This window comes from Pimephales promelas, chromosome 13 (assembly GCF_988280905.1).
Source record: "Pimephales promelas chromosome 13, fPimPro1.hap1.1, whole genome shotgun sequence".
Lineage (NCBI taxonomy): Eukaryota > Metazoa > Chordata > Actinopteri > Cypriniformes > Leuciscidae > Pimephales > Pimephales promelas.
In genome coordinates this window covers 29,628,565-29,772,743 of record NC_142781.1, presented here as the reverse complement: position 1 = coordinate 29,772,743, position 144,179 = coordinate 29,628,565, and the positions used below count along the sequence as shown (strand labels likewise).

Sequence of the window (144,179 nt, the reverse complement as noted above, 5' to 3'; positions counted from 1 at the left end):
CCCGAAAAAAAAACGACAGTGTTACCCCTTTCGTTTTTTTTTCATTTTTGGGCAAAAAATTAAGTTTCTCCAATCTTCTCAAAACTCTGGATTATGATAGAGGGCTGTGAGACTTTGACCTGAGTGCAAAAATGGAGGCTCTAGACCCTTCCAGAGCTGAGATATTGAAATTCAAAATTTTGACAGGAAAAAAAACCGACAGTGTTACCCCTTTCGTTTTTTTCCGTTTTTGGGCGAAAAATTAAGTTTCTCCAATCTTCTCAAAACTCTGGATTATGATAGAGGGCTGTGAGACTTTGACCTGAGTGCAAAAATGGAGGCTCTAGACCCTTCCAGAGCTGAGATATCAAAATTCAAAATTTTGACTCGAAAAAAAAACGACAGTGTTACCCCTTTCGTTTTTTTTAGTTTTTGGGCAAAAAATAAAGTTTCTCCAATCTTCTCAAAACTCTGGATTATGAAAGATGGCCACGAAACTTTGACCTGAGTGCAAAAATGGAGGCTCTAGACCCTTCCAGAGCTGAGATATCGAAATTCAAAATTTCGACCTGAAAAAAAACCCGACAGTGTTACCCCTTTCGTTTTTTTCCGTTTTTGGGCAAAAAATTTAAGTTTCTCCAATCTTCTCAAAACTCTGGATTCTGATAGAGGGCCACGAAACTTTGTCCTGAGTGCAAAAATGGAGGCTCTAGACCCTTCCAGAGCTGAGATATCGAAATTCAAAATTTCGACCTGAAAAAAAAAACGACAGTGTTACCCCTTTCGTTTTTTTCCGTTTTTGGGCGAAAAATTAAGTTTCTCCAATCTTCTCAAAACTCTGGATTCTGATAGAGGGCCACGAAACTTTGACCTGAGTGCAAAAATGGAGGCTCTAGACCCTTCCAGAGCTGAGATATCGAAATTCAAAATTTCGACCCGAAAAAAAAACGACAGTGTTACCCCTTTCGTTTTTTTCCGTTTTTGGGCAAAAAATTAAGTTTCTCCAATCTTCTCAAAACTCTGGATTCTGATAGAGGGCCACGAAACTTTGACCTGAGTGCAAAAATGGAGGCTCTAGACCATTCCAGAGCTAAGATATCGAAATTCAAAATTTCGACCCGAAAAAAAAACGACAGTGTTACCCCTTTCGTTTTTTTTCATTTTTGGGCAAAAAATAAAGTTTCTCCAATCTTCTCAAAACTCTGGATTATGATAGAGGGCTGTGAGACTTTGACCTGAGTGCAAAAATGGAGGCTCTAGACCCTTCCAGAGCTGAGATATCAAAATTCAAAATTTTGACCCGAAAAAAAAAACGACAGTGTTACCCCTTTCGTTTTTTTCCGTTTTTGGGCGAAAAATTAAGTTTCTCCAATCTTCTCAAAACTCTGGATTCTGATAGAGGGCCACGAAACTTTGACCTGAGTGCAAAAATGGAGGCTCTAGACCCTTCCAGAGCTGAGATATCGAAATTCAAAATTTCGACCCGAAAAAAAAACGACAGTGTTACCCCTTTCGTTTTTTTTCATTTTTGGGCAAAAAATAAAGTTTTTCCAATCCTCTCAAAACTCTGGATTATGATAGAGGGCTGTGAGACTTTGACCTGAGTGCAAAAATGGAGGCTCTAGACCCTTCCAGAGCTGAGATATCAAAATTCAAAATTTTGACTCGAAAAAAAAAACGACAGTGTTACCCCTTTCGTTTTTTTTAGTTTTTGGGCAAAAAATTAAGTTTCTCCAATCTTCTCAAAACTCTGGATTCTGATAGAGGGCCACGAAACTTTGACCTGAGTGCAAAAATGGAGGCTCTAGACCCTTCCAGAGCTGAGATATCGAAATTCAAAATTTCGACCCGAAAAAAAAACGACAGTGTTACCCCTTTCGTTTTTTTTCATTTTTGGGCAAAAAATAAAGTTTCTCCAATCTTCTCAAAACTCTGGATTATGATAGAGGGCCACGAGACTTTGACCTGAGTGCAAAAATGGAGGCTCTAGACCCTTCCAGAGCTGAGATATCAAAATTCAAAATTTTGACCCGAAAAAAAAACGACAGTGTTACCCCTTTCGTTTTTTTCCGTTTTTGGGCGAAAAATTAAGTTTCTCCAATCTTCTCAAAACTCTGGATTATGATAGAGGGCTGTGAGACTTTGACCTGAGTGCAAAAATGGAGACTCTAGACCCTTCCAGAGCTGAGATATCAAAATTCAAAATTTTGACTCGAAAAAAAAAAAATGACAGTGTTACCCCTTTCGTTTTTTTTAGTTTTTGGGCAAAAAATAAAGTTTCTCCAATCTTCTCAAAACTCTGGATTATGATAGATGGCCACGAAACTTTGACCTGAGTGCAAAAATGGAGGCTCTAGACCCTTCCAGAGCTGAGATATCGAAATTCAAAATTTCGACCTGAAAAAAAACGACAGTGTTACCCCTTTCGTTTTTTTCAGTTTTTTGGCGAAAAATTAAGTTTCTCCAATCTTCTCAAAACTCTGGATTCTGATAGAGGGCCACGAAACTTTGACCTGAGTGCAAAAATGGAGGCTCTAGACCCTTCCAGAGCTGAGATATTGAAATTCAAAATTTCGACCCGAAAAAAAAACGACAGTGTTACCCCTTTCGTTTTTTTTTTTTCATTTTTGGGCAAAAAATAAAGTTTCTCCAATCTTCTCAAAACTCTGGATTATGATAGAGGGCTGTGAGACTTTGACCTGAGTGCAAAAATGGAGGCTCTAGACCCTTCCAGAGCTGAGATATCGAAATTCAAAATTTCGACCTGAAAAAAAAAAACGACAGTGTTACCCCTTTCGTTTTTTTCCGTTTTTGGGCAAAAAATTTAAGTTTCTCCAATCTTCTCAAAACTCTGGATTCTGATAGAGGGCCACGAAACTTTGTCCTGAGTGCAAAAATGGAGGCTCTAAACCCTTCCAGAGCTGAGATATCGGAAATCAAAATTTCGACCTGAAAAAAAAAACGACAGTGTTACCCCTTTCGTTTTTTTCCGTTTTTGGGCGAAAAATTAAGTTTCTCCAATCTTCTCAAAACTCTGGATTCTGATAGAGGGCCACGAAACTTTGACCTGAGTGCAAAAATGGAGGCTCTAGACCCTTCCAGAGCTGAGATATCGAAATTCAAAATTTCGACCCGAAAAAAAAACGACAGTGTTACCCCTTTCGTTTTTTTTCATTTTTGGGCAAAAAATAAAGTTTCTCCAATCTTCTCAAAACTCTGGATTATGATAGAGGGCCACGAGACTTTGACCTGAGTGCAAAAATGGAGGCTCTAGACCCTTCCAGAGCTGAGATATCAAAATTCAAAATTTTGACCCGAAAAAAAAACGACAGTGTTACCCCTTTCGTTTTTTTCCGTTTTTGGGCGAAAAATTAAGTTTCTCCAATCTTCTCAAAACTCTGGATTATGATAGAGGGCTGTGAGACTTTGACCTGAGTGCAAAAATGGAGACTCTAGACCCTTCCAGAGCTGAGATATCAAAATTCAAAATTTTGACTCGAAAAAAAAAAAATGACAGTGTTACCCCTTTCGTTTTTTTTAGTTTTTGGGCAAAAAATAAAGTTTCTCCAATCTTCTCAAAACTCTGGATTATGATAGATGGCCACGAAACTTTGACCTGAGTGCAAAAATGGAGGCTCTAGACCCTTCCAGAGCTGAGATATCGAAATTCAAAATTTCGACCTGAAAAAAAAACGACAGTGTTACCCCTTTCGTTTTTTTCAGTTTTTTGGCGAAAAATTAAGTTTCTCCAATCTTCTCAAAACTCTGGATTCTGATAGAGGGCCACGAAACTTTGACCTGAGTGCAAAAATGGAGGCTCTAGACCCTTCCAGAGCTGAGATATTGAAATTCAAAATTTCGACCCGAAAAAAAAACGACAGTGTTACCCCTTTCGTTTTTTTTTTTTCATTTTTGGGCAAAAAATAAAGTTTCTCCAATCTTCTCAAAACTCTGGATTATGATAGAGGGCTGTGAGACTTTGACCTGAGTGCAAAAATGGAGGCTCTAGACCCTTCCAGAGCTGAGATATCGAAATTCAAAATTTCGACCTGAAAAAAAAAACGACAGTGTTACCCCTTTCGTTTTTTTCCGTTTTTGGGCAAAAAATTTAAGTTTCTCCAATCTTCTCAAAACTCTGGATTCTGATAGAGGGCCACGAAACTTTGTCCTGAGTGCAAAAATGGAGGCTCTAAACCCTTCCAGAGCTGAGATATCGAAAATCAAAATTTCGACCTGAAAAAAAAAACGACAGTGTTACCCCTTTCGTTTTTTTCCGTTTTTGGGCGAAAAATTAAGTTTCTCCAATCTTCTCAAAACTCTGGATTCTGATAGAGGGCCACGAAACTTTGACCTGAGTGCAAAAATGGAGGCTCTAGACCCTTCCAGAGCTGAGATATCGAAATTCAAAATTTCGACCCGAAAAAAAAACGACAGTGTTACCCCTTTCGTTTTTTTCCGTTTTTGGGCGAAAAATTAAGTTTCTCCAATCTTCTCAAAACTCTGGATTCTGATAGAGGGCCACGAAACTTTGACCTGAGTGCAAAAATGGAGGCTCTAGACCCTTCCAGAGCTGAGATATCGAAATTCAAAATTTCGACCCGAAAAAAAAACGACAGTGTTACCCCTTTCGTTTTTTTTCATTTTTGGGCAAAAAATAAAGTTTCTCCAATCTTCTCAAAACTCTGGATTATGATAGAGGGCTGTGAGACTTTGACCTGAGTGCAAAAATGGAGGCTCTAGACCCTTCCAGAGCTGAGATATCAAAATTCAAAATTTTGACCCGAAAAAAAAAACGACAGTGTTACCCCTTTCGTTTTTTTCCGTTTTTGGGCGAAAAATTAAGTTTCTCCAATCTTCTCAAAACTCTGGATTCTGATAGAGGGCCACGAAACTTTGACCTGAGTGCAAAAATGGAGGCTCTAGACCCTTCCAGAGCTGAGATATCGAAATTCAAAATTTCGACCCGAAAAAAAAACGACAGTGTTACCCCTTTCGTTTTTTTTCTTTTTTGGGCAAAAAATAAAGTTTTTCCAATCCTCTCAAAACTCTGGATTATGATAGAGGGCTGTGAGACTTTGACCTGAGTGCAAAAATGGAGGCTCTAGACCCTTCCAGAGCTGAGATATCGAAATTCAAAATTTTGACAGGAAAAAAAAACGACAGTGTTACCCCTTTCGTTTTTTTCCGTTTTTGGGCGAAAAATTAAGTTTCTCCAATCTTCTCAAAACTCTGGATTATGATAGAGGGCTGTGAGACTTTGACCTGAGTGCAAAAATGGAGACTCTAGACCCTTCCAGAGCTGAGATATCAAAATTCAAAATTTTGACTCGAAAAAAAAAAAACGACAGTGTTACCCCTTTCGTTTTCTTTAGTTTTTGGGCAAAAAATAAAGTTTCTCCAATCTTCTCAAAACTCTGGATTATGATAGATGGCCACGAAACTTTGACCTGAGTGCAAAAATGGAGGCTCTAGACCCTTCCAGAGCTGAGATATCGAAATTCAAAATTTTGACCTGAAAAAAAAACGACAGTGTTACCCCTTTCGTTTTTTTCCGTTTTTGGGCAAAAAATTAAGTTTCTCCAATCTTCTCAAAACTCTGGATTCTGATAGAGGGCCACGAAACTTTGTCCTGAGTGCAAAAATGGAGGCTCTAGACCCTTCCAGAGCTGAGATATCGAAATTCAAAATTTCGACCTGAAAAAAAAAACGACAGTGTTACCCCTTTCGTTTTTTTCAGTTTTTTGGCGAAAAATTAAGTTTCTCCAATCTTCTCAAAACTCTGGATTCTGATAGAGGGCCACGAAACTTTGACCTGAGTGCAAAAATGGAGGCTCTAGACCCTTCCAGAGCTGAGATATTGAAATTCAAAATTTCGACCCGAAAAAAAAACGACAGTGTTACCCCTTTCGTTTTTTGTTTTTCATTTTTGGGCAAAAAATAAAGTTTCTCCAATCTTCTCAAAACTCTGGATTATGATAGAGGGCTGTGAGACTTTGACCTGAGTGCAAAAATGGAGGCTCTAGACCCTTCCAGAGCTGAGATATCGAAATTCAAAATTTCGACCTGAAAAAAACGACAGTGTTACCCCTTTCGTTTTTTTCCGTTTTTGGGCGAAAAATTAAGTTTCTCCAATCTTCTCAAAACTCTGGATTATGATAGAGGGCTGTGAGACTTTGACCTGAGTGCAAAAATGGAGGCTCTAGACCCTTCCAGAGCTGAGATGTCAAAATTCAAAATTTTGACCCGAAAAAAAAAACGACAGTGTTACCCCTTTCGTTTTTTTCCGTTTTTGGGCGAAAAATTAAGTTTCTCCAATCTTCTCAAAACTCTGGATTCTGATAGAGGGCCACGAAACTTTGACCTGAGTGCAAAAATGGAGGCTCTAGACCCTTCCAGAGCTGAGATATCAAAATTCAAAATTTCGACCCGAAAAAAAAAACGACAGTGTTACCCCTTTCGTTTTTTTTTTTTTCATTTTTGGGCAAAAAATAAAGTTTCTCCAATCTTCTCAAAACTCTGGATTATGATAGAGGGCTGTGAGACTTTGACCTGAGTGCAAAAATGGAGGCTCTAGACCCTTCCAGAGCTGAGATATCGAAATTCAAAATTTCGACCCGAAAAAAAAACGACAGTGTTACCCCTTTCGTTTTTTTCCGTTTTTGGGCAAAAAATTAAGTTTCTCCAATCTTCTCAAAACTCTGGATTCTGATAGAGGGCCACGAAACTTTGACCTGAGTGCAAAAATGGAGGCTCTAGACCATTCCAGAGCTAAGATATCGAAATTCAAAATTTCGACCCGAAAAAAAAACGACAGTGTTACCCCTTTCGTTTTTTTTCATTTTTGGGCAAAAAATAAAGTTTCTCCAATCTTCTCAAAACTCTGGATTATGATAGAGGGCTGTGAGACTTTGACCTGAGTGCAAAAATGGAGGCTCTAGACCCTTCCAGAGCTGAGATATCAAAATTCAAAATTTTGACCCGAAAAAAAAAACGACAGTGTTACCCCTTTCGTTTTTTTCCGTTTTTGGGCGAAAAATTAAGTTTCTCCAATCTTCTCAAAACTCTGGATTCTGATAGAGGGCCACGAAACTTTGACCTGAGTGCAAAAATGGAGGCTCTAGACCCTTCCAGAGCTGAGATATCGAAATTCAAAATTTCGACCCGAAAAAAAAACGACAGTGTTACCCCTTTCGTTTTTTTTCATTTTTGGGCAAAAAATAAAGTTTCTCCAATCTTCTCAAAACTCTGGATTATGATAGAGGGCTGTGAGACTTTGACCTGAGTGCAAAAATGGAGGCTCTAGACCCTTCCAGAGCTGAGATATCAAAATTCAAAATTTTGACTCGAAAAAAAAAACGACAGTGTTACCCCTTTCGTTTTTTTTAGTTTTTGGGCAAAAAATTAAGTTTCTCCAATCTTCTCAAAACTCTGGATTCTGATAGAGGGCCACGAAACTTTGACCTGAGTGCAAAAATGGAGGCTCTAGACCCTTCCAGAGCTGAGATATCGAAATATCAAAATTTCGACCCGAAAAAAAAACGACAGTGTTACCCCTTTCGTTTTTTTTCATTTTTGGGCAAAAAATAAAGTTTCTCCAATCTTCTCAAAACTCTGGATTATGATAGAGGGCCACGAGACTTTGACCTGAGTGCAAAAATGGAGGCTCTAGACCCTTCCAGAGCTGAGATATCAAAATTCAAAATTTTGACCCGAAAAAAAAACGACAGTGTTACCCCTTTCGTTTTTTTCCGTTTTTGGGCGAAAAATTAAGTTTCTCCAATCTTCTCAAAACTCTGGATTCTGATAGAGGGCCACGAAACTTTGACCTGAGTGCAAAAATGGAGGCTCTAGACCCTTCGAGAGCTGAGATATCGAAATTCAAAATTTCGACCCGAAAAAAAAACGACAGTGTTACCCCTTTCGTTTTTTTTCATTTTTGGGCAAAAAATTAAGTTTCTCCAATCTTCTCAAAACTCTGGATTATGATAGAGGGCTGTGAGACTTTGACCTGAGTGCAAAAATGGAGGCTCTAGACCCTTCCAGAGCTGAGATATCGAAATTCAAAATTTTGACAGGAAAAAAAAACGACAGTGTTACCCCTTTCGTTTTTTTCCGTTTTTGGGCAAAAAATTAAGTTTCTCCAATCTTCTCAAAACTCTGGATTATGATAGAGGGCTGTGAGACTTTGACCTGAGTGCAAAAATGGAGGCTCTAGACCCTTCCAGAGCTGAGATATCAAAATTCAAAATTTTGACTCGAAAAAAAAAACGACAGTGTTACCCCTTTCGTTTTTTTTAGTTTTTGGGCAAAAAATAAAGTTTCTCCAATCTTCTCAAAACTCTGGATTATGATAGATGGCCACGAAACTTTGACCTGAGTGCAAAAATGGAGGCTCTAGACCCTTCCAGAGCTGAGATATCGAAATTCAAAATTTCGACCCGAAAAAAAAACGACAGTGTTACCCCTTTCGTTTTTTTTCATTTTTGGGCAAAAAATAAAGTTTCTCCAATCTTCTCAAAACTCTGGATTATGATAGAGGGCCACGAGACTTTGACCTGAGTGCAAAAATGGAGGCTCTAGACCCTTCCAGAGCTGAGATATCAAAATTCAAAATTTTGACCCGAAAAAAAAACGACAGTGTTACCCCTTTCGTTTTTTTCCGTTTTTGGGCGAAAAATTAAGTTTCTCCAATCTTCTCAAAACTCTGGATTCTGATAGAGGGCCACAAAACTTTGACCTGAGTGCAAAAATGGAGGCTCTAGACCCTTCGAGAGCTGAGATATCGAAATTCAAAATTTCGACCCGAAAAAAAAACGACAGTGTTACCCCTTTCGTTTTTTTTCATTTTTGGGCAAAAAATTAAGTTTCTCCAATCTTCTCAAAACTCTGGATTATGATAGAGGGCTGTGAGACTTTGACCTGAGTGCAAAAATGGAGGCTCTAGACCCTTCCAGAGCTGAGATATCGAAATTCAAAATTTTGACAGGAAAAAAAAACGACAGTGTTACCCCTTTCGTTTTTTTCCGTTTTTGGGCGAAAAATTAAGTTTCTCCAATCTTCTCAAAACTCTGGATTATGATAGAGGGCTGTGAGACTTTGACCTGAGTGCAAAAATGGAGGCTCTAGACCCTTCCAGAGCTGAGATATCAAAATTCAAAATTTTGACTCGAAAAAAAAACGACAGTGTTACCAATTTCGTTTTTTTTAGTTTTTGGGCAAAAAATAAAGTTTCTCCAATCTTCTCAAAACTCTGGATTATGATAGATGGCCACGAAACTTTGACCTGAGTGCAAAAATGGAGGCTCTAGACCCTTCCAGAGCTGAGATATCGAAATTCAAAATTTCGACCTGAAAAAAAACGACAGTGTTACCCCTTTCGTTTTTTTCCGTTTTTGGGCAAAAAATTAAGTTTCTCCAATCTTCTCAAAACTCTGGATTCTGATAGAGGGCCACGAAACTTTGTCCTGAGTGCAAAAATGGAGGCTCTAGACCCTTCCAGAGCTGAGATATCGAAATTCAAAATTTCGACCTGAAAAAAAAAAACGACAGTGTTACCCCTTTCGTTTTTTTCCGTTTTTGGGCGAAAAATTAAGTTTCTCCAATCTTCTCAAAACTCTGGATTCTGATAGAGGGCCACGAAACTTTGACCTGAGTGCAAAAATGGAGGCTCTAGACCCTTCCAGAGCTGAGATATCGAAATTCAAAATTTCGACCCGAAAAAAAAACGACAGTGTTACCCCTTTCGTTTTTTTCCGTTTTTGGGCGAAAAATTAAGTTTCTCCAATCTTCTCAAAACTCTGGATTATGATAGAGGGCTGTGAGACTTTGACCTGAGTGCAAAAATGGAGGCTCTAGACCCTTCCAGAGCTGAGATATCAAAATTCAAAATTTTGACTCGAAAAAAAAACGACAGTGTTACCCCTTTCGTTTTTTTTAGTTTTTGGGCAAAAAATAAAGTTTCTCCAATCTTCTCAAAACTCTGGATTATGATAGATGGCCACGAAACTTTGACCTGAGTGCAAAAATGGAGGCTCTAGACCCTTCCAGAGCTGAGATATCGAAATTCAAAATTTTGACAGGAAAAAAAAACGACAGTGTTACCCCTTTCGTTTTTTTCCGTTTTTGGGCGAAAAATTAAGTTTCTCCAATCTTCTCAAAACTCTGGATTATGATAGAGGGCTGTGAGACTTTGACCTGAGTGCAAAAATGGAGGCTCTAGACCCTTCCAGAGCTGAGATATCAAAATTCAAAATTTTGACTCGAAAAAAAAACGACAGTGTTACCCCTTTCGTTTTTTTTAGTTTCTGGGCAAAAAATAAAGTTTCTCCAATCTTCTCAAAACTCTGGATTATGATAGATGGCCACGAAACTTTGACCTGAGTGCAAAAATGGAGGCTCTAGACCCTTCCAGAGCTGAGATATCGAAATTCAAAATTTCGACCTGAAAAAAAAAAACGACAGTGTTACCCCTTTCGTTTTTTTCCGTTTTTGGGCAAAAAATTAAGTTTCTCCAATCTTCTCAAAACTCTGGATTCTGATAGAGGGCCACGAAACTTTGTCCTGAGTGCAAAAATGGAGGCTCTAGACCCTTCCAGAGCTGAGATATCGAAATTCAAAATTTCGACCTGAAAAAAAAAACGACAGTGTTACCCCTTTCGTTTTTTTCCGTTTTTAGGCGAAAAATTAAGTTTCTCCAATCTTCTCAAAACTCTGGATTCTGATAGAGGGCCACGAAACTTTGACCTGAGTGCAAAAATGGAGGCTCTAGACCCTTCCAGAGCTGAGATATCGAAATTCAAAATTTCGACCCGAAAAAAAAACGACAGTGTTACCCCTTTCGTTTTTTTTAGTTTTTGGGCAAAAAATAAAGTTTCTCCAATCTTCTCAAAACTCTGGATTATGATAGAGGGTTGTGAGACTTTGACCTGAGTGCAAAAATGGAGGCTCTAGACCCTTCCAGAGCTGAGATATCGAAATTCAACATTTCGACCCGAAAAAAAAAACGACAGTGTTACCCCTTTCGTTTTTTTCAGTTTTCGGGCAAAAAATAAAGTTTCTCCAATCTTCTCAAAACTCTGGATTCTGATAGAGGGCCACGAAACTTTGACCTGAGTGCAAAAATGGAGGCTCTAGACCCTTCCAGAGCTGAGATATCGAAATTCAAAATTTCGACCCGAAAAAAAACGACAGTGTTACCCCTTTCGTTTTTTTTAGTTTTTGGGCAAAAAATAAAGTTTCTCCAATCTTCTCAAAACTCTGGATTATGATAGAGGGTTGTGAGACTTTGACCTGAGTGCAAAAATGGAGGCTCTAGACCCTTCCAGAGCTGAGATATCGAAATTCAACATTTCGACCCGAAAAAAAAAACGACAGTGTTACCCCTTTCGTTTTTTTCAGTTTTCGGGCAAAAAATAAAGTTTCTCCAATCTTCTCAAAACTCTGGATTATGATAGAGGGCTGTGAGACTTTGACCTGAGTGCAAAAATGGAGGCTCTAGACCCTTCCAGAGCTGAGATATCAAAATTCAAAATTTTGACTCGAAAAAAAAACGACAGTGTTACCCCTTTCGTTTTTTTTAGTTTCTGGGCAAAAAATAAAGTTTCTCCAATCTTCTCAAAACTCTGGATTATGATAGATGGCCACGAAACTTTGACCTGAGTGCAAAAATGGAGGCTCTAGACCCTTCCAGAGCTGAGATATCGAAATTCAAAATTTCGACCTGAAAAAAAAAAACGACAGTGTTACCCCTTTCGTTTTTTTCCGTTTTTGGGCAAAAAATTAAGTTTCTCCAATCTTCTCAAAACTCTGGATTCTGATAGAGGGCCACGAAACTTTGTCCTGAGTGCAAAAATGGAGGCTCTAGACCCTTCCAGAGCTGAGATATCGAAATTCAAAATTTCGACCTGAAAAAAAAAACGACAGTGTTACCCCTTTCGTTTTTTTCCGTTTTTAGGCGAAAAATTAAGTTTCTCCAATCTTCTCAAAACTCTGGATTCTGATAGAGGGCCACGAAACTTTGACCTGAGTGCAAAAATGGAGGCTCTAGACCCTTCCAGAGCTGAGATATCGAAATTCAAAATTTCGACCCGAAAAAAAAACGACAGTGTTACCCCTTTCGTTTTTTTTAGTTTTTGGGCAAAAAATAAAGTTTCTCCAATCTTCTCAAAACTCTGGATTATGATAGAGGGTTGTGAGACTTTGACCTGAGTGCAAAAATGGAGGCTCTAGACCCTTCCAGAGCTGAGATATCAAAATTCAAAATTTTGACTCGAAAAAAAAAAAACGACAGTGTTACCCCTTTCGTTTTTTTTAGTTTTTGGGCAAAAAATTAAGTTTCTCCAATCTTCTCAAAACTCTGGATTCTGATAGAGGGCCACGAAACTTTGACCTGAGTGCAAAAATGGAGGCTCTAGACCCTTCCAGAGCTGAGATATCGAAATTCAAAATTTCGACCCGAAAAAAAAACGACAGTGTTACCCCTTTCGTTTTTTTTCATTTTTGGGCAAAAAATAAAGTTTCTCCAATCTTCTCAAAACTCTGGATTATGATAGAGGGCCACGAGACTTTGACCTGAGTGCAAAAATGGAGGCTCTAGACCCTTCCAGAGCTGAGATATCGAAATTCAAAATTTTGACCCGAAAAAAAAACGACAGTGTTACCCCTTTCGTTTTTTTCCGTTTTTGGGCGAAAAATTAAGTTTCTCCAATCTTCTCAAAACTCTGGATTCTGATAGAGGGCCACGAAACTTTGACCTGAGTGCAAAAATGGAGGCTCTAGACCCTTCGAGAGCTGAGATATCGAAATTCAAAATTTCGACCCGAAAAAAAAACGACAGTGTTACCCCTTTCGTTTTTTTTCATTTTTGGGCAAAAAATTAAGTTTCTCCAATCTTCTCAAAACTCTGGATTATGATAGAGGGCTGTGAGACTTTGACCTGAGTGCAAAAATGGAGGCTCTAGACCCTTCCAGAGCTGAGATATCGAAATTCAAAATTTTGACAGGAAAAAAAAACGACAGTGTTACCCCTTTCGTTTTTTTCCGTTTTTGGGCAAAAAATTAAGTTTCTCCAATCTTCTCAAAACTCTGGATTATGATAGAGGGCTGTGAGACTTTGACCTGAGTGCAAAAATGGAGGCTCTAGACCCTTCCAGAGCTGAGATATCAAAATTCAAAATTTTGACTCGAAAAAAAAACGACAGTGTTACCCCTTTCGTTTTTTTTAGTTTTTGGGCAAAAAATAAAGTTTCTCCAATCTTCTCAAAACTCTGGATTATGATAGATGGCCACGAAACTTTGACCTGAGTGCAAAAATGGAGGCTCTAGACCCTTCCAGAGCTGAGATATCGAAATTCAAAATTTCGACCCGAAAAAAAAACGACAGTGTTACCCCTTTCGTTTTTTTTCATTTTTGGGCAAAAAATAAAGTTTCTCCAATCTTCTCAAAACTCTGGATTATGATAGAGGGCCACAAGACTTTGACCTGAGTGCAAAAATGGAGGCTCTAGACCCTTCCAGAGCTGAGATATCAAAATTCAAAATTTTGACCCGAAAAAAAAACGACAGTGTTACCCCTTTCGTTTTTTTCCGTTTTTGGGCGAAAAATTAAGTTTCTCCAATCTTCCCAAAACTCTGGATTCTGATAGAGGGCCACAAAACTTTGACCTGAGTGCAAAAATGGAGGCTCTAGACCCTTCGAGAGCTGAGATATCGAAATTCAAAATTTCGACCCGAAAAAAAAACGACAGTGTTACCCCTTTCGTTTTTTTTTCATTTTTGGGCAAAAAATTAAGTTTCTCCAATCTTCTCAAAACTCTGGATTATGATAGAGGGCTGTGAGACTTTGACCTGAGTGCAAAAATGGAGGCTCTAGACCCTTCCAGAGCTGAGATATTGAAATTCAAAATTTTGACAGGAAAAAAAACCGACAGTGTTACCCCTTTCGTTTTTTTCCGTTTTTGGGCGAAAAATTAAGTTTCTCCAATCTTCTCAAAACTCTGGATTATGATAGAGGGCTGTGAGACTTTGACCTGAGTGCAAAAATGGAGGCTCTAGACCCTTCCAGAGCTGAGATATCAAAATTCAAAATTTTGACTCGAAAAAAAAACGACAGTGTTACCCCTTTCGTTTTTTTTAGTTTTTGGGCAAAAAATAAAGTTTCTCCAATCTTCTCAAAACTCTGGATTATGAAAGATGGCCACGAAACTTTGACCTGAGTGCAAAAATGGAGGCTCTAGACCCTTCCAGAGCTGAGATATCGAAATTCAAAATTTCGACCTGAAAAAAAACCCGACAGTGTTACCCCTTTCGTTTTTTTCCGTTTTTGGGCAAAAAATTTAAGTTTCTCCAATCTTCTCAAAACTCTGGATTCTGATAGAGGGCCACGAAACTTTGTCCTGAGTGCAAAAATGGAGGCTCTAGACCCTTCCAGAGCTGAGATATCGAAATTCAAAATTTCGACCTGAAAAAAAAAACGACAGTGTTACCCCTTTCGTTTTTTTCCGTTTTTGGGCGAAAAATTAAGTTTCTCCAATCTTCTCAAAACTCTGGATTCTGATAGAGGGCCACGAAACTTTGACCTGAGTGCAAAAATGGAGGCTCTAGACCCTTCCAGAGCTGAGATATCGAAATTCAAAATTTCGACCCGAAAAAAAAACGACAGTGTTACCCCTTTCGTTTTTTTCCGTTTTTGGGCAAAAAATTAAGTTTCTCCAATCTTCTCAAAACTCTGGATTCTGATAGAGGGCCACGAAACTTTGACCTGAGTGCAAAAATGGAGGCTCTAGACCATTCCAGAGCTAAGATATCGAAATTCAAAATTTCGACCCGAAAAAAAAACGACAGTGTTACCCCTTTCGTTTTTTTTCATTTTTGGGCAAAAAATAAAGTTTCTCCAATCTTCTCAAAACTCTGGATTATGATAGAGGGCTGTGAGACTTTGACCTGAGTGCAAAAATGGAGGCTCTAGACCCTTCCAGAGCTGAGATATCAAAATTCAAAATTTTGACCCGAAAAAAAAAACGACAGTGTTACCCCTTTCGTTTTTTTCCGTTTTTGGGCGAAAAATTAAGTTTCTCCAATCTTCTCAAAACTCTGGATTCTGATAGAGGGCCACGAAACTTTGACCTGAGTGCAAAAATGGAGGCTCTAGACCCTTCCAGAGCTGAGATATCGAAATTCAAAATTTCGACCCGAAAAAAAAACGACAGTGTTACCCCTTTCGTTTTTTTTCATTTTTGGGCAAAAAATAAAGTTTTTCCAATCCTCTCAAAACTCTGGATTATGATAGAGGGCTGTGAGACTTTGACCTGAGTGCAAAAATGGAGGCTCTAGACCCTTCCAGAGCTGAGATATCAAAATTCAAAATTTTGACTCGAAAAAAAAAACGACAGTGTTACCCCTTTCGTTTTTTTTAGTTTTTGGGCAAAAAATTAAGTTTCTCCAATCTTCTCAAAACTCTGGATTCTGATAGAGGGCCACGAAACTTTGACCTGAGTGCAAAAATGGAGGCTCTAGACCCTTCCAGAGCTGAGATATCGAAATTCAAAATTTCGACCCGAAAAAAAAACGACAGTGTTACCCCTTTCGTTTTTTTTCATTTTTGGGCAAAAAATAAAGTTTCTCCAATCTTCTCAAAACTCTGGATTATGATAGAGGGCCACGAGACTTTGACCTGAGTGCAAAAATGGAGGCTCTAGACCCTTCCAGAGCTGAGATATCAAAATTCAAAATTTTGACCCGAAAAAAAAACGACAGTGTTACCCCTTTCGTTTTTTTCCGTTTTTGGGCGAAAAATTAAGTTTCTCCAATCTTCTCAAAACTCTGGATTATGATAGAGGGCTGTGAGACTTTGACCTGAGTGCAAAAATGGAGACTCTAGACCCTTCCAGAGCTGAGATATCAAAATTCAAAATTTTGACTCGAAAAAAAAAAAATGACAGTGTTACCCCTTTCGTTTTTTTTAGTTTTTGGGCAAAAAATAAAGTTTCTCCAATCTTCTCAAAACTCTGGATTATGATAGATGGCCACGAAACTTTGACCTGAGTGCAAAAATGGAGGCTCTAGACCCTTCCAGAGCTGAGATATCGAAATTCAAAATTTCGACCTGAAAAAAAACGACAGTGTTACCCCTTTCGTTTTTTTCAGTTTTTTGGCGAAAAATTAAGTTTCTCCAATCTTCTCAAAACTCTGGATTCTGATAGAGGGCCACGAAACTTTGACCTGAGTGCAAAAATGGAGGCTCTAGACCCTTCCAGAGCTGAGATATTGAAATTCAAAATTTCGACCCGAAAAAAAAACGACAGTGTTACCCCTTTCGTTTTTTTTTTTTTCATTTTTGGGCAAAAAATAAAGTTTCTCCAATCTTCTCAAAACTCTGGATTATGATAGAGGGCTGTGAGACTTTGACCTGAGTGCAAAAATGGAGGCTCTAGACCCTTCCAGAGCTGAGATATCGAAATTCAAAATTTCGACCTGAAAAAAAAAAACGACAGTGTTACCCCTTTCGTTTTTTTCCGTTTTTGGGCAAAAAATTTAAGTTTCTCCAATCTTCTCAAAACTCTGGATTCTGATAGAGGGCCACGAAACTTTGTCCTGAGTGCAAAAATGGAGGCTCTAAACCCTTCCAGAGCTGAGATATCGAAAATCAAAATTTCGACCTGAAAAAAAAAACGACAGTGTTACCCCTTTCGTTTTTTTCCGTTTTTGGGCGAAAAATTAAGTTTCTCCAATCTTCTCAAAACTCTGGATTCTGATAGAGGGCCACGAAACTTTGACCTGAGTGCAAAAATGGAGGCTCTAGACCCTTCCAGAGCTGAGATATCGAAATTCAAAATTTCGACCCGAAAAAAAAACGACAGTGTTACCCCTTTCGTTTTTTTTCATTTTTGGGCAAAAAATAAAGTTTCTCCAATCTTCTCAAAACTCTGGATTATGATAGAGGGCCACGAGACTTTGACCTGAGTGCAAAAATGGAGGCTCTAGACCCTTCCAGAGCTGAGATATCAAAATTCAAAATTTTGACCCGAAAAAAAAACGACAGTGTTACCCCTTTCGTTTTTTTCCGTTTTTGGGCGAAAAATTAAGTTTCTCCAATCTTCTCAAAACTCTGGATTATGATAGAGGGCTGTGAGACTTTGACCTGAGTGCAAAAAAGGAGACTCTAGACCCTTCCAGAGCTGAGATATCAAAATTCAAAATTTTGACTCGAAAAAAAAAAAATGACAGTGTTACCCCTTTCGTTTTTTTTAGTTTTTGGGCAAAAAATAAAGTTTCTCCAATCTTCTCAAAACTCTGGATTATGATAGATGGCCACGAAACTTTGACCTGAGTGCAAAAATGGAGGCTCTAGACCCTTCCAGAGCTGAGATATCGAAATTCAAAATTTCGACCTGAAAAAAAAACGACAGTGTTACCCCTTTCGTTTTTTTCAGTTTTTTGGCGAAAAATTAAGTTTCTCCAATCTTCTCAAAACTCTGGATTCTGATAGAGGGCCACGAAACTTTGACCTGAGTGCAAAAATGGAGGCTCTAGACCCTTCCAGAGCTGAGATATTGAAATTCAAAATTTCGACCCGAAAAAAAAACGACAGTGTTACCCCTTTCGTTTTTTTTTTTTCATTTTTGGGCAAAAAATAAAGTTTCTCCAATCTTCTCAAAACTCTGGATTATGATAGAGGGCTGTGAGACTTTGACCTGAGTGCAAAAATGGAGGCTCTAGACCCTTCCAGAGCTGAGATATCGAAATTCAAAATTTCGACCTGAAAAAAAAAACGACAGTGTTACCCCTTTCGTTTTTTTCCGTTTTTGGGCAAAAAATTTAAGTTTCTCCAATCTTCTCAAAACTCTGGATTCTGATAGAGGGCCACGAAACTTTGTCCTGAGTGCAAAAATGGAGGCTCTAAACCCTTCCAGAGCTGAGATATCGAAAATCAAAATTTCGACCTGAAAAAAAAAACGACAGTGTTACCCCTTTCGTTTTTTTCCGTTTTTGGGCGAAAAATTAAGTTTCTCCAATCTTCTCAAAACTCTGGATTCTGATAGAGGGCCACGAAACTTTGACCTGAGTGCAAAAATGGAGGCTCTAGACCCTTCCAGAGCTGAGATATCGAAATTCAAAATTTCGACCCGAAAAAAAAACGACAGTGTTACCCCTTTCGTTTTTTTCCGTTTTTGGGCGAAAAATTAAGTTTCTCCAATCTTCTCAAAACTCTGGATTCTGATAGAGGGCCACGAAACTTTGACCTGAGTGCAAAAATGGAGGCTCTAGACCCTTCCAGAGCTGAGATATCGAAATTCAAAATTTCGACCCGAAAAAAAAACGACAGTGTTACCCCTTTCGTTTTTTTCCGTTTTTGGGCGAAAAATTAAGTTTCTCCAATCTTCTCAAAACTCTGGATTATGATAGAGGGCTGTGAGACTTTGACCTGAGTGCAAAAATGGAGGCTCTAGACCCTTCCAGAGCTGAGATATCAAAATTCAAAATTTTGACTCGAAAAAAAAACGACAGTGTTACCCCTTTCGTTTTTTTTAGTTTTTGGGCAAAAAATAAAGTTTCTCCAATCTTCTCAAAACTCTGGATTATGATAGATGGCCACGAAACTTTGACCTGAGTGCAAAAATGGAGGCTCTAGACCCTTCCAGAGCTGAGATATCGAAATTCAAAATTTTGACAGGAAAAAAAAACGACAGTGTTACCCCTTTCGTTTTTTTCCGTTTTTGGGCGAAAAATTAAGTTTCTCCAATCTTCTCAAAACTCTGGATTATGATAGAGGGCTGTGAGACTTTGACCTGAGTGCAAAAATGGAGGCTCTAGACCCTTCCAGAGCTGAGATATCAAAATTCAAAATTTTGACTCGAAAAAAAAACGACAGTGTTACCCCTTTCGTTTTTTTTAGTTTCTGGGCAAAAAATAAAGTTTCTCCAATCTTCTCAAAACTCTGGATTATGATAGATGGCCACGAAACTTTGACCTGAGTGCAAAAATGGAGGCTCTAGACCCTTCCAGAGCTGAGATATCGAAATTCAAAATTTCGACCTGAAAAAAAAAAACGACAGTGTTACCCCTTTCGTTTTTTTCCGTTTTTGGGCAAAAAATTAAGTTTCTCCAATCTTCTCAAAACTCTGGATTCTGATAGAGGGCCACGAAACTTTGTCCTGAGTGCAAAAATGGAGGCTCTAGACCCTTCCAGAGCTGAGATATCGAAATTCAAAATTTCGACCTGAAAAAAAAAACGACAGTGTTACCCCTTTCGTTTTTTTCCGTTTTTAGGCGAAAAATTAAGTTTCTCCAATCTTCTCAAAACTCTGGATTCTGATAGAGGGCCACGAAACTTTGACCTGAGTGCAAAAATGGAGGCTCTAGACCCTTCCAGAGCTGAGATATCGAAATTCAAAATTTCGACCCGAAAAAAAAACGACAGTGTTACCCCTTTCGTTTTTTTTAGTTTTTGGGCAAAAAATAAAGTTTCTCCAATCTTCTCAAAACTCTGGATTATGATAGAGGGTTGTGAGACTTTGACCTGAGTGCAAAAATGGAGGCTCTAGACCCTTCCAGAGCTGAGATATCGAAATTCAAAATTTCGACCCGAAAAAAAAAACGACAGTGTTACCCCTTTCGTTTTTTTCAGTTTTCGGGCAAAAAATAAAGTTTCTCCAATCTTCTCAAAACTCTGGATTATGATAGAGGGCTGTGAGACTTTGACCTGAGTGCAAAAATGGAGGCTCTAGACCCTTCCAGAGCTGAGATATCAAAATTCAAAATTTTGACTCGAAAAAAAAACGACAGTGTTACCCCTTTCGTTTTTTTTAGTTTCTGGGCAAAAAATAAAGTTTCTCCAATCTTCTCAAAACTCTGGATTATGATAGATGGCCACGAAACTTTGACCTGAGTGCAAAAATGGAGGCTCTAGACCCTTCCAGAGCTGAGATATCGAAATTCAAAATTTCGACCTGAAAAAAAAAAACGACAGTGTTACCCCTTTCGTTTTTTTCCGTTTTTGGGCAAAAAATTAAGTTTCTCCAATCTTCTCAAAACTCTGGATTCTGATAGAGGGCCACGAAACTTTGTCCTGAGTGCAAAAATGGAGGCTCTAGACCCTTCCAGAGCTGAGATATCGAAATTCAAAATTTCGACCTGAAAAAAAAAACGACAGTGTTACCCCTTTCGTTTTTTTCCGTTTTTAGGCGAAAAATTAAGTTTCTCCAATCTTCTCAAAACTCTGGATTCTGATAGAGGGCCACGAAACTTTGACCTGAGTGCAAAAATGGAGGCTCTAGACCCTTCCAGAGCTGAGATATCGAAATTCAAAATTTCGACCCGAAAAAAAAACGACAGTGTTACCCCTTTCGTTTTTTTTAGTTTTTGGGCAAAAAATAAAGTTTCTCCAATCTTCTCAAAACTCTGGATTATGATAGAGGGTTGTGAGACTTTGACCTGAGTGCAAAAATGGAGGCTCTAGACCCTTCCAGAGCTGAGATATCGAAATTCAAAATTTCGACCCGAAAAAAAAAACGACAGTGTTACCCCTTTCGTTTTTTTCAGTTTTCGGGCAAAAAATAAAGTTTCTCCAATCTTCTCAAAACTCTGGATTATGATAGAGGGCTGTGAGACTTTGACCTGAGTGCAAAAATGGAGGCTCTAGACCCTTCCAGAGCTGAGATATCAAAATTCAAAATTTTGACTCGAAAAAAAAAAAACGACAGTGTTACCCCTTTCGTTTTTTTTAGTTTTTGGGCAAAAAATTAAGTTTCTCCAATCTTCTCAAAACTCTGGATTCTGATAGAGGGCCACGAAACTTTGACCTGAGTGCAAAAATGGAGGCTCTAGACCCTTCCAGAGCTGAGATATCGAAATTCAAAATTTCGACCCGAAAAAAAAACGACAGTGTTACCCCTTTCGTTTTTTTTCATTTTTGGGCAAAAAATAAAGTTTCTCCAATCTTCTCAAAACTCTGGATTATGATAGAGGGCCACGAGACTTTGACCTGAGTGCAAAAATGGAGGCTCTAGACCCTTCCAGAGCTGAGATATCGAAATTCAAAATTTTGACCCGAAAAAAAAACGACAGTGTTACCCCTTTCGTTTTTTTCCGTTTTTGGGCGAAAAATTAAGTTTCTCCAATCTTCTCAAAACTCTGGATTCTGATAGAGGGCCACGAAACTTTGACCTGAGTGCAAAAATGGAGGCTCTAGACCCTTCGAGAGCTGAGATATCGAAATTCAAAATTTCGACCCGAAAAAAAAACGACAGTGTTACCCCTTTCGTTTTTTTTCATTTTTGGGCAAAAAATTAAGTTTCTCCAATCTTCTCAAAACTCTGGATTATGATAGAGGGCTGTGAGACTTTGACCTGAGTGCAAAAATGGAGGCTCTAGACCCTTCCAGAGCTGAGATATCGAAATTCAAAATTTTGACAGGAAAAAAAAACGACAGTGTTACCCCTTTCGTTTTTTTCCGTTTTTGGGCAAAAAATTAAGTTTCTCCAATCTTCTCAAAACTCTGGATTATGATAGAGGGCTGTGAGACTTTGACCTGAGTGCAAAAATGGAGGCTCTAGACCCTTCCAGAGCTGAGATATCAAAATTCAAAATTTTGACTCGAAAAAAAAACGACAGTGTTACCCCTTTCGTTTTTTTTAGTTTTTGGGCAAAAAATAAAGTTTCTCCAATCTTCTCAAAACTCTGGATTATGATAGATGGCCACGAAACTTTGACCTGAGTGCAAAAATGGAGGCTCTAGACCCTTCCAGAGCTGAGATATCGAAATTCAAAATTTCGACCCGAAAAAAAAACGACAGTGTTACCCCTTTCGTTTTTTTTCATTTTTGGGCAAAAAATAAAGTTTCTCCAATCTTCTCAAAACTCTGGATTATGATAGAGGGCCACAAGACTTTGACCTGAGTGCAAAAATGGAGGCTCTAGACCCTTCCAGAGCTGAGATATCAAAATTCAAAATTTTGACCCGAAAAAAAAACGACAGTGTTACCCCTTTCGTTTTTTTCCGTTTTTGGGCGAAAAATTAAGTTTCTCCAATCTTCCCAAAACTCTGGATTCTGATAGAGGGCCACAAAACTTTGACCTGAGTGCAAAAATGGAGGCTCTAGACCCTTCGAGAGCTGAGATATCGAAATTCAAAATTTCGACCCGAAAAAAAAACGACAGTGTTACCCCTTTCGTTTTTTTTTCATTTTTGGGCAAAAAATTAAGTTTCTCCAATCTTCTCAAAACTCTGGATTATGATAGAGGGCTGTGAGACTTTGACCTGAGTGCAAAAATGGAGGCTCTAGACCCTTCCAGAGCTGAGATATTGAAATTCAAAATTTTGACAGGAAAAAAAACCGACAGTGTTACCCCTTTCGTTTTTTTCCGTTTTTGGGCGAAAAATTAAGTTTCTCCAATCTTCTCAAAACTCTGGATTATGATAGAGGGCTGTGAGACTTTGACCTGAGTGCAAAAATGGAGGCTCTAGACCCTTCCAGAGCTGAGATATCAAAATTCAAAATTTTGACTCGAAAAAAAAACGACAGTGTTACCCCTTTCGTTTTTTTTAGTTTTTGGGCAAAAAATAAAGTTTCTCCAATCTTCTCAAAACTCTGGATTATGAAAGATGGCCACGAAACTTTGACCTGAGTGCAAAAATGGAGGCTCTAGACCCTTCCAGAGCTGAGATATCGAAATTCAAAATTTCGACCTGAAAAAAAACCCGACAGTGTTACCCCTTTCGTTTTTTTCCGTTTTTGGGCAAAAAATTTAAGTTTCTCCAATCTTCTCAAAACTCTGGATTCTGATAGAGGGCCACGAAACTTTGTCCTGAGTGCAAAAATGGAGGCTCTAGACCCTTCCAGAGCTGAGATATCGAAATTCAAAATTTCGACCTGAAAAAAAAAACGACAGTGTTACCCCTTTCGTTTTTTTCCGTTTTTGGGCGAAAAATTAAGTTTCTCCAATCTTCTCAAAACTCTGGATTCTGATAGAGGGCCACGAAACTTTGACCTGAGTGCAAAAATGGAGGCTCTAGACCCTTCCAGAGCTGAGATATCGAAATTCAAAATTTCGACCCGAAAAAAAAACGACAGTGTTACCCCTTTCGTTTTTTTCCGTTTTTGGGCAAAAAATTAAGTTTCTCCAATCTTCTCAAAACTCTGGATTCTGATAGAGGGCCACGAAACTTTGACCTGAGTGCAAAAATGGAGGCTCTAGACCATTCCAGAGCTAAGATATCGAAATTCAAAATTTCGACCCGAAAAAAAAACGACAGTGTTACCCCTTTCGTTTTTTTTCATTTTTGGGCAAAAAATAAAGTTTCTCCAATCTTCTCAAAACTCTGGATTATGATAGAGGGCTGTGAGACTTTGACCTGAGTGCAAAAATGGAGGCTCTAGACCCTTCCAGAGCTGAGATATCAAAATTCAAAATTTTGACCCGAAAAAAAAAACGACAGTGTTACCCCTTTCGTTTTTTTCCGTTTTTGGGCGAAAAATTAAGTTTCTCCAATCTTCTCAAAACTCTGGATTCTGATAGAGGGCCACGAAACTTTGACCTGAGTGCAAAAATGGAGGCTCTAGACCCTTCCAGAGCTGAGATATCGAAATTCAAAATTTCGACCCGAAAAAAAAACGACAGTGTTACCCCTTTCGTTTTTTTTCATTTTTGGGCAAAAAATAAAGTTTTTCCAATCCTCTCAAAACTCTGGATTATGATAGAGGGCTGTGAGACTTTGACCTGAGTGCAAAAATGGAGGCTCTAGACCCTTCCAGAGCTGAGATATCAAAATTCAAAATTTTGACTCGAAAAAAAAAACGACAGTGTTACCCCTTTCGTTTTTTTTAGTTTTTGGGCAAAAAATTAAGTTTCTCCAATCTTCTCAAAACTCTGGATTCTGATAGAGGGCCACGAAACTTTGACCTGAGTGCAAAAATGGAGGCTCTAGACCCTTCCAGAGCTGAGATATCGAAATTCAAAATTTCGACCCGAAAAAAAAACGACAGTGTTACCCCTTTCGTTTTTTTTCATTTTTGGGCAAAAAATAAAGTTTCTCCAATCTTCTCAAAACTCTGGATTATGATAGAGGGCCACGAGACTTTGACCTGAGTGCAAAAATGGAGGCTCTAGACCCTTCCAGAGCTGAGATATCAAAATTCAAAATTTTGACCCGAAAAAAAAACGACAGTGTTACCCCTTTCGTTTTTTTCCGTTTTTGGGCGAAAAATTAAGTTTCTCCAATCTTCTCAAAACTCTGGATTATGATAGAGGGCTGTGAGACTTTGACCTGAGTGCAAAAATGGAGACTCTAGACCCTTCCAGAGCTGAGATATCAAAATTCAAAATTTTGACTCGAAAAAAAAAAAATGACAGTGTTACCCCTTTCGTTTTTTTTAGTTTTTGGGCAAAAAATAAAGTTTCTCCAATCTTCTCAAAACTCTGGATTATGATAGATGGCCACGAAACTTTGACCTGAGTGCAAAAATGGAGGCTCTAGACCCTTCCAGAGCTGAGATATCGAAATTCAAAATTTCGACCTGAAAAAAAACGACAGTGTTACCCCTTTCGTTTTTTTCAGTTTTTTGGCGAAAAATTAAGTTTCTCCAATCTTCTCAAAACTCTGGATTCTGATAGAGGGCCACGAAACTTTGACCTGAGTGCAAAAATGGAGGCTCTAGACCCTTCCAGAGCTGAGATATTGAAATTCAAAATTTCGACCCGAAAAAAAAACGACAGTGTTACCCCTTTCGTTTTTTTTTTTTTCATTTTTGGGCAAAAAATAAAGTTTCTCCAATCTTCTCAAAACTCTGGATTATGATAGAGGGCTGTGAGACTTTGACCTGAGTGCAAAAATGGAGGCTCTAGACCCTTCCAGAGCTGAGATATCGAAATTCAAAATTTCGACCTGAAAAAAAAAAACGACAGTGTTACCCCTTTCGTTTTTTTCCGTTTTTGGGCAAAAAATTTAAGTTTCTCCAATCTTCTCAAAACTCTGGATTCTGATAGAGGGCCACGAAACTTTGTCCTGAGTGCAAAAATGGAGGCTCTAAACCCTTCCAGAGCTGAGATATCGAAAATCAAAATTTCGACCTGAAAAAAAAAACGACAGTGTTACCCCTTTCGTTTTTTTCCGTTTTTGGGCGAAAAATTAAGTTTCTCCAATCTTCTCAAAACTCTGGATTCTGATAGAGGGCCACGAAACTTTGACCTGAGTGCAAAAATGGAGGCTCTAGACCCTTCCAGAGCTGAGATATCGAAATTCAAAATTTCGACCCGAAAAAAAAACGACAGTGTTACCCCTTTCGTTTTTTTTCATTTTTGGGCAAAAAATAAAGTTTCTCCAATCTTCTCAAAACTCTGGATTATGATAGAGGGCCACGAGACTTTGACCTGAGTGCAAAAATGGAGGCTCTAGACCCTTCCAGAGCTGAGATATCAAAATTCAAAATTTTGACCCGAAAAAAAAACGACAGTGTTACCCCTTTCGTTTTTTTCCGTTTTTGGGCGAAAAATTAAGTTTCTCCAATCTTCTCAAAACTCTGGATTATGATAGAGGGCTGTGAGACTTTGACCTGAGTGCAAAAAAGGAGACTCTAGACCCTTCCAGAGCTGAGATATCAAAATTCAAAATTTTGACTCGAAAAAAAAAAAATGACAGTGTTACCCCTTTCGTTTTTTTTAGTTTTTGGGCAAAAAATAAAGTTTCTCCAATCTTCTCAAAACTCTGGATTATGATAGATGGCCACGAAACTTTGACCTGAGTGCAAAAATGGAGGCTCTAGACCCTTCCAGAGCTGAGATATCGAAATTCAAAATTTCGACCTGAAAAAAAAACGACAGTGTTACCCCTTTCGTTTTTTTCAGTTTTTTGGCGAAAAATTAAGTTTCTCCAATCTTCTCAAAACTCTGGATTCTGATAGAGGGCCACGAAACTTTGACCTGAGTGCAAAAATGGAGGCTCTAGACCCTTCCAGAGCTGAGATATTGAAATTCAAAATTTCGACCCGAAAAAAAAACGACAGTGTTACCCCTTTCGTTTTTTTTTTTTCATTTTTGGGCAAAAAATAAAGTTTCTCCAATCTTCTCAAAACTCTGGATTATGATAGAGGGCTGTGAGACTTTGACCTGAGTGCAAAAATGGAGGCTCTAGACCCTTCCAGAGCTGAGATATCGAAATTCAAAATTTCGACCTGAAAAAAAAAACGACAGTGTTACCCCTTTCGTTTTTTTCCGTTTTTGGGCAAAAAATTTAAGTTTCTCCAATCTTCTCAAAACTCTGGATTCTGATAGAGGGCCACGAAACTTTGTCCTGAGTGCAAAAATGGAGGCTCTAAACCCTTCCAGAGCTGAGATATCGAAAATCAAAATTTCGACCTGAAAAAAAAAACGACAGTGTTACCCCTTTCGTTTTTTTCCGTTTTTGGGCGAAAAATTAAGTTTCTCCAATCTTCTCAAAACTCTGGATTCTGATAGAGGGCCACGAAACTTTGACCTGAGTGCAAAAATGGAGGCTCTAGACCCTTCCAGAGCTGAGATATCGAAATTCAAAATTTCGACCCGAAAAAAAAACGACAGTGTTACCCCTTTCGTTTTTTTCCGTTTTTGGGCGAAAAATTAAGTTTCTCCAATCTTCTCAAAACTCTGGATTCTGATAGAGGGCCACGAAACTTTGACCTGAGTGCAAAAATGGAGGCTCTAGACCCTTCCAGAGCTGAGATATCGAAATTCAAAATTTCGACCCGAAAAAAAAACGACAGTGTTACCCCTTTCGTTTTTTTTCATTTTTGGGCAAAAAATAAAGTTTCTCCAATCTTCTCAAAACTCTGGATTATGATAGAGGGCTGTGAGACTTTGACCTGAGTGCAAAAATGGAGGCTCTAGACCCTTCCAGAGCTGAGATATCAAAATTCAAAATTTTGACCCGAAAAAAAAAACGACAGTGTTACCCCTTTCGTTTTTTTCCGTTTTTGGGCGAAAAATTAAGTTTCTCCAATCTTCTCAAAACTCTGGATTCTGATAGAGGGCCACGAAACTTTGACCTGAGTGCAAAAATGGAGGCTCTAGACCCTTCCAGAGCTGAGATATCGAAATTCAAAATTTCGACCCGAAAAAAAAACGACAGTGTTACCCCTTTCGTTTTTTTTCTTTTTTGGGCAAAAAATAAAGTTTTTCCAATCCTCTCAAAACTCTGGATTATGATAGAGGGCTGTGAGACTTTGACCTGAGTGCAAAAATGGAGGCTCTAGACCCTTCCAGAGCTGAGATATCGAAATTCAAAATTTTGACAGGAAAAAAAAACGACAGTGTTACCCCTTTCGTTTTTTTCCGTTTTTGGGCGAAAAATTAAGTTTCTCCAATCTTCTCAAAACTCTGGATTATGATAGAGGGCTGTGAGACTTTGACCTGAGTGCAAAAATGGAGACTCTAGACCCTTCCAGAGCTGAGATATCAAAATTCAAAATTTTGACTCGAAAAAAAAAAAACGACAGTGTTACCCCTTTCGTTTTCTTTAGTTTTTGGGCAAAAAATAAAGTTTCTCCAATCTTCTCAAAACTCTGGATTATGATAGATGGCCACGAAACTTTGACCTGAGTGCAAAAATGGAGGCTCTAGACCCTTCCAGAGCTGAGATATCGAAATTCAAAATTTTGACCTGAAAAAAAAACGACAGTGTTACCCCTTTCGTTTTTTTCCGTTTTTGGGCAAAAAATTAAGTTTCTCCAATCTTCTCAAAACTCTGGATTCTGATAGAGGGCCACGAAACTTTGTCCTGAGTGCAAAAATGGAGGCTCTAGACCCTTCCAGAGCTGAGATATCGAAATTCAAAATTTCGACCTGAAAAAAAAAACGACAGTGTTACCCCTTTCGTTTTTTTCAGTTTTTTGGCGAAAAATTAAGTTTCTCCAATCTTCTCAAAACTCTGGATTCTGATAGAGGGCCACGAAACTTTGACCTGAGTGCAAAAATGGAGGCTCTAGACCCTTCCAGAGCTGAGATATTGAAATTCAAAATTTCGACCCGAAAAAAAAACGACAGTGTTACCCCTTTCGTTTTTTGTTTTTCATTTTTGGGCAAAAAATAAAGTTTCTCCAATCTTCTCAAAACTCTGGATTATGATAGAGGGCTGTGAGACTTTGACCTGAGTGCAAAAATGGAGGCTCTAGACCCTTCCAGAGCTGAGATATCGAAATTCAAAATTTCGACCCGAAAAAAACGACAGTGTTACCCCTTTCGTTTTTTTCCGTTTTTGGGCGAAAAATTAAGTTTCTCCAATCTTCTCAAAACTCTGGATTATGATAGAGGGCTGTGAGACTTTGACCTGAGTGCAAAAATGGAGGCTCTAGACCCTTCCAGAGCTGAGATATCAAAATTCAAAATTTTGACCCGAAAAAAAAAACGACAGTGTTACCCCTTTCGTTTTTTTCCGTTTTTGGGCGAAAAATTAAGTTTCTCCAATCTTCTCAAAACTCTGGATTCTGATAGAGGGCCACGAAACTTTGACCTGAGTGCAAAAATGGAGGCTCTAGACCCTTCCAGAGCTGAGATATCAAAATTCAAAATTTCGACCCGAAAAAAAAAACGACAGTGTTACCCCTTTCGTTTTTTTTTTTTTCATTTTTGGGCAAAAAATAAAGTTTCTCCAATCTTCTCAAAACTCTGGATTATGATAGAGGGCTGTGAGACTTTGACCTGAGTGCAAAAATGGAGGCTCTAGACCCTTCCAGAGCTGAGATATCGAAATTAAAAATTTTGACAGGAAAAAAAAAACGACAGTGTTACCCCTTTCGTTTTTTTCCGTTTTTGGGCGAAAAATTAAGTTTCTCCAATCTTCTCAAAACTCTGGATTCTGATAGAGGGCCACGAAACTTTGTCCTGAGTGCAAAAATGGAGGCTCTAGACCCTTCCAGAGCTGATATATCGAAATTCAAAATTTCGACCCGAAAAAAAAACGACAGTGTTACCCCTTTCGTTTTTTTCCGTTTTTGGGCGAAAAATTAAGTTTCTCCAATCTTCTCAAAACTCTGGATTCTGATAGAGGGCTGTGAGACTTTGACCTGAGTGCAAAAATGGAGGCTCTAGACCCTTCCAGAGCTGAGATATCGAAATTCAAAATTTCGACCCGAAAAAAAACGACAGTGTTACCCCTTTCGTTTTTTTTTCATTTTTGGGCAAAAAATAAAGTTTCTCCAATCTTCTCAAAGCTCTGGATTATGATAGAGGGCTGTGAGACTTTGACCTGAGTGCAAAAATGGAGGCTCTAGACCCTCCCAGAGCTGAGATATCGAAATTCAAAATTTTGACAGGAAAAAAACCCCACAGTGTTACCCCTTTCGTTTTTTTCCGTTTTTGGGCGAAAAATTAAGTTTCTCCAATCTTCTCAAAACTCTGGATTATGATAGAGGGCTGTGAGACTTTGACCTGAGTGCAAAAATGGAGGCTCTAGACCCTTCCAGAGCTGAGATATCAAAATTCAAAATTTTGACTCGAAAAAAAAAAACGACAGTGTTACCCCTTTCGTTTTTTTTAGTTTTTGGGCAAAAAATAAAGTTTCTCCAATCTTCTCAAAACTCTGGATTATGATAGAGGGTTGTGAGACTTTGACCTGAGTGCAAAAATGGAGGCTCTAGACCCTTCCAGAGCTGAGATATCGAAATTCAAAATTTCGACCCGAAAAAAAAACGACAGTGTTACCCCTTTCGTTTTCTTCAGTTTTCGGGCAAAAAATAAAGTTTCTCCAATCTTCTCAAAACTCTGGATTATGATAGAGGGCTGTGAGACTTTGACCTGAGTGCAAAAATGGAGGCTCTAGACCCTTCCAGAGCTGAGATATCAAAATTCAAAATTTTGACTCGAAAAAAAAAACGACAGTGTTACCCCTTTCGTTTTTTTTAGTTTTTGGGCAAAAAATTAAGTTTCTCCAATCTTCTCAAAACTCTGGATTCTGATAGAGGGCCACGAAACTTTGACCTGAGTGCAAAAATGGAGGCTCTAGACCCTTCCAGAGCTGAGATATCGAAATTCAAAATTTCGACCCGAAAAAAAAACGACAGTGTTACCCCTTTCGTTTTTTTTCATTTTTGGGCAAAAAATAAAGTTTCTCCAATCTTCTCAAAACTCTGGATTATGATAGAGGGCCACGAGACTTTGACCTGAGTGCAAAAATGGAGGCTCTAGACCCTTCCAGAGCTGAGATATCAAAATTCAAAATTTTGACCCGAAAAAAAAACGACAGTGTTACCCCTTTCGTTTTTTTCCGTTTTTGGGCGAAAAATTAAGTTTCTCCAATCTTCTCAAAACTCTGGATTCTGATAGAGGGCCACGAAACTTTGACCTGAGTGCAAAAATGGAGGCTCTAGACCCTTCCAGAGCTGAGATATCGAAATTCAAAATTTCGACCCGAAAAAAAAACGACAGTGTTACCCCTTTCGTTTTTTTTTTTTCATTTTTGGGCAAAAAATAAAGTTTCTCCAATCTTCTCAAAACTCTGGATTATGATAGAGGGCTGTGAGACTTTGACCTGAGTGCAAAAATGGAGGCTCTAGACCCTTCCAGAGCTGAGATATCAAAATTCAAAATTTTGACTCGAAAAAAAAAACGACAGTGTTACCCCTTTCGTTTTTTTTAGTTTTTGGGCAAAAAATAAAGTTTCTCCAATCTTCTCAAAACTCTGGATTATGATAGATGGCCACGAAACTTTGACCTGAGTGCAAAAATGGAGGCTCTAGACCCTTCCAGAGCTGAGATATCGAAATTCAAAATTTCGACCTGAAAAAAAAAACGACAGTGTTACCCCTTTCGTTTTTTTCCGTTTTTGGGCAAAAAATTAAGTTTCTCCAATCTTCTCAAAACTCTGGATTCTGATAGAGGGCCACGAAACTTTGTCCTGAGTGCAAAAATGGAGGCTCTAGACCCTTCCAGAGCTGAGATATCGAAATTCAAAATTTCGACCTGAAAAAAAAACGACAGTGTTACCCCTTTCGTTTTTTTCCATTTTTGGCGAAAAATTAAGTTTCTCCAATCTTCTCAAAACTCTGGATTCTGATAGAGGGCCACGAAACTTTGACCTGAGTGCAAAAATGGAGGCTCTAGACCCTTCCAGAGCTGAGATATCAAAATTCAAAATTTCGACCCGAAAAAAAAAACGACAGTGTTACCCCTTTCGTTTTTTTTTTTTCATTTTTGGGCAAAAAATAAAGTTTCTCCAATCTTCTCAAAACTCTGGATTATGATAGAGGGCTGTGAGACTTTGACCTGAGTGCAAAAATGGAGGCTCTAGACCCTTCCAGAGCTGAGATATCGAAATTAAAAATTTTGACAGGAAAAAAAAACGACAGTGTTACCCCTTTCGTTTTTTTCCGTTTTTGGGCGAAAAATTAAGTTTCTCCAATCTTCTCAAAACTCTGGATTCTGATAGAGGGCCACGAAACTTTGTCCTGAGTGCAAAAATGGAGGCTCTAGACCCTTCCAGAGCTGAGATATCGAAATTCAAAATTTTGACAGGAAAAAAAACCCACAGTGTTACCCCTTTCGTTTTTTTTCCGTTTTTGGGCGAAAAATTAAGTTTCTCCAATCTTCTCAAAACTCTGGATTATGATAGAGGGCTGTGAGACTTTGACCTGAGTGCAAAAATGGAGGCTCTAGACCCTTCCAGAGCTGAGATATCGAAATTCAAAATTTCGACCCGAAAAAAAACGACAGTGTTACCCCTTTCGTTTTTTTTCATTTTTGGGCAAAAAATAAAGTTTCTCCAATCTTCTCAAAACTCTGGATTATGATAGAGGGCTGTGAGACTTTGACCTGAGTGCAAAAATGGAGGCTCTAGACCCTTCCAGAGCTGAGATATCGAAATTCAAAATTTCGACCCGAAAAAAAACGACAGTGTTACCCCTTTCGTTTTCTTCAGTTTTCGGGCAAAAAATAAAGTTTCTCCAATCTTCTCAAAACTCTGGATTATGATAGAGGGCTGTGAGACTTTGACCTGAATGCAAAAATGGAGGCTCTAGACCCTTCCAGAGCTGAGATATCGAAATTCAAAATTTCGACCCGAAAAAAAAAAACGACAGTGTTACCCCTTTCGTTTTTTTTCCGTTTTCGGGCGAAAAATTAAGTTTCTCCAATCTTCTCAAAACTCTGGATTATGATAGAGGGCTGTGAGACTTTGACCTGAGTGCAAAAATGGAGGCTCTAGACCCTTCCAGGGCTGAGATATCAAAATTCAAAATTTTGACCCGAAAAAAAAACGACAGTGTTACCCCTTTCGTTTTTTTTTTTTTTTTTGGGCGAAAAATTAAGTTTCTCCAATCTTCTCAAAACTCTGGATTATGATAGAGGGCTGTGAGACTTTGACCTGAGTGCAAAAATGGAGGCTATAGACCCTTCCAGAGCTGAGATATCGAAATTCAAAATTTCGACCCGAAAAAAAAAACGACAGTGTTACCCCTTTCTTTTGTTTCGTTTTCGGGCGAAAAATTAAGTTTCTCCAATCTTCTCAAAACTCTGGATTCTGATAGAGGGCCACGAAACTTTGACCTGAGTGCAAAAATTGAGGCTCTAGACCCTTCCAGAGCTGAGATATCGAAATTCAAAATTTCGACCCGAAAAAAAAACGACAGTGTTACCCCTTTCGTTTTTTTTCATTTTCGGGCGAAAAATTAAGTTTCTCCAATCTTCTCAAAACTCTGGATTATGATAGAGGGCTGTGAGACTTTGACCTGAGTGCAAAAATGGAGGCTCTAGACCCTTCCAGAGCTGAGATATCAAAATTCAAAATTTCGACCCGAAAAAAAAAACGACAGTGTTACCCCTTTCGTTTTTTTTCCGTTTTCGGGCGAAAAAGTAAGTTTCTCCAATCTTCTCAAAACTCTGGATTATGATAGATGGCCACGAAACTTTGACCTGAGTGCAAAAATGGAGGCTCTAGACCCTTCCAGAGCTGAGATATCGAAATTCAAAATTTTGACAGGAAAAAAAAACGACAGTGTTACCCCTTTCGTTTTTTTTCCGTTTTTGGGCGAAAAATTAAGTTTCTCCAATCTTCTCAAAACTCTGGATTATGATAGAGGGCTGTGAGACTTTGACCTGAGTGCAAAAATGGAGGCTCTAGACCCTTCCAGAGCTGAGATATCAAAATTCAAAATTTCGACCCGAAAAAAAAAACGACAGTGTTACCCCTTTCGTTTTTTTTCCGTTTTCGGGCGAAAAAGTAAGTTTCTTCAATCTTCTCAAAACTCTGGATTATGATAGATGGCCACGAAACTTTGACCTGAGTGCAAAAATGGAGGCTCTAGACCCTTCCAGAGCTGAGATATCGAAATTCAAAATTTTGACAGGAAAAAAAAACGACAGTGTTACCCCTTTCGTTTTTTTTCCGTTTTTGGGCGAAAAATTAAGTTTCTCCAATCTTCTCAAAACTCTGGATTATGATAGAGGGCTGTGAGACTTTGACCTGAGTGCAAAAATGGAGGCTCTAGACCCTTCCAGAGCTGAGATATCAAAATTCAAAATTTTGACTCGAAAAAAAAACGACAGTGTTACCCCTTTCGTTTTTTTTAGTTTTTGGGCAAAAAATAAAGTTTCTCCAATCTTCTCAAAACTCTGGATTATGATAGATGGCCACGAAACTTTGACCTGAGTGCAAAAATGGAGGCTCTAGACCCTTCCAGAGCTGAGATATCGAAATTCAAAATTTCGACCTGAAAAAAAAACGACAGTGTTACCCCTTTCGTTTTTTTCCGTTTTTGGGCAAAAAATTAAGTTTCTCCAATCTTCTCAAAACTCTGGATTCTGATAGAGGGCCACGAAACTTTGTCCTGAGTGCAAAAATGGAGGCTCTAGACCCTTCCAGAGCTGAGATATCGAAATTCAAAATTTCGACCTGAAAAAAAAAACGACAGTGTTACCCCTTTCGTTTTTTTCCGTTTTTAGGCGAAAAATTAAGTTTCTCCAATCTTCTCAAAACTCTGGATTCTGATAGAGGGCCACGAAACTTTGACCTGAGTGCAAAAATGGAGGCTCTAGACCCTTCCAGAGCTGAGATATCGAAATTCAAAATTTCGACCCGAAAAAAAAACGACAGTGTTACCCCTTTCGTTTTTTTCCGTTTTTGGGCGAAAAATTAAGTTTCTCCAATCTTCTCAAAACTCTGGATTATGATAGAGGGCTGTGAGACTTTGACCTGAGTGCAAAAATGGAGGCTCTAGACCCTTCCAGAGCTGAGATATCAAAATTCAAAATTTTGACTCGAAAAAAAAACGACAGTGTTACCCCTTTCGTTTTTTTTAGTTTTTGGGCAAAAAATAAAGTTTCTCCAATCTTCTCAAAACTCTGGATTATGATAGAGGGTTGTGAGACTTTGACCTGAGTGCAAAAATGGAGGCTCTAGACCCTTCCAGAGCTGAGATATCGAAATTCAAAATTTCGACCCGAAAAAAAAAACGACAGTGTTACCCCTTTCGTTTTTTTCAGTTTTCGGGCAAAAAATAAAGTTTCTCCAATCTTCTCAAAACTCTGGATTATGATAGAGGGCTGTGAGACTTTGACCTGAGTGCAAAAATGGAGGCTCTAGACCCTTCCAGAGCTGAGATATCAAAATTCTAAATTTTGACTCGAAAAAAAAAACGACAGTGTTACCCCTTTCGTTTTTTTTAGTTTTTGGGCAAAAAATTAAGTTTCTCCAATCTTCTCAAAACTCTGGATTCTGATAGAGGGCCACGAAACTTTGACCTGAGTGCAAAAATGGAGGCTCTAGACCCTTCCAGAGCTGAGATATCGAAATTCAAAATTTCGACCCGAAAAAAAAACGACAGTGTTACCCCTTTCGTTTTTTTTCATTTTTGGGCAAAAAATAAAGTTTCTCCAATCTTCTCAAAACTCTGGATTATGATAGAGGGCCACGAGACTTTGACCTGAGTGCAAAAATGGAGGCTCTAGACCCTTCCAGAGCTGAGATATCAAAATTCAAAATTTTGACCCGTTAAAAAAACGACAGTGTTACCCCTTTCGTTTTTTTCCGTTTTTGGGCGAAAAATTAAGTTTCTCCAATCTTCTCAAAACTCTGGATTCTGATAGAGGGCCACGAAACTTTGACCTGAGTGCAAAAATGGAGGCTCTAGACCCTTCGAGAGCTGAGATATCGAAATTCAAAATTTCGACCCGAAAAAAAAACGACAGTGTTACCCCTTTCGTTTTTTTTCATTTTTGGGCAAAAAATTAAGTTTCTCCAATCTTCTCAAAACTCTGGATTATGATAGAGGGCTGTGAGACTTTGACCTGAGTGCAAAAATGGAGGCTCTAGACCCTTCCAGAGCTGAGATATCGAAATTCAAAATTTTGACAGGAAAAAAAAACGACAGTGTTACCCCTTTCGTTTTTTTCCGTTTTTGGGCAAAAAATTAAGTTTCTCCAATCTTCTCAAAACTCTGGATTATGATAGAGGGCTGTGAGACTTTGACCTGAGTGCAAAAATGGAGGCTCTAGACCCTTCCAGAGCTGAGATATCAAAATTCAAAATTTTGACTCGAAAAAAAAACGACAGTGTTACCCCTTTCGTTTTTTTTAGTTTTTGGGCAAAAAATAAAGTTTCTCCAATCTTCTCAAAACTCTGGATTATGATAGATGGCCACGAAACTTTGACCTGAGTGCAAAAATGGAGGCTCTAGACCCTTCCAGAGCTGAGATATCGAAATTCAAAATTTCGACCCGAAAAAAAAACGACAGTGTTACCCCTTTCGTTTTTTTTCATTTTTGGGCAAAAAATAAAGTTTCTCCAATCTTCTCAAAACTCTGGATTATGATAGAGGGCCACGAGACTTTGACCTGAGTGCAAAAATGGAGGCTCTAGACCCTTCCAGAGCTGAGATATCAAAATTCAAAATTTCGACCCGAAAAAAAACCGACAGTGTTACCCCTTTCGTTTTTTTCCGTTTTTGGGCGAAAAATTAAGTTTCTCCAATCTTCTCAAAACTCTGGATTCTGATAGAGGGCCACAAAACTTTGACCTGAGTGCAAAAATGGAGGCTCTAGACCCTTCGAGAGCTGAGATATCGAAATTCAAAATTTCGACCCGAAAAAAAAACGACAGTGTTACCCCTTTCGTTTTTTTTTCATTTTTGGGCAAAAAATTAAGTTTCTCCAATCTTCTCAAAACTCTGGATTATGATAGAGGGCTGTGAGACTTTGACCTGAGTGCAAAAATGGAGGCTCTAGACCCTTCCAGAGCTGAGATATCAAAATTCAAAATTTTGACTCGAAAAAAAACCGACAGTGTTACCCCTTTCGTTTTTTTTAGTTTTTGGGCAAAAAATAAAGTTTCTCCAATCTTCTCAAAACTCTGGATTATGATAGATGGCCACGAAACTTTGACCTGAGTGCAAAAATGGAGGCTCTAGACCCTTCGAGAGCTGAGATATCAAAATTCAAAATTTCGACCTGAAAAAAAAACGACAGTGTTACCCCTTTCGTTTTTTTCCATTTTTGGGCGAAAAATTAAGTTTCTCCAATCTTCTCAAAACTCTGGATTCTGATAGAGGGCCACGAAACTTTGACCTGAGTGCAAAAATGGAGGCTCTAGACCCTTCCAGAGCTGAGATATCAAAATTCAAAATTTCGACCCGAAAAAAAAAACGACAGTGTTACCCCTTTCGTTTTTTTTTTTCATTTTTGGGCAAAAAATAAAGTTTCTCCAATCTTCTCAAAACTCTGGATTATGATAGAGGGCTGTGAGACTTTGACCTGAGTGCAAAAATGGAGGCTCTAGACCCTTCCAGAGCTGAGATATCGAAATTAAAAATTTTGACAGGAAAAAAAAACGACAGTGTTACCCCTTTCGTTTTTTTCCGTTTTTGGGCGAAAAATTAAGTTTCTCCAATCTTCTCAAAACTCTGGATTCTGATAGAGGGCCACGAAACTTTGTCCTGAGTGCAAAAATGGAGGCTCTAGACCCTTCCAGAGCTGAGATATCGAAATTCAAAATTTTGACAGGAAAAAAAAACCCACAGTGTTACCCCTTTCGTTTTTTTTCCGTTTTTGGGCGAAAAATTAAGTTTCTCCAATTTTCTCAAAACTCTGGATTATGATAGAGGGCTGTGAGACTTTGACCTGAGTGCAAAAATGGAGGCTCTAGACCCTTCCAGAGCTGAGATATCGAAATTCAAAATTTCGACCCGAAAAAAAACGACAGTGTTACCCCTTTCGTTTTTTTTCATTTTTGGGCAAAAAATAAAGTTTCTCCAATCTTCTCAAAACTCTGGATTATGATAGAGGGCTGTGAGACTTTGACCTGAGTGCAAAAATGGAGGCTCTAGACCCTTCCAGAGCTGAGATATCGAAATTCAAAATTTCGACCCGAAAAAAAAACGACAGTGTTACCCCTTTCGTTTTCTTCAGTTTTCGGGCAAAAAATAAAGTTTCTCCAATCTTCTCAAAACTCTGGATTATGATAGAGGGCTGTGAGACTTTGACCTGAGTGCAAAAATGGAGGCTCTAGACCCTTCCAGAGCTGAGATATCAAAATTCAAAATTTTGACTCGAAAAAAAAAAACGACAGTGTTACCCCTTTCGTTTTTTTTAGTTTTTGGGCAAAAAATAAAGTTTCTCCAATCTTCTCAAAACTCTGGATTATGATAGAGGGCTGTGAGACTTTGACCTGAATGCAAAAATGGAGGCTCTAGACCCTTCCAGAGCTGAGATATCGAAATTCAAAATTTCGACCCGAAAAAAAAAACGACAGTGTTACCCCTTTCGTTTTTTTTCCGTTTTCGGGCGAAAAATTAAGTTTCTCCAATCTTCTCAAAACTCTGGATTATGATAGAGGGCTGTGAGACTTTGACCTGAGTGCAAAAATGGAGGCTCTAGACCCTTCCAGGGCTGAGATATCAAAATTCAAAATTTTGACCCGAAAAAAAAACGACAGTGTTACCCCTTTCGTTTTTTTTTTTTTTTTTGGGCGAAAAATTAAGTTTCTCCAATCTTCTCAAAACTCTGGATTATGATAGAGGGCTGTGAGACTTTGACCTGAGTGCAAAAATGGAGGCTCTAGACCCTTCCAGAGCTGAGATATCGAAATTCAAAATTTCGACCCGAAAAAAAAAACGACAGTGTTACCCCTTTCTTTTTTTTCGTTTTCGGGCGAAAAATTAAGTTTCTCCAATCTTCTCAAAACTCTGGATTCTGATAGAGGGCCACGAAACTTTGACCTGAGTGCAAAAATTGAGGCTCTAGACCCTTCCAGAGCTGAGATATCAAAATTCAAAATTTCGACCTGAAAAAAAAAACGACAGTGTTACCCCTTTCGTTTTTTTTCATTTTCGGGCGAAAAATTAAGTTTCTCCAATCTTCTCAAAACTCTGGATTATGATAGAGGGCTGTGAGACTTTGACCTGAGTGCAAAAATGGAGGCTCTAGACCCTTCCAGAGCTGAGATATCAAAATTCAAAATTTCGACCCGAAAAAAAAAACGACAGTGTTACCCCTTTCGTTTTTTTTCCGTTTTCGGGCGAAAAAGTAAGTTTCTCCAATCTTCTCAAAACTCTGGATTATGATAGATGGCCACGAAACTTTGACCTGAGTGCAAAAATGGAGGCTCTAGACCCTTCCAGAGCTGAGATATCGAAATTCAAAATTTTGACAGGAAAAAAAAACGACAGTGTTACCCCTTTCGTTTTTTTTCCGTTTTTGGGCGAAAAATTAAGTTTCTCCAATCTTCTCAAAACTCTGGATTATGATAGAGGGCTGTGAGACTTTGACCTGAGTGCAAAAATGGAGGCTCTAGACCCTTCCAGAGCTGAGATATCAAAATTCAAAATTTTGACTCGAAAAAAAAACGACAGTGTTACCCCTTTCGTTTTTTTTAGTTTTTGGGCAAAAAATAAAGTTTCTCCAATCTTCTCAAAACTCTGGATTATGATAGATGGCCACGAAACTTTGACCTGAGTGCAAAAATGGAGGCTCTAGACCCTTCCAGAGCTGAGATATCGAAATTCAAAATTTCGACCTGAAAAAAAAAACGACAGTGTTACCCCTTTCGTTTTTTTCCGTTTTTGGGCAAAAAATTAAGTTTCTCCAATCTTCTCAAAACTCTGGATTCTGATAGAGGGCCACGAAACTTTGTCCTGAGTGCAAAAATGGAGGCTCTAGACCCTTCCAGAGCTGAGATATCGAAATTCAAAATTTCGACCTGAAAAAAAAAAACGACAGTGTTACCCCTTTCGTTTTTTTCCGTTTTTAGGCGAAAAATTAAGTTTCTCCAATCTTCTCAAAACTCTGGATTCTGATAGAGGGCCACGAAACTTTGACCTGAGTGCAAAAATGGAGGCTCTAGACCCTTCCAGAGCTGAGATATCGAAATTCAAAATTTCGACCCGAAAAAAAAACGACAGTGTTACCCCTTTCGTTTTTTTCCGTTTTTGGGCGAAAAATTAAGTTTCTCCAATCTTCTCAAAACTCTGGATTATGATAGAGGGCTGTGAGACTTTGACCTGAGTGCAAAAATGGAGGCTCTAGACCCTTCCAGAGCTGAGATATCAAAATTCAAAATTTTGACTCGAAAAAAAAACGACAGTGTTACCCCTTTCGTTTTTTTTAGTTTTTGGGCAAAAAATAAAGTTTCTCCAATCTTCTCAAAACTCTGGATTATGATAGAGGGCCACGAGACTTTGACCTGAGTGCAAAAATGGAGGCTCTAGACCCTTCCAGAGCTGAGATATCAAAATTCAAAATTTTGACACGAAAAAAAAACGACAGTGTTACCCCTTTCGTTTTTTTCCGTTTTTGGGCGAAAAATTAAGTTTCTCCAATCTTCTCAAAACTCTGGATTCTGATAGAGGGCTGTGAGACTTTGACCTGAGTGCAAAAATGGAGGCTCTAGACCCTTCCAGAGCTGAGATATCAAAATTCAAAATTTTGACTCGAAAAAAAAAAACGACAGTGTTACCCCTTTCGTTTTTTTTAGTTTTTGGGCAAAAAATAAAGTTTCTCCAATCTTCTCAAAACTCTGGATTATGATAGAGGGTTGTGAGACTTTGACCTGAGTGCAAAAATGGAGGCTCTAGACCCTTCCAGAGCTGAGATATCGAAATTCAAAATTTCGACCCGAAAAAAAAAACGACAGTGTTACCCCTTTCGTTTTTTTCAGTTTTCGGGCAAAAAATAAAGTTTCTCCAATCTTCTCAAAACTCTGGATTATGATAGAGGGCTGTGAGACTTTGACCTGAGTGCAAAAATGGAGGCTCTAGACCCTTCCAGAGCTGAGATATCAAAATTCAAAATTTTGACTCGAAAAAAAAAACGACAGTGTTACCCCTTTCGTTTTTTTTAGTTTTTGGGCAAAAAATTAAGTTTCTCCAATCTTCTCAAAACTCTGGATTCTGATAGAGGGCCACGAAACTTTGACCTGAGTGCAAAAATGGAGGCTCTAGACCCTTCCAGAGCTGAGATATCGAAATTCAAAATTTCGACCCGAAAAAAAAACGACAGTGTTACCCCTTTCGTTTTTTTTCATTTTTGGGCAAAAAATAAAGTTTCTCCAATCTTCTCAAAACTCTGGATTATGATAGAGGGCCACGAGACTTTGACCTGAGTGCAAAAATGGAGGCTCTAGACCCTTCCAGAGCTGAGATATCAAAATTCAAAATTTTGACCCGAAAAAAAAACGACAGTGTTACCCCTTTCGTTTTTTTCCGTTTTTGGGCGAAAAATTAAGTTTCTCCAATCTTCTCAAAACTCTGGATTCTGATAGAGGGCCACGAAACTTTGACCTGAGTGCAAAAATGGAGGCTCTAGACCCTTCGAGAGCTGAGATATCGAAATTCAAAATTTCGACCCGAAAAAAAAACGACAGTGTTAACCCTTTCGTTTTTTTTCATTTTTGGGCAAAAAATTAAGTTTCTCCAATCTTCTCAAAACTCTGGATTATGATAGAGGGCTGTGAGACTTTGACCTGAGTGCAAAAATGGAGGCTCTAGACCCTTCCAGAGCTGAGATATCGAAATTCAAAATTTTGACAGGAAAAAAAAACGACAGTGTTACCCCTTTCGTTTTTTTCCGTTTTTGGGCAAAAAATTAAGTTTCTCCAATCTTCTCAAAACTCTGGATTATGATAGAGGGCTGTGAGACTTTGACCTGAGTGCAAAAATGGAGGCTCTAGACCCTTCCAGAGCTGAGATATCGAAATTCAAAATTTTGACAGGAAAAAAAAACGACAGTGTTACCCCTTTCGTTTTTTTCCGTTTTTGGGCAAAAAATTAAGTTTCTCCAATCTTCTCAAAACTCTGGATTATGATAGAGGGCTGTGAGACTTTGACCTGAGTGCAAAAATGGAGGCTCTAGACCCTTCCAGAGCTGAGATATCAAAATTCAAAATTTTGACTCGAAAAAAAAACGACAGTGTTACCCCTTTCGTTTTTTTTAGTTTTTGGGCAAAAAATAAAGTTTCTCCAATCTTCTCAAAACTCTGGATTATGATAGATGGCCACGAAACTTTGACCTGAGTGCAAAAATGGAGGCTCTAGACCCTTCCAGAGCTGAGATATCGAAATTCAAAATTTCGACCCGAAAAAAAAACGACAGTGTTACCCCTTTCGTTTTTTTTCATTTTTGGGCAAAAAAGAAAGTTTCTCCAATCTTCTCAAAACTCTGGATTATGATAGAGGGCCACGAGACTTTGACCTGAGTGCAAAAATGGAGGCTCTAGACCCTTCCAGAGCTGAGATATCAAAATTCAAAATTTCGACCCGAAAAAAAAACGACAGTGTTACCCCTTTCGTTTTTTTCCGTTTTTGGGCGAAAAATTAAGTTTCTCCAATCTTCTCAAAACTCTGGATTCTGATAGAGGGCCACAAAACTTTGACCTGAGTGCAAAAATGGAGGCTCTAGACCCTTCGAGAGCTGAGATATCGAAATTCAAAATTTCGACCCGAAAAAAAAACGACAGTGTTACCCCTTTCATTTTTTTTCATTTTTGGGCAAAAAATTAAGTTTCTCCAATCTTCTCAAAACTCTGGATTATGATAGAGGGCTGTGAGACTTTGACCTGAGTGCAAAAATGGAGGCTCTAGACCCTTCCAGAGCTGAGATATCAAAATTCAAAATTTTGACTCGAAAAAAAAACGACAGTGTTACCCCTTTCGTTTTTTTTAGTTTTTGGGCAAAAAATAAAGTTTCTCCAATCTTCTCAAAACTCTGGATTATGATAGATGGCCACGAAACTTTGACCTGAGTGCAAAAATGGAGGCTCTAGACCCTTCGAGAGCTGAGATATCAAAATTTTGACCTGAAAAAAAAACGACAGTGTTACCCCTTTCGTTTTTTTCCATTTTTGGGCGAAAAATTAAGTTTCTCCAATCTTCTCAAAACTCTGGATTCTGATAGAGGGCCACGAAACTTTGACCTGAGTGCAAAAATGGAGGCTCTAGACCCTTCCAGAGCTGAGATATCAAAATTCAAAATTTCGACCCGAAAAAAAAACGACAGTGTTACCCCTTTCGTTTTTTTTTTTTTCATTTTTGGGCAAAAAATAAAGTTTCTCCAATCTTCTCAAAACTCTGGATTATGATAGAGGGCTGTGAGACTTTGACCTGAGTGCAAAAATGGAGGCTCTAGACCCTTCCAGAGCTGAGATATCGAAATTAAAAATTTTGACAGGAAAAAAAAACGACAGTGTTACCCCTTTCGTTTTTTTCCGTTTTTGGGCGAAAAATTAAGTTTCTCCAATCTTCTCAAAACTCTGGATTCTGATAGAGGGCCACGAAACTTTGTCCTGAGTGCAAAAATGGAGGCTCTAGACCCTTCCAGAGCTGAGATATCGAAATTCAAAATTTTGACAGGAAAAAAAACCCACAGTGTTACCCCTTTCGTTTTTTTTCCGTTTTTGGGCGAAAAATTAAGTTTCTCCAATCTTCTCAAAACTCTGGATTATGATAGAGGGCTGTGAGACTTTGACCTGAGTGCAAAAATGGAGGCTCTAGACCCTTCCAGAGCTGAGATATCGAAATTCAAAATTTCGACCCGAAAAAAAACGACAGTGTTACCCCTTTCGTTTTTTTTCATTTTTGGGCAAAAAATAAAGTTTCTCCAATCTTCTCAAAACTCTGGATTATGATAGAGGGCTGTGAGACTTTGACCTGAGTGCAAAAATGGAGGCTCTAGACCCTTCCAGAGCTGAGATATCGAAATTCAAAATTTCGACCCGAAAAAAAACGACAGTGTTACCCCTTTCGTTTTTTTTCATTTTTGGGCAAAAAATAAAGTTTCTCCAATCTTCTCAAAACTCTGGATTATGATAGAGGGCTGTGAGACTTTGACCTGAGTGCAAAAATGGAGGCTCTAGACCCTTCCAGAGCTGAGATATCGAAATTCAAAATTTCGACCCGAAAAAAAAACGACAGTGTTACCCCTTTCGTTTTCTTCAGTTTTCGGGCAAAAAATAAAGTTTCTCCAATCTTCTCAAAACTCTGGATTATGATAGAGGGCTGTGAGACTTTGACCTGAGTGCAAAAATGGAGGCTCTAGACCCTTCCAGAGCTGAGATATCAAAATTCAAAATTTTGACTCGAAAAAAAAAATGACAGTGTTACCCCTTTCGTTTTTTTTAGTTTTTGGGCAAAAAATAAAGTTTCTCCAATCTTCTCAAAACTCTGGATTATGATAGAGGGCTGTGAGACTTTGACCTAAATGCAAAAATGGAGGCTCTAGACCCTTCCAGAGCTGAGATATCGAAATTCAAAATTTCGACCCGAAAAAAAAAACGACAGTGTTACCCCTTTCGTTTTTTTTCCGTTTTCGGGCGAAAAATTAAGTTTCTCCAATCTTCTCAAAACTCTGGATTATGATAGAGGGCTGTGAGACTTTGACCTGAGTGCAAAAATGGAGGCTCTAGACCCTTCCAGGGCTGAGATATCAAAATTCAAAATTTTGACCCGAAAAAAAAACGACAGTGTTACCCCTTTCGTTTTTTTTTTTTTTTTGGGCGAAAAATTAAGTTTCTCCAATCTTCTCAAAACTCTGGATTATGATAGAGGGCTGTGAGACTTTGACCTGAGTGCAAAAATGGAGGCTCTAGACCCTTCCAGAGCTGAGATATCGAAATTCAAAATTTCGACCCGAAAAAAAAAACGACAGTGTTACCCCTTTCTTTTTTTTCGTTTTCGGGCGAAAAATTAAGTTTCTCCAATCTTCTCAAAACTCTGGATTCTGATAGAGGGCCACGAAACTTTGACCTGAGTGCAAAAATTGAGGCTCTAGACCCTTCCAGAGCTGAGATATCAAAATTCAAAATTTCGACCTGAAAAAAAAAACGACAGTGTTACCCCTTTCGTTTTTTTTCATTTTCGGGCGAAAAATTAAGTTTCTCCAATCTTCTCAAAACTCTGGATTATGATAGAGGGCTGTGAGACTTTGACCTGAGTGCAAAAATGGAGGCTCTAGACCCTTCCAGAGCTGAGATATCAAAATTCAAAATTTCGACCCGAAAAAAAAAACGACAGTGTTACCCCTTTCGTTTTTTTTCCGTTTTCGGGCGAAAAAGTAAGTTTCTCCAATCTTCTCAAAACTCTGGATTATGATAGATGGCCACGAAACTTTGACCTGAGTGCAAAAATGGAGGCTCTAGACCCTTCCAGAGCTGAGATATCGAAATTCAAAATTTTGACAGGAAAAAAAAACGACAGTGTTACCCCTTTCGTTTTTTTTCCGTTTTTGGGCGAAAAATTAAGTTTCTCCAATCTTCTCAAAACTCTGGATTATGATAGAGGGCTGTGAGACTTTGACCTGAGTGCAAAAATGGAGGCTCTAGACCCTTCCAGAGCTGAGATATCAAAATTCAAAATTTTGACTCGAAAAAAAAACCGACAGTGTTACCCCTTTCGTTTTTTTTAGTTTTTGGGCAAAAAATAAAGTTTCTCCAATCTTCTCAAAACTCTGGATTATGATAGATGGCCACGAAACTTTGACCTGAGTGCAAAAATGGAGGCTCTAGACCCTTCCAGAGCTGAGATATCGAAATTCAAAATTTCGACCTGAAAAAAAAACGACAGTGTTACCCCTTTCGTTTTTTTCCGTTTTTGGGCAAAAAATTAAGTTTCTCCAATCTTCTCAAAACTCTGGATTCTGATAGAGGGCCACGAAACTTTGTCCTGAGTGCAAAAATGGAGGCTCTAGACCCTTCCAGAGCTGAGATATCGAAATTCAAAATTTCGACCTGAAAAAAAAAACGACGGTGTTACCCCTTTCGTTTTTTTCCGTTTTTAGGCGAAAAATTAAGTTTCTCCAATCTTCTCAAAACTCTGGATTCTGATAGAGGGCCACGAAACTTTGACCTGAGTGCAAAAATGGAGGCTCTAGACCCTTCCAGAGCTGAGATATCGAAATTCAAAATTTCGACCCGAAAAAAAAACGACAGTGTTACCCCTTTCGTTTTTTTCCGTTTTTGGGCGAAAAATTAAGTTTCTCCAATCTTCTCAAAACTCTGGATTATGATAGAGGGCTGTGAGACTTTGACCTGAGTGCAAAAATGGAGGCTCTAGACCCTTCCAGAGCTGAGATATCAAAATTCAAAATTTTGACTCGAAAAAAAAACGACAGTGTTACCCCTTTCGTTTTTTTTAGTTTTTGGGCAAAAAATAAAGTTTCTCCAATCTTCTCAAAACTCTGGATTATGATAGAGGGCCACGAGACTTTGACCTGAGTGCAAAAATGGAGGCTCTAGACCCTTCCAGAGCTGAGATATCAAAATTCAAAATTTTGACACGAAAAAAAAACGACAGTGTTACCCCTTTCGTTTTTTTCCGTTTTTGGGCGAAAAATTAAGTTTCTCCAATCTTCTCAAAACTCTGGATTCTGATAGAGGGCTGTGAGACTTTGACCCGAGTGCAAAAATGGAGGCTCTAGACCCTTCCAGAGCTGAGATATCGAAATTCAAAATTTCGACCCGAAAAAAAAAACGACAGTGTTACCCCTTTCGTTTTTTTTCATTTTTGGGCAAAAAATTAAGTTTCTCCAATCTTCTCAAAACTCTGGATTATGATAGAGGGCTGTGAGACTTTGACCTGAGTGCAAAAATGGAGGCTCTAGACCCTTCCAGAGCTGAGATATCGAAATTCAAAATTTTGACCCGAAAAAAAAACGACAGTGTTACCCCTTTCGTTTTTTTCCGTTTTTGGGCGAAAAATTAAGTTTCTCCAATCTTCTCAAAACTCTGGATTATGATAGAGGGCTGTGAGACTTTGACCTGAGTGCAAAAATGGAGGCTCTAGACCCTTCCAGAGCTGAGATATCAAAATTCAAAATTTTGACTCGAAAAAAAAACGACAGTGTTACCCCTTTCGTTTTTTTTAGTTTTTGGGCAAAAAATAAAGTTTCTCCAATCTTCTCAAAACTCTGGATTATGATAGATGGCCACGAAACTTTGACCTGAGTGCAAAAATGGAGGCTCTAGACCCTTCCAGAGCTGAGATATCGAAATTCAAAATTTCGACCTGAAAAAAAACGACAGTGTTACCCCTTTCGTTTTTTTCCGTTTTTGGGCAAAAAATTAAGTTTCTCCAATCTTCTCAAAACTCTGGATTCTGATAGAGGGCCACGAAACTTTGTCCTGAGTGCAAAAATGGAGGCTCTAGACCCTTCCAGAGCTGAGATATCGAAATTCAAAATTTCGACCTGAAAAAAAAAACGACAGTGTTACCCCTTTCGTTTTTTTCCGTTTTTGGGCGAAAAATTAAGTTTCTCCAATCTTCTCAAAACTCTGGATTCTGATAGAGGGCCACGAAACTTTGACCTGAGTGCAAAAATGGAGGCTCTAGACCCTTCCAGAGCTGAGATATCGAAATTCAAAATTTCGACCCGAAAAAAAAACGACAGTGTTACCCCTTTCGTTTTTTTCCGTTTTTGGGCGAAAAATTAAGTTTCTCCAATCTTCTCAAAACTCTGGATTATGATAGAGGGCTGTGAGACTTTGACCTGAGTGCAAAAATGGAGGCTCTAGACCCTTCCAGAGCTGAGATATCGAAATTCAAAATTTTGACTCGAAAAAAAAACGACAGTGTTACCCCTTTCGTTTTTTTTAGTTTTTGGGCAAAAAATAAAGTTTCTCCAATCTTCTCAAAACTCTGGATTATGATAGATAGCCACGAAACTTTGACCTGAGTGCAAAAATGGAGGCTCTAGACCCTTCCAGAGCTGAGATATCGAAATTCAAAATTTCGACCTGAAAAAAAAAAACGACAGTGTTACCCCTTTCGTTTTTTTCCGTTTTTGGGCAAAAAATTAAGTTTCTCCAATCTTCTCAAAACTCTGGATTCTGATAGAGGGCCACGAAACTTTGTCCTGAGTGCAAAAATGGAGGCTCTAGACCCTTCCAGAGCTGAGATATCGAAATTCAAAATTTCGACCTGAAAAAAAAAACGACAGTGTTACCCCTTTCGTTTTTTTCCGTTTTTAGGCGAAAAATTAAGTTTCTCCAATCTTCTCAAAACTCTGGATTATGATAGAGGGCCACGAAACTTTGACCTGAGTGCAAAAATGGAGGCTCTAGACCCTTCCAGAGCTGAGATATCGAAATTCAAAATTTCGACCCGAAAAAAAAACGACAGTGTTACCCCTTTCGTTTTTTTTAGTTTTTGGGCGAAAAATTAAGTTTCTCCAATCTTCTCAAAACTCTGGATTATGATAGAGGGCTGTGAGACTTTGACCTGAGTGCAAAAATGGAGGCTCTAGACCCTTCCAGAGCTGAGATATCAAAATTCAAAATTTTGACTCGAAAAAAAAACGACAGTGTTACCCCTTTCGTTTTTTTCCGTTTTTGGGCAAAAAATTAAGTTTCTCCAATCTTCTCAAAACTCTGGATTATGATAGATGGCCACGAAACTTTGACCTGAGTGCAAAAATGGAGGCTCTAGACCCTTCCAGAGCTGAGATATCGAAATTCAAAATTTCGACCTGAAAAAAAAAACGACAGTGTTACCCCTTTCGTTTTTTTCCGTTTTTGGGCAAAAAATTAAGTTTCTCCAATCTTCTCAAAACTCTGGATTCTGATAGAGGGCCACGAAACTTTGTCCTGAGTGCAAAAATGGAGGCTCTAGACCCTTCCAGAGCTGAGATATCGAAATTCAAAATTTCGACCTGAAAAAAAAAACGACAGTGTTACCCCTTTCGTTTTTTTCCGTTTTTGGGCAAAAAATTAAGTTTCTCCAATCTTCTCAAAACTCTGGATTCTGATAGAGGGCCACGAAACTTTGTCCTGAGTGCAAAAATGGAGGCTCTAGACCCTTCCAGAGCTGAGATATCGAAATTCAAAATTTCGACCTGAAAAAAAAAACGACGGTGTTACCCCTTTCGTTTTTTTCCGTTTTTAGGCGAAAAATTAAGTTTCTCCAATCTTCTCAAAACTCTGGATTCTGATAGAGGGCCACGAAACTTTGACCTGAGTGCAAAAATGGAGGCTCTAGACCCTTCCAGAGCTGAGATATCGAAATTCAAAATTTCGACCCGAAAAAAAAACGACAGTGTTACCCCTTTCGTTTTTTTCCGTTTTTGGGCGAAAAATTAAGTTTCTCCAATCTTCTCAAAACTCTGGATTATGATAGAGGGCTGTGAGACTTTGACCTGAGTGCAAAAATGGAGGCTCTAGACCCTTCCAGAGCTGAGATATCAAAATTCAAAATTTTGACTCGAAAAAAAAACGACAGTGTTACCCCTTTCGTTTTTTTTAGTTTTTGGGCAAAAAATAAAGTTTCTCCAATCTTCTCAAAACTCTGGATTATGATAGAGGGCCACGAGACTTTGACCTGAGTGCAAAAATGGAGGCTCTAGACCCTTCCAGAGCTGAGATATCAAAATTCAAAATTTTGACACGAAAAAAAAACGACAGTGTTACCCCTTTCGTTTTTTTCCGTTTTTGGGCGAAAAATTAAGTTTCTCCAATCTTCTCAAAACTCTGGATTCTGATAGAGGGCTGTGAGACTTTGACCCGAGTGCAAAAATGGAGGCTCTAGACCCTTCCAGAGCTGAGATATCGAAATTCAAAATTTCGACCCGAAAAAAAAAACGACAGTGTTACCCCTTTCGTTTTTTTTCATTTTTGGGCAAAAAATTAAGTTTCTCCAATCTTCTCAAAACTCTGGATTATGATAGAGGGCTGTGAGACTTTGACCTGAGTGCAAAAATGGAGGCTCTAGACCCTTCCAGAGCTGAGATATCGAAATTCAAAATTTTGACAGGAAAAAAAAACGACAGTGTTACCCCTTTCGTTTTTTTCCGTTTTTGGGCGAAAAATTAAGTTTCTCCAATCTTCTCAAAACTCTGGATTATGATAGAGGGCTGTGAGACTTTGACCTGAGTGCAAAAATGGAGGCTCTAGACCCTTCCAGAGCTGAGATATCAAAATTCAAAATTTTGACTCGAAAAAAAAACGACAGTGTTACCCCTTTCGTTTTTTTTAGTTTTTGGGCAAAAAATAAAGTTTCTCCAATCTTCTCAAAACTCTGGATTATGATAGATGGCCACGAAACTTTGACCTGAGTGCAAAAATGGAGGCTCTAGACCCTTCCAGAGCTGAGATATCGAAATTCAAAATTTCGACCTGAAAAAAAACGACAGTGTTACCCCTTTCGTTTTTTTCCGTTTTTGGGCAAAAAATTAAGTTTCTCCAATCTTCTCAAAACTCTGGATTCTGATAGAGGGCCACGAAACTTTGTCCTGAGTGCAAAAATGGAGGCTCTAGACCCTTCCAGAGCTGAGATATCGAAATTCAAAATTTCGACCTGAAAAAAAAAACGACAGTGTTACCCCTTTCGTTTTTTTCCGTTTTTGGGCGAAAAATTAAGTTTCTCCAATCTTCTCAAAACTCTGGATTCTGATAGAGGGCCACGAAACTTTGACCTGAGTGCAAAAATGGAGGCTCTAGACCCTTCCAGAGCTGAGATATCGAAATTCAAAATTTCGACCCGAAAAAAAAACGACAGTGTTACCCCTTTCGTTTTTTTCCGTTTTTGGGCGAAAAATTAAGTTTCTCCAATCTTCTCAAAACTCTGGATTATGATAGAGGGCTGTGAGACTTTGACCTGAGTGCAAAAATGGAGGCTCTAGACCCTTCCAGAGCTGAGATATCGAAATTCAAAATTTTGACTCGAAAAAAAAACGACAGTGTTACCCCTTTCGTTTTTTTTAGTTTTTGGGCAAAAAATAAAGTTTCTCCAATCTTCTCAAAACTCTGGATTATGATAGATAGCCACGAAACTTTGACCTGAGTGCAAAAATGGAGGCTCTAGACCCTTCCAGAGCTGAGATATCGAAATTCAAAATTTCGACCTGAAAAAAAAAACGACAGTGTTACCCCTTTCGTTTTTTTCCGTTTTTGGGCAAAAAATTAAGTTTCTCCAATCTTCTCAAAACTCTGGATTCTGATAGAGGGCCACGAAACTTTGTCCTGAGTGCAAAAATGGAGGCTCTAGACCCTTCCAGAGCTGAGATATCGAAATTCAAAATTTCGACCTGAAAAAAAAAACGACAGTGTTACCCCTTTCGTTTTTTTCCGTTTTTAGGCGAAAAATTAAGTTTCTCCAATCTTCTCAAAACTCTGGATTATGATAGAGGGCCACGAAACTTTGACCTGAGTGCAAAAATGGAGGCTCTAGACCCTTCCAGAGCTGAGATATCGAAATTCAAAATTTCGACCCGAAAAAAAAACGACAGTGTTACCCCTTTCGTTTTTTTTAGTTTTTGGGCGAAAAATTAAGTTTCTCCAATCTTCTCAAAACTCTGGATTATGATAGAGGGCTGTGAGACTTTGACCTGAGTGCAAAAATGGAGGCTCTAGACCCTTCCAGAGCTGAGATATCAAAATTCAAAATTTTGACTCGAAAAAAAAACGACAGTGTTACCCCTTTCGTTTTTTTCCGTTTTTGGGCAAAAAATTAAGTTTCTCCAATCTTCTCAAAACTCTGGATTATGATAGATGGCCACGAAACTTTGACCTGAGTGCAAAAATGGAGGCTCTAGACCCTTCCAGAGCTGAGATATCGAAATTCAAAATTTCGACCTGAAAAAAAAAACGACAGTGTTACCCCTTTCGTTTTTTTCCGTTTTTGGGCAAAAAATTAAGTTTCTCCAATCTTCTCAAAACTCTGGATTCTGATAGAGGGCCACGAAACTTTGTCCTGAGTGCAAAAATGGAGGCTCTAGACCCTTCCAGAGCTGAGATATCGAAATTCAAAATTTCGACCTGAAAAAAAAAACGACAGTGTTACCCCTTTCGTTTTTTTCCGTTTTTAGGCGAAAAATTAAGTTTCTCCAATCTTCTCAAAACTCTGGATTCTGATAGAGGGCCACAAAACTTTGACCTGAGTGCAAAAATGGAGGCTCTAGACCCTTCCAGAGCTGAGATATCGAAATTCAAAATTTCGACCCGAAAAAAAAACGACAGTGTTACCCCTTTCGTTTTTTTCCGTTTTTGGGCGAAAAATTAAGTTTCTCCAATCTTCTCAAAACTCTGGATTCTGATAGAGGGCCACGAAACTTTGACCTGAGTGCAAAAATGGAGGCTCTAGACCCTTCCAGAGCTGAGATATCGAAATTCAAAATTTCGACCCGAAAAAAAAACGACAGTGTTACCCCTTTCGTTTTTTTCCGTTTTTGGGCAAAAAATTAAGTTTCTCCAATCTTCTCAAAACTCTGGATTCTGATAGAGGGCCACGAAACTTTGACCTGAGTGCAAAAATGGAGGCTCTAGACCCTTCCAGAGCTGAGATATCGAAATTCAAAATTTCGACCCGAAAAAAAAACGACAGTGTTACCCCTTTCGTTTTTTTTTCATTTTTGGGCAAAAAATAAAGTTTCTCCAATCTTCTCAAAACTCTGGATTATGATAGAGGGCTGTGAGACTTTGACCTGAGTGCAAAAATGGAGGCTCTAGACCCTTCCAGAGCTGAGATATCAAAATTCAAAATTTTGACCCGAAAAAAAAAACGACAGTGTTACCCCTTTCGTTTTTTTTCATTTTTGGGCAAAAAATAAAGTTTTTCCAATCCTCTCAAAACTCTGGATTATGATAGAGGGCTGTGAGACTTTGACCTGAGTGCAAAAATGGAGGCTCTAGACCCTTCCAGAGCTGAGATATCAAAATTCAAAATTTTGACTCGAAAAAAAAACCGACAGTGTTACCCCTTTCGTTTTTTTTAGTTTTTGGGCAAAAAATTAAGTTTCTCCAATCTTCTCAAAACTCTGGATTCTGATAGAGGGCCACGAAACTTTGACCTGAGTGCAAAAATGGAGGCTCTAGACCCTTCCAGAGCTGAGATATCGAAATTCAAAATTTCGACCCGAAAAAAAAACGACAGTGTTACCCCTTTCGTTTTTTTTCATTTTTGGGCAAAAAATAAAGTTTCTCCAATCTTCTCAAAACTCTGGATTATGATAGAGGGCCACGAGACTTTGACCTGAGTGCAAAAATGGAGGCTCTAGACCCTTCCAGAGCTGAGATATCAAAATTCAAAATTTTGACCCGAAAAAAAAACGACAGTGTTACCCCTTTCGTTTTTTTCCGTTTTTGGGCGAAAAATTAAGTTTCTCCAATCTTCTCAAAACTCTGGATTATGATAGAGGGCTGTGAGACTTTGACCTGAGTGCAAAAATGGAGACTCTAGACCCTTCCAGAGCTGAGATATCAAAATTCAAAATTTTGACTCGAAAAAAAAAAAATGACAGTGTTACCCCTTTCGTTTTTTTTAGTTTTTGGGCAAAAAATAAAGTTTCTCCAATCTTCTCAAAACTCTGGATTATGATAGATGGCCACGAAACTTTGACCTGAGTGCAAAAATGGAGGCTCTAGACCCTTCCAGAGCTGAGATATCGAAATTCAAAATTTCGACCTAAAAAAAAAACGACAGTGTTACCCCTTTCGTTTTTTTCAGTTTTTTGGCGAAAAATTAAGTTTCTCCAATCTTCTCAAAACTCTGGATTCTGATAGAGGGCCACGAAACTTTGACCTGAGTGCAAAAATGGAGGCTCTAGACCCTTCCAGAGCTGAGATATTGAAATTCAAAATTTCGACCCGAAAAAAAAACGACAGTGTTACCCCTTTCGTTTTTTTTTTTTCATTTTTGGGCAAAAAATAAAGTTTCTCCAATCTTCTCAAAACTCTGGATTATGATAGAGGGCTGTGAGACTTTGACCTGAGTGCAAAAATGGAGGCTCTAGACCCTTCCAGAGCTGAGATATCGAAATTCAAAATTTCGACCTGAAAAAAAAAACGACAGTGTTACCCCTTTCGTTTTTTTCCGTTTTTGGGCAAAAAATTTAAGTTTCTCCAATCTTCTCAAAACTCTGGATTCTGATAGAGGGCCACGAAACTTTGTCCTGAGTGCAAAAATGGAGGCTCTAAACCCTTCCAGAGCTGAGATATCGAAATTCAAAATTTCGACCTGAAAAAAAAAACGACAGTGTTACCCCTTTCGTTTTTTTCCGTTTTTGGGCGAAAAATTAAGTTTCTCCAATCTTCTCAAAACTCTGGATTCTGATAGAGGGCCACGAAACTTTGACCTGAGTGCAAAAATGGAGGCTCTAGACCCTTCCAGAGCTGAGATATCGAAATTCAAAATTTCGACCCGAAAAAAAAACGACAGTGTTACCCCTTTCGTTTTTTTTCATTTTTGGGCAAAAAATAAAGTTTCTCCAATCTTCTCAAAACTCTGGATTATGATAGAGGGCTGTGAGACTTTGACCTGAGTGCAAAAATGGAGGCTCTAGACCCTTCCAGAGCTGAGATATCAAAATTCAAAATTTTGACCCGAAAAAAAAAACGACAGTGTTACCCCTTTCGTTTTTTTCCGTTTTTGGGCGAAAAATTAAGTTTCTCCAATCTTCTCAAAACTCTGGATTCTGATAGAGGGCCACGAAACTTTGACCTGAGTGCAAAAATGGAGGCTCTAGACCCTTCCAGAGCTGAGATATCGAAATTCAAAATTTCGACCCGAAAAAAAAATGACAGTGTTACTACCCCTTTCGTTTTTTTTCTTTTTTGGGCAAAAAATAAAGTTTTTCCAATCCTCTCAAAACTCTGGATTATGATAGAGGGCTGTGAGACTTTGACCTGAGTGCAAAAATGGAGACTCTAGACCCTTCCAGAGCTGAGATATCAAAATTCAAAATTTTGACTCGAAAAAAAAAAAATGACAGTGTTACCCCTTTCGTTTTTTTTAGTTTTTGGGCAAAAAATAAAGTTTCTCCAATCTTCTCAAAACTCTGGATTATGATAGATGGCCACGAAACTTTGACCTGAGTGCAAAAATGGAGGCTCTAGACCCTTCCAGAGCTGAGATATCGAAATTCAAAATTTCGACCTAAAAAAAAAACGACAGTGTTACCCCTTTCGTTTTTTTCAGTTTTTTGGCGAAAAATTAAGTTTCTCCAATCTTCTCAAAACTCTGGATTCTGATAGAGGGCCACGAAACTTTGACCTGAGTGCAAAAATGGAGGCTCTAGACCCTTCCAGAGCTGAGATATTGAAATTCAAAATTTCGACCCGAAAAAAAAACGACAGTGTTACCCCTTTCGTTTTTTTTTTTTCATTTTTGGGCAAAAAATAAAGTTTCTCCAATCTTCTCAAAACTCTGGATTATGATAGAGGGCTGTGAGACTTTGACCTGAGTGCAAAAATGGAGGCTCTAGACCCTTCCAGAGCTGAGATATCGAAATTCAAAATTTCGACCTGAAAAAAAAAACGACAGTGTTACCCCTTTCGTTTTTTTCCGTTTTTGGGCAAAAAATTTAAGTTTCTCCAATCTTCTCAAAACTCTGGATTCTGATAGAGGGCCACGAAACTTTGTCCTGAGTGCAAAAATGGAGGCTCTAAACCCTTCCAGAGCTGAGATATCGAAATTCAAAATTTCGACCTGAAAAAAAAAACGACAGTGTTACCCCTTTCGTTTTTTTCCGTTTTTGGGCGAAAAATTAAGTTTCTCCAATCTTCTCAAAACTCTGGATTCTGATAGAGGGCCACGAAACTTTGACCTGAGTGCAAAAATGGAGGCTCTAGACCCTTCCAGAGCTGAGATATCGAAATTCAAAATTTCGACCCGAAAAAAAAACGACAGTGTTACCCCTTTCGTTTTTTTTCATTTTTGGGCAAAAAATAAAGTTTCTCCAATCTTCTCAAAACTCTGGATTATGATAGAGGGCTGTGAGACTTTGACCTGAGTGCAAAAATGGAGGCTCTAGACCCTTCCAGAGCTGAGATATCAAAATTCAAAATTTTGACCCGAAAAAAAAAACGACAGTGTTACCCCTTTCGTTTTTTTCCGTTTTTGGGCGAAAAATTAAGTTTCTCCAATCTTCTCAAAACTCTGGATTCTGATAGAGGGCCACGAAACTTTGACCTGAGTGCAAAAATGGAGGCTCTAGACCCTTCCAGAGCTGAGATATCGAAATTCAAAATTTCGACCCGAAAAAAAAACGACAGTGTTACTACCCCTTTCGTTTTTTTTCTTTTTTGGGCAAAAAATAAAGTTTTTCCAATCCTCTCAAAACTCTGGATTATGATAGAGGGCTGTGAGACTTTGACCTGAGTGCAAAAATGGAGGCTCTAGACCCTTCCAGAGCTGAGATATCGAAATTCAAAATTTTGACTCGAAAAAAAAAAACGACAGTGTTACCCCTTTCGTTTTCTTTAGTTTTTGGGCAAAAAATAAAGTTTCTCCAATCTTCTCAAAACTCTGGATTATGATAGATGGCCACGAAACTTTGACCTGAGTGCAAAAATGGAGGCTCTAGACCCTTCCAGAGCTGAGATATCGAAATTCAAAATTTCGACATGAAAAAAAAACGACAGTGTTACCCCTTTCGTTTTTTTCAGTTTTTTGGCGAAAAATTAAGTTTCTCCAATCTTCTCAAAACTCTGGATTCTGATAGAGGGCCACGAAACTTTGACCTGAGTGCAAAAATGGAGGCTCTAGACCCTTCCAGAGCTGAGATATTGAAATTCAAAATTTCGACCCGAAAAAAAAACGACAGTGTTACCCCTTTCGTTTTTTTTTTTTCATTTTTGGGCAAAAAATAAAGTTTCTCCAATCTTCTCAAAACTCTGGATTATGATAGAGGGCTGTGAGACTTTGACCTGAGTGCAAAAATGGAGGCTCTAGACCCTTCCAGAGCTGAGATATCGAAATTCAAAATTTCGACCTGAAAAAAAAAACGACAGTGTTACCCCTTTCGTTTTTTTCCGTTTTTGGGCAAAAAATTTAAGTTTCTCCAATCTTCTCAAAACTCTGGATTCTGATAGAGGGCCACGAAACTTTGTCCTGAGTGCAAAAATGGAGGCTCTAAACCCTTCCAGAGCTGAGATATCGAAATTCAAAATTTCGACCTGAAAAAAAAAACGACAGTGTTACCCCTTTCGTTTTTTTCCGTTTTTGGGCGAAAAATTAAGTTTCTCCAATCTTCTCAAAACTCTGGATTCTGATAGAGGGCCACGAAACTTTGACCTGAGTGCAAAAATGGAGGCTCTAGACCCTTCCAGAGCTGAGATATCGAAATTCAAAATTTCGACCCGAAAAAAAAACGACAGTGTTACCCCTTTCGTTTTTTTTCATTTTTGGGCAAAAAATAAAGTTTCTCCAATCTTCTCAAAACTCTGGATTATGATAGAGGGCTGTGAGACTTTGACCTGAGTGCAAAAATGGAGGCTCTAGACCCTTCCAGAGCTGAGATATCAAAATTCAAAATTTTGACCCGAAAAAAAAAACGACAGTGTTACCCCTTTCGTTTTTTTCCGTTTTTGGGCGAAAAATTAAGTTTCTCCAATCTTCTCAAAACTCTGGATTCTGATAGAGGGCCACGAAACTTTGACCTGAGTGCAAAAATGGAGGCTCTAGACCCTTCCAGAGCTGAGATATCGAAATTCAAAATTTCGACCCGAAAAAAAAATGACAGTGTTACTACCCCTTTCGTTTTTTTTCTTTTTTGGGCAAAAAATAAAGTTTTTCCAATCCTCTCAAAACTCTGGATTATGATAGAGGGCTGTGAGACTTTGACCTGAGTGCAAAAATGGAGACTCTAGACCCTTCCAGAGCTGAGATATCAAAATTCAAAATTTTGACTCGAAAAAAAAAAAATGACAGTGTTACCCCTTTCGTTTTTTTTAGTTTTTGGGCAAAAAATAAAGTTTCTCCAATCTTCTCAAAACTCTGGATTATGATAGATGGCCACGAAACTTTGACCTGAGTGCAAAAATGGAGGCTCTAGACCCTTCCAGAGCTGAGATATCGAAATTCAAAATTTCGACCTAAAAAAAAAACGACAGTGTTACCCCTTTCGTTTTTTTCAGTTTTTTGGCGAAAAATTAAGTTTCTCCAATCTTCTCAAAACTCTGGATTCTGATAGAGGGCCACGAAACTTTGACCTGAGTGCAAAAATGGAGGCTCTAGACCCTTCCAGAGCTGAGATATTGAAATTCAAAATTTCGACCCGAAAAAAAAACGACAGTGTTACCCCTTTCGTTTTTTTTTTTTCATTTTTGGGCAAAAAATAAAGTTTCTCCAATCTTCTCAAAACTCTGGATTATGATAGAGGGCTGTGAGACTTTGACCTGAGTGCAAAAATGGAGGCTCTAGACCCTTCCAGAGCTGAGATATCGAAATTCAAAATTTCGACCTGAAAAAAAAAACGACAGTGTTACCCCTTTCGTTTTTTTCCGTTTTTGGGCAAAAAATTTAAGTTTCTCCAATCTTCTCAAAACTCTGGATTCTGATAGAGGGCCACGAAACTTTGTCCTGAGTGCAAAAATGGAGGCTCTAAACCCTTCCAGAGCTGAGATATCGAAATTCAAAATTTCGACCTGAAAAAAAAAACGACAGTGTTACCCCTTTCGTTTTTTTCCGTTTTTGGGCGAAAAATTAAGTTTCTCCAATCTTCTCAAAACTCTGGATTCTGATAGAGGGCCACGAAACTTTGACCTGAGTGCAAAAATGGAGGCTCTAGACCCTTCCAGAGCTGAGATATCGAAATTCAAAATTTCGACCCGAAAAAAAAACGACAGTGTTACCCCTTTCGTTTTTTTTCATTTTTGGGCAAAAAATAAAGTTTCTCCAATCTTCTCAAAACTCTGGATTATGATAGAGGGCTGTGAGACTTTGACCTGAGTGCAAAAATGGAGGCTCTAGACCCTTCCAGAGCTGAGATATCAAAATTCAAAATTTTGACCCGAAAAAAAAAACGACAGTGTTACCCCTTTCGTTTTTTTCCGTTTTTGGGCGAAAAATTAAGTTTCTCCAATCTTCTCAAAACTCTGGATTCTGATAGAGGGCCACGAAACTTTGACCTGAGTGCAAAAATGGAGGCTCTAGACCCTTCCAGAGCTGAGATATCGAAATTCAAAATTTCGACCCGAAAAAAAAACGACAGTGTTACTACCCCTTTCGTTTTTTTTCTTTTTTGGGCAAAAAATAAAGTTTTTCCAATCCTCTCAAAACTCTGGATTATGATAGAGGGCTGTGAGACTTTGACCTGAGTGCAAAAATGGAGGCTCTAGACCCTTCCAGAGCTGAGATATCGAAATTCAAAATTTTGACTCGAAAAAAAAAAAACGACAGTGTTACCCCTTTCGTTTTCTTTAGTTTTTGGGCAAAAAATAAAGTTTCTCCAATCTTCTCAAAACTCTGGATTATGATAGATGGCCACGAAACTTTGACCTGAGTGCAAAAATGGAGGCTCTAGACCCTTCCAGAGCTGAGATATCGAAATTCAAAATTTCGACCTGAAAAAAAACGACAGTGTTACCCCTTTCGTTTTTTTCCGTTTTTGGGCAAAAAATTAAGTTTCTCCAATCTTCTCAAAACTCTGGATTCTGATAGAGGGCCACGAAACTTTGTCCTGAGTGCAAAAATGGAGGCTCTAGACCCTTCCAGAGCTGAGATATCGAAATTCAAAATTTCGACATGAAAAAAAAACGACAGTGTTACCCCTTTCGTTTTTTTCAGTTTTTTGGCGAAAAATTAAGTTTCTCCAATCTTCTCAAAACTCTGGATTCTGATAGAGGGCCACGAAACTTTGACCTGAGTGCAAAAATGGAGGCTCTAGACCCTTCCAGAGCTGAGATATTGAAATTCAAAATTTCGACCCGAAAAAAAAACGACAGTGTTACCCCTTTTGTTTTGTTTTTTTCATTTTTGGGCAAAAAATAAAGTTTCTCCAATCTTCTCAAAACTCTGGATTATGATAGAGGGCTGTGAGACTTTGACCTGAGTGCAAAAATGGAGGCTCTAGACCCTTCCAGAGCTGAGATATCGAAATTCAAAATTTCGACCCGAAAAAAACGACAGTGTTACCCCTTTCGTTTTTTTCCGTTTTTGGGCGAAAAATTAAGTTTCTCCAATCTTCTCAAAACTCTGGATTATGATAGAGGGCTGTGAGACTTTGACCTGAGTGCAAAAATGGAGGCTCTAGACCCTTCCAGAGCTGAGATATCAAAATTCAAAATTTTGACCCGAAAAAAAAACGACAGTGTTACCCCTTTCGTTTTTTTCCGTTTTTGGGCGAAAAATTAAGTTTCTCCAATCTTCTCAAAACTCTGGATTCTGATAGAGGGCCACGAAACTTTGACCTGAGTGCAAAAATGGAGGCTCTAGACCCTTCCAGAGCTGAGATATCAAAATTCAAAATTTCGACCCGAAAAAAAAAAACGACAGTGTTACCCCTTTCGTTTTTTTTTTTCATTTTTGGGCAAAAAATAAAGTTTCTCCAATCTTCTCAAAACTCTGGATTATGATAGAGGGCTGTGAGACTTTGACCTGAGTGCAAAAAATGGAGGCTCTAGACCCTTCCAGAGCTGAGATATCGAAATTAAAAATTTTGACAGGAAAAAAAAAACGACAGTGTTACCCCTTTCGTTTTTTTCCGTTTTTGGGCGAAAAATTAAGTTTCTCCAATCTTCTCAAAACTCTGGATTCTGATAGAGGGCCACGAAACTTTGTCCTGAGTGCAAAAATGGAGGCTCTAGACCCTTCCAGAGCTGAGATATCGAAATTCAAAATTTTGACAGGAAAAAAAACCCACAGTGTTACCCCTTTCGTTTTTTTCCGTTTTTGGGCAAAAAATTAAGTTTCTCCAATCTTCTCAAAACTCTGGATTCTGATAGAGGGCCACGAAACTTTGTCCTGAGTGCAAAAATGGAGGCTCTAGACCCTTCCAGAGCTGAGATATCGAAATTCAAAATTTCGACCTGAAAAAAAAACGACAGTGTTACCCCTTTCGTTTTTTTCCATTTTTGGGCGAAAAATTAAGTTTCTCCAATCTTCTCAAAACTCTGGATTCTGATAGAGGGCCACGAAACTTTGACCTGAGTGCAAAAATGGAGGCTCTAGACCCTTCGAGAGCTGAGATATCGAAATTCAAAATTTCGACCCGAAAAAAAAAACGACAGTGTTACCCCTTTCGTTTTTTTTTCATTTTTGGGCAAAAAATAAAGTTTCTCCAATCTTCTCAAAACTCTGGATTATGATAGATGGCCACGAAACTTTGACCTGAGTGCAAAAATGGAGGCTCTAGACCCTTCCAGAGCTGAGATATCGAAATTCAAAATTTCGACCTGAAAAAAAAAACGACAGTGTTACCCCTTTCGTTTTTTTCCGTTTTTGGGCAAAAAATTAAGTTTCTCCAATCTTTTCAAAACTCTGGATTCTGATAGAGGGCCACGAAACTTTGTCCTGAGTGCAAAAATGGAGGCTCTAGACCCTTCCAGAGCTGAGATATCGAAATTCAAAATTTCGACCTGAAAAAAAAACGACAGTGTTACCCCTTTCGTTTTTTTCCATTTTTGGGCGAAAAATTAAGTTTCTCCAATCTTCTCAAAACTCTGGATTCTGATAGAGGGCCACGAAACTTTGACCTGAGTGCAAAAATGGAGGCTCTAGACCCTTCCAGAGCTGAGATATCGAAATTAAAAATTTTGACAGGAAAAAAAAACGACAGTGTTACCCCTTTCGTTTTTTTCCGTTTTTGGGCGAAAAATTAAATTTCTCCAATCTTCTCAAAACTCTGGATTATGATAGAGGGCTGTGAGACTTTGACCTGAGTGCAAAAATGGAGGCTCTAGACCCTTCCAGAGCTGAGATATCGAAATTCAAAATTTTGACAGGAAAAAAAACCCACAGTGTTACCCCTTTCGTTTTTTTCCGTTTTTGGGCAAAAAATAAAGTTTCTCCAATCTTCTCAAAACTCTGGATTATGATAGAGGGCTGTGAGACTTTGACCTGAGTGCAAAAATGGAGGCTCTAGACCCTTCCAGAGCTGAGATATCAAAATTCAAAATTTTGACCCGAAAAAAAAACGACAGTGTTACCCCTTTCGTTTTTTTCCGTTTTTGGGCGAAAAATTAAGTTTCTCCAATCTTCTCAAAACTCTGGATTCTGATAGAGGGCCACGAAACTTTGACCTGAGTGCAAAAATGGAGGCTCTAGACCCTTCGAGAGCTGAGATATCGAAATTCAAAATTTCGACCCGAAAAAAAAAACGACAGTGTTACCCCTTTCGTTTTTTTTTCATTTTTGGGCAAAAAATAAAGTTTCTCCAATCTTCTCAAAACTCTGGATTATGATAGATGGCCACGAAACTTTGACCTGAGTGCAAAAATGGAGGCTCTAGACCCTTCCAGAGCTGAGATATCGAAATTCAAAATTTCGACCTGAAAAAAAAAACGACAGTGTTACCCCTTTCGTTTTTTTCCGTTTTTGGGCAAAAAATTAAGTTTCTCCAATCTTCTCAAAACTCTGGATTCTGATAGAGGGCCACGAAACTTTGTCCTGAGTGCAAAAATGGAGGCTCTAGACCCTTCCAGAGCTGAGATATCGAAATTCAAAATTTCGACCTGAAAAAAAAACGACAGTGTTACCCCTTTCGTTTTTTTCCATTTTTGGGCGAAAAATTAAGTTTCTCCAATCTTCTCAAAACTCTGGATTCTGATAGAGGGCCACGAAACTTTGACCTGAGTGCAAAAATGGAGGCTCTAGACCCTTCCAGAGCTGAGATATCAAAATTCAAAATTTCGACCCGAAAAAAAAAACGACAGTGTTACCCCTTTCGTTTTTTTTTTTCATTTTTGGGCAAAAAATAAAGTTTCTCCAATCTTCTCAAAACTCTGGATTATGATAGAGGGCTGTGAGACTTTGACCTGAGTGCAAAAATGGAGGCTCTAGACCCTTCCAGAGCTGAGATATCGAAATTAAAAATTTTGACAGGAAAAAAAAACGACAGTGTTACCCCTTTCGTTTTTTTCCGTTTTTGGGCGAAAAATTAAGTTTCTCCAATCTTCTCAAAACTCTGGATTCTGATAGAGGGCCACGAAACTTTGTCCTGAGTGCAAAAATGGAGGCTCTAGACCCTTCCAGAGCTGAGATATCGAAATTCAAAATTTTGACAGGAAAAAAACCCCACAGTGTTACCCCTTTCGTTTTTTTCCGTTTTTGGGCAAAAAATAAAGTTTCTCCAATCTTCTCAAAACTCTGGATTATGATAGAGGGCTGTGAGACTTTGACCTGAGTGCAAAAATGGAGGCTCTAGACCCTTCCAGAGCTGAGATATCGAAATTAAAAATTTTGACAGGAAAAAAAAACGACAGTGTTACCCCTTTCGTTTTTTTCCGTTTTTGGGCGAAAAATTAAGTTTCTCCAATCTTCTCAAAACTCTGGATTCTGATAGAGGGCCACGAAACTTTGTCCTGAGTGCAAAAATGGAGGCTCTAGACCCTTCCAGAGCTGAGATATCGAAATTCAAAATTTTGACAGGAAAAAAAACCCACAGTGTTACCCCTTTCGTTTTTTTCCGTTTTTGGGCGAAAAATTAAGTTTCTCCAATCTTCTCAAAACTCTGGATTATGATAGAGGGCTGTGAGACTTTGACCTGAGTGCAAAAATGGAGGCTCTAGACCCTTCCAGAGCTGAGATATCAAAATTCAAAATTTTGACTCGAAAAAAAAAAACGACAGTGTTACCCCTTTCGTTTTTTTTAGTTTTTGGGCAAAAAATAAAGTTTCTCCAATCTTCTCAAAACTCTGGATTATGATAGAGGGCTGTGAGACTTTGACCTGAGTGCAAAAATGGAGGCTCTAGACCCTTCCAGAGCTGAGATATCGAAATTCAAAATTTCGACCCGAAAAAAAAAACGACAGTGTTACCCCTTTCGTTTTCTTCAGTTTTCGGGCAAAAAATAAAGTTTCTCCAATCTTCTCAAAACTCTGGATTATGATAGAGGGCTGTGAGACTTTGACCTGAGTGCAAAAATGGAGGCTCTAGACCCTTCCAGAGCTGAGATATCAAAATTCAAAATTTTGACTCGAAAAAAAAAACGACAGTGTTACCCCTTTCGTTTTTTTTAGTTTTTGGGCAAAAAATTAAGTTTCTCCAATCTTCTCAAAACTCTGGATTCTGATAGAGGGCCACGAAACTTTGACCTGAGTGCAAAAATGGAGGCTCTAGACCCTTCCAGAGCTGAGATATCGAAATTCAAAATTTCGACCCGAAAAAAAAACGACAGTGTTACCCCTTTCGTTTTTTTTCATTTTTGGGCAAAAAATAAAGTTTCTCCAATCTTCTCAAAACTCTGGATTATGATAGAGGGCTGTGAGACTTTGACCTGAGTGCAAAAATGGAGGCTCTAGACCCTTCCAGAGCTGAGATATCAAAATTCAAAATTTTGACTCGAAAAAAAAACGACAGTGTTACCCCTTTCGTTTTTTTTAGTTTTTGGGCAAAAAATAAAGTTTCTCCAATCTTCTCAAATCTCTGGATTATGATAGATGGCCACGAAACTTTGACCTGAGTGCAAAAATGGAGGCTCTAGACCCTTCCAGAGCTGAGATATCGAAATTCAAAATTTCGACCTGAAAAAAAAAAACGACAGTGTTACCCCTTTCGTTTTTTTCCGTTTTTGGGCAAAAAATTAAGTTTCTCCAATCTTCTCAAAACTCTGGATTCTGATAGAGGGCCACGAAACTTTGTCCTGAGTGCAAAAATGGAGGCTCTAGACCCTTCCAGAGCTGAGATATCGAAATTCAAAATTTCGACCTGAAAAAAAAAACGACAGTGTTACCCCTTTCGTTTTTTTCCGTTTTTAGGCGAAAAATTAAGTTTCTCCAATCTTCTCAAAACTCTGGATTCTGATAGAGGGCCACGAAACTTTGACCTGAGTGCAAAAATGGAGGCTCTAGACCCTTCCAGAGCTGAGATATCGAAATTCAAAATTTCGACCCGAAAAAAAAACGACAGTGTTACCCCTTTCGTTTTTTTTAGTTTTTGGGCAAAAAATAAAGTTTCTCCAATCTTCTCAAAACTCTGGATTATGATAGAGGGTTGTGAGACTTTGACCTGAGTGCAAAAATGGAGGCTCTAGACCCTTCCAGAGCTGAGATATCGAAATTCAAAATTTCGACCCGAAAAAAAAAACGACAGTGTTACCCCTTTCGTTTTTTTCAGTTTTCGGGCAAAAAATAAAGTTTCTCCAATCTTCTCAAAACTCTGGATTATGATAGAGGGCTGTGAGACTTTGACCTGAGTGCAAAAATGGAGGCTCTAGACCCTTCCAGAGCTGAGATATCAAAATTCAAAATTTTGACTCGAAAAAAAAAAAACGACAGTGTTACCCCTTTCGTTTTTTTTCATTTTTGGGCAAAAAATAAAGTTTCTCCAATCTTCTCAAAACTCTGGATTATGATAGAGGGCCACGAGACTTTGACCTGAGTGCAAAAATGGAGGCTCTAGACCCTTCCAGAGCTGAGATATCAAAATTCAAAATTTTGACCCGAAAAAAAAACGACAGTGTTACCCCTTTCGTTTTTTTCCGTTTTTGGGCGAAAAATTAAGTTTCTCCAATCTTCTCAAAACTCTGGATTCTGATAGAGGGCCACGAAACTTTGACCTGAGTGCAAAAATGGAGGCTCTAGACCCTTCGAGAGCTGAGATATCGAAATTCAAAATTTCGACCCGAAAAAAAAACGACAGTGTTACCCCTTTCGTTTTTTTTCATTTTTGGGCAAAAAATTAAGTTTCTCCAATCTTCTCAAAACTCTGGATTATGATAGAGGGCTGTGAGACTTTGACCTGAGTGCAAAAATGGAGGCTCTAGACCCTTCCAGAGCTGAGATATCGAAATTCAAAATTTTGACAGGAAAAAAAAACGACAGTGTTACCCCTTTCGTTTTTTTCCGTTTTTGGGCAAAAAATTAAGTTTCTCCAATCTTCTCAAAACTCTGGATTATGATAGAGGGCTGTGAGACTTTGACCTGAGTGCAAAAATGGAGGCTCTAGACCCTTCCAGAGCTGAGATATCAAAATTCAAAATTTTGACTCGAAAAAAAAACGACAGTGTTACCCCTTTCGTTTTTTTTCATTTTTGGGCAAAAAATAAAGTTTCTCCAATCTTCTCAAAACTCTGGATTATGATAGAGGGCCACGAGACTTTGACCTGAGTGCAAAAAATGGAGGCTCTAGACCCTTCCAGAGCTGAGATATCAAAATTCAAAATTTTGACCCGAAAAAAAAACGACAGTGTTACCCCTTTCGTTTTTTTCCGTTTTTGGGCGAAAAATTAAGTTTCTCCAATCTTCTCAAAACTCTGGATTCTGATAGAGGGCCACAAAACTTTGACCTGAGTGCAAAAATGGAGGCTCTAGACCCTTCGAGAGCTGAGATATCGAAATTCAAAATTTCGACCCGAAAAAAAAACGACAGTGTTACCCCTTTCGTTTTTTTTCATTTTTGGGCAAAAAATTAAGTTTCTCCAATCTTCTCAAAACTCTGGATTATGATAGAGGGCTGTGAGACTTTGACCTGAGTGCAAAAATGGAGGCTCTAGACCCTTCCAGAGCTGAGATATCGAAATTCAAAATTTTGACAGGAAAAAAAAACGACAGTGTTACCCCTTTCGTTTTTTTCCGTTTTTGGGCGAAAAATTAAGTTTCTCCAATCTTCTCAAAACTCTGGATTATGATAGAGGGCTGTGAGACTTTGACCTGAGTGCAAAAATGGAGGCTCTAGACCCTTCCAGAGCTGAGATATCAAAATTCAAAATTTTGACTCGAAAAAAAAACGACAGTGTTACCCCTTTCGTTTTTTTTAGTTTTTGGGCAAAAAATAAAGTTTCTCCAATCTTCTCAAAACTCTGGATTATGATAGATGGCCACGAAACTTTGACCTGAGTGCAAAAATGGAGGCTCTAGACCCTTCCAGAGCTGAGATATCGAAATTCAAAATTTCGACCTGAAAAAAAACGACAGTGTTACCCCTTTCGTTTTTTTCCGTTTTTGGGCAAAAAATTAAGTTTCTCCAATCTTCTCAAAACTCTGGATTCTGATAGAGGGCCACGAAACTTTGTCCTGAGTGCAAAAATGGAGGCTCTAGACCCTTCCAGAGCTGAGATATCGAAATTCAAAATTTCGACCTGAAAAAAAAAACGACAGTGTTACCCCTTTCGTTTTTTTCCGTTTTTGGGCGAAAAATTAAGTTTCTCCAATCTTCTCAAAACTCTGGATTCTGATAGAGGGCCACGAAACTTTGACCTGAGTGCAAAAATGGAGGCTCTAGACCCTTCCAGAGCTGAGATATCGAAATTCAAAATTTCGACCCGAAAAAAAAACGACAGTGTTACCCCTTTCGTTTTTTTCAGTTTTTGGGCGAAAAATTAAGTTTCTCCAATCTTCTCAAAACTCTGGATTATGATAGAGGGCTGTGAGACTTTGACCTGAGTGCAAAAATGGAGGCTCTAGACCCTTCCAGAGCTGAGATATCGAAATTCAAAATTTTGACTCGAAAAAAAAACGACAGTGTTACCCCTTTCGTTTTTTTTAGTTTTTGGGCAAAAAATAAAGTTTCTCCAATCTTCTCAAAACTCTGGATTATGATAGATGGCCACGAAACTTTGACCTGAGTGCAAAAATGGAGGCTCTAGACCCTTCCAGAGCTGAGATATCGAAATTCAAAATTTCGACCTGAAAAAAAAAACGACAGTGTTACCCCTTTCGTTTTTTTCCGTTTTTGGGCAAAAAATTAAGTTTCTCCAATCTTCTCAAAACTCTGGATTCTGATAGAGGGCCACGAAACTTTGTCCTGAGTGCAAAAATGGAGGCTCTAGACCCTTCCAGAGCTGAGATATCGAAATTCAAAATTTCGACCTGAAAAAAAAAACGACAGTGTTACCCCTTTCGTTTTTTTCCGTTTTTAGGCGAAAAATTAAGTTTCTCCAATCTTCTCAAAACTCTGGATTATGATAGATGGCCACGAAACTTTGACCTGAGTGCAAAAATGGAGGCTCTAGACCCTTCCAGAGCTGAGATATCGAAATTCAAAATTTCGACCTGAAAAAAAAAACGACAGTGTTACCCCTTTCGTTTTTTTCCGTTTTTGGGCAAAAAATTAAGTTTCTCCAATCTTCTCAAAACTCTGGATTCTGATAGAGGGCCACGAAACTTTGTCCTGAGTGCAAAAATGGAGGCTCTAGACCCTTCCAGAGCTGAGATATCGAAATTCAAAATTTCGACCTGAAAAAAAAACGACAGTGTTACCCCTTTCGTTTTTTTCCATTTTTGGGCGAAAAATTAAGTTTCTCCAATCTTCTCAAAACTCTGGATTCTGATAGAGGGCCACGAAACTTTGACCTGAGTGCAAAAATGGAGGCTCTAGACCCTTCCAGAGCTGAGATATCAAAATTCAAAATTTCGACCCGAAAAAAAAAACGACAGTGTTACCCCTTTCGTTTTTTTTTTTTCATTTTTGGGCAAAAAATAAAGTTTCTCCAATCTTCTCAAAACTCTGGATTATGATAGAGGGCTGTGAGACTTTGACCTGAGTGCAAAAATGGAGACTCTAGACCCTTCCAGAGCTGAGATATCGAAATTAAAAATTTTGACAGGAAAAAAAAACAACAGTGTTACCCCTTTCGTTTTTTTCCGTTTTTGGGCGAAAAATTAAGTTTCTCCAATCTTCTCAAAACTCTGGATTCTGATAGAGGGCCACGAAACTTTGTCCTGAGTGCAAAAATGGAGGCTCTAGACCCTTCCAGAGCTGAGATATCGAAATTCAAAATTTTGACAGGAAAAAAAACCCACAGTGTTACCCCTTTCGTTTTTTTTCCGTTTTTGGGCGAAAAATTAAGTTTCTCCAATCTTCTCAAAACTCTGGATTATGATAGAGGGCTGTGAGACTTTGACCTGAGTGCAAAAATGGAGGCTCTAGACCCTTCCAGAGCTGAGATATCGAAATTCAAAATTTCGACCCGAAAAAAAACGACAGTGTTACCCCTTTCGTTTTTTTTCATTTTTGGGCAAAAAATAAAGTTTCTCCAATCTTCTCAAAACTCTGGATTATGATAGAGGGCTGTGAGACTTTGACCTGAGTGCAAAAATGGAGGCTCTAGACCCTTCCAGAGCTGAGATATCGAAATTCAAAATTTTGACAGGAAAAAAAACCCACAGTGTTACCCCTTTCGTTTTTTTCCGTTTTTGGGCGAAAAATTAAGTTTCTCCAATCTTCTCAAAACTCTGGATTATGATAGAGGGCTGTGAGACTTTGACCTGAGTGCAAAAATGGAGGCTCTAGACCCTTCCAGAGCTGAGATATCAAAATTCAAAATTTTGACTCGAAAAAAAAAAACGACAGTGTTACCCCTTTCGTTTTTTTTAGTTTTTGGGCAAAAAATAAAGTTTCTCCAATCTTCTCAAAACTCTGGATTATGATAGAGGGCTGTGAGACTTTGACCTGAGTGCAAAAATGGAGGCTCTAGACCCTTCCAGAGCTGAGATATCGAAATTCAAAATTTCGACCCGAAAAAAAAACGACAGTGTTACCCCTTTCGTTTTTTTTCATTTTTGGGCAAAAAATAAAGTTTCTCCAATCTTCTCAAAACTCTGGATTATGATAGAGGGCCACGAGACTTTGACCTGAGTGCAAAAATGGAGGCTCTAGACCCTTCCAGAGCTGAGATATCAAAATTCAAAATTTTGACCCGAAAAAAAAACGACAGTGTTACCCCTTTCGTTTTTTTCCGTTTTTGGGTGAAAAATTAAGTTTCTCCAATCTTCTCAAAACTCTGGATTCTGATAGAGGGCTGTGAGACTTTGACCTGAGTGCAAAAATGGAGGCTCTAGACCCTTCCAGAGCTGAGATATCAAAATTCAAAATTTTGACTCGAAAAAAAAACGACAGTGTTACCCCTTTCGTTTTTTTTAGTTTTTGGGCAAAAAATAAAGTTTCTCCAATCTTCTCAAATCTCTGGATTATGATAGATGGCCACGAAACTTTGACCTGAGTGCAAAAATGGAGGCTCTAGACCCTTCCAGAGCTGAGATATCGAAATTCAAAATTTCGACCTGAAAAAAAAAAAACGACAGTGTTACCCCTTTCGTTTTTTTCCGTTTTTGGGCAAAAAATTAAGTTTCTCCAATCTTCTCAAAACTCTGGATTCTGATAGAGGGCCACGAAACTTTGTCCTGAGTGCAAAAATGGAGGCTCTAGACCCTTCCAGAGCTGAGATATCGAAATTCAAAATTTCGACCTGAAAAAAAAAACGACAGTGTTACCCCTTTCGTTTTTTTCCGTTTTTGGGCGAAAAATTAAGTTTCTCCAATCTTCTCAAAACTCTGGATTCTGATAGAGGGCCACGAAACTTTGACCTGAGTGCAAAAATGGAGGCTCTAGACCCTTCCAGAGCTGAGATATCGAAATTCTAAATTTTGACCCGGAAAAAAAACGACAGTGTTACCCCTTTCGTTTTTTTCCGTTTTTGGACGAAAAATTAAGTTTCTCCAATCTTATCAAAACTCTGGATTCTGATAGAGGGCCACGAAACTTTGACCTGAGTGCAAAAATGGAGGCTCTAGACCCTTCCAGAGCTGAGATATCAAAATTCAAAATTTCGACCCCGAAAAAAAAACGACAGTGTTACCCCTTTCGTTTTTTTTTTCATTTTTGGGCAAAAAATAAAGTTTCTCCAATCTTCTCAAAACTCTGGATTATGATAGAAGGCTGTGAGACTTTGACCTGAGTGCAAAAATGGAGGCTCTAGACCCTTCCAGAGCTGAGATATCGAAATTAAAAATTTTGACAGGAAAAAAAAACGACAGTGTTACCCCTTTCGTTTTTTTCCGTTTTTGGGCGAAAAATTAAGTTTCTCCAATCTTCTCAAAACTCTGGATTCTGATAGAGGGCCACGAAACTTTGTCCTGAGTGCAAAAATGGAGGCTCTAGACCCTTCCAGAGCTGAGATATCGAAATTCAAAATTTTGACAGGAAAAAAAACCCACAGTGTTACCCCTTTCGTTTTTTTCCGTTTTTGGGCAAAAAATAAAGTTTCTCCAATCTTCTCAAAACTCTGGATTATGATAGAGGGTTGTGAGACTTTGACCTGAGTGCAAAAATGGAGGCTCTAGACCCTTCCAGAGCTGAGATATCGAAATTCAAAATTTCGACCCGAAAAAAAAAACGACAGTGTTACCCCTTTCGTTTTTTTCAGTTTTTGGGCAAAAAATAAAGTTTCTCCAATCTTCTCAAAACTCTGGATTATGATAGAGGGCTGTGAGACTTTGACCTGAGTGCAAAAATGGAGGCTCTAGACCCTTCCAGAGCTGAGATATCAAAATTCAAAATTTTGACTCGAAAAAAAAAACGACAGTGTTACCCCTTTCGTTTTTTTTTAGTTTTTGGGCAAAAAATTAAGTTTCTCCAATCTTCTCAAAACTCTGGATTCTGATAGAGGGCCACGAAACTTTGACCTGAGTGCAAAAATGGAGGCTCTAGACCCTTCCAGAGCTGAGATATCGAAATTCAAAATTTCGACCCGAAAAAAAAACGACAGTGTTACCCCTTTCGTTTTTTTTCATTTTTGGGCAAAAAATAAAGTTTCTCCAATCTTCTCAAAACTCTGGATTATGATAGAGGGCCACGAGACTTTGACCTGAGTGCAAAAATGGAGGCTCTAGACCCTTCCAGAGCTGAGATATCAAAATTCAAAATTTTGACCCGAAAAAAAAACGACAGTGTTACCCCTTTCGTTTTTTTTCATTTTTGGGCAAAAAATAAAGTTTCTCCAATCTTCTCAAAACTCTGGATTATGATAGAGGGCTGTGAGACTTTGACCTGAGTGCAAAAATGGAGGCTCTAGACCCTTCCAGAGCTGAGATATCGAAATTCAAAATTTTGACAGGAAAAAAAACCCACAGTGTTACCCCTTTCGTTTTTTTCCGTTTTTGGGCGAAAAATTAAGTTTCTCCAATCTTCTCAAAACTCTGGATTATGATAGAGGGTTGTGAGACTTTGACCTGAGTGCAAAAATGGAGGCTCTAGACCCTTCCAGAGCTGAGATATCGAAATTCAAAATTTCGACCCGAAAAAAAAACGACAGTGTTACCCCTTTCGTTTTTTTCAGTTTTCGGGCAAAAAATAAAGTTTCTCCAATCTTCTCAAAACTCTGGATTATGATAGAGGGCTGTGAGACTTTGACCTGAGTGCAAAAATGGAGGCTCTAGACCCTTCCAGAGCTGAGATATCAAAATTCAAAATTTTGACTCGAAAAAAAAAACGACAGTGTTACCCCTTTCGTTTTTTTTAGTTTTTGGGCAAAAAATTAAGTTTCTCCAATCTTCTCAAAACTCTGGATTCTGATAGAGGGCCACGAAACTTTGACCTGAGTGCAAAAATGGAGGCTCTAGACCCTTCCAGAGCTGAGATATCGAAATTCAAAATTTCGACCTGGAAAAAAAAACGACAGTGTTACCCCTTTCGTTTTTTTCCGTTTTTGGGCGAAAAATTAAGTTTCTCCAATCTTCTCAAAACTCTGGATTCTGATAAAGGGCCACGAAACTTTGACCTGAGTGCAAAAATGGAGGCTCTAGACCCTTCCAGAGCTGAGATATCGAAATTCAAAATTTCGACCCCCCCCAAAAAATGACAGTGGTACCCCTTTCGTTTTTTTTTTCGGGCGAAAAATGAAGTTTCTCCAATCTTCTCAAAACTCTGGATTCTGATAGAGGGCCATGAGACGTAAACCTGAGTGCAAAAATGGAGGCTCTAGACCCTTCCAGAGCTGAGATATCAAAACTCAAAATTTCGACCCCCCAAAAAAACGACAGTGGTACCCCTTTCGTTTTTTTTTTTCGGGCGAAAAATGAAGTTTCTCCAATCTTCTCAAAACTCTGGATTCCGATAGAGGGGCATGAGACTTAGACCTGAGTGCAAAAATGGAGGCTTGGCGAAGATTGGAGAAACTTAATTTTTCGTACTGAAAAAAAAAAAACCGACAGGGGTACCACTGTCGGGTTTTTTTTGTGTGTGTGTGTGTGTGTGTGGGGGGGGGGGGGGGTCGAAATTTTTAGTTTTTTCTGATCTTCTTGAAACTCTGGATTCCGATAGAGGGCCATGAGACTTAGACCTGGGTGCAAAAATTGAGGCTCTAGACCCTTCCGGAGCTGAGATATTGAGATTTTTATAATGGCATAAATGCTACGTGTGATCTCAATGTCTCAGCTCTGGAAGGGTCTAGAGCCTCCATTTTTGCACTCAGGTTTAAGTCTCATGGCCCTCTATCAGAATCCAGAGTTTTGAGAAGATTGGAGAAACTTATTTTTTCGCACCGAAAAAAAAAAAATGACAGTGTTTGAACTCTGGATTCTGATAGAGGGCCATGAGACTTAGACCTGATTGCAAAAATTGAGGCTCTAGACCATTCCGGAGCTGAGATCTTGAGATTTTTATAATGGCATAAATGCTACATGGGATCTCAATATCTCGCCTCAGGTCTAAGTCTCAAGGCCCTCTATCAGAATCCAGAGTTTTGAGAAGTACTCTCAAAACTCTCCAAAAAAACTAACAAAACAACCAATGTAGAAAAATACTTTATTTAACATTTGTACAAATGAAAAGCATTTTACAAAATGCAAAAATAGTTAATACTTTTGAGGAAAAAAAAAATACATAAATAGACCTTTGGCTTTTGTAAAATCTAGCTGGAAAATGAAACTTAAGATTTAAAAGACTGATGTGAAGTTAACCAGTTAACCAGAGCCAACCAGTGGCTTTCAGGCACAGTGAGTTGGTCATGTCAATCAATGCGCATTGCTTTCATATTCTCTTTTATATATACACACAATTCAGCATGCTATCAGATATCACACTGTCCTGTAATACACAATGAAGAGCACCACAAACATTCTCCATCTTTGCCTGAGAATAAATATGCATTTGCTTTTGAATATGGCTTAGCTCACCTGCACCTTTATGAAATAAAGTTCTCAGAAAAGAAAAACTGTCTCTGCCAGTTACGGAAAATACCCTTCGCTTACTGTCGTTCAGCTGCATAGATTCTAAAAGGCACAGAACAATATTAAATATCTGCAGAAATGTGGAATAACTGCTGGTTAATGTGACATTGCATAGCACAGTTAACTTGTAATATTTAGCTAATCAATGCCTTTACATAAAAAGAAACCTAATTCTAACGCTATGCACATGCACAAGATATCATGAGCACATTATGACATAAACCTCCATTTGAAATTCTAAACATGCTTAATATACATTTAAATATGAGATTAGTCACAATACATGAGCAGTAAATTGACATTTTTGTACTGAAAATATTTCAACCATTCATCACATTGATGCAAATACATGTGCAGAGGTTGACATGACCACATCTCTGGACTTAACATTATCAAATATATAAAAAAAAAAAAACAGCTTGGGGTCAAAATGAACTTAAAAGAGTTCAATCTCAGAACCACAACGAATGAAAGGAAACTCTAAAAAATACCTGAGTGAACAAGGTTTTGCATTGATTTCATCCATATTCCTAATTATAACAAGGACTATATGTATTATCTGGAGTATATAAACAGTCAGGAGGTCACAGGAAGTGTGTCATCTGCAGAAAAATTCCGTTTCCTGTCTGACTTAGGAACTCAACGTGTGCAACTTGTTCTGAACTGAACTGTGCTGCAGCGCTAAAAAAGCAGCTCATATTTTATGCTAATTAAAAAGTTAAACAGTGTCCTGAATAGATTAACCTGGATTCTTTTGCTGTCTTTTATATTTAAACAAAACATTTACACTAGTTTTCATGGAGTACTTCGGATGAGATGCAGAGGATCCTGAATGTCGACCTGCGACCTGTAGCTGTAGGGAAGAGGATGGACCAGCTTCTTTGGGTAAAAAATGACTGTGACTTCATGAAGTTTGGAGGGACAGAAACAGGAACACAAGGCACTTTAGGACACCACTTGCTCTACTTCCCCTCAATGACGACTGACAGGACCAGCAAGGCCTCCAACAGTCTCAATAAATAGATTAAAAACACATTCCTTGAAGATTCAACGTCCACAAGAAAACAAAAATAATAACGATCGTCCTGTAAAGACATCCTTGTAAACTGGATTCACAGCTTGGTCCAACCTTTAGTAGTCAGAAAGACCTTGTTTGTTTCATCAGGATGACTTTTTTTCTCCCTTTACAAGCTCTCTGGAGTCGGGTGTCATTGCGTCACACAGTTTTCACCCATGTCCTGTGCGTACCGGTCCGAGATGACCGTCCGCAGTTCGTCAATGTCTTTCCTCAGCTGGCACACCTCCACCAGCTTGGCCCGCAAACCGTCCTCCATCAGCGGCTTCTCACTTTCCTCCGCCGAGCAGCCCATCGCTGGAAAAAAAAACAGTCGGGTGTATTCATTCTATTGGCTGAGACTCTTTTTATGTGGGTGCTTTAATATTTTAAATGAGACGTCACATCATGTTTAACTTTTTACAGAAGCTAAATGAGTCAAATGAAACATTTCATTGATTGAAAAACATTAGGATTTTTTAAGTAAACACACTGTTCAAAAATATGGTGAAATGACAATAACTAAGTGTCAATTCCGTACGTGCAGTCGCCTGTGGTGGAGTACAGTGGAGTGAAAAGAAATATAGAAGGCATTTTTATAAATGTCTTAAAATAATAAAGTATATTAATAAAGGCTTAGATTTAATTTCCTAATAAAGGCATAGAACCAGTTTATTTGTAGTGTACTGATAATAGTTTCATATAATTAGTTTGTTAATTAAACTAATAATTATAAATAACTGATTTCCGTATAAAATAATACTAAAAACACTTAAAAATAAACTGATTAGTGCCCTGTTTTGGGGACAAGAAATGAAAACCAACGCGGTATGATGAATGTCCAAAAGATAGTACTCTGTAATGGCCACCTAGTGTTCAGTAGTGTTCATGACATGTTGATATGCCTTTAAGATGACTTCTTCTATGGCGTTCGTTATTGTATGCGTAATGTATTGTTATGTAAAATGGAGTCTCTAGACCCTTCCAGAGCTGAGATATTGAGATATTTATAATGGCATAAATGCTACGTGGGATCTCAATATCTCAGCTCTGGAAGGGTCTAGAGCCTCCATTTTTTCACTCAGGTCTAAGTCTCAAGGCCCTCTATCAGAATCCAGAGTTTTGAGAAGATTGGAGAAACTTATTTTTTCACACCGAAAAAAAAAAAAAAACGACAGGGGTACCTCTGTCGTTTTTTTTTTTTTGGGTCGAAATTTTAATGAATAGAAAGTTCTTTGATGAATAGAAAGTACATTTACTTTGGTAACCCATGTCTTTACTGTCCCTTCTAATCAAGTTAATGCATTTTTGCTGAATAAAAGTAAAAAAAAATAAAATAAAAAAAATCTTAAAAAAATAAAAAAACAAAACGGACCCCAAACTTTAAAACACTAATAATTTAATATAATAATTTAATTTAATAATTTAAATGCTCTTTAGCGAATCTTTTCATGCTGTGCAATATAATGTTGTGATGCACTTTTAGCATTCAAAACCATTGATTTGTGTTCTATTTTAAATTGATTTTTAAAAAGCAAGAAATAACAATAAATTCAAATTACAAATGCTAAAAGTGAACATAACTGTAATTCCTCAATATCTCATTTAAAGTCAAACAGGCTTATGCTGGATTACTAATAATGCAAATAAATACAAAATATTAAAGAGTACTGTAAGAGATTCTGATTAAGTATTTACATTTGATGCCGAGTAGCAGGGCCAGATTGGGCTCTTTGCCTTGAGCTCTCTGTGTAAGGACACTGCACAGGCCCTTAAGATCCAGCAGACACAGGGACATCTCCTTCAACAGGGGCCCGGCCTCCTTCAGACACGGCCCGGGGGTCTCCTCGCCCGCCCGCCTTCCATTCTGTGGAGATAAAAACACACAGGCTTTACACACTCCTCCCTGTGTCACACAGCAGGGGGAATCAGGACAGAGCCTTTAAAGGGACTGTACAACGAAGCCCTGGCTCGTCACAATCGCCACTGGAGCTTTGAGAGAATCGCTATTTTCACCTTCAAATGCTATTACAGACACAAAGAAGTGTTATTTCAGCGTTTTAGGCTCGTCCTCTGTAGTGTGGGAAGAGTTTTGGACCGTAACGTTGATGATTAAGCTTATCCGAAGCAGAGTCCTGATACAGATTACCAGCGGAACGCGTTCTTATTGCTCAGAGCACAAGAACGAAATCACAAGCAACTGTTTGTGCAAACTAGCCAAATCATCGAACAGTGAGAGGTGGAATTTCTGGCATTTACACAGCGGGACAATAGCAAGAGTGGAGGAGAAATGATGCTGTGAGCTACTGGGATGGTGGGATAAAATCTGCTCATCAGGAGGGAACTCGTCTAACCTGAAGAGAGATGTTCTGTGCATTGCGCATTAGGACCGGTGTTATTTTAGTACCACGGAGATACCATTACAGTTTTTATTCATATTTTGAATTAGATTTTATGGTCATATTTTTCATTTAATTTTAATCTTAGGTAAAGGTTTAGTGGTTTTGTTATTTTATTTTTTTATATGGCTATATAGTTAATTTTTATTTCAGTTTTAGCATTACATTTTTTTTAGCACATCAAGTTATAATGAATGAAAATGGGAAACTACCTGAAAAGTTTTTTTTTTTTTTTAAGAATATTTTTTTTATGGTTTTAGTTTCAGTTATAATAATGACCCTGATTAGGACTATTAAAAAAAGGAATATGGACTTTAGAGAGGATGCACTTTTACACACATGGGGTCTCATTCATGAAACACGAGCAGAACGGATTTCAGAACGAACCCTCTTTGTATGATGTGCTCGGCTCTGCTGTTGTCTCTGTGGATCACGCATGACTGCGGCTCAGTGAAACTTGCTGTTCTCCCTCACCTTGAGACGGCGCAGTGAAAAATGACGTCCTGAATTCTAATAGCGCGCTGAGGGCCAGTTGGGTTATTCATGACTCGACTGCCACGAAAAGCAGGGCGGAGAATTTAATGACACAAAAATGAGCCTTCAATCAAGCTTCTAAATTTCGCCACAGGGCTCATCTGTATCGTTTAGGATGGAAAAAGTCTTAGCAGCACTTTAAGAGTCCCTTTGTGAGTGGTTTAGAGTGTCGTACCTGCTGAAGAGTAGTGGAGAGCGTTTCAAGTTCCTCCTCGCGTTCCAAGAGCTGTTTGCGGAGTTCCTGTGTGATCCCGCTCTCCCTCTGCAACTTCTTTTCCAGGGCCTGAAAGAGGACGAAAGACAGCGGTTATGGTGTGCATCCTTAACAAGCCTGCTTTGATTACACTATTCAACAACATAAGCATCAACACGCAAGACACCGTCCCATCATTCTTCAAAAGAATAAGAGATAACAATGCAAACCAGGATTATCATCCAAAAGTTTCCAGAACAAAAGGTAGAAAACGACATCTTACCGACATCTCCAGAGTGAGCTTGTCAATTTGCTCCTTATGATTGTTGATCAACTGAAACAAAAACCAAGAAAAGGCAAATTACACAACTGTGAAATGTGTATAATTTGAAAGCACAGAGAAGGAAAAGCAGCTAATGAGTATCCAGGCCTTCAATACAGTTTTAAAAGCATCCCAAGACAAACAGTGACTACAGTACTTGCACAAAATAAAATAAAACTCAGTTTTGGATTTATTCAACAATTTTCGGTCACTTCCAGAGCTTGACATTAACGCCTTTGCTAAGCAGCCACTGTGGCTTGTGGTTTTCCAAAGTTATTAGTCACTCTGCATTTTCACATCGATACCACGGGGAAACACTGCCATATACTGTAGATATGTTTAATATTATCTCATAATTAGCAGCAGGTATATTAGGCTGCTGTCACTTTAAGACCTGACGCACAGATCCATTATACTGTAATGGCATTTTTACATTATTTTGTGTGTTATTATTTGATTTGAACATTATTTGACTGTTTAAGTTCAATAAATTTGCACTTTATGTGTGCGCACTTTGGGTGTGAGCACAAAATCTGCGGGAATGAGTAAAATTATGTGTAATCCGCTCAATCCCACGCCAAAATTCAAGACAATATTCATCCGGAGCAAATTAAATGAGTAAGGGCAGGCAGGTTTGTGTGTCAACTCACTGACAGAGAAGTAAGCGTAGCTGGTATTGTGTATCTATTCTGAGTATTGGAAGCATTTCAGTTATTTCACTATTGATATGTTTCAAAAAAGCTACATTTTTGACAACACTACATTGCACTTATTACTGAAGTCTACCATTGAAAAACATATATTATATATAAAATGTACCTACAAAATTGGCTAGTAGGAGTGACTTTGTTACTCGCATTTGGCAGATTGGAGGGTGTTAACGTCAAACCTTGGTCATTTCCATTTGTTTGGTTATTTCATAGTATTGATAACTTGAAATGGGTAGCTTTGACTAGTATGTTTGAAGAGTTAAATGTAATAGACTGCATTTTTAGGCATCATATGTGGCCATCATATATTTGGGCAGCAATTAGTGTCTAGGAAGGCCGCTCACTAGGTTTTAAATAATAAGAGAACAGAAATTCTTTATATATATATATATATATATATACATATATATATATATATATATATATATATATATATATATATATATATATGTATATATGTATATATATATGTATATCTCTTTATACCTACATGTTTTGTCTTTGGTCTAAAATTTCAATATATCAGTGACTTTATAGAGAATTTATAGTATAATGTATAATAGAGAAATTTAGGCATAAAAGGAATGATGGAAAGTGTACTGGTAAGTGTCATTAGGTGCATCATGGGAGATCAGTACCAGGCTGTTCTGGCTCTGTTGTTCAAGTAGCCGAGTGTTTTCCTTCTCCAGCTGCTTCAGGTCCACCATGGGCAGCCGTACTCCATCCTCTAAACACTTCTCCACCTTCTCTTGTAGGCTATAAAAAGAAGTTTTACAGTACTCTTATTATTCAGTGAGTAAAAGGAAATAAGGCAGAGAGAAATCTCGACAGCTCCTTATTATACATCAACGCTGCTGTGGCCTTTCCAAGTTGAGGATTGGCCTGATTTTATCCCCATGTTTGCATGTTTTAATAAGAGTACACAGCACTTTGATCTTCAGCACACTTAACAAGGATTGAGCACTCCCTATATAAAAAGTGGCTTTCAGAAAGAAGCCAAATCAAAAGCAATGCTTCTGGCTGTGAGGTCGTCTCAATAGAGAGAGCGAGTAAGTGCAGTACCTTTGAACAGCAGCCACAAGCTCTTTCTCCCGCTTGGATTGGGTCTCGATGAGGGCATCTTTCTCCGTCAGCAGGGCTCGGTTCTCCTCCAGGGTTTTCTCCAGATGGGCTACGGTGTCCTCTAATGCCTGCTTCTTCCCCTGCACTTCCTGCAACTGAGTAACGGACGGAGATGAATATTATTAGAATATTATATTATATGATTAGAATATTAGTAATTTAATATTTATTAATGATTTTATTTTGTTTATGCCTTTATTTTTCTTATCCAAGAAGCTTTTCTTGTTTTTTTTTGTTTTTTTGTATAAACCTTACAAATTTAAATTGGCTTAAAACAAGACAAAACTATTTGTCAGTGGGGAATGAAACATAAAATAAATTAATAAACAAATGCTAGATTTGATTTTTTTTAACCATTTTTGTTCACTACATAATTCTCATAATTTCAATTGTGTTAATTCTTCTTTGATATTTTCACTCATTTAAATTTAATATTGGCCAGTATATAAATATAAAAAAATATATGAAAATAAAATATAAAAAATATAAAAAACAATATAACATATAAATATTTTAAAAATATTTTAATAAAATGTATTAATTCAAGAGTTTTGCCAAGAGTTTGTCTTATACAAATTTATCTTTTTTTCATTCTGATATTTTTTACTAAAACACTGAAGACTTGATTAGTAAAATGATATTTTCAGTTAACTGTATTGTCAGAAAATGTCTGGCTCAAAGTGACGGATGCCTCAAACTGTGCTAAAGTGCAAAGCAGGTAAGAAAAATATGACTCCAAACAATTGTTGGACTGTCAGATAATATTAATCCTCTTACGGTTGTGCATACTAGTAAACTGCACAAAAATAATGATTTAATAACCCACAAGTAAGATCATTCCCAAACATAATGAAGAGTGCCTGCTGTCACATTAGCAGCTGTTTGCGTGGATCTATTAGCAGAGCACCATGGGGACTGGCACTGCTATGTTGGTTTAGGAGACGTTAATTACACCCTCATTAACTGAACCAAGAACACTTTTGATTTTTGAGGCTGACAATCAGATTTAAAGTTGGATAAGTTTGTGACCAACTTGGAAAAGGTTGCATCTGAGGTGTTGGAATTGTAATCAGAAAACAAAAAATAGTAGTAGTAATTAAGTCAGTAATAAAGTGTTAAAAATAATGATTTCTCGATTTGATTTGTTTCTCATTTTGATGAACCGATATTGATTCTTAAATCCCAAGAATGGATCTTTTAGTCTGATGTTTTTAGTTGATGAATGAACAAAACTGAACTGCTCATCTATTCTGCTTTACTACTAGTAACAGCACAAAATAAACGAACATCAGAAGGTTTGCAATCACTCAATCAATGTTTCAACTGCAGAAAGACATGATAAATAATATTGTTGTAATATAAATAACTTGATAAATAAGGTCATCTAATGTTACATTTAACCCATTTGTCAGCTAGAAAAATGAACTCTAGAGAGTTCATATTGATAAATATATGCACTGTACTGCATATCTTTTGTATTTTTACTAACCTGTTCTTCAATATATCCATCATGTTTAAATAAATCTATCATGTTTTTATAACAGACGCCATTTAAACCTTTATATTTGAAGAAATAAGTAGAAACATGTCATTAAAAAGTCATTATAACATTATTGTTCAATAAACTTCCTTATGTAGAATTAAAAAAATAAATTTTTTTAACTTTTAATATTATAGTAATGTACCACCTGGGGTTTCCTGTATAGTTTACAACATTAGCTGAGACGTACGGTAACCCAATTAATCGATATCGAATCAAATTGAATTAAATCGAATCCCAAGCTTGTGAATTGAAATCGAATCAAATGGTGATATTTGTGTCAGTACCTGCTGAGCCTGTGTCTGGACCTCGTCCAGCGAGGGCAGGTCTGCCAGGTACTTCTCCAGCGTCTCGATGCGCTGCTGCTTCTCTTGATTCTGCTCCTGTTCACGCTGGCATTTCTTCTTTAGACTGCTGATGTAACGGTCACGTGTTTTCATCTGTTCGGAAGCACAGAGCATCTTTGTTCAGCTTCAGTAGGGCATGTGAAACAATAGGTTTTATTTAGCAAGCGTGCGTACGCACTAATTTGAGCGTGAAATCTGTGTACGAACGTTTTGATGAACAAATCATGTATTGCAAATACACAAAAATGTAGAAACAAACGAAACCACACATATGCAAAAAATCCTAAGTAAATCCTAAGTAAATACATGCAATTATTAGTGAATGAGACTGCGAATTTTTTAAACATTTTGGTACCACGGACCTACAGGACCATTCACATGTCTTGAATTAGAACTTCTAACCTTCTCCTCTAGTTTCTTGATGTCTTCGGTGTATTTCTGTGTATTTTGTTTGAGAAATTCGCTGAGGTGGATGACCTCCAGCTCTGCCGCAGCTAATTTACGTCCCAGCTCATTGCTCTCACAGCACAGTGGGCTCAGTCGCTCGGGCAGCTGAGACTTCGGACTCTGGCCGGACACTGGACTGTCATATGGAGAATCCTAAAAAAGTAGAAATAAGCACTTTTTTAACTGCCATTCTAAAACTATTTCCTCTTATTTAATTCATTTTAATGACATACCTTGGCCTTGAGCAGATACGAGTCATCATAGCGCCCCCTCTGGTTTTGGAGGACTTGTTGCGCCCTTATCTCGTTTTCCCTGATCCTGGCATGAAGCTGAAGGATTTGCTGCTTTTGCCTAGAATTCACAAACCAGTAAGACACTCAGTATTCACTTCGATCATATTGCCGTTCACAGTCTGTTGCACAGCTCAGCTTCAGAGCACTTCTTTGGGGGTACCATGCGAAGAATTTGTTTTAAAAACAAGTACGCTGAAAAATTCCTTTGAGAGTGAAGGACATGTTTGCTGGAGGCAGTCGCTGTGATGTGGGAGGCACAACTGCTTTCATAAGAAATGTTTTTACAGTAGTAATGACACTTTAAAGTGTGCTTGGTTGGGACATTTTCTGCCTTAGAGCAAAATAATAGAGTGTGTAGGTAAACATTCCTAAATCAAGTAAATCAGTGAACTGATCGTAACATCATCTCATCGTACATGATTTTTTTTATGGAGAATGTCCTTTCCCCTTTGAAGTATGCACCAAGAAAAAAGTGATGGAAAATTTTTTTGTTTGCATTTCTTATCTTCTTATGTCGCTAGTAACCACAAATCAATGTATTTTTCTTTTTCAAAACATCCCATAATTTTTTTAAATATCGGCCTCTACCAAATGGTTGAGATGTCACTTAATGGTACAGCATTCATACACATACTTTGCCATACTTTTTCATTGCCCATCATAATTCATAATCAAAATCTTTTCTAGTCTTTACAAAACACATTGTCAGAAAGTTCTGAAGAGTCTCAAGGTTCCATATTTTGTAACAGAAGTGATATCTGGACAGAAATTTATTAATTTGTTACAACAGTTAATGCATACGATTCAATTCAATGGAATTTATGTCATTTTTGGTATTAGACCTAAACAAAATCTCATGAGAACTTCAATTTTTGTGATATCAACTTCAAATTTGGAACACAACTTGGTTAGATATATGGCTTTGATTTTATAGTAATTTTATAGGAAAAAAATATTTTGTAAAATATATATTTTATATAAAAGAAAAAAAATATTTAGTACAGTATATTTGATTTAATGTAAATTTAAAACTTTCATAAATTTTTCATACTTTTATTTTTTTAAGTGCTTTTACTTCAGAAATAATCAGCAGAGTGTTTTCTTTAAAACAAGACTAAACTTAGGTTTTTATTCCAAAGCATACTTGAATTACAACCAAGTTTTAATAGTGCATTGTAATGTCCATTCTCAAAAAGGGGGGTGACAATTAACCGTTATGCGCCAAATCAACCGTTTGGTTGAGCACGTTTTTGAAAAATTATTAAAAATATACTTAAGTTTTTTCATAGCACCAAGTAAGAACATTTTGTAAAATTAATGCTCTTACAGTGTAATATGTTAAAAATTATGCGTAGCTTGCAAAATTTAACCAAAAACAGTTCACAATGGCTGGGGTGATTTATTTGTTTCTGACATCCATGTTAGAAGAAGTGTTGTGACAAGTGCTGTTGATTGAGACTGTGAAATCTAGTGGATTTTATTTGGCATAATATACCTCCTCAACCAGATGATAGAGATGGCTCAATCAGTTTGAGTTAAGTTAGGTACTCCTCTCAATAAGTTGTGACTCAAAATGTGTCAGTTAAAGGGTTAACATGACGGATGTCACTGAATTCAGGGTTCTGAAATGTGATAAGCCTAGACTATGTGGCACACACAACACCATATTCAGCTCTTAAGCAGTTGTCGGTTAAATCTTTAGTTTTATTTTGCTTTGATTGCTTCTGACATTGAGATATACTGACGCTGTCTCTTTCCTGATTATTTCTATAAGGTGGGGTTTTGGGAAAAAGAGAATTTGTGACCAATTCTGGCAGAAGTTCCAAAACATTCCTTCCAGCTATTTTAATAAAGTAAACAAAATTGTAAATGAGCGATATATAAATGGACAGCAAAACTGGATTTAGAAGCCTGACAAAAATGAGACTGATGGCCAGCTAAAAGCGTGCTCGTTTCCTCATGTGTAATTCTTGGCAGGGATATGCAGTGTGTTTGTGTGTGAGCAGAAACAGCAGATTGAACAGTGGCCGTCTGCTCTGTGGCATGTGTGGCACTGCTCCGTCTGTCAGAGCTAACCTAAAAGCAAAGCAACGATATGGGTGATGGCATGATGCTATAATTACAACTGGCTCAAGGTCACAGCAGTCACTACAGGGTCAGAGTCCTGAGCACAGCAGACATTGTGTTAAATTAATGAAATGCTATTAATGAAACATCTGCCCCTTCCCCAGAAACATGAGCTAATGACAAAGCTACAGAAAAATGGATGAATCCATTACTTTGTTTACGTGGGAGGTCAGGAAAGGTCTTGTTTTGACAGCAGATGCATGACATTTCTTGGCAAGGTTGAGTCACTTTTTAGTTGCATCAGACGGACATCGTTTGCCGTTGCATCATGTATCATTGTGTTTGCAGCATCTTGCACCATAATCATCGTGTTGCTTTATTATATTGACAAACAACCAGGAATAATTTGCTAATTTTTTTAATTCTTGAATCGAAGATCTGGCCCAATTTAAACCCTGATTTCAATAATGTAATACTTTTCGTAATGTTTATTTGATACTTTTCACATTTAACACAATAACGACAATAATTTCTCAGCCAGATTTGCCATTAGTTAATCATCACATTGTGTAATTTTTAATAACTTGGCAGCCCTAATAATATTATATACACGCCCTGATAATCCATCCATCCATCCATCCATCCATCAAAAAGTGGTATTGTTTACTCACCGGTCAATCTCCAGTTCCCTCTGCCTCAGGAGTCCCTCCTTAATCTTTACCAAGGTATTGACAGGGAGAGAAGTTCCACTCAGCATCTGCACAAAACAATAATTATAGCATTAGAACTCCTCGTTTGGTAAACACGCAGGGTCAGGCTAGCGTGTACTTATGGTAACACAGAGTAATTAACATACTCTGTCATCATAATCACATCGGCAGCAAACTGCCACCGAAGCCATGCAGCATTACAGTGAAGAACTCCAGGGGGTTTGTAAAGGTCTCTTCTCACTTGGAGGATGACAGCGAGTCTTTGCAATTCTGAATCTAAAATTTTACTTGGTTTTTCCAAGGAGGCGCATGACTCCCTGGAAGTATGTGATTTGAATGGCAAATAAATGTAATAAAATATATCTATTTATTTAGAATTTATATCAATACCTGTGCAAAATCTGTTTTTAGTCACTGTTGCTGAATAGCCTATGCACCAAAATAGAATATAATATTCAGAATTAAACAGTGTAGCTGACTTACAGATTCTGTTAACATCCACAAGTGAACAAGCGGGACGATTCAGGGGAGGTTCAGACTTTGGCTGGAGCGGCTACAAAGTAAACTCCGGGAAAACGGTACGCTTTAGCAAACATGGGCTACTGCAAATGATGGCCGTGAATAAAATATAATATTCAGATATTTTTAAACCACAACCCTCTAATGTCAGAATGTTTATTTTGGGGAGTGGCCACTAAGTGTCCAGTGTGGAGGGGGAGTGGCCACTCAGTTTCCATCGTGGAGGGGGAGTGGCCAGTCAGTGTCCACTGTGGAGGGGGAGTGGGCACTCAGTTTCCAGTGTGGAGGGGGAGTGGCCACACAGTGTGCAGTCTGAGACGGGGAGTGGCCACACGCTATGAGAGGGGGAGTGCCCACTGATATAAACTAATTGCGTTGTGCAGTGTGATCCAGAGTGGCCAGTGTTATATATATTAGATTAACAATTTATATAATTATTTGTACTTTTTCAATGGCTGTCAATGGAGAATGATGCTTTTTGCTCTTGTAATGGTGTAGTTAAGTAACCTGCCAGCAGGGGCTAACTGAACATAACAGTGTCCCCAAATAAAATAAGAACATATCGGATCTGATGTTATAATCCAGGCCTGATGGCACACACCAAACATATAGTTCCCCATAGCCCTTAAGTCAGTATGAACACGATCTTCAGCAGTGCATGTTTGAGTGAAGGGTGACAGGTCATAAAGCCAATAAATGGGAGCACTGCAAATGGCCTCATGAGGTGCTGAAAGGACCCCGCTGAAGAGGTCACATCTCATGCTTTACTCAAAACATACAGCAGATTTGGAAGGATGACTCTATACTCAACATCTGTTGAGATCTTTATTAAATATATGGGACATTGGGGTATAAGCCTTATGAGCCCCTTTATGTGAAACTGCTCAATTTCAAGAGCTTTCTAAATATTTCTAAAAACTATTTTAAAAACATTGGTAACACTTTATAAGGTCTCATTTGTTAGGATTTGTTAATGTATTACATTAACTAATAATGGCAAACATTGTTAAAATTAGTTGAACAAACAATGGACAGTTGTATTTTTATATGTTAGTTCACAATGCATTAACTAATGATTACAAATACAACTTTTGATTTTAATAATGTATTAGTAAATGATTAAATTAACAGCAACTGAGATTTGTTAATACTGTAGAAGAATTGTTCATTCTTAGTCCATGTTAACTAATGTTAACAAATAAAACCTTTTTTCAAATTGTAAATTGCTACAAAATTATTATACAATTATAAAACATACCTAAAATAAAATAAAAATACAATAAAAAAAGAACACATTAAAATAAAATATTTTTCTGAAAATATTTTAAATTGCTACTTTAACATACCATAAAAATCGATATCTGTGATTAAATTAAATTAACAAATGTTTAAAATTTTTTAAATATTTTCAAAGTAATTAAAACATTTAAAATGATTATTTTAAAATTAAATGCATGGGTTTCGGCATGCAATATACCTGTATTGCACAAAGTAAATTGGACAAAGTAAATTGGCAGTATTGTGTGTGTGTGTGTGTGTGTGTGTCCTAGCACTGGGATTGCAGAGTTAGTACACTCTCAGTGCTGGGAAAGGCATCCAGCATCAAAATGTGCCAAATAACCTGTGCGGATTATTCTGCTGAGACGACCCCTGACAAAAAGGGAGCAAGCCAAAAGAAAGACAGAGAGAGAGAGAGGGATTTGTTTTCATTTATTAAATACAATCATTAATAGTTTAAAAATTATTAAGTTATTTACATCATTTCATACTGTACATCTTTACTGAATCTTTGTAATCGGAACAACTAACTTCCGATCAAAAATCAAAATCTTCCAATCTTCGAATCAAAATAACTCTTATGTGTCCTGCACTTGTGAACTGTATACTGGATGGGATATGGTACATTTTATCCATGAGACCAATGACCACCGTCCTCTGGCACTATATATTCAACTGATGTGGTTGCGCAGGACTAACCGCATACAACCAGCTATCAGATGTATTAACCTCATTTACATCAACCGTTTAAAATAGTCCATGTTGATTCCCTGACCAAACTCTGCAGACTTGACCAACTGCCAGGCTCACAAATGCCAACCCTATGAATGCGGCACATATCAGTGGCGCACTCGAGCCTGCAAACATGCCTTTATTTGCCTCTGGAGAGATTTTAGTCCCCGCAGCAAACCGAGTGGTGATAAGAAGCAGGTGCCACTTTCATTGCCAGGCCTCCCTCACCACTTCACATAGCTGGGGATATTTTTAACAGTCAGTGTGTGGTAAACAAAACAAACTGCCTCAAATCTCCACAGTATGTGAGCTCAGAGCACCAAGCACTCGTAAATGGCGAGCTGCGCAGTAGGAGTCCATAACTAGTTGGGTGGTTGGCAGCAGCAACAACAAACAGCCTAGGAAATGGCGAGCTGCGCAGTAGGAGTCCGTCCTTCGGATGAGACGTTAAACCGAGGTCCTGACTCTCTGTGGTCATAAAAAATCCCAGGATGTCTTTCGTAAGAGCAGGGGTGTAACCCCGGCATCCTGGCCAAATTTGCCCAGTAGCCTCTGTCCATCATGGCCTCCTAATCATCCCCATATATACACCAATTGGCTTCATCACTGTCTCCTCTCCACCAGTAAGCTGGTGTGTGGTGAGCGTTCTGGCGCAATATGGCTGCCGTCGCATCATCCAGGTGGATGCTGCACATTGGTGGTGGTTGAGGAGATCCCCCCTTCTATGTGAAGCGCTTTGAGTGTCCAGAAAAGCGCTATATAAATGTAACGAATTATTATTATTATTATTATAGGAAGCAGATGACAGGGAATGGATAAGGGGAAGTTGAGTTTGCTTTTTGTCTCTTTCTACATGAAAAGGGTGCAAAAGCACCATAAAAAGTATAGTAAAAGAGTATATACGACGTGTGCACTATGTTTATGTGAAAAACAAACAGACATTTAAGTTGTTATTGACTGAAAATCCTGTTCCTTTGTGAATGAATCATTTAGAGTAGTAGTTCTCAACCAAGGGGCCTCAGTAAGTCTTACAATAATTTAAATTGGGTTATATTGACAATCGTAATAAAAAAAATTATAAAAAACTTTTAATAAAAGACATTAAACACTAAAAATAAAGATTAAACTGAGGTCATATTTTTGAATTTATTAACTTTTAAGACACATGAAGTACCAGAAGTGCATTGTCTACATTGCTTTATATAAGACAATACTATTACAGTATTGTCTTATATGAAGGGGGCCTTGCAGTCCAAAAGGTTGAGAATGACTGATTTAGTGGTTTTGTGAGTCCAATCAACAGATTCATTAAAAATACGAATTAAAAAAAATTGGAATGTTACTTGTAATGTTCTTGAAAGATGATTTAAGGCGAATTACATGATTTTCAGTCACTAAAGACTTTGATTTCAATATGTTTTTTTATAATTAAAAAAATAAAAGCCCAGGCTATTATATTTGCGAGGGCTATTAAATATTTTAAATGGTAAACCAGGACATTTGACCTTCCACAGGCTTTTTTTCTAGTTTACATTAATTTCATCAAGCAAACTTATGATCGATTTGAAAACGAATATGAAAGCACAGTGCCGTCGTAAGTGGGGTGCGAAGCCCTGTGCAAACTTGAAATGCGATATTGCGATACTAGATATTGACTGATCTTGGCGACGCGTCTGCTAGCGTCTTTGATACATTGTTGGCTCTTTCATACTAACAGATTGGCGAGCGTTCATCGGCCGCTAATCCCCCGTGGTTTGGATTGGAAAACCCGGCTGGATTGCGAGGCCCCCTAGTGGCGCGAGGCCCTGTGCGGTTGCACAGTTCGCACAGCCCTTGGGGCGGCTCTGTGAAAGCAATCTGAGCAGTCTAACGGGGCAATATCTGATGGTTAAAAGAACTCCTTAGACATTAATGATCTCATTATGTTTAATAGTATTAATTGGCTTTCTGTGACAGGTGGAAGTAGCTCAACCATTGAACCAAAGGAAAGCCAGTAGTCCTGTGCCGTCTCCAATCTCCATGGATCTGGCCACCCGGCTTTATATTGAAGAGTGGAGAGCATGTAGGCCAGGCATAGCAGTCATTCCCCACCAGCTTGTCTCCTTGGGAGGTGTTGTTACCACATGCCAAAAGTACCATGCCATTCCTATCAAGACCAGGACTTTAGATACTATATTGACCCTAGGCCTGTAAATCTGTCATAAATGCAGACTGTTATATGTCTGCACTGATTTATGGCATAAAATCTGTCTCTGTTTTTATGATAAATGTTCCTTAAAAAAATGCATCAGCCCAAAGAACGCCTGTCCTCTTGGCAAATGGGCATCTAGATTCTAATGGGAATAAACGTCTGTGTTTACCCTAATTTTATTCCATTACATAAACTAAAAGTTTTATGAGTCAGGAGTCAGGTTTGTTTAAACTTGTTCCTCCACCTGCTCCTCAAAGTTCCTGACAGCAGTGTTGTGTTTGTGTCTTTCCAGGACACGGCCGTTTAAACCGTCTAAGACAGGAACAGCTGCTTGAGGAAGGAACATCACTCATTAAAGTAGATGGAGGCCAGAAAACGCTAAATGCTGTATCTTTAATTAAACTCCGTTAGGTTCTTGTTCCCCTCGAGTCAGCAACTTTGAACAGGTCTTCATTTGACAACGGAGAAACGGTCGCTGCATATTCTATTATTAACTACTAAACGTTAACTCTATGAAAAAGATCCATATTAAACACCACATAAAATCACTTGACCAGTGCAGATTTATTATTCCAATAGTAAAGAATTCCAAATACAATATACTATTTTGTGTATATATTATTTATCATGAAAAATAATATATTATAAAAATAATATCAATGAAGCTATATAAAACATAAATGATGACTTCAGTAAGCACTAGATGGTAGGAAAGATAATCTGAACGTAAAAGGAAGAAATGTGCAATCAAATATCTAATATTGGCTGATATTAATATTGATACTGATAAATAAAATAATATTGGCTGATAACCAACACCAATATATCCATAAATATAATCTTAAAATTAAAAATAAATACAAAGCCTACATTTAAATGTTTTTAAGTTAATTGTCAATGTTTAGGAGTAGCATAGATATGAACTCAAACTCAAACTTAAAATTGAAATATTTAAAGCACTCTTTAAAAATTAAGCATAGCCTGGTAGTCATGAGAAAGAGCGATTGTTTCGCAGAGGACTTATCCTCTTGGTGAACAGAATAAAAATCAAATCCACTCTCTCAAACAGACCAAAGGGCACAGGAAAGGTCTGATGGCTTTCGGCTACAGCACTTGAACAGTTTTACTCTGCCACATTGCACAGCTAATCTGGTGCCGATTCCCTGAACTCTATCACACCCTGCCATTGCTCTCTCTCGAAGGCCCTCCAGACAGCCGTCCATCAACCTCTTGGCATGCTGGGACAACACAAGGGAGACACGCTGGCTCCTTTCGAGGTGACTGTACTCGGAATTGGCAATAAAGGCAGTGCTGTGGGCCATTTGCGATGCAGTTTAGTAGTGTGTTATATGAGAATCACCTATCGGTGTTAAGCACATATTTGCTTTAAGCTGTTCTAGATACAAAATACTTGTTGCACAAAAACAAAGCAACAAGATAAAATTGAATATACTGTGTCCCAAAAAATATTTGGACACTTAAGCGACATTTAAAAATGCCATTGAATTAGATTTCGCAAAAAAAATACCAAACCAAGAGTCTTTAGGCGTTCAAAATTAAGGCATTTGGACACATAGGCTAAAAAAATTGTAATATTTTATTAGTTTTATTGGTCCCATTGGTCCCTGTGTGTGAACTTGAGGAGAAATGACTTCAAATTGCTGTTGCACCAGTGTGTATAAAAGCTCTTGTTTACAGATACCACTGGTTGCAATTGCAATGACATTCAGACATTTTAAGTGTCACTTGAGAATCCAAATGCCTTTTTGGGATCACTGTTTACACACACACACATTGTCGTAGCCCAAAGGCACCTCTGTGTTGTGTGGCCTGGTGACAGCTGTTGGATCCAGGGAGCGGGTGTGCTAAGCTGAACAATGAGTTGAGACATGGATGTATTGCACCTAACAAGCTAACTTTCCAGCACTGGCCAGAGGGCATGGCACAGGCCAATGGACAATGTGTATGCATGCGCATGGCAACCAGGCATTAACACGCCATAAACACTCTGTAAACGAGGTACGGAGAGAGCAAGGTCAACACAGAGGACTGACCTCCTCCATTTTAATGAGCTTGTCCATAAAGAACAGCATGTATACCGAGGCAAACAGCACACTCGATGTCCTGTTGCATTGGGATTATGGTAGTGAAAACAACTAGTATGCTAACTACTGCACAGTCAAAAAGAACTGAGAAACATCTGTGAAAAAGACAAGTACAGCTTTAAATATAGATCATTAGAGGACGTTTTACAAGAAAATACTTTAAAATGTAGGCTATTACTTGCTAAATGAAAATGTTTCTATACCAATTTTTGTAGTGTATGAATTTACATGCAATTGGTTTATGTCCGGGTTTACAAACATAGCCATGGTGTTCACCAGCAAACATTTTTCAAACAGTCATTTTGGTGAAGCGAGTTGTCCATGGGAGATTAAAGCCCAATGGAAACACTTATCATTTCTAAACAAGAAGACCTTCAAACTAGTGCACTTGTGCTTTTTAGAAATTTTTAGACAATTTATGGTTTTGGTCAACAAGTGGTGTTCATCCAGACCTTTCCAAAGGTTTTGCATTGGCTGGAGACTACACTGAAATTGGATGCCATCGTAATTACTTTTCCATTCCTCATGTCCTCTTCAATCTCTAAAAGCTTCTCTGACTATAGCGAACAGAGCTCCTTATAAGGAAGAGAACTTTGGGATGTTTTTATCTCAAAATAGAACTCAAACAATAAAAAAAAAAGCTAAAATATGCAAGAAAGTTCCCAGAGACCCCTGAGGATGCTCTTAAACCATAGGTTGAAGATGTTTATAGTCTATTATGATCTCACAAACAATCTTCTCAATAAAACCGGTCATTTAGAACACATGCTGTTCTGGCAGCAACATCAAGAGAATATCTGTATTAATCCACCAACTGGAATCTCCGGTGAGACTGAGAGCTGCTGGATACGGTTACAGAGTAAATTCCACGAGGGCTAAACAGTTCAGAGTAGAGAACACATTCAAATGCAAGAAAAACGATATATTAGACATATTTTGTGCAATTAAATGGCAGTTTTTTTGCACTCAACTGGGAAACTGTGTGCTGTGAACCTATGCGCATGCAGAAGGAGTAAGATATGTCGACACCTTATCGAAGTGCACAATTCTTGTCATTTGATGATACATTTAGGCACTGCTCCGTTATACACAGCTAACTGTGTTTGAGAGATGCACATGAGAAAAGCGAGCAAAGAGAAGAAGCGCTGGGCAGACAGAACAGCTGTATATAGGCTGTTATATATTGTACCCAAATAATACATTAGTTATCGAATTGGCTGCTCAATCACACCTTTTAATCGATCCGAAATTTCAATCTGATTGAAAGGGGAGGTTTATTACTTTCATAATCTAATCGAGAGAACTGAACTGAAAGCACTGCGCATATGTGCAATGATGTACGGAACAAGCTCCAGCCGGCCCTGAATTGTCCTTAAACCTCTCGAAATGCTGGCTGTGGATGCCAAAAACGCAGAAAATCGAACCAGATCCGAATTTTTTTTATGACGGACGGAAGTTTCTATTTCTATTAAATTTATTTTAGACCTGAATGAATTTGCTTTACTTTAATTTTGCCAGCAATGTAAAGTTTCACCAGCAAAAAATAAAATAAAACAATAATACTCATACTACATAACACATAAATTCAATAAATGATTTATTTTATACATGGATGCATTTTCTATATAATATTGGCTGCAATGCAAAATCTGATCTGAAAACCAAAACAAAAAACACCACCAGTAATAAAATAAAATAATAAAATTGAATAAAAAAATAGATAAATAAAAAAAAATCATCTAACAGTGACACTGACTCTGCAACCAAATGCAGGACATATTAAGACTATCCAATACAACCTAATTTTGGTATGCTGTTTTTATGTGAGGATAAAAGCTTGTAAAAAGCTCCCCCCCACCCCCAAAAAAAAGAATGAGATAGCTCAGACCCCTCCTACGCATCTCTATACTCAACTCTCCTCCTATACTCCACCCCTTCACTTTTTCTTCCATAAACTTTCCAACTTCACATTGTTGCCACAGACCGTCCTTTCCACTAAAAGAAAACTAGAGCAACGGAATTGAACCCCAATACTGTTCATCTACAGATTTAGGTAGGTAACCTTTTCTTGTGTATCTTGCATATCAGTTTAAGGAGCACAATAGTCATCTAACAGTCCACAATCAGTTTATCTAGATTTTGTCTTTGACTGTTATCACATCTGGCTATTGTGTCTATCACTGTTTCACCAATTGCATCCAAATTCTTTTACATTGCAGAAAAAAATAGAAACACATCTAATTTGGGTCAAGCGAATCCAAAACCAGCTTAAATTCGCAGTGCTTTCTTAAGATTGATTTGTTGACAAGGTAATCTTAAAAACTTAATTTGTTCAAATCATCATAGAAAGGTCTTGAACAGCGACATGCAATTTTCACAAGTAAGAGTACAGAAAATATCCAAGCTATTATGATAAATAATTGGAGGGTTACTCATCAGTTTTATATTCTTACACAGCAGTGGCTGATGTTTCAGAGATTCACCAGAGTTTTGTCTGCTGGTCTTTGTACGGCTCTGTGCGCTCACCATAAACAGCGAGCCAGACACATTCTTCTCCGAACACAAATCGGGGAGATGTGACTTAGACTGACTCTGACCTACACACAACACCCCAGATCTGCACTCCACAGGGAGATCTGACAACCCTTCATTTCAGCACAAATGAGCTCGCTGCATTCACCGCGGCCCTGCAGAGTAGGAAAGGTTAACTGCATACAGAAGCCTGTTAAAGCAGGAATCACACACACATTTGTGGTCTCTGCATTTGTGGAAATATTCAAGCAATAAAGATATTTGTAGCATCTAATTTATTACACCTCAAACACATTTTCACCTTGATGATTATGTATAATTACATTTTTTAAAAACATTTATTCTATACATTTATTTCAATTATATGAAATATAAAATACATTTTAATATTTCACCAAACATTATAAAAATATTTTGGTAACACTTCACAATAAGCTTTTATTTAATGCAAGTCAATGTATTAACTAATAGTAACTGACAATGAACAGTACATTTTCTACAGTATTTTTTAATAAGTAAATGTTGAAATTAGCATTAAATAAGATTATTAAACGCATTAGAAGTAGGTATTTTTCCATCATTAGTTCATGTTAATTAATGTAAACAAATGGAACCTTCTTGACAAGTTTTATAGGCCTATATTTTTTATATAATTTATGTTAGAATTGTATAAAATGTGTGTGTGTGTATGTATACATATATATGGCACAATAGATTTTTAATTATTTATAATTTAAATATAGCATTAAAATAGCATTAAATATAGCATTATTTATAATTTAAATATAGCATTAAGCATGTAAATCTGACTTTTTAGTGAGGTTTTATTGCAGTATTCTTAGTATAATTTAGTTGGACTGATAGTTGAAATGGAGAATGGATGAATTAATTAATAGATAGATGTATTTGAGTGACTAATTATTACATTTTATATTGTATATTTTGTATTGTAATTCACCTGCTCGGGGACTGCAGATGGAAACTAGCTTAAATCTAAATCTGGTGCAAAGCATTTTTTAATTAATGTTTTTTTGCACATTGTCCCTGTTGAAATAAATAAATAAATAAATGAAATGAAATTATATATAAAACTGCTATGTTTTATATATATATATATATATATATATATATTTCAAGCAATTTCTGGACAGATGTTGTGACTTAAACATCTGTGCATTGAATGCTATCTATATAGTGCAGTAATAATTCAAACAGTAGTTTCAGATGTTTCATTATTTTAAATACATTTTTTTATTATGAGTGACTTTAATTAAACTGTATAAAATTATATCAATACTGTATCAGAAAGATCTAAAGATTTAAAGAAATATAGTGGCAAAAAAAACAACAATTAAATATCAATAACTGTATAGGCACAATCCATAGTGTGCATGGCCAAAAATGTCTGTCCTAATGCCAGTTCAACAGGCACTGTCCTACCTGTTTAGAGTCATGTCCTCAGAGGCATCACCAATCCACTAAAAATCCCTCAACATTGCTCTGCGATGCCATCATGGAAAGATCAGCATCGAGGCCAACTGAGTGCACTCGCTTGGCCTTAAGTGGACTTATTTGTGCAAGGAAGTTACAATAAGCTATGCAGGAGAGAGTAAAAAATATGCACATAAACATACTCAGGCATGGGAAATCTCTGGGCCAGTATTTCAGACCATATCCTTTTTTGGTGCGATTCTATCCTATTTTTTGCTCCACTTGTTTTCTCTTTTCCACAACTTTCTTGGCAGTGTCTGTGCATTTTAATGCTGATGAGTTGGCTTTTTGTTGCCAAAGGATGGCTTGAGAGAGTTGATACAAATCTGCTCTGAATAACCATATGAGGAAGGGTATCTTAAGCATACGACCTGCTCGATACCCTCCCAAGGAGATTGTTAATGATCTTATCAATCCCTGTGGTGATGGGGGACATGACTCCTGACTAGCTAACTAGGGCGATGGAATGCAGGAGTCCTGTAGTGCTGACAAACAGCTCTCGCAAGCCCGTCGCCACCAGCAGCATGTTTATCTCCTCCGTGTCACGTGTTGGGCGCCTGAATGAACTGCTCAACTCCAGGCTTCACTTCAGTTACTCATCTACTTAACCTCTTTCTACAGTGACACTGGCCAGCTGGATGCAAAGAACACTAAAACAATCGGTGAGGAATAGGTTTTGTTGGTTTAATAGGTGAAAATGAGATGAGACCCAACATACTTCTATCCCACAAAGCATCGTTTCATTTGCGTCACATTAGATCACTGCAAGTAAATTACACAAACAAAACCCTTAAATGATCAAATATACTTTTTAAAGGGATACTCCACTTTTTTTGGAAATAGGCTCATTTTACCACTCCCTCAGAGTTAAAAAGTTTGGTTTTACCATTTTCCAATGTATTCAGCCGATTTTTTTATATTTAGAAGAATATCAGTAACCAGACAGTTTCTGGTCTCATTGACTTCCATAGTAGGAAAAAATATACTATGGAAGTCAATGAGACCAGAAAATGTCTGTTTATTTACTGTCCCGACTATTTATCTCTGAGGGAGTGGTAAAATGAGCCTATTTCCAAAAAAGTGAAGTATCCCTTTAAGTGTTTTCTTCAAGTACTCGACAAAAATGTCCAACTAAGTAGGGTTGTGCAAGACGACATTTTAAAGATTTTCACCTGAGATAGAGAACCAATCACAGAACGGGGAGGGAGCAACAAGATGATGACGACGTATATGCGACACACCGAAGCAGTTTGTTTATATGCAGCAGACGTGAAGTTACATTCTCAATGAATAATCAATGTATTAGCCTGGTCATGGTCATTCAATTATTCGCCTGCGTTTCCCCGTGCTGCCTTGCCGTAGTGCGATTTTATTCATTTTCAATGTATCATACGTCATCTGGTATAATTGAACCGATTGGCTATGAGCTACGTACAGGCGCATTTGATAGATATTCGTAGCACCCAATAATACGGCTCTGGTTATTCGTATACCACGCCTCAAATACGAGAAAATGAACATGTGGTTTCCAATGATACGTGGTCTGGCATTAGCCAGGCTAGTAAATAACACTAAAAAGTTGCAAAGCGCTTATTAGTAAGTCAAATAAATACTTTAACTGAAATTGAAAATAGGAATCGCCACAACTTTTTTCCATGACCTTTTAGGATTTTATCAATTCTACCATTCATTCCAATTTTAGAAATTCCCTTTATATTTCCAGGTAGCGTTGGAAGTGTTTACTAAGGCTGTTTTTAGCTTCACTAGATGCATTCCTAAGGGGACACTTACATGAGATGTTATGCTCAAAGTGTGCTCAAATGCTCAAAGTGTGAGGTGTTCAGAACAGCACAAATTAACTAAATTAAACAGCAAAAATACTGCAAAAAAGCATGCTAACTGAAGCAGCCATTAAAAATATTAAAAGAAAGAGAGTAATAAAAGAAGTACATTGTTTTCCTTAAAGGAAGCCTCAGCTGAAGATTTAAAAACCATTTTAAACAACATAAATTGTGGAAAAGGAGTTACATGTCGAACATGCACGCTATATTCAAGGCCTGTTTCATGTCTTTGCGAGGTGTTGCAAAGGAACTGGTTTCTGTCAAGCAAGACAAGGCTACTCAGTGTGAAAACAAGCAAATCTTACACTTCCCAAAAACACAATCCTCCATATAATATAACTGTGTCCCCATTGATCTAAACTAGTTGCAGCCTACATATCCAACAACAACAAAACAACAACAACAACATCATCCCAGGCCTCTATTACCCTCTTGGTGATAAGTTAGAGTCAGGCTCCGGAGGGACGATTTCAGTGGAATATTGTGGCCACAAAAGGTCATTCCTAAGAATAACCGTATTGCAGCAGTTAACGCAATGCAGCGGCCAATGAAAACACAGGGCACAGGTGCTTCCATGTCCATGATGTTACTCAGGATACGATGCTGCCGAATGCCTCTGTAAGACAGAACTGCCAACAGATTCGAGAAGACAGGAATGAGCAGCAGTCTGAAAGAGAGAGATAAGCTTGTCCGAGACGAGAGCTCCGCTAATACGCAAAGATTTATAATCAAGGCCACTTTATCTTTCGCCGAAAACAGGGTTTCATCTAATCTTTCCGGAGGCGAAGTGCTAAATCCCGATTTAGGCTGTTTTGTACACATGTAAAATAACCAATATAAAACATCTTTCTGAAGCCACCTCTTTTTATTCACTCAGAGCCAAGACGGGATAATGAAAAGAAATAAGCTCACTCCTACACAGTTATATAAAGACACACTATGTCTCATCTTGGAAGCATTCAATAATAATAAAGTAAGTTAATGACATTGCACTTGATGCATAATAGAACAAGGCTTTGTACAAGTACATCTTTTGGTGGAAATGCAAGAGTAAGACTGAAAAATCCACTCTGAACGAAGAATCTAGAGGAAGCGAGACCCCTGCGGTTTTAATTTTAGAAACCTGTCAAGCATCTTCCTTTTAGGTGACATATCTGAAAATGAAACTAGTCAGGGCATAGGAATGCTCTATTTGAGGTTAAAAGCAATTTCATTTGACTAAAATCAGTTGCAAATTGATTGAGTCAGCGACCTTTCACCTTCCACTGACATTTCAAAGCACAGCCGATGAGTACCTTATAAATGATGCTTTTAATTTATGAAATAAATGCTTCATAATTTCTATTTTTCATTTTAGACATCGGACCTTAGTTCAATTAATTAAAATCATCCGAAGACTTAAAATTTTATAAAAGCATGATCACTGAGTTCTCTCTTTCTTTCTGCAATGTATAAAAGCAAACAATTGTTCTGTTCCAAATTCCTGTTTAAATCAACTTCTTGCTACAATACTTCATTGTAAAATCACTTTTCCGCAACATTTGTTATGTGAAAGTCAAAGTGATAAATTCTTATCTAAGCCTGAATCATGTGTAAAAAGGGATAATTTATCCAAAAAAGAAAACCCACCCTTCTGCAGAACACAAAAGAAGATATTTTGTACATGTTTGTCTATACAATAGGATACAAAGTTATTTTTGGGACTCCAACATTCTTCAAACTATCCTCATCTTGTGTTTTGCAGAATCCTACAGGTTTAGAAGGTGAGTAAACTTTGATGAATCAACTACCGCTTTAAAGGAGAACTCCAGCGCAAAATGAAACTTTGGTCGAATAACACATTGGTACCTTGTCGACCGTTCTCTGAGATTTGTTTTCATGATAATCGAATGTAAAGAGTCTAATCTCTAAAAACTGTTTAGTGTATAACGCTAGTATATGGGGGCATTTAATAAGTAAAAAGAAATCGCTAGTTTATACCACTAACAAGGCTCAAAACATCCTCACACTTACACAGTAACATAATGAGGGTCCCTACATGCAAAACAAAGCATTGAGAACTTTGTAAGTGTACAGACCATTTAATAAGAAGATACTTTATAAAGACAATTCACTTCATGTATACAGACAGGAGCCATCTTTGGAAAACAGTCTCGACAAGTCGAACCACGAACGTCATGCTAAGTTAGCTGAACTGTATGCAGTACACCGAACTTCTGAACTCTATGAACAGCGTACCTACATTCATTTTGCATTTATGGACCCTCATTATGTTACTGTGTTAGTGTGGGGCTATTTTGAGCCTTGTTAGTGGCATAAACTAGCGATTTCTTTTTACTTGTTTTATGCCCCCATATACTAGCATTATACCCTAAACAGTTTTAGAGATAAAACTCTTTACATTCGATTATCATGAAAACAAATCTCAGAGAATGGTCGACAAGGTACCAATGAGTTATTAGACCAAAGGTTCATTTTGAGCCGGAGTTCTCCTTTAAGAACATATTAAAGTCTCAAAGTCTTCTGAGATCTAGCAGATCTGCATGTCACGTGTGAATATAGCATGCACATTCACTCTTTCATCTGTCTGCTCCCTCCCCTCAGCCTTGTGTCCACTGGCAACCAGATCACCAACACAACCAGCGCTTCTCGTCCCCAGCTTGGGGTACTCCCGTTCTTCCTTCCTCTCTCCTCCGTCTGCACCTCTCCCCTCTCTCTGCACTAATCAATCCATCCCGCCCACCCCGCTTCGGCATGGACAAGGTGCAGCACATCACACGGGCGGCCATTCGCCGGGCGTCCACCATGGAGGTTCCCCAGCAGGCCAAGCAAAACATGCAGGAGCTCTTTGTCAACTTCTGCCTCATCCTCATCTGCCTGCTGCTCATCTACATCATTGTCTTGCTAATGTGAGCGGGAGTTCCCCTGTAGCCAATGAGGGCGAAGGACTGTACATACATAGGGGGCCAATCGCTTTGAGGGGCGGAGGGTGTGTGGATGGGCGTTGGGCGAAGCTATTTATTATTTTATAGCAGGTTTTGATTAGTTGGGTTGTACATTGCATGATTATCAAAGGCATTATGAATAGCAAATCCAGACTGACACAAGAACGACAATACTGATAGTGGGTGACCAATATGACTTCTTCAGTGGATGTTGTTGTAACATCTAACACAATTTAATTTAATTCCAATGTGGGCCAAATACTAAGGCAGCATCACATGTATCCTTTTTATTTTCATAATGCATAGTGCCATTGAGAAAAAACAACTCCAAGATGGTGGACGAGGCAAAATTAATAAGACAAATTCAAATATTAAGTATAATTGAACATTTTCATTTTAACACCAAAAAATGGCAATAGAAAATAGTAATATTGCCTTTCAAAAGTTTGGGGTCAGTAATTTTTTTTTTTAATTAATAGTTTAATTCAGCAAGGAGGCATTAAATTGATCGAAATGTTACCAAAAATACATAAATAAATGCTGTTCTTCTAAACTTTCTATTCATCAAAAAAGCAAACCTTGAAATGTAGGGTTAGAAGAAGTAGCACAACTTTTTTCAACATCGATAATAATAAGAAATGTGTTTTGTGGGGAAAATCATTCTGTATTTTTGATCAAACAAACGTGAGTATAAGCAACTTCTTTCAAAAAATCTTACAGCCCCAAAACTTTTAGATGATAGTGTAAGTACTGTATATATAACGGCACAATTCATTAGGTAGCATCCAACTTAAAGGAGTAGTTCACTTTTAAAAAAAACTTTTGCTGATATCCATATCATTCTTTCTTCATTTGAAAAGAAATTAAGGTTTTTGATGAAAACATTCCAGGATTTTTCTCCATAAAATGGACTTCAATGGGAAACAAACGGTTCAATGGCCAAAAGACAGTTTCACTGCAAACTGTTCAAAGGGCTTTAAACGATTCCAGACGATGAAAAAGTTTATCAAAATGAACCAATCTTTTTTCATGTCATTTGGTTCATTCAACGAACGAAATGAACGAATTTACTTGGGAAAAGATTCGTTCATTTTGATGAACGAGTTCGAACAGAAGAGTCACGAACGCGCATCACAGAACAGAGCAAGGTGAACACTTGAGCTTATAAAACTTAAACTTTTTTTTTTTTTTTAAATGAGCGATCGTTTCGCTTGATAAGACCCTTATTTATCGTCTGGAATAATTTAAAGCCCTTTGAACAGTTTGCACTGAAACTGTCTTTTGGACCTTGAACGGTTTGGTTCCCATTAAAGTCTATTATATGGAGAAAAATCCTGGAATGTTTTCATCAAAAACCTTAATTTCTTTTCGACTGAAGAAAGAAAGACATGGACATCTTGGATGACATGGGGTTGAGTAAATTATCAGCAAAAGTTTTTTTTAAAAGTGAACTACTCCTCTAAACAGGATTGGAGCTCCATGCAGTGGTGGATTGAGGAACTGACCAGTCTTCACTATGAACTTATGAAGCATGCAACTGTCTTCCCATGTTGTCACTATCCCATCAGTGCATGGCACCTGCAGGCCTGAGAGATATCATCTTCCGTTACACACTATGCCAAACTGAAAAACACTTGCTCAATAAAAAAATGACATGATCACGTGTGTGCAATAAAAAGTGTGCTGCTTCTGTTTCTGACTGATACTCCCACTGTACTAATTTTGTTACACAATCAAAATCAGTATTTTAATGATCACGAAGTCACAGAAAGCTTGAATAATACATAAGAAAACCAGTTATTGTCTGTTTCTCTGACTGTGTCTTGTCAGCAAAGCTCATGTCAGTCTGTCGATCATGTTTAGCTCTTTCTACGGCATATGAGAGATGTAAGCTGCTCGTCCTCCTGGTTACTGGCAAACACGAAGATCTTCCACCCGGGGCTGAATACGCTTGGGCTACACGACGCTACGGCCGAACCCGAACAACGCTGGAAATCTCCATCCCGCCAGTATGGATCTGACCAATAACCGAGGACTAAACCTGCTGCTCAACTTCCTGCTTATTATAGTGGCTCTACTGCTCATGCTCATTCTGGTCAAGCTCCTGTGACCCGAAAATGGCCCGAAACAAGACTAATCGGTATAAGAGACTCCCACTCACTCTACCTCCAAAACCATTTTAAAAACGATCTTTTCTAAGTTAGACAAACCTGTGCATGATTGATAGGCAGAAAATGTTTTTTTGATTGGCTAGTTTTCCAAAGTGGGCTGATCCCCCTTTTTTTGTCTTTAACACATTTTCAGGACACATATTCATATTTGAATTAGTCAATTAACATTTTTTTTTTGAGTCTGACGTTAATTTTCTTTGCTTACAACACCTTTAACCTACAATACATGCTTTGCAAGAGCTTAATGGGGATATAGGCCTACAGTAATTGATTAAAAAACGGGTTACCAAAGCATCACTCTCCAGAATCAAATAAAGAAGGGAAAAAACAAATCAAAATGGATGAAAAATACTCCATTTTAGTTTAAATATCCTGAGGCTTTAAAAACTGACAGGAAGTATATAGGCTACAGTAGGTGCATTGCTTCCTTTCATTATCACTGCGCCCTCTAGTGGTTGTTGCCTTTAACTGCGCACGAAAACAACAACGTAACTAGGATTAAAAATGGGATTTATCTCAAAATGAGATTCTTTTTCTGTGAACAGCAGGAGTGGATTTAAGTACACGGCCACATAAATTAAACTGAAAATGTAGTGAAGCTCCTAAATCACATGACACGCCATTGACACTATTCCTAAAAATAGTTATACTGCTAGATACACACTCCTAATCAGATGTATTTCATAAATAGAAGGACATAGTCATGTTTTTAATGAGAAACACACTGGTTTGCCTATAATATAATCAAAGTTGTAACCTTTATACATTATTTATACTATCACAATCACTGTGTTCTTGTGTTCTCTGTGTGAATATATTTATGAAGTAATGATATACATTTTCATAATGCAAGTCTTTGAGAAATAAGACTGAATGGAAGCAAATGCTGCAAATAAAACCGTTCCACTGAAAACAAATGTATTTGGTTTCTCTTTAGGTTGAATAAAACATTTTGAGCCTCAAGCTGAGAAATTCAAAGACTTCCAATTGGAACAAACACTGAGTCTTTACTCTGTACTACTAAAAAAAAGACACCCAGCACAGGAGACCATAAACAACCTCAAATCAAAAGTGACCTTAATTTACTTTCTTAATGCACATTCCCAGTCATATTGTGTATATTTAACAGTGCACATGATTTCAATCATTGCCTTGTTCTGTTTCTGAAATGACTTGACTTTTCGGCGACGCCAGGAATCCCCTCCACTCAAACGACTATCTATATTCTGGTATGCAACATGCAGTTTTCAGAAAAACACCAGATTTTAAAAATTCCCTAGGATTTTAAAGCAATATCTAAAAGTTAATTTAAATTCAAGTGCAATTCAAGTTAATCTCTACTGACAGCATCTGAGGCATGAATTACCACAATAATGCAAAATAATAATTTTGACTCATCCCATTATACTCATTTTAAATGTATTATATTTTTATTTTTTTAATTGATTTTTTATGTTTTATTTTGAAAAATATCTATCTATCTATCTATCTATCTATCTATCTATCTATCTATCTATCTATCTATCTATCTATCTATCTATCTATCTATCTATCTATCTATCTATCTATCTATCTATCTTTACCTTTTTTTTAATTGACAATGTTAGAAGGGCAAGTAGAAATACATCTGGCCAAACTTTTTTCATTAAATTGGAAATTTTGCCTTGGGAAATAACTAAAATAAAATGTCTAAGTTTATCTAAGTAAACTTTGTATTAATTTTTAAATCGAAGTAAAAATAAATTAAAGCAAAAATTACAAATATTTAATATAATTCATATAATTATTAATAAAAACTATAATAGTATAGAAATAATACTAAAATAACACAATCAATGTCATTTGGAACATCCCTCAAACATGTATTTCAAAAAAAGAAAGAACATCTGATAAATAAAGTTCTGTAAAGCAGGATAATTCACCTTACCACTGTCTCCACCAGAGGGCGCTATTAACCAACTTTTACAAGGCATTCTTCAAAGGTCTCATAAAAAACAATTCAGCATCTGCTTTACAATAGACACAACTAGAGCACCCAGCATATTTTTCTCATCTTCGTATTCCCAGTCAAAAACATTGCAAACTGACCTGTTCTGCTTCCTGGCGTAGCCGCTCTCGCTGCTGCTGTTCCTGTTGCCACGAGCCGCCGCATCCCTCTGGTCCCGGCCGGTACTCCATCTGCTCACTCAGCCACATCTGCGTCCGCACGGCCGGCTGGATGGGCGACCCCCCCACGGCCTGGTGCCTGAGCGTGGGACCTCTCTGCCCGGGCCCGGCCAGGCCGATCGTGGGGGTCTTGCTCTCCGGTAAGGCACTGTAGGAGAGGTCTAACGTGCTGGGCTTGAGCGGAGACGAGCAAGGCGAGTCTGTTTTACCTAGGGTGTTACTGCTGCCCAGGTCATACTTCGTAAAGTCAGAGTTGGTGGAAAGTTTGTGCAGGCTCTCAGAGAGGAAGCCGTCTGAATAAAGAGGGTCCTGTCGGTAGCCATAGAGCACACCTCGATCCAGGGATCCGTGAGGGTCCGTGCGGTACGACGGTCTCCCGGAAGGACTGGTCTTTTCCTGGCCGGTGAGACGGGTGAGGGAGGACCAGCGGCGCACCGGCCGGGGGTCTTTCATGTCCAGGGGGCTGTCGAGGGGAGAGGGGAGCTGGCAGCTGCTCCAGGGGCTTGTGGGGGCAGAGGGAGTGCTGAGTTTGGAGATGGACGGAGATGGCATGACGTGGGCCGTGGGGATGGGACCTTGCGAGCGCAGATGCTGGAAGGACAACGTGCCGCTGGAGCTGGAGTGGTCTGGAGACAGAGAGAAAGAGAGATTAAATCTAGATATTTTTTAATGTGTTGATTCCACTGCTAGCAACAGAAATTACGTTTAAATGTAAACACTTCCTGAGTGTCACTGCATTGCTATCTGTAGGATGACAGATAACCGGCTTGTTATGGATGAAAAAGAGTGACCTTTACTTAATGTGAGACTTAAGTTATTAATTATGCAGTCTTTATTTATTGACCCTTCAGCACAATCCACCTCCCTTGATGCCGCTCAAACAAGCTTTACAAAACATCCCATAAAACTCACCACAGATTTCCCTGACCAATATAAAACATTTTATTATTGTTATAAATAAATTTTAATTATGACTGGATATAATACTTATTTACTAAAGAAAACAAACAAACAAACAAACAAAGAATAGTGTAAGTAGCCCTCAAACCATATTTACTTTATAGCCCTTAATCCTGTAATTGTGGCCAAATGTGGGCACAGAGAACTCAAGTGTGATCCTAATTTTTATTTATTATAAATGTTATATCACTGTCTTCGATAACGTTTTGTTTATCCATTTATGGTGTTTTTTTAATTTATTTTGGGGCATTTTTGAATTTATTTACTTCAAAAAGTACCATATTTTCGATGTAAATTATACTTATTTTTATGTTGTTGTTTTTTTAATTCTAACTACATTAAAATATCATTCCAATAAGTTCTTAGAGCTAAAACCTAAAGATGAAGTGACTTTGCTGTCTCCTGGTGTCTTATTTTGGCTTATTTTACAATGCTCTAAATTATTTTTTCCCATTCATTTCTATGGGTGCCCATTTTTGACACAAATACAAGATTAAGGAGTTTTTTTCACCCACTTAACATTGTAGAATTGAGCCAAAAATAAACTGTGTGTGTTCAGGAGGCAAACTTAGGAAAAGTAGCCAAGTCTTGTACCGCTCAGATCAAGGCAAGTATTTTTTTAAAATAAATCAAAACTATTTTGCCCACATTCGTCCAGAATACGGTTTTAGGGTTAAGTATTAAAATGGTAGGATATTATTCTTGTGTGGACTGGACTGATGAGTGAAAATGAAAAAATAAATCAGTGTTTAAAAGGATTCAACATTATTCTTATGTGGAATTAAGAAATAAAAATAAAAATGTTATAAATAAGAGTTAAAAAAAAGAGTGATATTATTCTTCTGTGCACTGGACTGAATGGAATGACTAACATTGCAAAGCATTATTTGCTATTGAAAATAATGATAAATGAATCAATAATGTGGCTTGTTACTGAATCAGAGACAAATGCAGTCAAATGGAGAGACAAATACTTCTCAGTCAACTGAAGAGTGATTAGACGTGATCACATTAGGGGAAGTGAACCGTTTTTAACGTCCTTGCCCGAAAGGTATTACAAAGAAAAGTTTAGAGTGACACACGCCTCTGATGAAGATCACAGGAAGTGAGGCGTACTAAACATTCTTATTCTTTCCGAGAGACAGTAATGATTGAAAGCAACTGGAGGAAGATGACCTAATACTGACCCTGCCCAGAGTCCTCCTATGTCCCATCATGCACTGGGGTTTTCCCCAGATCACATAGCCTCTCTTTAATACTTTAAAAACAGGCCACAAACACTGCAAGGCAACACGTCATGATAAACAGTGACTGAACTCATCTGACTGTGAGTCACTGGAGGAGAATAACACACACACACACACACACACACACACACACACACACAAGCTGAACGCATCCTTAAACCTACGCACAGAAGAGAACCAAACTTCAAACTTGGAAAGTAATATATATTGTTGTTTAAGCAAATTAGTAAAGTTACATTTATAAGGGTTGAACAAATATGGCTGATGCAAATCTTATTTTAATATTATTTTATAGGTCCAACAATAGTCGCGGTAAAGATTTAACAGTTTATATTAAATAATGACAATTTTTAAATATGTCATGGAATGTTGCAATAGATAAAAGTACATTGAAATGTAATAATAAATAAATAAATTGTTCAATTTATATATTTGAAAAAAGTCATATGAAATAGCTCTTTTAATATGAAAGAAGAAGTACAAAATAAAATACCTTGAAATAAAATGTAGTGGACAACAAAGGAAATCAATATATCATGAAACATTGCGGTTGCAATCAATAAATAAGCATAATGAAAAGCCAGTACAAATAAACAAACATGGCAAGACATGTATTTATGCATTTATTAAATATTTTATTTATTTATTGCAACATTCCATGAAGTATTTAATAATTTTGACATATATACATTTAATTGAGTTAGTCTTTTAAATCCCAATGATGGTCAACATGACAGCATATCTTATAAATCTACACTGGTTTGTCAACTGGTTTATCTTTTATAATCAGAATATTATGTTCAACAGAAAAAAGGATAACTTAAAAAATGTGATGCTTCAGAACTAGAAAAAAAAAGGAATCCAATTTATTTTTTTATTTTTTTTCAGTTGGTGTGTTAGTCATATTAAATAAATATTCCTGATTTTAATAAAACCAGTTCATTTAAGATGCAATATTAGGTTACCTTACCTGACAAACTTTCTTTTTACAATGTAAATAAATCAGGAAATAATGAAGTGAACTGCAAATCATAATGCAAAAAAGAAAATGACAGGAAATGTGAATGCTCACATTGGTAAAAATACTTGCAAGATCTGGGAAAGTTCACATTCTTGTAATGAGAAATCGAAACCCAGCCACAGGCAAAACTAATGGAGGTCTTGCTTTGACATGTTCATGAAGGCAAGTAGAGCATGTGAAGTGTGTGTCCTGCAGTATGAGCAGTCATGGCCAGGGTGAAGAGCTCTGACAATCACAGTGAGATGAGCGGACAGGCTTTATCACCGTGTCATTCAGATGAAGAAGCTCAGCTGTCTGTGATGCTCTCATCACATCAGTGCTGTCATGTGTGACCTGACCACTGCCTCGGACACTTCCAGATATAAGCATTCAATATTCATTCATTGAATTCTTTATTAATGTGCTGCCGCAATATCGTTTGGCAATTATAATCTGCCTACAACTGGGCTAAGAATATTTTAGAGTGATTATTATTATCATTAATTATTCAAAATGTTGTACAATAATAAAATATTATTAGGATAGTAGTAATAATAATAAAATTAAATTATAAAAATAATACAAATTATTATGACAACACTTTATTTAAAGTAATCATGTACAATGCATTATAAAGGTATTCATAATATATGTTTTAATGCATTATATCTTTTCATTAATAATTGTAACCAAAGTTAAAATTATATGTTTTTGCAGTCCTTGTTAGATCTGAAATTGGTTGTTTATTATGTTTTTCAATACAATATACTTTCTAAAGGTGTGTAACAATGAATATCTAAGTATTATAACTGAGACCATAATGCATTATAATGTGCATTAAAAGGCATAATTGATGCATCAAAATACTTTTATAATGCATTATATATAAACATTATAGGCTTTAAGAAAAGTGCTATCATAATAATGATTAAAATTAAATCAAAATTGTTTATTAAACACTGGAGTATTTTCTCTTTTTTTTGTGTCTATTTCCCAGGTGAAAAAGACGTCTAATTAAGTGTATTAAAATTTGTACTTAAACATTGTTTTTAGTACAATACAAATATAATGTAATGCATTTTTAATACACTTAATTGGACGTCTTTTTCACCTGGGTTAGCTTATTTTCCATCCACATAAAACGGCTCACGTTCTGTGTTAGTTACGAAAGCCACTTGAAAAATTGACCTGTAAATCACAAAGTTGTATTAGAGACACCTGAATGATTTTCAGTGATCATATCAAAGAATACAGATATCAATACTAAGTTATAATCAGACTTCTTGACTAACTTCTTAGGCTAAAGTAAACTGGTGCTCAGTTCTCCAGAGGTCTGAATAATGCAGCTCTTTGTTGGCACGAGTGTGTCTGCCAACACCAGACCAGCTGGACACAGAGAAGAACTGAGACGGCACATTCCACGAAAGAGTCAGTGTACTGTACACACAATACAGTATTGAATACTGCCAAACAGCCCCCAAATATTTTTTTACAGGGAATTACCTTTTCCAGATAACGTGAAACAACTTCTGGTGAAACAACCGTGTTGACTACTATGTAATGGGATCACTTATGTTTCTGAGACCGATGTTAAAACCAGGTTTAAATGGGGATTTTGACGATTTCAGAACTTGAGCATAATCTTGCTCCTTGTTTTAGTCTTCAAATTGTCATTTCAATTCTATGTTAAATGAAAAAGCAGAGACCACAAAAAAGAATATAGTTTCATTACTTTTTCACCATCTCTTGGGAAAGATAAAATGAAATGAAAAGAAAAACAAGAAGTGAGAATCCTCATGCAATGTATATTTAATCCAATATGAAACCATGACAAACTGCAAGATTACAGCAAAGAAATGTTTCTGGGGCCATTTACATAAAGTTTAACACAGCCTGTCTTATAAGAAGTAGTCTGACCAACTAGCTAAAAGCTAGAACTAATCAGTCTTTTTGGATTCAAATTAGGCCAATTTACCGTTTTATGTAACTGATTAAATAAAGAGAAGACAAATAAAGAGATGACTAACTTGTAGCTGTAAGAAGTTTATGCAACAGGCTCCTGGTTTATAGCATTAAGTGCAAAGAACAAATGCAGTTCCTTCCATTGTCTGCTGATTTTTGAAGGAGCAAATGGGGTGGTGTAAGATTAATTGTTCATTTTTACGTCTTTAAGAGGTTTATGTGTAAAACACACACGCAGCTCTTCAAAACGGAAGAGAACAACATAACTCCAACATAATGAAGTGTATTCTATGCCATACCATGATTTCACACTGAAAACTTGTGTTTTCTATATGATTTAAGTATTTAAGAACCCTCCTTGTATTTGGAGTGCCGTGCCATTCCAGAAAGGTTGGACTAATTCGCCCAGAATAACCTCATCTGTTTCTACTTTACACTGGGGTGGAGGAGAGCGAGGCAGAGGAAACCAGGACGGCTGAAGCCTTGAGCTACAGGTGGTCCATTCCCAGAATTCCCAGCAGAGGGGGGACAACCCACTGACAAGCGTCGACTTTCTATCAGGGCTGAATAAATGTGACGACTACACTGTAAAATATAATCGTGATTTTAACGGTAAAAAACTGTTAATTGGTTAACAGAAAGTCTCCGTACAATATACCGTAAATAACTGTGATAGATCTCATGGAACATTTAATGTAATTTTACTGTAAAATACCGTTAAATTTACAGTTTTTGAACTTGAAATAGAACAACACTGTATAATTTACAGTGAAAAACGTAAATTGACATTCCCATAATTCCCTGTGACACCACATTTTATGTATTTTTTATGTAAAGTTTCCTCATAGTTTTCTTGTTTTTTTCTAATCAGATGTACATTAGGGTTTTATGATACATTTAATGTTGTTAAATTAATGTTTATTGCATTGATCATGTGATTCTCATCACTGCTGTGATGATTGTTCGTTGTCAATGTATTGCAATGGCACAAAACAGATATCAATACTTAAATAGGTTGGTAAATTAACATTATATCAGATATTGAAAATGAAATACGGTTTATTACTGTAAATTTTATGTTAAGTCTGTAAAACCAATAGCGTTGCTACCGTATTTTTGACGGTAAAGTTCTGGCAACCACAGCTGCCATTTTTTTTTACCGTAAAAATTACGGTTTTATTTTTTACGCTGTAGGTTTGAGATCAGTCTATACAAACTGATTAGAATGGTACAGATCAGGGTTAGATTAAAAAGACTTCAAGTGAATTCAGTTTGGCGTTGAAGCTCATTTACATTGAATCATTTAGCAGACGCTTTTATCCAAAGCGACTTACAAATGAGGAGTGAAATAGAAGCAGTTCAACTAACAATGGGACAACAATATGCAAGTGCTGTGACACTTCCCAGTTTAAATCTACCGCAGTTATTGTGATTTCATGATGGTGGAGGTGAGGACACATTTCAACGTCAACGTCTCCCAGGGGCTGATTTAGATTGATGAACATACTCTATTTCATGCGATTTGGGTTTCTTGTTGGGTTTCTTGGCTTGTTTCAGTCAGACACTCTGTGATAAATGCGGTGCCATGTTTGCTTGCATCTGTAGGATTTTGAAATGTGGGTCACTGAAATCTACAAAGCTCTTGACTTCCTCCTACTGAGATGAAGCCATTTATAAATCAACTATCGCACTCCCTGCATGTTTTCTTACCTGACTGACAGTGTTTGACAGATTTCTTTCAGACACTTTTGGATTGAGGAAAGGAAGAGGAAGATAATGTGGCATGATGGATCAGATAGAGATAGATAAGAGTCAAGGATTCCAGGACTTTGCAGTGTGAAATGCCAAAAACACAAACACAGCGTCCTAACACTCTTCGATCACATCACCACAATAACTGTCAGAAAACATCTGCAATCTGTGTCCAAAGAGTCTTCAAGCTAAACCATTCCTGTGCCAGGGTAAGCGGAGGCGTTTTGTTATTGCATCCGCCCTCTCTGGTCACAGCTGGAACACACGTTTATTTTTATTTAGCAATAAGTGCTGGCTAACAAGTGAATGTTCACAGAATGGTTATGTAACGGCATGAATGCAACTTTGAGTGGTAAAGCTAAAAAAAGATGAAAACCAGCACGACAGATCAATGAGAATGAGATCAATGCAATTTTCACAGGATTCCTCTACTGAACATGCTCTTCATATTCGCCACAGGAGATTATAGTGATGAAATTATAATTGTGGTCATCAATGAATGTTTTTTTTTAACAACATTGGTTGATTTGGTTCTTGAATCCCTTCTATCAGGATTCTCCAATTCTTCGATTCGATTTAATTTTCGATTCTAAGGTCATTGTTCGATTCTCGTTTTTTTCATCTATTTTTTTTTAAGCACAGATTGCTATGCCATTTTTAGATTAGACTTCTATGCAATATAATTAGTGATCGACCAATATATCGGCCGGCCGATATATCGGGCCGATTTTTGCGGTTTTTACGTGTATCGGAATAGTGTTAGGACTTGTTAAGTTGTAACAAGGTTTAGTGTATGTCAAAATATTTATAGGACCAATCAAGATAAATATGATCCAAGTGAAATGGCCTCATCGTCTAGTTTGTCATACTGTGAGTGTGTTAATGACAAAAAAATAAAAAAAGGCTGCTTATTTGGTGATTCCGTTAGATAGTGGTAATGTTACATGTCTGAATAGTCCATATTTGGCTACGGTGTGGGGTCATTAATCCATTTTCGACCATTTCAAAGGGACAGCTCTGTAACCCCGTATCCAGTAGCTTCTTTAAGTTTGTCATTTTTGCAATCAAGAATCCATTTGTTTTCCCCAAAAGGGGGCATTACTCTTCGATGACACAAAAGTAGCATTGGTCTATAGCAGGTTAAATTCTGGTCTGTACCAGAATTTAAAATAGTTCACACAGGTCTATTTTATGACTTCAGAAGACTGGAAATATACCGTGCACGAGTCATATGGACCATGTTTCAAGATACAATAATAGTGGTGTTGCTCATTATGGTCATATATGCACAACATTAATGAGCAATTGTACATGGTTAAGGGTAATCGTACATGTGAGAGTGAGTACTCCATATCTAGTGTATCACAACACACTCTGACGTCACTTGTCAAGCGCGTGCCTTCTGCTTGTGGACTTGATAGTCTTAGCACATTAGCACATATTTAGCAACTGCTCTTAGGTTTCACTGCCATGTCCATAACCATTAGCCTGGCGCCAAAAAGACGGTTGCTGGGGACCAACATGGAACTCATGGGCCATTCTCATAAGGGCCTCGGGCCAAGATAGATCTAATAAAAGATTAGGCATATTAAAGAGTCAGAAGAACGTGATGGTTGCTTCATGAAGTAGAGAGGGTTGCTGGTGACAGCAATATGAATACAAAAAAGGCAGGCACAGTAAATATTACTTGTTCACAACATATATGGGCACTGTACAAATCGTGACATCATCAATGTAGAAAAATGAGTCAATCAAAAATCACAGGTGATAGGCTCAAACACTTCACAGATTCCTATTAGATGGAACGACTGAATGATATAGATAGACACATGGTCCATATGACTCATGAAATATTGACTGACAGAAGGACCGACAGACAGGCAGAGAGTTAGATATACAGACAGACAAAATGAAAGAAAGACATACAAGTGATTTAAAGATAGATGGAGAGAATGAATGATAGAATGGCAAATAAAATGATTGGCAGTCAGAAAGAACAAAGGATTGATAGATATAACGATAGAATGGTAGATAGATAGAACAAAAGATAGAACGATAGATAGATAGAACGATAAATACATAGATAGATAGAGCGATAGATAGATAGAACGATAGTTAAAACGATAGAACGACAGATAGAACGACAGACAGAACGATAGAACGATAAATAGAACAATAGAATGGTAGATAGATAGATAGATAGATAGATAGAAAGAGAACAACAGATAGATAGAGCGATAGATAGAACGATAGAACGACAGATAGATAGATAGATAGATAGAGAAAGATAGATAGATAGATAGAGAATGATAGATAGAATGACAGATAGATAGATATGTAGATAGATGGATATTTAGATAGACAGATAGAACGATAGACAGAACTTTAGATAGAACGATAGATTGATAGATAGATAGATGGATAGATAGAATGTTAGATAGATATAACGATAGATAGACAGAACTTTAGATAGAGCGATAGATAGATAGATAGATAGATAGATAGATAGATAGATAGATAGATAGATAGATAGATAGAACGATAGATCGATAGATAGATGGATAGATAGATAGAATGACAGATAGATAGATATTTAGATAGATGGATATTTAGATAGACAGATAGAACGTAGAACGATAGACAGAACTTTAGATAGAACGATGGATGGATGGATGGATGGATGGATGGATGGATGGATGGATGGATGGATGGATGGATAGATAGATAGATGGGACTAATGTCTGTTTGGAGACGCACTCAGCCAAGGCTCTAGAAAACTCTTCCTGGCGTGCAGTTCTGTTAGCCGTCAGTATTTCTGGCTCGCTGTTGCATCACCGCCTGCTCAGAATTCCACAGTGACACAAGAGGAGTTGATGTAACGGCTCCGGGAGGAGGTCACGGTCAAGCCTCCAGAAACATGAGCGGCACACTGCAGCAACGGCGCTACGCGTCATATGAGCCTAACTGCTCTAGACAGCCAATTACTGATATAAACCCCTCCAATTCTGGAATCTATATTCCATTTAAAGTGCTAGATCATCTAGAAAGGAAAATTATGTCATCATACTCTCCCTCATGTTTATGTACAATTTTCTTTCTTTTACGAAATGCAAAAGGAGATACTTAGCAAAACATTCACGCTGCAATTTCATTCGCTGTTTTTTCAAACACTAAAAGTAAATGGAGACCAAAGGCTGTATACTAGCTTGATAACATTGCTGATGGTGACCAGACAGACAGATGGCAATGTGTAATCTCCTCCAGCCATTAGAATTAATGCAATGCATAGTAAGGGTGGTCACAATGAGTGTCAGCCGGGGTTTCAGCACTAAGCCGAAAAAAACACAAGCCTCAGCAGAGTTTAATGAGGGCCGAGATGACGCAAAGCGTGTTTTCAAACTTGTGAGGCTAATTATCAGCTGGGGGAATAGAAATACTGAGCCGTAACAAGGTGTCTGTGTGCATGTATTTGAGCATACTCGAGGGAACCTGAAGTGCTAACATGCGACTTGATCTCGTTATGAAATGCCGAATGAGCTCAGACTACTGTAAAACAGGGCTTGACGAATAATTTTTTCCCCGAGGAGCACATGGGGTCCTGATCTGCAAAACTTTAGAGATGAAAATTGATTCAAATTTTATTCAATTTATTTAAATACAAAAAGTACACAAGATTTTTTTTTCAGCTTCAAACTTAATTTAATAATTATGTCATTATTTATATTTGAACACTGAATTAAATTCCAGATACAGCTTGTGTAAAAAATAAATAAATACGGGAATTTTAATAATAAACAAGCCCGAAATGCACAGGGTCCAGGGACTCTTATTTTGAAATTACTGTTCTACTTCCAGCTGCTCATTCAAACATATAAGGGAGGTGAAAAAAACTGCACTCTTAGAACCATCTAAAATATATCACAATAAAAACCATAAAGCAAACATTGTCATAATCCATAAACAGTATTGTTGGTAACCAAACAGTTGATGGGCCCCATTGACTTCCATAGTATCCCCCCCCCCTCCCCCCAATGGTTTGGTTATCAATATTCTTCAAAATATCTTCTTTTGTGTTCAGCAGAAGAAAGAAGTTCATACAGGTTTGGAACAACTTGAGGGTGAGGAAATGATGACAACATGTTCATTTTGGGATGAACTATCGCTTTTAGTTTAATAATCATATTAAACCATATCACAATACCTATTTCCTGTCCCCAAATTGAATGATATTAAGTCTTTTGATATACCATTTAAGCTATTTAAGACTTTTTATAACCTTAAATTCAATAATTAATAATAATGAGATTGGGCGTGGGGACCTACTTTTTATTCGCACACGTTCTCCTAAATACCTTTTACAGCTTGCACACATCCCTGTCGAGCCCTGTAATAGTGCATCATACTTACTAAATCCAAGTATTACCAGTAGAGGTTGAAGGATCACACATGTCTTCACATTAATCATAAAACAGAATAACTACAGCTCCTGTTCATCAAACACGCTCTTTATTACCCTGGTCCTCCATTTACATGGTGAACCGATCAATCTCCTCCTCTCATCAATCGCATAAATTATACAATCCAGTTTCCTGTGTGGTTTTTCCACATCCTTCCATCAGCAGCTTGTTTTAAAGCAAAGGCAGCACTATGGCTGCATGCATATTGATCTATATCCATATCCAGTGTCTAACTGGGCTGCCTCCTGCTCCTGTGTGATTAGTTTACCTCCTTCCTGTGAGATAAAGTATGTAATACAGTACTAGCACACGGCAGTTTCTCATTCATCATACATGTTCGTTCATACCCTCTCTCCTTGCACAGCGTGTCCCGTTTCATTCACGAGTTTGAGGCCATGCGACTGGGACAGCCCTTTTTATACTGGGTGAAGAAAATAAGACATTGTGCCACCTCAAGCTACATTATTAATATATTTAAATAAAAATACATTAAATTAAAAACTATATATATAGTGTGTGTGTGTAATCTGTTAATTGTTATTTTTATGGAAAAAAATACTTTTTTTTTTTTTTTAACAAACTTCATAATCATTTATTCATCTTTAACAGGGCCGGGCAACGATTAATCGCGATTAATCGCATCCAAAATAAAAGTCCGCGTCCACACATATGTGTGCGCAGTGAGTACAATTATCCTGCACATATAAATACACACACATGCATGTATATATTTAAGAAATATTTGCATGAATATACTGTATATATACTAAAACATAATTTACAGAAAATATACATTTTAATATAGTTATATAGTTATATTTATGTTATAATATTATATATATATCTATTCAAATATATGCATGAGTGTGAAATTCTATACACAAAAAAAAATCATACACAGTACACACACACATATTATGCAAACACAAACTTTTACTTTGGACGCGATTTTTTTTTTTTTATTATTATATTTATTGTAAATTTTCAATTTTTCAGACAAATAGACAATACAATCACAGGACAGAACCAAACAAACATACAAAAAAAAAAATGAATAAAAAGTCATTATATATATTTTTTTTTTTTACATAAATAATTATTAATATAAATGTCTGGATATAAATATGCCAACAGCAGGATAAAAGTGTACCTTTATAGTTAAGATAAACAATAGTAGTTCAGTTCAATGGGACTATACAAAAAATACTACACAAAATCACACTATAAGTGTTGACATTTCAGCTTATCCCCATCCGAGAAACAACAAAACTTAAGTTATACTGATAAAAAGAGAAAATGTAAGGACCTTTCACAATGTCAGGGCTTCAACGGTACGTCCCGCTCAGCAGAAGCATCATGCGCAGCTTTGACCTTCCCATGAAAAACCTTGCAAATCACGGAAGAGCGATTTTACAAGAATCCTGAAACTAACAAAAGCAACTGTGAATGTATTTTCTCTGAAAGATGTCTTTAACGTTGGGTAGTGTACTTTTGTGCTGCAAATTGTCCAGGTTTCATTGGCTAGAGCTGAAATTAATTTATCATACAGTTCTTTGTGACAGTTTTCACACAAACATCTCTCCAGACCTCATCCTCAAACGCACTGCAGCTGGAGCCTGATGACAGACGTCCCAGCCCTCAGGGGCCACAATAACAGAGACCTAATGCACAGGATCACATTTACCACAAAAGGGCCATCATCACAGCCATAATGGCTAACATGCGATTCCCAAACAGATGAAAGAAGGTCAATATAAAGAGAGTTCTATGTACAAGGTCCCTTTATGGCTCAGCTGTGCAAAAAAACATATGGAACAGTTTGGGATAAAATGCTAAAATAGCCCTCCCTGATGCTGATAGGATAAATAGAGAGAATAAACCAGTCTGGTGTTGAGATGAGAGAGCATTAGCCGGTGACCTTATTCATCACAAGAGAAGCAGCTCTTTCAAGTCTTTCAAGAATTAAAGAAAATAAAATCCATTGAATTAAAGACCAACAAATTTTACAGACTAACAAAGCTTAAAATTCTTGTAGGTCTACTTTTTAGACAAATATTTTACAAATATACACTTACAACATTAAACAGTTTGGGGTCAGTAAGTTTTTTTTTTGTGTGTAAACTTTATTCACCAAGGGTGCAATAAATTCATCAAAAGTGGCAGTAAAGACTTTTATTATGTTACAAAAGATTTTAATCTCAAATAAATGCTGTTCTTTTGAACTTTCCATTTGTTGATGAATCATAAAAACAAAATGAATCACACCTTCCAAAATAAATATTAGCAGCACAACTGTTTTCAATATTGATAATAATAAGAAATATTTATTGAGCCGCAAATCAGCATATTAAAATGATTTCTGAATGTCATCATGTGACACAGAAGACTGGAGTAATGATGCTGAAAAAAAATCAGCTTTGCCATCATAAGAATAAATTACATTTTCAAATATCTAAAAATAGGAAACAGTGATTTTAATACTGTAATAATATTACTGTTTACACCTTATTTTTAAAAAAAAAAAACATTCAAATAGATCTTACCGACCCAAAACTTTTGAACGATAGTGTATTGAGCAGAAACGTAACATATTTTGTCATTTTAATTTCCAAGTCAAACTATGTTGACGACACAACCAACTGTCTGCTATATCCAGCACACTTGAGCTACAACTACAAATGCTGAGTAAAATGTGACTTAAAAAAGCCAAAATCAGCAAAACACACATTACATAAAATAACCGAGACCTGATCTTTCCCTTTTCAACAAATTTCATTATGGAAAAGTCAAGAGAAGCTTGGTTCCGGATATGTGGAAACTGAAAGAGTCACTTAAGTCCAAATCGTTTCCTTCCTGTGGTGGAGCACCAGATACGGTGAATTTAACATGTGTGGCCTTTGAAAGTATAGGTGAAGCTGCATATGATGATGTGAATACGGGTGAAGTTGACCAGATAAAATGTACTGGTGATCATTCCATGTATCAAGTCAAAAACTGTATGTTCTTTAGTTATAAAACACTATATTCAACAAGAGGCGCTAACCTACTTTTGTCAGAATGCCCCTTAGTTCATAATTAGAGAAATTACTCGGTCTCAGCGGGGAGGTTTTGCACAGGACTACATCTTGCAGTGTTTGAAGGACTGAAAGCTCTTATCTAGCTCCTCTAAGGCAAGAGGATTATCTCTTTTGCAAAGCATCATCACAGGATTTCATTCTGTTTTCTATATGGGTGGTGATATGACTCATGTTTCAATGCAGCACAAGTAAACAAAAGTCCTGCTTTCACGTCCATGATTATGTGCAAAACTACATATCCTGAAAATCAATTAGTCTGAGTTCTGTCTGAACAATCATTCAGCTTGTTGGTCAGAAGCAAGCCCTTGTAACATTTCAAATACATTTTTTTACAAACACACAACACACAAAGGCCCAGAACATTCATTTGCACAGACCAAAAATTTAAAATATTTGGACTGACAGTAGCTATATTTCTTAAAATATTTTGCTGAGGAGGGTGAATTTGTTACCAAAGAGCTACTTTGATTGTAATGGTGTTGTAAAAGGGATGAATATAGAGAGTTAAACTTCATCTAGTCAACCAATATTGATGGCAAAATAACTGATGAAGCATTTTAACCAGTAATAATGAAGAACAACAACAAAAACACATCACAGAGCTACTGGGAATCTGGTGATTAATTGTAGTCACCTATTATGGCAAAGTATTCATTCAGAATTGAGTTGAAGTGGTCATGAACTGCATTTTTTATTATGTTAGTCAGATTTTTACATCAAAAATTGTCATAATCTAGACTTCAATGTAAACGCCCAATGCTGTGATTGGTAGTATTACCCTCGAAATCTGTTATGTTTGTACTATTACAGCTGTCGAGATGAACTAATCGTGAAAAGTGTTGATTATAGATCTACTCCCATAACATTATGAAAGATTGTAGCGATGAGCATTACTTGATGACGGGACTATTTAAGCCACGAATGCAGTGATCTTGTCATTGAAACTCAATTTCTGCACTCTCACAAATGCTTTCATCTTAACTAACAGTGCAAAAATGATGTAAATAAGATATTTATTGTGCAGTGTAGACAGCCAGAAAGTGAATGATGTGTCCATGTGATATCGTCATGCTCTTACATAGCTTCCTGTTTACCAGATAACTCCACAATGAACCGAAACCAATGGAACAGTCAATACTGGCTTTTAACTAGGCAGAGAATGTAGGTCACCAACATGGGGAGCTTGGAGGCTTCAAAGCCACATCATTTGTCTATTAAACAATATTATCAGGAAGATTTGTTCACAGACAATTTGTTCAAAAATCCTCATTGAATATCCCACTTAGAAATACAACTACTACGAGTTGTGTAATAGATGTGATGGATGTGACGAAGTTTAAGTTTTATAAGCTCAAGTGGTCACCTTGCTCTGTTCTGTGATGCGCGTTCGTGACTCTCCTGTTCGAACTCGTTCATCAAAATGAACGAATCTTTTTCCGAGTCAATTCGTTCATTTTGTTTGTTGAATGAACCAAATGACTCGAAAAAAAGATTCATTCATTTTGATAAACGAGTTTGAACAAAGCAGGGCAAGCATTTGAGCTTATAAAACTAAAAATTAGTTATTTATTTTTAAAATGAGAGATCGTTTCGCTAGATAAGATCCTTATTCATCGTCTGGAATCGTTTAAAGCCCTTTGAACAGTTTGCAGTTTGCACTGAAACTGTCTTTTGGACCTTGAACCATTTGGTTCCCATTGAAGTCCATTATATGGAGAAAAATCCTTGAATGTTTTCGTCAAAAACCTTAATTTCTTTTCGTCTGAAGAAAGAAAGACGTGGACATCTTGGATGACATGGGGGTGAGTAAATTATCAGCAAAAGTTTTTTTTTTTTTTTTTTAAAGTGAAATACTCCTTTAACTAGTCTTAGTAAAACTAGTTAAACTTATTTTCAGCTGAAAATCCTTACCTTCCCCTGTCCTCCATAATACTATCAATATATGCTGGATACTAAACAGATCTGTTTTCAACACAGAAAAAATGTGAGTTAGCCCGTCATGGTGTGCGGTTAAAACTCAGAGAGATTATTAATTAAAAAGGGCAGGGCTGAAGCTTCCAAGTGCGAGCATGGCTGCACTCCAACTGTAATTAGACAACCTCACACAGACATACTTCCATCCTTTCACGCTGCCCTCATCCATAAAAAAAAAACAAAAAAAACACTGCGTCTTATTAACTGTCCACATACTACACAAACTGGTATGGAGTTGTGAAAGAAAATCCTATTTGGGTGAGATTTAATCAACACTCAGCTTGACCCTTAATTCAGAATTGATTAATTTGGTGTTCACATGCACAGAAAATCCTTACACCGCTGCCAAAGGGTGAAACGGTGTGTTATTTCTGTACGACCCTGAACTGGCAGGCTTTTCAACACCATTGAGCTTTTAACACAACCCAATATGTCAGATGAGTAAATGAACATGCCAGCTGTCTCAAAGAACTGTCCCAGAGAACAATTATACAGGAAATCAGGTAGCCCAATATTTCAACAAAAGTTAAACAATCTGCAATCTTTCTTAAAAAAAAAAAAAAGTTAGGCATTACTCCAGACTTATGAAACTTATGAAAAAGACATTTCACATCATGGCCACATTACTAACTCGGTTAAGAGGATTATCTCTTTTGCAAAGCATCACTGGATTTCATTTTATTTTCTATATGGGTGGTGATATGACTCATGTTTCAATGCGCCACAAGTAAACAAAAGTCCTGCTTTAATATCCATGATTAGGGATGTGCAAATCTACATCTCCTCCTGAAAATCAATTAGTCTGCCTGAACAATTAGTCAGCTTGTTGGTCATAAAGAAGCCCTCTAAAAATTGTATAGACATTGTACTTCTTAAAAATACATTTCACATCATGGCTATATTACTACCTCGGGTAAGCATCAATAAAAGTCATCAGTCAGGTTTTCCTTAAAGTGCCCCATTATACTATTTTAAAGGTTCCTAGTTTTGTTTTGGAGGTCTCCTACAACCGGTTTACACTCATCCAAGGTCAAAAAACAAATTTTCTCATAATATACATTGCACATCAAATAATCTCTCAAAGAGTCGATTTGTTTGAAGATTCGATCTCTCTAAGCCCATTCTTTCTGAGAGCCTTTGTTTTGTTATTATTTCAGCTCTGGATATTGTAAATTACAATTGCATACATCATAAGGACCAAACCTTATATTTGGTATTTAGAGGTCTGGCTATGCGAGGCCAAGTGATCTCTAGCATGAAACTTCCAACTAAAATAAGTCCAAGCTATTCAAAGAATAGCTAGCCAAAGCTGAGAAGTACAATCCTTATATATTTAAAGAGGGCGAGGACTCTTAGCGAAAGTCTTTAGTAGGAGTATTTGGCCTGTTTTTATTTGGACTGTTACTGATATAAAAAGTGATTGTTTTTGGTTTTGGGAGGATGTGCTATTAGGCTAACTGCCATGAAGCAATGCACACCCATATGCTATGCTGGGGACATATCTGCAAGGCAAATTAACAAATTCGTCTTGCATGCATCAGCTGATATAAGCAATTAACAAATTTAATAAAGTCTACCATACACCTCGTTAAATATTCATGGTTGGAAATACCTCATACATTTACAAACATCCAAAAATCTAGCAGTTACTTGAGCAAAGTGGTTTTGGCTCTATGTAAACTATGTAAACTAAGAAGAAAATGTTAACTCTGTGTTGTGTCACTCATTCCTCATTCAGGGTGTAAGCCATCATTAGAGCGATGAGTTCGGAGCAGCTGGCATTTAAAAATGATTCGGGGTGGGGCTATGGGGTATAAGGCACAGAAGGCCATGAGCAAACAATACCCCCTTAATCACACTAACTGCATTACCCAACTCTCAGTCAAACGCTAATCCCAACTGGCTAATCAGACAACGCCAGGAGCTAATCTGGCACAAATCTAATAGAGAGTAACATTTTGACCTGGAATTCGCTTGGGACTAGGATGTTCGGAGAAGATCAGACAGATTTGAAGGAAGAGACTTGGTTAATACCACTGGATTGATAGCAGCACTATATTTTTAATTAGAGTAGCAACTTAAAATGGTAAATGTAAGATTATTTACCTGTTTTTGAAACTGATAAAGATCAGTAGCCCTCAAACCGTATTCACTTTATAGCCCTTAATCCTGTAATTGTTGACAAATGTGGGCACAGAGGACTCAGGTGTGATCCTAATTTTTATTTATTATAAATGTTATATCACTGTCTTCGATAAAGTTTTGTCTATCCATTTATGGTGTTTTTTTTTATTTTGGGGGTATTTTTGAATTTATTTCCTTCAAAAAGTACCATATTTTCTTTGTAAATTATGCTTTTTTTAATTAATTTATTTATTTAAACTACATTAAAATATCATTCCAATAAGTTCTTAGAGCTAAAACTTAAAGATGAAGTGACTTTGCTGTCACCTGGTGTCTTATTTTGGCTTATTTTACAATGCTCTAAATTACAGTTTTTCCCATTCATTTCTATGGGTGCCCATTTTTGACCCAAATACAAGATTAAGGAGGTTTTTATTTTTTTTTCACTCACTTAACATTGTAGAATTGAGTCAAAAAAATTGTGTGTGTTCAGGAGGCAAACTTAGGAAAAGTAGCCAAGTCTTGTACCGCTCATATCAAGGGAAGTGTTTTTTAAAAATAAATCAAAACTATTTTGCCCACGTTTTTCCAGAATACGGTTTTAGGGTTAATTTGTTAAAAATTACCAACTGTCAACATAAATACGATGTACTACAATCACATCTTCAACCGACCGAAGACAAACTGAGACAAATGTGAAAACTGACAATAAAGTAACCATATTACTAGGGATGGTCCCAAAGCCGACAATGTTTCGAAAGAGGACACACTTCTTTGCAGGCTCCGCTTCACACACACATTTGATTTGGCACACATTTTACGAAGGATGCCTTACTAATAATAGTGAATAATATCTATTTTTCCCTTTATTTTACATAAAGATTGCAATAAAAAAGAATAAATATTTTTAATGAAACACATTATGCATCTTTGCTATGCTGAAACTATAAATGTAATAGAGCTACATCTAAAAACATGACGTTTATTGAGTTTTGAAACAAAGTTTCACTGTTCATGCTGCTGAGGACCAACGGCCACTTTTACAACAGCAAAATGAGATAGATAGACAGACATTGTTAAAAACAATGCAAACTCACAGCGATCACAGATACACTGGAATGCACATCACTTTGTTGAGATTGCGCCTTGTGTATTTCTGGATGCTTCAGTGGCATCCAAGGCATGTTTTCCAGCTAGTCTTAGGGCACCTCTGTGTTTATTCTTGGCTGATAAGTCATGCGATTCGGGTTTCCTTTCGACACAGCTGATCCTCACACAGAAAGATGACACCTACCATCCTAAACTACATTGCGTAAGTGCTCCATGGAAATGCATGTGCCAGGAGTGCCTGGCAAACATTCAAGGAAAAATATGTTAAGGACCTAGGACAGAAGACTTTCATCCGATCACTGACAAATAATCATTACTCAGACAGATTGGAAGTATGGCAAGTGGGCCAATAAATGTGATTGCCTTATCATTAATCCCATGCAAGAGTTGTTGAAACAAGAAAGAAGCTTCCGATAGGAGCCATCAACCCCCCCCCATAATAAGGTATAATTAGTGACTCAGGTCATGAGGCGTCCTGGTTCAAGACGAAAGGAATTTCCTGTGCCTTGTTTTAGGTCATCCACCGGCAGCTCATTTGGAGAAAGGGAATTCTGATTCTCAAGGTGGATGAAAGTAGGTAAATTAATTTTCAAGAGGACACATCTCTGGAACGATTCTCAAGGTTAAACATGTGTCATAGGAAAGCCTGACACTATAGACTAATGAAGACGTCTTACAAGGAAAACATGAGACCTTCAGAGGGCCAAAGGGCAAGATCACAACTGATAACCGTTGAGAAACCTCAAGACTTAACAACTTAACTCAGACCGGTTACAATTATTTTATTAGATCTACAAAATTACTTTTGTATACAGACACTAATCACTAACATTCCAATTTTTTTTCAGCATTAAACAGGCCAATTCACTAGTCAGGATAACCAAATTCCCTTAAAAATTGTATTGAATACATAAGTCTTATTAAGCGTGTTTAAGATGGCTTGAGGCATGGTGACTATGCATCTGTCTCTATACATCTGAGGTCACATGTGCTCAAAAGTGACTGAGTACAATATGAGAGGATGTCCTAAATGCAGGACATGTCCCCAGGCTCACAGAATCCAGCACCGTAATGAGGCCGTCTGCTAATTATGAAATCCACACGAGGAGAGCAAACCCGCACCATAAAAACACATAAAAAGCACCTTTGACTAGCAATTTACAATAGCATAAAAAAAGAGAAACTAGGTCAGTGATTCCCAAACATTACCAGTGGAGACACTTGTGATTAACTTTATTTTTAATATTTAGATAGGCTAATGCACATGCACATGCATGTATGTAGTATATATATATATATATATATATATACACACACAGTGCAAAAACTTAGTGGCCACAGATACACTATATATATATATAAATAAATAAATATATATATATAAATAAACAAAATAACAGATTCTAAACAGATTTCTAAAGCATCAGAAAAAAATAGGAAACACCGAAACCACTTAAATCTTGAGACAGTAGCTATTAAATTATAGGGTGCTGCTTTCGGTCCATTACGGCCATTTCAGTGTTTTTTAGATAGAGTGAAAATGGAATATTAAGCCAATTGACCGTTGAAAACTAGTTGGTTTTAGAGAAGCTTCCAGAATAGTATATCCCTTATTCATGTAGATTACAGCCAAAGACTCTGCATTAATTCTTAATGAGGGAAAGATTTGGGAGAGAGGGATTTCAGGCCAGCATAAAACCATCCTTGAGCACAGCACAACATGGCGAGATTTAAACAAAGTGAATCCCAAACCCATCCCAGTTTAATATTTAGGATGATTCCCCAAAAAATGAGTAAACACGTTGTTCTTTTTGTTTGAGCATCCTGACTAGACCAACACCAACTTTAAATCAACACCGTCAATAGCAGATGTTAGAGTGTTTAGAAAACCCATATTTTTGCAATATCCATCATCTAAATTAGATCCATCTGCTTATTGAAAACTAGGGCTGTCAAACGATTAAAAAAATCGCATCCAAAATTAAAGTTTGTGTTTACATAATATAAGTGGGTGCACTGTGTATAATTATATATATATATATATATATATATATATATATATATATATATATATATACATACATACACACACACACACACACACACACATGCATGTATATTTAAGAAAAAAATATTTATATATAAAATATTTATATTTTATAATTATATATAATATAAATTATATATAAATCTACAGTATATACATGAAAATATTTCTTAAATATATACAAGCATGTGTGTATATTTATATAACACAGTGCACCCATATCATGCAAACACAAACTTTTATTTTGGATGCGATTAATCATTTGACAGCCCTATTGAAAACATCATTAAAGTCGCCAAAGTATTGAAAAAGTAAAAAACAAAAAAAGAAGTGCCAAAGTAAAAACAAACATGCCACAGAACCTTCAATATTGACAATGACGAGCATTAATATTTAGCTTTGACGTTGAAGTTCTCCATGCATGGATTTAGTCATCATGTTTAGCAGTGCAGGGGAGGGCATAGTTATTTTCTCTACAATGTGGTGATATCACGGCTCTCATCCTGCAGTGATTAGTACAGATGTTTCCATGGCAGATCTGCCCTACTTCTGGAGCCAACTCATACTGGCTGCGTGCATCTAAATTCTCACCGAGACAAAGCCCTGAGATCATTCTTGACTGAAACAAGCGTGTTTGGACTCTTGCACCATTACCACTTAGGGCATCTTACGTATTTATTTTTTTTGCAAAAGCCAAAATTCACAACCCAACAGAACAGAACAGATTTTATGAATGAACAGCCAGTGACTGTGTGCTTGACCTTGATTTGAGCCCTGAGCAGAGGCGTGTTTACCGCACTAATGATAAAGAGATCAATTTAAACAGGGAGCTGTGATCAATACGAGCATGACCACGGTCAGCCTGACGGCAGGACGGCCCGTCTTCCTGGGGCACTGAGCCAGGCAACTGTCAGCTCCCTTTAAACAGCAGTGGGACAGGAAGTACCGTGAGATAATAACCAACATGGCCATTGCATGGAAATATAGGGCAAGATGATACGCCTCCAGCTAGGAACTCACACTGAAAAAGACATGATATACCATTGGATAAATAGAATACATCATAGCCCTAGGCATCAATTGTGATTACAAATCAGAGGAGTTTAAAACCCATAGATTTAACATTGAAGGAGGGAGCACAAAATTAATCCAGCGACCTGGGGGTTGACCACCTAGTAACCACCCAGAACACCCTAAAGACCTGTTCACACCAAGGACGATAGCAATAAAGATATAGTTCTAACAATTGTTCTCAATATTAAAGAACAGCATAGTTCACACTTCACACAACAGCTATAACGATAATGGCACCGAGAAACTATATTGTTGGAATCACTGATCAGAACGATTTTATACAGCTGATGAACGATAAAAACATTGACAGCCAATCAGAATTCAGCCTGCTGTACAACCTCAAGCATTTAAAGAGACAGATAATAACACGAGAATAAACAACGATATCGTCTGCTGGTGTTGACACTAATATAGTTCTCTTTATAGTTGGCAACCATAAAGAACACCTTACAGCTGCATCTGAACTTGTAAAAAACGCAGTGCTATTTTAGGATTATATATATATATATATATATATATATATATATATAATTATTGTTGTTTAATATATAACATTATTTATACATTTTGTGTTGTAATTGAACCCATAGTGCCACTAATTTTAAGTGCCATTCAATTTGTATTTGTAAATGTATTGCATGGGTTTCTTTTAAAGTTAATTGTAAAAGAACTGCCTTCCACTGAAATCCCCTGCATAATGCATGAAGAGTAAAGTGCTAATTTTTTTTTTTAACTGAGCTGTTGTGGGTTATTGTATCTGCTAAGTTAGGTAGTTATTTACACTAAAATATGCATGACCATATCAGAAATCCCGTGGAATAAAAATGACCTGCCGTGACTGTTCTGATAGTCACTATTATAACAAAAACATTTAAAAAACTTTACCGACTGACAGAGTATAATTGTTGTTCTCAACTTTTTTTTCTGCTTTTAAATTATTCCAATGCAGGCCTCCTTAACTGGCACTAAACTCGAGATTCAAATCGTATGCTGTTGGCCTTATAATTACCATGTTGTCTAAAAAAAAAATCAGCTTGAGGCACCAATAAACATACATGTGATTGAGCGTTTGGATGCAAACAGTCATTTGGCAAAAGAGGAAACTCTACTATTTCACATTACTCATCATCTTATAATCTCTACCCATAAGCCACTGCACACATTGGCCTACATACATTTAAGAGACATTGAAGCCTGACCCATTTCTAGAGGCTTTTACAAAACGTTGCTCGCTCAGGATGACTTCTTCAAAATCAAAGTGGCAGACAAAAACAGCCCTAGTTTGCCCTCGCTAAAGCATTAAAATCTCTGTATTTGTTGGTCAAAGCGAAACTGGAGCTGATGTTCAAAGATCCTAAGTTTTTGTCAGACTAAAGCGATGCATAAGGACATGGGGCATGACTTCAGGCTGATTTTGTAATGAGCTTGCTAGAAAAAGTCTGACTGCGAAAACCAGCCGTGAATTACAACAGCCGATCGATAATACGTTTCACACCACACAAAACAGATTTAGGCAAGTCAACCAAGCCACCCAGGGTTAGTTCGAAAGTAAGCTGCGCCATCAATATTTCGTACCTTCTACGCTGTCAGAACACGAGGTTCCAATGCCGGTATCGCCACTGTCCGAGGCAGCGCTGTGACGTCGCCCGCGGCTGCTAATGCCAGTGGCGGAAGAGGAAGCTTGCCATGCTGAGTCGCAGCCTGGGACCCATCCAGGAGAGGACGTGCTCGAACCTAGGAAACAAACAGATCAGGGTTACCATGGAAGAGGAGGAGACAAACAGAGGGATGTCATGTCCAACAAACACATGATTTCAAACTGTTCCACCATTTAACTGTCTATTCACAATGAAAGACTTCAAGTGAGCATTCAATAACGACAGGGAAGTGCAATTCTCAGGTACAGAAATTGAATAATCAAATGCAAAACAACACTTTGTTAAAGCTACAAAAGTGATTTTTTTTTTTTGTTTTTGTTTTTCTTCAGCATTGGGTATAGAGGCTGCTTTACTTTAAGATTCAGATTATTTTTATTTCATGCCATGTCAGCAGTCAAAGCTATTTTCATGGCAAGAATTCATTTACAAAAATACAAATATCATATACAACAAAAACAAAACAACTATAAACAAGTAGTCATATTATACAATATATATTTTTTTAAAATTAACATATGAAAAAAAAAAAAAAATCCAGAACCTTTTCAGGCATAATCTCATTAAATATGTCCTTCAAACAAGTAACTTCATTAAAGAGCATTCTACTTGCGTTAAGTCCAGGACAATCTAATAAAAAATGTTTGACAGATAAGGGAATTTTACAAAACATACATAAAGTTGGGTTTTCACCTTTAAGAAAACCTTTAAAAAAGCACCTTTAAAAAAGCATGGGTCAAACTTCTATGACCCATACAGCATCTGGTGTAGACCACTTGATCAAATCTAGTTTTAAAATTGATAGAAAGTCTATTTGTTATTTCCGGATGAATTTCATACAGCTTATTATTCTTGCACATATTCCACTCTTCTTGCCATTTCTTTAAAATATCTTTACTTTAAGAGCAAATGCACAGATCCAATGTAATGATACGCATCCATTTTCTATCTCAATTGTTTACGGTCACATAAGCCACTGTTTTTACGAGGATACTTGCCGAGACAGGCGGTTTGACATATTTTTGGGTCAGGGTGTATGTGTCTGTTCAAGCAAAGAGAGCAGAATTCGGCGTTCCCATACTGACTATGCTCAGGAAAGAGAATCGGGTTCTCTTTCCTTAAAACAGGCGTCTACTAGCATTAAAATGGTTAAAAATGGCTTGAATGCTTAAACTGACTCTCCATCATGACTCTAGGATGGTTAAACTTTGCAATTAATCCGAAAATCATGTGCGTTTCGTGTGCCTGGTCTGAACGGATCACGTATCAACTACGATCCCTATACTTGACATCACACATCCTGAGATTTGACTATCGTGGATGCGCACATCATAATATCAATACTAAAACGATTTATCGTGCAGCCCTAGTTAGGGATAAAGAACCAGTGATCATCTAGAATCGGTTCTATTTACTCAAAAATGTAGCAAAAAGAATCGCTACGCTAAGACAACGACACACCATGGAAAAATTACGTTGTACTACATAAAGGTTTGTGTGAGACTTAAACATATGACTCATATGACAAAGAACAGTTTTGTTGTCTTAAAATTATTAATTCTATTAGAAATATTTGTAGTTTTGTTAATTTGGTACATGACCACTCATAAGTTTTCTTTTATTAAATTAAAACTTTTATTCAGCAAGGACACATTAAATTGATCAAAAGTGACAGTACATCAATTTATAATGTTACAAATGATTTATACTTTGTTTTTTTTAACTTTCTACTCATTAAATAATCCTGAAAAAAATTATAAGTTACCACAAAAATATTAAGCTGTTTTCTTATAAGCAAATCAGCATATTAGAATGATTTCTGAAGGATCATGTGACACTGAAGACTGACGCAATGATGCAGGAAATTCAGCTTTGCATCACAGGAATAAATTACATTTTAAAATGTATTCAAATAGAAAACAGTTCTTTTAAATTTTAAATGCAACGATGGTGAGCATAAAATTAATACTTTAATTTCCTTCTAACTAAAAACTTAAAATCTTACCGACCCCAAACTTTTGAACAGTTTTATCTGGGCCAGTACTAACCACTAAAACAAGGTGAAGTTCAGTGAACCAAATGGTCAGTCTTGTGCTAGAGGGATTGTCCCCAATATCTGCTGGTTAATCTATTCTGAGGTGTAATCCGTTTAGACACCACCATTTAGGCTGTCCTCCGTAACGCCTGCCAGGAAAAAAAATGGAATATGAAATCTCTTTTGCCATCATCTCTGAACATGTTGATTTGCTTCCAAAAAGAACAAAAATGACTGATTTATACAAAGTTTTGATGAAAAAAATATTATGCAGTAGATAACAACATTATTAAAAAATGTAAAGAAAAAACATCACCATCCTTTCCATTACAGATAGGCCTGCATCAGCAAAATCTACAACTCCTGACGTATGCAGTTTTATTGTGCCATACGTCTTAGAAAAGTCACAAACTTGGAGCAATATTCCTGATATAGCAGCTACGACAGAAAAACAAAAAATACTTCAGATGCTTATATGAATCTAAAACCAACAAGAGTTCAAAACCAACAAGAGGCCAAGACCCAGCTGAAATAACCAGACCCAAAAATAGGTCTCCATAATTCCTGGGTGGAAAAACCTCAAGTTCATACCAGTTCATATGAAAGTGATTGACATTAGCCATCGTGACAGAGTAGCAGATGAGTAAATATCCCGGGTAAACATGTGGCTTGTTGTTGACGGGGCACCAGCCGTTCTTCAAGACCACCAACAGTTATGCAACATGATATGAATAATTAAGCATACTGGCAGACAGACTAGTTAGAATCTGTTGCATCACTGTTCAATATTTAGACAACTTTAAACACACAGTGTAAAAGCAACACGGTGTAAAAGCACAAACTACTAAATAACCTAACACTGAATGTGTATTTTACTTTCACCACTGGATTTGCATATGTAAGCAATTTCAATATTTGAGTGGAAAAAAATGTATTAAGTAAATGAATGCAATAATTTAGAAACACTGACAGATTCTAACAGTAAATAAATATATGTTTTAAACATCTAACATTAATAGTACAAGCATAAAATTATGTCAAATTAAATAATTTACTTTAGAATAACAACTAAATTATTATAGTGTTTATATAAATTATTTCTATTTAAGGAAAAGCATGTCTTCACAAGATTTCACTATTAAATATTAACTAACTTTTGCCTAAAAAAAACCCTCCGAATTACTGTTTATTAGTAAGGAAGTTGTTTAGTTTAGGTATTGGGTAGGATTATGGGATGTAGAATATGGTCATACAGAATAAGGCATGGATTTGTGCTTTATAAGTAGGCAACTAATAAACAGCCACTATCCTAGCAATATACATGCTAATACGCAAATAGTTAATAGTGAGAATTGGACTCTAAAGTGTCACGATATAGCTAATATTTATACGCACAGAAATTGACGTGTGACACGACACTGCATATATTAAAGAGACCCCACTGTTAGGGACCCTTGTGTGTCCATATCTGTCCCTTGACCCAAACAAAGACCGCCTGAAGGTGACACGAGTGATGGTCAACATCACAATGCTCATAACGGAACATCACGTATCTAAATACATCACAGCTTGAGCGCGCGGAACAACAATACACGAGCCGTTACACGCGCCAGTCTGAAGATCAAACATGGCTGTTCTTATGACCATACTAGCTGGCTTACAGTGTCATTACACAAGCGGTAGGCTCTTACCTATCTTATAAGTGTCGAATCCGTCCTCAAAATCGTTTCTGGCCCACATTGCGTTCGGTTTCACACCGATAGATCCAACAACGAGCCGAGACAAAATGCACGAGCCCACCAAGAACAGGAGGGAGGGAGGAGATTTAAGTGAAACCGCATTCCATAATCCCGAATGACTGGAAGAACCTGGCTGCGTATATATAATCTAAACTCAACGCGTTTATATGTCGCTACAATAGTTCTGAAAGGGTATGTCGCAGATTTGAGCCGTAGTTCAGCTACAAACTCGGATTCTCTTTCTGACTCGCTGGCAGCTGCATCGCGAGGATGTGATCTCACTGGCTGGCTGCAGCTCCTCCAGAGACACGCGCACAAGCGCAATCACGGTTCCAGCGACACTGGCTCCTCCCACCGAATACAGAAGTGCAGAAAGAGCCCGGGGCTAGTTGTCACACACAGGTCCGAACCCTTAGGGATACTCCACTTTTTTTTTTTTTTGGAAATAGGCTCATTTTACAACTCCCCCAGAGTTAAACAGTTGAGTTTTACCGTTTTCGAATCAATTCAGACGATTTTCTGATATTTAGAAGAATATCAGTTACCAGTCAGTTTCTGGTCTCATTGACTTCCATACTAGGAAAAAAATATAGTGAAGTCAATGAGACCAGAAACTGTCTGGTTACTCATATTCTTCTAAATATCAGAAAATCGGCTGAATGGATTCGAAAACGGTAAACCCAACTGTTTAACTCTGGGGGGGTTGTAAAATGAGCCTATTTCCAAAAAAAAAAAAAAAAGAAGTGGAGTATCCCTTTAACGAGCATGAATGTTTCTAAAATAAGTCTGAAAATTAATTAATTGCTATTTTATCCACACTACACAACTTATAAAACATTTTTTTTCAATGGGCTATGAAATGTTTTTCTTTTTTTACACTAAATGGCCATCCTGCAAAAATGAACTCTAAAGTTGAAAATAAAAGCAATATTTAAAATATATATGTATAAAGGAAAAATTATTTGTGGTTTATACTTCTTAGAATATTTTTTAAGCATTATTTCACAAAAAAGTGTTACAATTTATTTTAAGGTGTTGGTGACATTAATACGTTTAAGTGCTGAGTAATAATAATTAACTAGGCTTCATGTGTACTTACTATGAGTAAGGGTTAGGTTTAGTTGCATAATTTATAGTTATTATGTAAACTACCATGTAACAAGGACACTGTAATATAGAATTTTACCACAAAAAACTCTTTCTCCATGTGTTTTAATATATATAAAATACTATTTGTAAGCCAAATTTTTTTTTTTTTTTTTTTTATGCCTTTTGTACCTTTTTTGCAGTTTCCTGCATTGTTTCAATTGTTATGGGCTTACTGTTTAAATTTGACTTAAAATTCTTTTTAAGACTATAAGACTATGTGCCTGACTGAATTAAAAAGAAATATACTGGAGTAAACACAGAGACCCGCATCAAGCAGCTATGGGAATGATACAAATGTAAGCAAATGTAAGTTAATGTTCTTTCAAAAGTCAATTTTCATATATTAATACTCTTAATTAAAACAGATCTCTAAAGTATTAAGTATTTTTTTTAATATAGTAAAGTGCTGCCTGTATACTGGTGTTTTGTTAGGCAGGTCTTGGATATGTGGTTGGTGGTTTGAATCAACAAATACACTCACCCTCATTTAGACTGCATTCTTTCTCGGGAAACACAGCACTATTTATATTTAAGGGTGTTTGAGGCTGTTTCCACTCCACACCTGTTTGACAGGCAAGGGTAATTGTCCAAGCTGCCCAAATGGGGCATTCCTTTCTTAACATTCCTTTGTAGCCTTCATGTCCATTTGCCCTGCTGTCTCATTACACTGACAACTTCCGTTTACAAGAGTCTCTTGCACAATATACAAATGTACAAAACATAAGGACTGATGCTAACCTCATATTTCACAACATCCGTAGCCTATTGCATTACATAACATTATGATTTCTGCGGAAACAACTGCAATGTATATTTACGTCACGGTATCTCAACACCATGACATGCAATAACTATAATTTGAGAGAAAGTAAATTTTCTACGCATAACATTTCTTCACAACATATCAAACTGCACACAACAGACAGAGCAGCCAGTCGTCTGCCTGATTGGGTCTAGTGTCAACAGATAGAAAACTTGAGGCGAGAGGAAACAAGACTGTATAATGACGGTATTATGCTGGTTCAATTGCCCATAATCTCACAATTAAGAACATGCATTCAACTGCAATTACCCCATTATGACATGACTAACAATTCTAACAGATTTTAAATTCAACATTAACAAATTAGACCCCAAAAAAAAGTTCAATAAAAAATTATTTATTTTAAAGGTGCAAATCATTGTTTTATGTTTTTATGGTATCAATACAATATATAATAAGCCTGTGATAAAATACAAAATATAAAAGTTAAAACAATACAGCTCAAATGAATTTCAGAAAGCTTTGTCCAAACATACAAGCACAATGGTTGCATAATCTCCTGTTCTCAGGGTCTATTCATCAGATTTATTATGCAGTTCCATGTCGCTAATTTGACAAAGCAGTTCTGTCAGCACAGAAAAGAGCTGGACCTGACCTGCACTTCATTTAAAATGTATGTAATGTTTCTAACTATTAAAGGAATACTGCAGTTCACAGACAATGTATTTCTTTATTTATTTATTTATGTTATCTATGTTATCTTTGTGACACATTTTATTTTGTGGAAGACAAACTTATGAAGAATTGTGCTGGTTCATCCTTTGTGCTGGCACTAAATATGGAAGCTTGTTTCTGCCACTGAATACAAAAAAATTAATAATTGCGACATTTTATCTCACAATTGTGAGATATGAATTCAGAATTATGAGAGAAAAATTCGCAATTGAAAGATATAAAGTCACAATTCTGAGAAATAAAATCTCAATTGCGAGATATAAACTCGCAATTCTGAGAAATAAAGTCACAATTGGGAGATATTAACTCGCAATTCTGAGAAATAAAGTCGCAATTGGGAGATATAAAGTCGCAATTCTGAGAAATAAAGTCGCATTTGCGAGATATAAAGTCGCAATTCTGAGAAATAAAGTCGCATTTGCGAGATATTAACTCGCAATTCTGAGAAATAAAGTTGCAATTGGGAGATATAAAGTCGCAATTCTGAGAAATAAAGCCGCATTTGCGAGATATAAACTCGCAATTCTGAGAAATAAAGTCACAATTGGGAGATATTAACTCGCAATTCTGAGAAATAAAGTCGCAATTGGGAGATATAAAGTCGCAATTCTGAGAAATAAAGTCGCAATTGGGAGATATAAAGTCGCAATTCTGAGAAATAAAGTCGCATTTGCGAGATATAAAGTCGCAATTCTGAGAAATAAAATCTCAATTGCGAGATATTAACTCGCAATTCTGAGAAATAAAGTCACAATTGGGAGATATTAACTCGCAATTCTGAGAAATAAAGTCGCATTTGCGAGATATAAAGTCGCAATTCTGAGAAATAAAGTCGCATTTGCGAGATATTAACTCGCAATTCTGAGAAATAAAGTCGCAATTGGGAGATACAAAGTCGCAATTTCCGAGAAATAAAGTCGCAATTGGGAGATACAAAGTCGCAATTCTGAGAAATAAAGTCGCAATTGTGAGAAAAAAAAGACAGAATTGCGACTTTTTATCTCACAATTCTGACTTTTTTTCTCACAATTGCGAGTTTACATCTCGTAATTCTGACTTTATAATACATAATTGCGAGTTTATATCTCGAAATCCTGACATCTTTTCTCAGAATTGTGAGATATAAACTAGCAATTGCTAGTTATCAGGCCAATTCTAAGGGGAAAAAAAAATGTTCCCCTCAGAATAGTTTATATCACACAATTATTTACAACACGCAATTTTGACTTTAGATGAATAAATTATGACTTTATATCTCCCAATTCTGACTTTAAATCTCACAATTCTGACTTTATAACACGAAATTGCGACTTTATATCATACAATTCTGGCTTTATATCTAGCAATTCTGATTTTATATTTTGTAATTCTGACTTTATCTCGCAATTCTGTACAGGCAGAATTGCGAGATGTAAACTCAATTATGAGGAAAAAAAGTCAGAATTGTGAGATAAAAAGTCGCAATTACCTTTTTTATTTTTCATTCTGTGGCGTAAACAAGCTTCCTTAACTAAGAGACATCAAAAGAAATCAAAATAAAATAATCTTTGAGATTGAAAAAGCCAAATTCTGATAATCTTCCACTTTCAGAGAGTCATAACCAAATCAGTCTGATTGAAGAACAAATCATAAGCCTAGCTTTGTGAACTGAATCAACCAATTCATTGAAAAGGGCCAACTCAACACACTTTTTTGAAGCTTGAAATATTTAGCCCTCATTCAATTGCATCTGAATGGAAAACAACAACCAGTACGTTGTATTCCTCGTAGAAACCAGTTGAAAAGCCTCTACATTTTAAGTCTTGCTAGACCGCCACCTGTGTATATGCAAACCATATTGAGGAAGTGAACAAAGACACCGAGCAGACATTCCTGCAGACTATACAGAGCCGTGGCACTGGATGACACTGAGGCCTGTCTTCAAAACAACTGAAGCTCTGAGCCATGCAGTTCTGGCCCACTTACTCACTCCACACACACAGAGCAGCTACACTTCACAACACAAAGAGCGCTCACACTCCACTGTGAACAGCCGAGGTCTGTTACACTCCCAACATGCAGTGAACGTATCTCTGCTAAGGCAAGCATCGCTTTTACAATCGCTCATTAAACTCCAGCGCATGAATGACAGTGCAGCTTATTGAGAAGAGTTACCCAAGTGATCTAACTCATGAATTTTGCCTTGTGGATAATAAAATGGTAGAAAAAGTACTTGCATTGAAGACATGACGTGAGCATTCTAGAGACCATATGAAGAGTTCAGATGCAAAAGCCTCTAAATGCCATTTGAAATTTTCTTCTTTAATGATGATTTTTATCAAGCGTGTATATTTAAGTTATATTTAAACTATTAATTGTTATTTAAGTGAAATTACTGAACTTAAATATACAAGTTTGATAAAAATCATCATTAAAGAAGAAAATTTCAAATGGCATTTAGAGGCTTTTGCATCTGAACTCTTCATATATCATCGAGATTTGAGGGTGGAGTCTTTTTACTTTGGCCAGTAAGTAACCTGGCAACCACATAACAACACACTAACATACTCAAAACACCACAGAACACTTCAGCAACCACCTATCAACACCCTGACAACCACCTTGAAAAACCTAGAATTGTGGGATCATTATGCAACCAGTGTACAACCACGCATAACACCTTAGCATCAGCAAATCAACGGCTCTTTTAACCTTGGCCATTACTCAAACACCTTAGAAGAACTTAGCAAACACATATCAATGGCCTAGCATTAGAAAAATCAAGATGTTAACGTTACCAGAATGCAACCACCCAGAACATCCTAGCAACCACATAGCAACACATTCACAAACTCAGAACCAGTGTTGTGGGTAACGCACTACAAGTAACGCGAGTAATCAGATTACCATTTTCAAGTTACTAGTAAAGTAATGCATTACTTTTAATTTTACAATAAAATATCTCAGTAACTTTTTCAAATAAGTAACGTTACTTTGTTTGGCCATTTTACTGACAGACAGCTCTCCTGTCCTTCGTGTTGAGAGAAATCGTGAGTAAGTTCAGAGGCGTTGTGTGAACATGACGCTTATTTTTTTTGTGAACAATTTTTTTTTTTTTTAATTTTGTATTTGCTTTCATATTAACAAACATATACATATTCACCACCAACATACATATGCACCAGAAACACAACATAAATACCTTCATTCTCTCACTCACACATCTCAACTTACCCACACACCACAACACTCCTACACACACAAGAATATGCATAAAATTGAACAATTTTTAACCTTATCTAATCCCCCTCTACCCTCCCTACTGAGTGATCTACCCCCCCCCCCCATCCCCACCCCCACCCCCAGCAAGAAATTTAGTAGCTTTAGGAGCTTCTGACCAAGACCTTATGGTCTGCCCTTTAGCACCATGAGAACGTGCCGCAGAAAGCTCCAACGCAAGAATGTCTAACAGGAAGTTTAATGACGCTTATTGTAGTTCTAGACTTTTATGGAAGGGCCCTTCGTTCCCTTTAGTTTTGAACACCCCTACAAATGGAAGTGCCCTTCAAGGGTGCAAAAATGCTGTCTGAAATTTGCCCATAGTGTTGAACTTTCTTCACCTGTGTCAGCCTTTACATTTACCAAAAAATATGACTTTTTATCAAAAAACAAGCAAGCAAGGCCAGCCCACATAAAAAAAGTAGCCTAATGTAAAAGTAATGTAACGGATTACTTTCCACAAAAAAGTTACTTTCCATGCCGCGATTAGTTACTTTATTAGGGAGTAAAGCAATAGCATAGCAAAAGCATAGCGATCACTCACAACAGTGACTTTTACAAGGGAATGCACAACTTACATTTATTCAACCCCCCCCCAAAAAAAATTAAAAAAAAAAATTATTTTGTAGATACGCGGGACATTTTAGAAGCATTTGTGGAAAATAAAACTGCCTGTGAAACAAAACAATATTACAGAATCATTTGGCACCGATTAAAATCAACACTGGCACAGAGTGAGATAACAAACTACATTTTCCATAAACACCAGCCTCATTTATCTAAGTAACCAGAGATCGTGTTTTTACAGAAAAAAGGTCTTTGACCCTCTTGGAGATGAATGAACGCTGTTGCTACCCGACCCAAACAACACATTTCCTCTCACAGGACTGAAAGACCTGAACACCATGCCACCAATGTTCACAACTTCACTCCTGTGTTTTGCCTCCAGATCGGCACCACATGAATAATTCCCTGAGGTTTGGAGCGTGTGGGACGTACAAACCAGGGCATCAAGAATCAGTGTTTTTGTGCATGTTATCGAACTAGTGCAGACTGCACCCAACCCCCACTTCCTGTCTCGCTGCCAGGAAACCAGTGGCTGCATTATAACAAAGTGGACCTGCACATGCATATAATAACAGCACCAACCTGCAGCCAAGCCAAGCCAAAGTAGGACTAGCCAATATTCAATATGAAATGTATTATACTTAAAATATATAAAGTTGACTTCCTGCTTAAAATACCTGGACGCTGTTAACAAGTTAACAAAAGACTTTGCTTCTTAACAATCCACAAAATAACCACAATTGAACATAAAAAAAGGATCACTCACATTCAGTACAACATGATTCTTGCATTCTCATTCTTATGACATGATCTTTATCTCCAAAAGCAAAGCATGAAAGGTCAACAGCATTCATTACTAAGAGTCTCAAAGCCCTATTTCAAATTTAATTCAGTTCAAGTGTCGACATAAATAGCAATGCCCCATATTACTCGGCCTGGAAAGGAGAAAACTACAAGCAGTTCCAATAAAAAGAAAAATATAGTTGTACAAACGCAAAACTTACAGTTGTTGGTCGACATGGGAAATGCACATTATGCAGAAGTAGCGGGAGGAAGTGGTGTTTGCTAAGCATACGTTACCTCGTGGAGACTCACAGCCAATGAGAACACGTGAAACATCACAGACACTTTTTAATAGGTGTGGACTTGCTTTCAAGTATCACTAAAATTCACAATTTGGATCTTTGATGCTTTCACACATGAATTGTGGTCAAACAAAAATAAAACATTGGCAACAGTCTTTGTTGGATGGCCATTAGCTCCTGTTTGAACTGCAAAGGTCAGGACTTCTGACTTTGTAGCTTTCCAGAGACACGGTAGTGGGACTCTTGTTAAACACATCACAGCAGGAGACGTCCGGTCTCAACGGTCATGCTAGAAACCATAGTCAAAGATCAATACCAGTCTAGGTCAGAGGGACCTTTATGAAGTGTTTGTGGAACAACAGCACACTTCGATTCGCTTCAATCGCAACCACCAGCAGTTCGTAGTGACAAACCCTAAAAAGTTTTTATGGACTAATTTTATGAGCTTGACAGGCTGGCTTTTGAAAGTTTGGGGGGAAATAACTGCATACATGAGGTGAGTAACTAATAACAGAACTGAATATTTCCTTCAACGTTGTTGAAACACCCAGAAGGATGTTGCACATTTCACCAACTTTCTAACATGCGTGAGTCACTGTTTCTTGATCAGCAACTTTCTTTCCAGCAAATAGGCGATGGCTGACTGTACAGAGGATGTGTTGCCCAACTTTACACGCATTTAATGTGTCACATGCATGCATGTCATGTCAAAAACATAATTATTTATCAGAAAAAAATAGTACAAACTAGCTTTTTCTAAAGCAGAATAGCGCTTGCTCCATAACTCCCATAATCCTGCCATTCCCAGTAGTGATTGATGTTTTTTCCCCTGCAGCGTTCCAGGTGAAGAGCTGCACAAACAACATTCGTATTACACCTCTGGGTTTATGCAATCTAGCTACACCCCAACTGTCAGAGCAACACGTTTAGTTCTGTCCCGTTCATGTGATAATGTATGCCAGTAGACCATAACGCCTTGAGGCAAAGGATTACCTGTAACTAATAACTTGCAGCATAAATGACTTACCATAAAAGAAGAGTGTTCAGCCCGGGCCTAAAAGTAAAATGCCGGGTGCTGCCAAACAAAACTCTTTGCCGAATGGAACAGAATATGGTTTAAAGACAGGTGTTCAGATGTTTACTTAAGACATCAAACCCAGACATGTGTTTTTTTGACATGAGCCAACACATTCAACGCTTTTAAAACCATCAAACCAAGTCTTCTTACCTGAAGAGCAAAATGCTCTTTCATTTACAATCTTACATTTTTTGAGAATTTGTAAAGAGAAAAAAAATATTTGAGAGAAAAAGTTTTTATACCAATAGCAAAGAATAATAATATTTGAGACTAAAAAAGTTTTGAGAGAAATTATTTTCACATAGAACATAAAAAAATGAAATGAATTTTTTCAAATTATTTCTGAGAATAAAAAAGTCTTGACGATGCTCATCTGACTGGCCAATAGGAACGTACCCATAGCCATTTTTAGAGAAAATGTTTTCACACTGATAGCAAAAAATATATATTTAAGTATTTTGAGAGAGATTGATTTTTTTTTCTCAGAATTAAACATTTTTCAAAATTATATTTTTTTATGTTCTATTAGAAAAAAACTTTTTTAGTCTCAAATATTATTATGTTTCTCTAAAATATTTTTTTTTTCTCTCATGAAATGCTTTTTTGCTATCAGTGTGATAACTTTTTCTCTCAAATATTTTTTTTCTCTCATGAAATGCTTTTTTGCTCTCAGTGTGATAACTTTTCCCTCAAACTTTTTTTTTTCTCTCAGATCATTTATTTTCTTGCATGTAATAAAGACACAATCCTAGCTCCATAGTAAACTCCATGTAACTATTTACATAAACTGTATCTATCTGTCATTCTATCTATCTATTAAACAGGTCAGACTAAAATTACATATATTTTGTGCCAAAATGCATTCAAAAATGACAAAGTCCCATAATGAAATCCCCTAAGACAGTGTACGATGGCAGAGGAATGATGTAATGGTGAGTTTGGGGGCTTTGGGTATTTTTGGTGGCACATTCAGAGACATTAAATCAATAATGCTTCATTATTGATAAGGCCAGTGATCCCATCTGCAGGAAGTTTAGGATCCATTAACGTCTCATCTTACCTTCAGCCTCTCTGGACCGCAGCTCTGAAAGGAAGACTGAAGCTGTACGCAGACCTCGACCCTCTCCAACTGAAGGTTAGACTTCAGTCAATGGAAATGACATCACAACTGATTCAAAAGACAAAACAGAAGCTTATTATGGTCACATATTTACAGATGCATCCATAAAAGCACAACCTCGTTTATACAGACAATGTTCAAATATAGCAATATTACAAATACCAGGAAGGCGTTTAACATACACTCTAATAAAGGGGATTAACCTTAAAAATGGCTTAAAAAGACTGCAAAAAACAAAATGGGTGAATTGGATTTCTTGCTACTGAAGAGATTTGAATGATTAACAAGCAAAATGTAATTGAGACCTGTCCATGATTTTGACCTTGGGAATGGCAGATCATCCTGTATGATCCTATTATCATCTACTGTACCTTCATCCCTAGACTCCCAATGGAATGCAATCCATCTCCATGACGACAGACAACATCTCCTCACCAAGGTGTTATTCACTGTTCCCATGGGGTGAATTGTTCAAGCCTGAAAACATCTCTTAGAGTCTGCTAAGCATCCAAGAATCTGTTTTTATGGTTATTTGACTTTACATGAGCTCAAAGACACCATTAGTCTAGCTTTATTTGTGTTGGCCGAGGTCAGCTATTGTTGAACAATAAATCAATGAGACATTCACTGCTGTTAACTGTAGCTAGCCTGATTCTTGAATTTGTTTTACTGTACATTTAGAATTGGTTATAAAGGGTAATTCCACCGGTGGAGACATTAATATGTATTGAAAGAGGGTCATATATGTAGTAGAAAAGTATCATATATTTCTAATTTGGGTCCTTCTTGGCTGATAAAGTGTTTGTGGATTGTAGACAACAATCCCCATAGTGCATTCAGCTCCGCAGGCCACTCCCACAACTCCACCCATCAATGTAGACTAGAGCTGAGCTTCACTCTACACGACCGCCAGGAAATCATTTCGCAAAATGAAATCAGATAATGTGCGCTAATGTAATGAGACGACGTATGAGCGTCAAGGTGGCGCCCGCGCCATCAGCCAATGGATTGGCGTGATTCTATATGGGCTTCAATCGCCACACTTACTCTGATGTGTAATTTTACAAAGAGCGCGCATGTGAGACATATCAGACTGTGCTCCAAACTGTATAGTGCGCGCACGAGGGAGAGAGCGAGAGACTTTGCGCCTCATGACACAGAGACTCAGGCACCGAAATTTTCCTTCTTATTCGATCTGGTTTTTAACGTTTACGACGGAACCGGTTCCCTATTGACACCGCGTTTCGGTACCCAACCCTATAATGCATCCGTCT

At 37.4% G+C, this 144,179-nt stretch overlaps 2 protein-coding genes across 5 annotated transcripts; one reads left to right on the top strand and one right to left on the bottom strand.

The window, feature by feature from the left end:
- Window positions 1-72,789: 72,789 nt before the first annotated feature.
- Window positions 72,790-140,709, bottom strand: cep85l (centrosomal protein 85L). 2 transcript variants are annotated; one of them, XM_039692264.2, is made up of 13 exons: window positions 140,627-140,709; window positions 129,297-129,455; window positions 104,860-105,563; window positions 84,928-85,013; window positions 82,130-82,247; window positions 81,852-82,049; window positions 81,390-81,542; window positions 79,503-79,657; window positions 79,079-79,196; window positions 77,692-77,742; window positions 77,391-77,498; window positions 75,981-76,149; window positions 72,790-74,600 (listed from the first exon to the last, which is right to left on the bottom strand). In XM_039692264.2, exons 1-13 carry the CDS (start codon window positions 140,640-140,642, stop codon window positions 74,437-74,439), a joined length of 2,199 nt encoding a protein of 732 aa, XP_039548198.2. In that variant the 5' UTR covers window positions 140,643-140,709; the 3' UTR covers window positions 72,790-74,436. The 2 variants fall into 2 exon arrangements, with proteins under 2 accessions (XP_039548198.2, XP_039548197.2); XM_039692263.2 differs by lacking the exon at window positions 140,627-140,709 and adding an exon at window positions 133,103-133,463.
- Window positions 93,732-103,684, top strand: pln1 (phospholamban 1). 3 transcript variants are annotated; one of them, XM_089118854.1, is made up of 4 exons: window positions 93,732-93,844; window positions 99,400-99,418; window positions 100,260-100,564; window positions 102,464-103,684. In XM_089118854.1, the coding sequence occupies exons 3-4, from the start codon at window positions 100,410-100,412 to the stop codon at window positions 102,480-102,482; spliced, it is 174 nt and encodes a 57-aa protein (XP_088974980.1). In that variant the 5' UTR covers window positions 93,732-93,844; window positions 99,400-99,418; window positions 100,260-100,409; the 3' UTR covers window positions 102,483-103,684. The 3 variants fall into 3 exon arrangements, 2 of the variants coding, with proteins under 2 accessions (XP_088974980.1, XP_039548201.1); XR_005625746.2 differs by lacking the exon at window positions 100,260-100,564; XM_039692267.2 differs by lacking the exon at window positions 99,400-99,418.
- Window positions 140,710-144,179: the final 3,470 nt, after the last annotated feature.

Excerpts from the sequence above, each read along its gene's own strand:
- pln1 (XM_039692267.2), top strand. The coding sequence starts at position 100,410 with ATGGACAAGGTGCAGCACATCACACGGGCGGCCATTCGCCGGGCGTCC.
- cep85l (XM_039692263.2), bottom strand. The coding sequence starts at position 133,151 with ATGTGGGCCAGAAACGATTTTGAGGACGGATTCGACACTTATAAGATA. Across the intron at positions 79,658-81,389 it reads TCCAGACACAGGCTCAGCAG|TTGCAGGAAGTGCAGGGGAA; the intron begins GTACTGACACAA and ends TCCGTTACTCAG. Across the intron at positions 79,197-79,502 it reads CTTGTGGCTGCTGTTCAAAG|CCTACAAGAGAAGGTGGAGA; the intron begins GTACTGCACTTA and ends TTCTTTTTATAG.